Genomic DNA, 144,179 nt, shown 5'->3' on the forward strand with positions numbered 1-144,179 from the left:
TTCAAGTCCATAGATAAATAACGAATTTAAGTACTTCCTAATGGTAGCTACTCTAGCTTACAATGGCATTATATCCATTTGAATAGTAACATGTTTCCAGTCTAAATACACTAAAAAAATCAATAGCACTAATTGTAAAAATTTTAATTAATACAATTTAATTAAAATAGCTAGACATGACTGTTTCAATTTTAACTGACATTTACCTAGTAACGGGGTTTAAGGAAAATATCATTTCCAATTCTTTTTATTCTTTAAAATTATTTATAGTTATCAACATTTACGAGTATATTACAGCTATCTACGTGAATATAGTTCAAGAATTTACTGTTAAATTAGATAGGAGCAAGGAACGTATTGATTTTACAATCATATATGCATATTTTTTATGTCTAAAGACACTGCATGTTTGGAGAGAGAAAAAAAATTGAATTAATCTTTTACATAGAGGTTGATTTATGGCTGCAAATTTCTATTTGGATCTAAATAAAAATCTATTTGGTACTTAAGACATGATTACCAGTAGGTACTTTCTCTATAGTTAGGAAAAACTAACATAAAAAAGTGAAATATTAGGAATATTTACTCAACAACATTTTTGTTTTCATTGTAATTCAGGAAGGTATATATAAACGCATATATCTGAATTTTTCACCAAATATGTATATTACGATTTAGAAAAGATATAGTTTTTAAACTATTTTGGAACTTGAGCTAGGTAGGTATTTAAACTTTAAAGACATGGTGTGCATGTTATAATGGAAATAACATTATCTTAAAAACGCTAAAAACACTTAATAATATGATATTAACAGCAGTAAATGGACTGATAAAGCACTAAATTTCCTCCTTGGTGATCTTAATTGATTTCTTAGTATTTACTTAACCAAAACAATGAACATTGACTCTCAATTTTTTGTTTGTTTTTACATTTTTGAAACCTATTTCGCAGTCTTGTAAAGAATACTTTTATTTTGTATTCGGAATACTTATTCGAATAGGTAAACGGTTAAAAGGTATTCAGAATACGTATTCGAATAATTCTCACAAAATATATTTAGAATACATTCTGGAATACTCAAAAAGTTATTCGAATACTTTGAGAATACTATTTATTAATAGAACTGATAAATGGAATATTATCGACACTACCAATAACAAATTACTATAACCATTTATCGGTGCTTTCGTGCTAATACAGTAATAGTGTAATACCAGACCTTATGTCCTATAATAGTAGACGGAGTATGTATGTAGTTCCGGCGTATAAAGTATAAACGTGACAATGCTGGTAGGTAGTACACCGTACACCGCACATCTAGTCAACTATGTTTTTAATGACCACTACGGCACTACCCAGGATTATCATTTATAAATACAAACATTTTTTTTTTCAAATTTAGTATTTAAATATAAAATAAAAATACTAAAAAATTATATTCAGAATATTTACAAGACTGCCTATTGAGAATTTTTTACTTTTGACACTCCTAAGTACCAATTAGATTCAATTTCCTTCCAGAAAAGATGCTGTTAAAGAAAATTGAAGAATTTTTACTGTTCAAAAAGGTGAAGACAGACACAACAAAAAACACACATCATTGTTAGATCAATACTACATAATTCATCGCTCCACTCAGAATCTAAAATCAAAGGAAAAATAAGTAAACCCCACACTGTGGATCATAACATGGAACGCTAACCAGTGGCGTATTTAGGTTTTTGTCATGGGGGGGTATATGACTTTTTATCGTAATTACTAACTTGAGGGGGGCTACTAGGGCGGGCAAGTTTCCAGGATTTCATGGTTTTAATATTTTATATCTAATACTTTTTTAAAAATTGTTATAGTCATCAAAATTCAGATTAAAATCTCAAAACTGCAAATCATTAAATAAAATAATGATAATGATAAGACAATTGTGATAACATGCATCGAAACGACGGAGCGCTATTATAAGAATAGGTATAACGACGATAATACGATAATACGGACCCCATAGACCATGATACCATATGATACTGTCTAGAGTATGACCCGGTATAATCACTGACCACAGACCAGTGACCAGCGATACCAATGAGAATACTGTACAATATATCATAATATTTCAATTCTTGCAAAATATGTGGTCAATTATTGATAAAAAAAAAAAAAAATCATAATATTTTAAATAATAACTGTCAAATTATAACGAGTAACGACTATAATTAATTGTGTGTATACAGTCTATGGGGGGGATTGATCCCCTTGATCCCCCCCGTAAATACGCCACTGACGCTAACTGGCAAGTAAGCTAGTATCCACTGTGATCTAAAGATATAATCAAAAAGTTTGCCAACAAACATGCAAGTAAACAAGGGCTCTGCACACCAACACAATTTCTAAACAACTCGCAAGACATTATTAGGCTACTCAAACGCTATTGAAGCCCTACTTAGTTTAAGTGTCTTAAGGGGAGTAATAAGGGTGGGGCCGAGTGGTATCTCCATATTTTTAAAACTAGTAAATATTCCCAAAGGTACATTATTCCCGTCAACATTATGTTTGCTTGAAGGAAATATATTATAAACACTCCAGAGTTGTTTTTAATTGTATTGTTACACTGTGAATTTGCAACACTGAGACTGTGATTACCATTATATAAGTATTTATTATCAAGCGGTTTTAATACCGTTGACCTATATTATGTAATTTAAATATTTAAAAATTATAAAGATATTGATGACTTTAATGGCTTAATTAAATTTTTAGTAAGTAATGCACTAGTCAATGAAACAAAGACGTGTTGGATAAGAACTCATTTATTTTTCAATGATTTTCAAACCAAAGTGTTCATAAAAATTCAAAGTTGCGATACACAAAATAAAATAAGTAAAATACTCACAACCAAAAGTAAAGAAAAATTCATATCTCAAAAAACTATATATTATACAGACCAAAAATGGGGTTTTTTTAAATTTATTTGTTGATATTATTATAAAAATAAAATTGAAATGTAGGTATGTACCTATTCAATTTAACGAAGGATTTTAAATTCTTTGTGGAACGAGGAAGCTAGTGGTTTTACAATGGTGTTTATTATTTTTTTTTTTTATCCTGTACACAAAAGGAGTTTTTTGATTTCAATATATAGTATCTTATCTTTTAGCAAATTTGATCAACATGGTACTTTAAAAAGGTCAATTTTCGATTTTCTCAATAGTTATTTAATGTCCCGGGAAAAATCACAGACAAATTACAAAAAACCGCTAAAATCGAAATTTTAATTTCTAACGCTTTGTTTCATCACCATAGAAACGAATAAAAATAGTAATATTATAATATTAATTCAACTTACAGGCAATAATAATAATAATAATAATAATAATATAAAATATCCAGACTGACAAATTGTCTCCGTTCAGAATCATGTTTCTTATACAATGATATTATTTCATTGAATTCAAGTTTAATACAATCCATTATACCTTTACCCATATGTAACCTATTGTACAGCAGAGTGACATCAAGTACCGGGTTTTTTATTTTATTATTATCTCAACTATAATTATAGCTCTCAGCTAAAAAATGTATTTTATTATTTTTTTATAATTTAATATGATTTATTTATTGGTAGGTACTTGTAACCTTCGTGAAACGTCACCACATCATTACGATGACGATGATGATCGAGCCGGGGCAAACGCGGATTCAAAAAATGTTAAAAGGGGGTGCTCAAAAAAATAAAATTGGTTACACCTTTCTATTTAAGTTTACGTAATTTAAAATACAAATTAATTTTATCTTGGTGGTTTAGTCATCAAAAGCCCCCCTCCCCTGAATCCATGCATGAGTACAGCAGCAGTTTAATAATAATAAAATATAAAATCCTACCATATAATTTGACCAGACGGTACGGTGTATAAGATACTAATCGTCGATATAATAATATTACTGAAATATACGGCCGACACATATTATATAAGTGTATAATAATATGGATTACTGCGATATAGGTATGCGATCAGGCACGGCGCCAAGGGGTGGCAAGGTGGGGCTCTATCCCCCCCAAAAAACAGATCAGCCACTCGCCAGCCCCCCCCCCCCCTATCACCAACTGAAAAATATGTACGATATTATAAAGTCATAATACATTATTTTTAAATAAGAGTCACATCAAAGAATTTATGAAATATTCCTTTTTAGTTTTTAAACATTTTTAATTAATGAAATACTTTTGTATTTTCGAAAACTTGTGTATTAAGTTTTTGCCGTTATAAAAACTGATATAAATATGTAATAATATTAATATTTTATACGGGCGTGCGACTCGGCATATCAATGCGTCAACATGCAACGCCTGACTTACAGTCTATTTTTAAATAGATAGAAAATAAATAATAATATTAAAATTACATTAGATAATCCTATGATTGTATATTTGTTATATGCAATCGATTATAATTGTGTTTTATTTTTAAAGCATTTGGGACATTTTCTTAGATTATTACATGACGTAATTTTAGAATTATTTATTATGTTTATATTCGATACGTATACGCTTACACACTACATAGTGTATACTGAATAAGACATCAGTGTATTTGAGTGTCGTGTACTCGTGTGCGTCAACGTTAATTCGTCGTGTGCTTTTAAAAAAAATTGTTTTTGTTTGATTTATATTACTTATATCTAATTCTAATATGAGTAAAGACAGTAGTAAAGTGAGAAAAATTGATTCGATTTTTGGACCAAGTTCATATGCAATAAAGGCAGAGACAGAAACCACAACAAATAAAAAACTTAAAGTCGATAATGCAACAGAAAATGAAGAATGGGAAGTACAAAATAACTATGACAGTGGTGTTGGTGCTGATAATCATTCATCAGATTCAGATGATTGTCAACAATTAAACGATCTACAAGAAATAAAAAACCTTGATCCAGAACACTTATATCAAAAACAGGTAACTGAGATTCAAATAGAAAACGTATAAAATAGGATTTATCTAAAATAAATTAAATTTATTATTTGTTTTAAGTTCATTACTAAACACATGCTTTAATTTATATTTATGAAATGTAAGTAAGTAAAAGAAACATAATTATTCATTCACAAAGGTACCTATGTAATATTAAAGTCATAAAGAAATTATCATGTTATAATTATGAATATAGTTGTTGAAGGTCTGGAATTAAACATTTTCTTACATATTTGACATTATTCTTAAAACATTTTTAACTATTCAAAAGTTTGTATATATTATCTGTTTAGACGTTTAGAGCATACAATATAAAACGTATGTACTATATAGCTAATAGCTATATTATGTTATATGATACGAAAATATTTATATTTCATTTAAATAACCTCAGCATTTGTTAAAACAATTTTAGCCCATGTAAAAAAAATATTTGCTCCACTCTGCCCCCTCCCTAGAAAAAAATTCTAATGCCGTGCCTGTATGCGAGCAGAGATGTTCATGGATTCCATTATTGCAGATGGCGGACGCACTGACGGAGCAAATGATTATGTAACGTTACATACTTGACTTTTTATTATTATATATAATGGTACAATTATAATATACAAACGAAGCTATTATAGATCCGGGAGAGTTTACATCCGTTCGTTCACAAATAATTGTGTTTTGGCTGGCTTACCAAAATGCGATTGTAAATATTTAGTCGTACCTGTCAACACTACACCATGACTACTACGAAGTTGAATATTTTAAGCTTTTGGCCTTTAATTTTTTCAACTTAATGTGGTTAAACGGTTCATTGATAAAATAATGATGGTAACTCTATTGCTCTAATATTAGACATTAGTAGGTACCTATACATTTTATTAGATTGAAAATTAAAATATTATTTTGGATTACACGTGACATGGTAAGGCTCATTGGAGGTTCATGTATTCATATTTCATGCATATATATATTATATATTATTAGGTACGCATTTTATATTACTATTGCATTATATATTATATTACTGTTTTTATGCGTACGCCTTTTATGTACCTATTTAATATTTATTAAACATTCTCGTCGCTTAAATAAAAATGCTTTAAAGATCTTATAACTTATAAGTATTACGCAGACAGTAAAAGTATATACCTATTTTTATATAATACAAATTAAAAAATTACAGTTGTATCTTTGAATCTTGTTACTTTTAACTTCATTGTATTAGTTTTTCGTTTTTATGTTGAAGAGAGGTAGATACGATATTATAGATTGTCTGAATGTCTGATATTTACTACTTTTGTTTTATTTTGGGATTAAGATCTAAAACAAGATGTTTAACTAATGTAATTGACATACAAAACTAAGCTAATAAAAAATAACATTGTGTTTACTGTTTTATATTATAAAATCAATACATTATTATACCGTTGGTTTTATGGATGTTATATGTTACTATCATCAGTGAAAATGTTATCAGGCCCGGAAATAAATCACTATTATACCTTGCAACAAGAGAATAGGTATACTAATCTTATTTCATCATATGAATTTTCTGTCTTAACTATAATATTTGTGTGTTTCACAAGTTAACATAGTTATTATTTTGATACGAGTAGTGTCGACATGAAGTTTTAAACTTATTATGTACATCTAATATACTCTATAAAATTCCTACTGGCAATCATACAACATCAAAACATAGATCTGCGCGGTATTTATGTTTTTTGTTTAGCAATCAAAATAATCCGTATCTATTCAATTATTATTATCTGCATGGCTTGCATTTGAAAAAAAATCCGTTTTTATGTTATTTACAATTAAAACGTTGCACAATTTTTGCGTTTACCGTTATTTAGAATTAAAACATAATTCAACTTTTGCATTTATCGTTATTCAGAATTAAAATGTTATCCATGTTTTGCGTTTATCGTTATACAGAATTAAAACGTTATCCAAGTTTTGCGTTTATCGTTATTTAAAATAGTGTTAATTCAAATTAAATTTAAAAATAATAACTAATGCTGGTAGGTAATGGCCCGGATACGGACTATAATGTAATAAATTCTTAGATTGTTTGCATGAAATAAATGTTTCTACGAAACCAATATAGCCCTTTTAAATAAATATATTTTAAAATATTTCGTTTTGCGTTATTTTTCGTTCAATGATATTCTATAAATTACGTTTTGCGTTATGTTTTGTTTAATTATATATAATATATTTTGTCAATCGTTATGTTTTGGTTTGTGGTATTTAAATATTTTTGAGTATTGCTTTCCGTTATAATAACGTTTAAAAATTTCGATCGTTTTTTCGTCAAATATAACGTTATAATCATAACATATTTTAAATAACTTAAGTTAGTATCGTTTTCTTTAAGAAAATAGATTTTGTTTCATTAGGTATATGACTAAAGTGTTTTGTTTGTAACTTGAGTCATGTGGTATTACTTCTACAAATAAATTCGTTCTTTTCTATTATAGTTATACAATACTGGGGCTATAATACTACTTGTACCTACTATGGTTATTGTTTGACAAGAGTGTTTGCGTTGTTTATAAAATATGGTATTTAATAAATATGATGATGGGAGGTATATTATTAGATTTGACGCACCAAGCACTTAGGGTAAACTGTATATGTGCTATATGTTTCCGGAAGTTTGTGAAACGTGAAACGGTTTTGTGTCTTTCATCGATTTGAAATGATATATTAAGCTGCTTTTGAAAGGTGACAGGAAATGAGCAGTTTCTTTTGTTCGTTAAGACGTTATACTTACTGTTTTCTAGTCAATATCTTAATCATAATCTAAATAGTTTTGTGTTTCTGTAATTTTCCTAGTTCCTTAATGACTTATTACGATTTATTATCATTATCGGCATTATATCGGGATGTAAATGTAATGTTTATACATATCCGTGTATTCTTTGCTATTATTTGTGTGTGATTCTGAGACTGCCAAGTTTTTATCGATTATGTGATTTGTGCTTTATGCATTATGCCAACTAAATATTCGTTTTCTTATTCTGATATTTTTATTTTATTTTATTTATATGTATATATTATATATAACTATATATTATATAAACAGGACGAAGGGAGGAGAGGCCATGAGTTTCATTCAAATATATCTATAATATGTATGTCTATAGTGTAACAAATGTGTTCCAGAATATATTTTCATTCATTGATTAATTCTAAATTAAATTTTTTATTTCCTCAAATTATTGTTTTAACTAAATTGTTTATTCAAAGTAGAAACATCCAGCGCTTTTGATTAACCATTGACTACCGTTAACTCCAAAACTAGGAATGTAAGCTAAGTAAATTTATCCAGTAAAATGTAAATTAATTTTTTACCAGTCAATTTTTCAACCAAAATTAACCGATGCTATGAGTCTATAATATTTATAAATTTATAACCTAACAATATGGTTGATTTAAAACGTGATGTTGTAACTAAGAATAATACAAATGCCAATTATGTATTTAGCCTACCTTAAAAAACGGGTCACTGTAAATTGCGTCCAATTTTCAATTTTTATGTGAATAGCAGCCCAATATATTTTGTATTTATGTAAATTTTGGACTAAATATTTTTTACTCATACGTTAATTATGTCCATAGAGATTTTTCAAACTTAGGACTGCAGACAATACCTAATGCAATATAATTGTTTTAATAGTGCCATATTGATATGGTTAAAATACTGGTTTTGCTGTTTATGTATACCTATTATTATAAAAAATTTAAAATACCTACCTATCACTCTACGAGTTTTTTTTTAAATGACCCAGGACGCATTTTATGTACGTTTATGACTGTGATATTTTGTGGATGCAATTTATACCTACTCCGTTCACGACACAAATATATTGTATTTTATTTATTTTTCATATCAAATTTATTTATAATAATATAAACTATCAAAAAGTAAAATCAATATCAATAAAAAACAACAAACCAAAATGTACAGTTGCTAAAATTGTAACTTTTGAGTTATAAATATCTAGGTACATAAAATCATATCAAAAAAAGTATTAAAGTATAAAAAAAAGTATTTATTGATGCCGTTAATTTTTTTGAAAATGAACTATTAAATATTGATAGCAAAAAATTACGTTAAAATATGATCAGTTTTTCCGAAAAATTATTTTGTTTTTGATGTAACTTAAGTTGTACCATCGATTTTGCACATTTATGTGTTACTATAATCTTTAAAATTATTATTAACTATCTGATCCTGCAGGCGTTGTCCGTGACAAATTAAATAAAGCCAGTGGATTTACACTGTCTTAAACTCCGTTGAATGGAAACTACACAATATATTTTTACCTACATATTTATTTTGATGATTTTTTCTAAATCTGAAATAAGGATTTAAAATTATATCCAATATTACCTATTATACCTTATATCTAACTAAGCGTATAAGACATGGTAAATCCATTATTTAATTTAGTTAAGCCGACATGCCGTGCAGGATCAGATATAATTAATGAATATAAAATGTTTTAAGAATAATGTCAAATATGTAAGAAAATGTTTAATTCCAGACCTTCAACAACTATATTCATAATTATAACATGATAATTTCTTTATGACTTTAATATTACATAGGTACCTTTGTGAATGAATAATTATGTTTCTTTTACTTACTTACATTTCATAAATATAAATTAAAGCATGTGTTTAGTAATGAACTTAAAACAAATAATAAATTTAATTTATTTTAGATAAATCCTATTTTATACGTTTTCTATTTGAATCTCAGTTACCTGTTTTTGATATAAGTGTTCTGGATCAAGGTTTTTTATTTCTTGTAGATCGTTTAATTGTTGACAATCATCTGAATCTGATGAATGATTATCAGCACCAACACCACTGTCATAGTTATTTTGTACTTCCCATTCTTCATTTTCTGTTGCATTATCGACTTTAAGTTTTTTATTTGTTGTGGTTTCTGTCTCTGCCTTTATTGCATATGAACTTGGTCCAAAAATCGAATCAATTTTTCTCACTTTACTACTGTCTTTACTCATATTAGAATTAGATATAAGTAATATAAATCAAACAAAAACAATTTTTTTTAAAAGCACACGACGAATTAACGTTGACGCACACGAGTACACGACACTCAAATACACTGATGTCTTGTTCAGTATACACTATGTAGTGTGTAAGCGTATACGTATCGAATATAAACATAATAAATAATTCTAAAATTACGTCATGTAATAATCTAAGAAAATGTCCCAAATGCTTTAAAAATAAAACACAATTATAATCGATTGCATATAACAAATATACAATCATAGGATTATCTAATGTAATTTTAATATTATTATTTATTTTCTATCTATTTAAAAATAGACTGTAAGTCAGGCGTTGCATGTTGACGCATTGATATGCCGAGTCGCACGCCCGTATAAAATATTAATATTATAACATATTTATATCAGTTTTTATAACGGCAAAAACTTAATACACAAGTTAATAGAGTAAACTTATACGATGTTTCTTTGTTATTTTCTTTGTAAATTACAGATTTGTTTTAAAAATATTGAATAGACACATTTATTTTTAAACCATTATTTAGATTTATATTGTCAAATAATAAGGTATTAATTGCTTTCAAGTTTTAGTATTAGATATTAAACATTATTCACAAATTAGGTAGGTATCATTATTTTTTCCAACATTTATAAATGTTGAGCAGTAATATGGTTGGTATATTATTTTGTAAGTTATAATATAGGTTTGAGTTAGGTAGGTACTCCCAAAGATCAAACTATTTTAACTATTTTATATATTGCAACATTTTTACTAAGTGACCCCTAACCAAAATATTAAATCTATTATAGGTACGGTATAGTATATTTTAGCAGCATTTTTCGTTTTTTTTTATGGGTTTTAAATTTTAATCTCAACATTTACTGAAATATCAATAGATATTTTTAAACTTTTACGAATGCTCTTTGAACTGAACTGTTCTGTATTCTTTAAAATAATTCAAAAATATTGATTTAGAGGTAATATATTTTGTATGTATCTTAAATAGAATATCATAACAACCACTCTACAGTCTACATGAAAAATTATAAAAAAATATATTATTATGGAAAAAAAAAACATTAGAAAAAAAATCGTCATTATAAATCTAACAATACATTCTTGCTAGGTATTTACTTAGTTTCAAAACCAAATCACGATTGTTGCCCTAACATGTTTATCTCACACAATGCTACACCTATTATGATCAAGCTCTAGTTAAGTACATTCTTAAAATATATCTCCTATAATTTATTAAAAATGGTTAACGCTAATAGACTACGTCATTTTCAAGCGAAAATTGTTCATTTATTCAAAATAAAAAAATTAAGAACTCAACATTTGTATTTTCACGTTTTAAATTTTTGTCAAGGCGAAAAAAGGTGTCCTAGAACATGTGTAATATGTTACTATGTTAGGGTGGATTAGACAAACGTAAATTAAATCGTACCTACTTTATGAAAATATGTGATTTTTATTTTTTACTATTTTGTGTAATCTATACCAGCACTGGGGCACACGTGTACGTAGGCGCCTACTCTGATTGTTTTTTAGACTAGTTTCTCTTAAAGTGTCTAATATAAGTTATAACATAATATTATATTAAACTGTTTTGTGTTCAATTTTCCTATATACTGAATGTTAAACTTTTTATTTTAAGTACCGCTAGTTATCTAGTGGCGTGTATAAAATAGACTTTTGAGTATAAAATATTTATATCCACATACTGAGGCGCAAAGGCTTGTATTGTTTTTTTTACATATCAAACTCTAAATGAGGTAAGCAGTTTTTTACGTTATATAAAAAGAAAGAGAATATGATTACCGGCCTTACTGGAATAGCGCATATCGCAGAGAAAGAATGAAAACCCATTTGGGTCATGAATAAAAACAAGCAGAAGACGATTGTTTGATTGAATTGGTTTGCTCGAGCGAATATTACTCACTTTGAATCATTGCTATATAGGTACTGCGCAATATAACATCGTTACCTATTTATTATTTCTTTCACATTTCCGTCTTCTATATATTAGTTTCTATATACAACCCGAATTACTTTAAAATAGTTTGCATACTGAACATATATAATATTATATAGTAACACAGCGAACGTTTACGATTGCAATACCTATCTATATTATACTATTACTAGTATACAGTAGCGAGGGAGTTTATAAGAGGCCTCGAGTATTTTAAAGGAATGTACCTACCAACATTCCTATAGGTATGTATTAAGATAGAATTTTTCTCTGAGCAGGAGACCATTCCCGCAAGACCCTTTAAGCAGATTATTCGGTTTCATTGCCCTAACGCCAGTGTCACAGGAATCAAATACACTCAAATTCACGGTTAGGAGGTACCTATGTATTTTGTAATTATTAGTTATATATCTATGTTAGAAAAAATACACTCATTTATTCAAGAAACAACAAACAAAGTACATTAAATAATACAATAATTTACCACCAATGGTTAGTGTATTGAAGTGTGGTGTACCGTTGTGCAGGGTTCGACCAATTTGGTATTGACATGTGAATCAACGGAACACTAAGTCGGATTATACATACCGTTTTTTTTTTTTTAAATATTAATTTGAACACTTATGAATTAGACGTGCACAAAATACAAAATTGTTAATGAGTCTTAATAAAGTAATGGAGGTTCTGTTCAGTTACACACTTCTCACTTAGCTCGACTGTACGCAACTGAGTACTGACTGCCTTACCAGTTACCACCCGACGTGGCCGTGAAAATTTATAAAACGTGTTGCGCTATATAGAGCATTTTCTGTCCCTAGACCTGGTCTAAATCCAAATTGATTTTTAGATAAAAGTTTAAATTTTTCTAAATATTGTATAAGCCTATTTTTGACAATTTTCTCAAATATTTTAGAAAAATTACTTAGCATAGAAATTGGTCTGTAGTTATTTAAACACGATTTAACTCCTTTTTTAAATATAGGTTTAATTACTGTTAACTTGAATTCTTCTGGAAATATACTATTTTTGATACTTAGATTATATATATATATGAGCTAAAGGACCTATTATATCATTAGCTAAATGTTTTAGTATTTTAATCGATACTCCATCACATCCAGCTGCAGTTTCTTCTTTAAGGTTTATAAGAATATTATGAACATCTGACTTTTAAATAATTGCAGTGAAACAATTGTTGAAAGAGACTCCAGAAGCAGTCTCGTTGTATATCAAAGTAGACTTAGTAATATAATTTGATAGTGTTTTTCCTAAGTTAGTAAAATAACTGTTAAATATGTTTGAAACCATGTACTGGTCGTCACAAGTATTTATGACTTTATTATTCACTGTAACATGTCTAATATCGTCCTTATTAGAAATATGTTTTCCTGTAATCTCTTTTTTTACTTTCCAAGTAAGTTTAGGACTGAAAGATACTTAATTAAAGTTATTTTAAAATAAGTATTTTTTGCTGCTCTTAATATTGTTGTAAATTTATTTTTTATATTTGTGATAATAAGAAACAAGTTTAGGATAACTTTTGAGGATAATTCTTGTTTATAGCGTACAGAGCATAGTAGACCTGGTGTCATCCATTCTTTTATCTATTTATTTTTTGAGTTTTCCTATTTTATTGTTGTTGAAGAATCTACTATATTTATGAAAATGTTTACACTGTTGTTTACATTATTTGAATTAAACACCTCAGTCCACATTTCGTTTTTAAACTTTTCATTAATTTTTTTTTATTTTATTATTTACACATTTTTATTTATAACTTCCTTTTTTTAATTTTTTATTTCCATAGACAGAATTGTGGAAAAATTATCAGTTGTATTGGTCTGTATTACTCCAGCTTTTATTTTGAGATTAAGATTTTTTAAAGTTTATCTAATATCAAATAATTACAAATTTCATAACAAACTACAAGACGAAAAAAACAATCTTTAGGGTTAAGTACAAATTATAAAGATAAAGATAGTAATATAGGCAAGTTTTTAACATACATATTATTTGGATTACTGTTTTTAGAACCTGAAGTGGTAGATGAATGTTTTACCATTGATTTAGCTTCTATAGAACCTTCAATGGCTAAAATCCAAACATTTTGTCATTATTTGGTAGACACTTATATTGATGATGATTCTGGTTGATGATTTGGTTTACTATTTATTGACATATTAATTGTATAATGTATTTCCTATCTTTTTTTATTGTAAACAATTATTTAACTATTTGACTATTTGTATATACTTATCAGTTATCTTGATCTTTCTACAGTCTTGTAAAAAATATTTTCCGACTCTCAGAAGTCCGGTATATTATTTATAATAATCATATTCGAGACATTGTATTTGAATTTCATATACAAATAAATCCAATACTTCATTGAATACTTTATTTTATTAATTACAAGCTATTTTGTGAACCAATGTGTGTTTGGACGCAATCGAGATACTTATAGGTTGTAAAAGGTTGTATAAGTACACAACAAATACAGTTAGTTAAATATTTTAAAATGTTCTCGAAACAGTATAGTACCTATTTTGCCTATACATTACGCCTCGCGGAGTGCCGTCGCTCGCTGTAATACACATTAGGTTAGGGAAAACTCCTGTGTAAACTAGAGGAGTTGAAAACTCGGATAAGCTTGCCCAAGAATGTTTTCAAATAACTGTTTTATATATATAAAATATTAACATTTCGATTTAAAAAATTGTTAAATGCCTTAAATATTGTATACAGTGTAGTAATATACAGTCAAACATGTAAGATGTTTAAGTACAAATTAAGCTTGTAAATTATTTAATTTAATTCAAATTCAAATTTGTGATGAACTACCTACGATACTAAAATTAAAAAAGAATAAAGAGTATAACACATACCTATACCTAAGGAAACCCTGATATTTCAAGAGTTAGGATTTTTATTCAACTATTTTATATTAATTTTTTATCAACAATAGTGATTGTGATTTTCTCACAGACATTTCGGTGTTAATGTTTATTAAAAAATAAAATAAAACGTTCCTCATAAGTCGATGTTAATGGAAGTCAAAAAAAATTTTGAGCGTAAATCCACAATAATTATTTATAAGCTTCTGAAGTTTAAATGTTGATAAAATTCATCAAAAACATGAAAATCGGCAAATTATTTCGTGTTAGAAATTTATAAAAACTAATCTATGTATATCTATGTATATCTAAGCTTTGAAAATTTAACTCATGATTGCCCTTGGGTTTTTCTACTTTAAAAAAAATGCTTGCTTTAAAAATGTTGTTATAATAGCAGTTGATATAAATTATCGATCCATAAGCACGGTTTTGATAAGTATTTAAACTCAAATTTTGACTAAATTTAACAAAATATAAAAAACTTTAAAATTAATTGCAGTTAAAAATTATAAAACTTTCAATTTTTAAAGCTAAGGTTAGAAAATTTAGAACAACATATCTCATATTGTAACCAAATAATTTAAAAAATATATAAACATAGTTATTTTTACAGATATTTTAAGTTCAAATTTGGAAAAAATAACATATTAAAACCAAGAATTACGATTTTAGTTATTTTGTTGTAAATTGAAATTACAAAAAAAAATCAACATTTTCCAGTAAGTTGAAAGATGATCTTTCCAGTTCATCTTCAATACATAAGCGCTGTCATATATTAGAAAACTTCTGTTTGTGGTCAACAACAAAAATAGTATGATTTGTAAAAGCCAATTTATTGTTCAGTATATAAATTTTGAAGTTCTGGAGGAGAACACATATTATAGTGGTGTGTAGTGATCGCCATGAACACTAATACAATAATTATTTAAACGACGTCGCACGTTCGTTGTTGTCTTGAGTCGTTGTTGTTGAGAAAGATAGGTGAAGAAGGTTAACACTTTTTAGATTTTTAAATATGACAATTATATAACACTTTATTATTACAAGTTTAAATTACAAAAAACTATAAGCAGTGTCATAAGCTTGATAGATCTACGACGAGGGCTGACTATCTTCTAAGTAATGGTAGGTGCTCTATCCGTATTTATGTCGGTTCTAACAATGACGTATTGGTGGCGTGATATCTATATTCTAATATTACTTCCATAATAATGTAGGATTGCATTATTATGTGACTAGGTAAAACAACTTGTTGTTTTCACCCATGATCTACGCTTCCTGTTATTTAGGCTTATATTAATGGGATAACACCAGTGCTACGATTATATACTACTACGACATTGTATGACTCCGAAAAAAAATTTTATTGTCAACCATAACACTGCTCCGATATCAATTACTTCGAACATAAACTATAACGATATTATATTATACTAGCTCTAAGTGAAACTCTGGGAAAGTTGGATTCGCTGAGAGTGGGTACCAATTTTGGAATATAAAAGTCGCAAAGGCTGTAAGACGAAAGTTTAGGATTTGTGATAAGGATTAGTGATATGGATTGGAGATAAGGCTTGGCGCTTTGGCGGGAATGTTTAAAAGTTTGAGCGTCTCGAACGTTGTAAATGGATAGGCTGGATACGATCTCCAGGATCATCTCCCGTTTCTCCGCTGCTTTTGGTTGTTAAAATTGTTAAAAAGTGTAGAACCGATAGGTTTATTTGATTGTCTAGCTATCAGTCATAAAATCACATAGGTAGGCGATCCGACTGCGTCGGATCGCGGACTATATCGAAGCGTATATCACCAGGTATGCAATCCACCTGCGGTGGATTGTGGACCCCGTTAGTTGCGTAGATAGGTGAATAATCGAAAAAATAGTTGGACCCCTTGACCGTGTTAGTTGTAAGTGAGTACCGATTTTGGAGACACATTAGAATTATAAATGTTGAACTCAAACATGTAGAAGGTGATAAAAATTTCTGTATGGCCGGCTTTTCGGCGGTCTCGTTTCGAAGGTGGGAACGTTTGAAAGTCAAGATTCAGTGTCTAGAAATCTCCCATGGCCCATGAAAACCGGCAATTCAATGATAATACTATCCCCCAGCGTATGTCTGGTGCTTTTTTTGTACGTGTAAGAAAATGTTAATTCGAAAATCTGCATGTTAGAGTGTCCAGCAAATCAGTCATTACCCATCTAAGACAAAACAAAAATAAGCAATCCACCTGCGGCGGATAGAGTGGTATGTGCCGTCGCATGTCCGGTGCTCTTTCTTATGTAAAAAGTGTAAAGTCAAAACCCGAGTTGGATTGTCTAGCAAGTCAGTCATCTCAAGTCAAAATCGATTAACATCCAATTAGCCACCTAGGTAGGCAATCCGAATTCGTCGGATCGCGGACAATGTGCTACAGCATATCAAGTAGGCAATCCACCTGCGGTGGATTGCAGACCCGACGTTGGGCGCCTATAAGTGAAAACCCTATTACACAACTTATGAAATAATTTACGAAAAATACAAACTATAACTATACAATATAAATACAAACAATTATAATATATTGTACCTATTTATTATAATTCATAAAAAAAATAACATATAGATACATAATATTATATTAACCAATACAATACATATAAACATGTACCTGTAATGTATATATAATTATATCAAAAAAAAAAAAAAATGTAAAAACCTGCATGTTTAAGTGTTAAGCAAGTCAGTCAGCACCGTCTAAGACGAAATCAAAATGAGCAATCCGTCGACTGCGGATAGAATGGTAGGTATGTGCCGTCACATGTCCGGTGCTTTTTCTTATGTAAAAAGTGTAAAGTCGAAACCGTGTTGGAGTGTCTAGAAAGTCAGTCATATCAAGTCAAAATCTATTAACTTTAAAGTTCGTCAGCTAGGTTGGCTATCCGACTTAGTCGACTTAGTCGGATAGCGAACAATGTGCTGCAGAAAATAAGTCTAGTATGTCTAGTTGCTATAAGTGAAGAGAAAAAAATAGTATTTTCCATAAACCCAATCACAGAATATTCGAAATAACTTACGAAAAATAAATATGATTATTAGTATAATTAGTTTGATATAATAACAATGACAATTTAAAGAAAATAATATGTGTTGAATTCCTAATAATTTAAATAATATATAGGTACATAATATATAATATACAGTCATATAATGTAAAATTAACATGTATATTATTATATTATTTATGAAATATAAAGTGAAAAAAAATGCAAAAAAGTCAATTTACGGGCGGCCGTGCCTTAGAATACACAGTACAGTCGTTGCCGCCCGAAGAGCTACGACGGTTTCGAACCCGGACCTACCTATCATCCTATGTTTGGGGAACCTACGCCTAACCTATCGAGCCACAGTTTGTGATGCAAATCGAGGTCAAAACTTCAACAATTAAGCTGTGTGTCTACGGAGCTGCGTGTCTACGTATTCTATGTATCTACACGGTTTAAACTTTAATTGTATTTTATTCACTTATCTGACCGTTATTATGTATGCTTGAATAATACATTTAATTGTGTTTACGTTAAGCAATATACCAGCTACGTTATTAAGGACCAAACAATACGTCTACAATCACATAATGCACTATTTATTGAATCAAAAACAAAACAAAAAAAACAGTATATATTAATTGTGCACTTGTGCGTTGGAACGAGGACCGACTGACATTTCGTGAACGCGAATTTTTAAGTGTACAAACCGCATATTCACGGGGTTCAAAAGAAATAAACTTAACAAATAGAGCACAAACGGCAATTGAAAAGACGAAACGAAAAGCGATAATAACGACCTACGCTGGCGTCGATTGCGATGGCTATGGACCGATATCGCGTACAAACCACCCGGCTTTTAAAAGAAACGAACTATATGTGAAAATGTCTAAAAGTCGAAAAACAGCGTAAAAAGCGTAACGTTTTTCGAAAACGTTTAAAAACCGACCGCCGCCGCCGCTGCGAAGGTACGCGATTGGTCGCGCTATAGGGAATCGACGGGATCGGTCCGGCGGACTGGGGAAACGGAGCGGTGTTTAATTTTATCCACCATGAGATCCTCCATGAATTCCCTATAGATCAGCTGTTTTTCTTGCGATTTTATAGAATAAGAAGATTACTCCGACATATTTGCATTTTACTGATAGAGATAACCGCATGTATACATGATAATTGATAAGTAAAAACCATGATAAATAATAAATAATAAATTTACAAGTTATATTATATTTAATATAAGTGTATAGACATTATTATAACATTGTATAGATTTTATTAAAGTATAATCCACGCTCCACGGTGTAAAGTAGATCTTCTCAGAGTTCAGAACTTCAGAATTTGTAAATGAAAAACAGAAGCACACTACACGGTGTCACAGCTAGTATGATATTAAAATTTATATTTGATATCTTTTTTCATAAAAATGTAGAAGACTTGTGATTTACTTTTAATATTATCTTAATTTAGACCACAGATAAATTAGAAATTTGATATTTTAATATATTAAATATTTGTTTTGACTATTAGGCAATCTCAGTGTCATTTTTTTTCTTCAATGTGACAAGGTAATAATTATAATATTTTCTTAGGTACACTCTTTGTAATCATTTAAAGCTCTTCCATCTTGTATCACTAAAAATAATTTGAAACAAACAATTGCCGCTCGACCCGCAAATTTTTAATATCTAGCAGATATTCTTTGATCCCAATCACATCTTATAATTTGAAATTCATTAAGCTATTTGTTATTAATATAATTTGTTGACTCCATATAAAAAAGTTTTAGTAAATTTATTTTGTGTAATTTAATTATTCTATTCACATTAATCTAAGATCACTCCGTCTGTAGTTGACGAGTTATAGACAATTTTATATCCATTCATTCTATTCAGAGGATGATGGAATCCATAACACATATTAATTGTGATTCAAATAAAATCTGGCTACATCTAAATTGGTAAACTGGCATTTTATTTTTTGAAGATATTTTAGATATTACCTCAAAAACAGGATGTACTATGTTTTGAATTCAATTATATCAATGATACATTATAGATGACATTTTCAAGAGATATTGGTTTTGAAATATTTACTTGTTTTTTTATTTTTGTATATAAATTACTATTTTTGCCATATTTTGACAAATAAAGAGCTTATAAATATAATAGATGATTTATATCTAAATTTAAATTGGTACCCCAAACTTAACATTTTAGTAAATAACTAAACAAAGCAAGAAATTATTTAAGTAAATAAACAAAACAAATAAAAATATAATATAAATATAAATATATAAAAAAAAGTATTGTAATATATAAATATATATATATATATATATATTTATAAGTAAAAAAAAATTATGAAATATTTTTTCAATTTAAAAATATTTTTAAGCTACCTTCGACCATATCACCACAGACGTCACATGTGGCAGGAGGTGTTGAGATGCTGCTCGCACAATACCATCCATGGCCACAGTCCAACAGTATGTATTGGGCCTGGTCTGGTACATATTGTACATGGTGCATACATCCAAGGCACTGACTTCCAATTGGATCGAGTAATGAAGTATTTGGCATCCATTTACCTTTTAATAAAAATTAATTATAAAAGAAAAAATCTTCAATTTACTGTGTCATTATTAATATTTACCATCTCCTAGGTTAACATGCATTATATGGATGGGCTGTGTTGTGGGAAATTATACTTTGCAAACTCCGCATTTATCTAATCGAATCGCACACTCATCACAGCACCATCTGTGACCGCAAGGCACCAATATGTTGGCCGAATTTACTTGGCTCCAACATTCAAGGCAAATAAAACATCTGTCTACAGTGTCACCTTTAGAATAAAAAGTATAAGTGAGTTTTTATTTTTCAATTCTGTTCAAGAGGATGTTTCAAGGACATTTGTTGTTTCCGCCTTACAAGTGTGTATCATACCAAATTGTAAGCTCGGTAAAACACGTTTAGCTCCGTTAGTTTAAAAATTAGATTAAACATGATTTTCTGAGGGTAAAATTAGGTATGTTACGCACTTCTAAAACGGAGATAACAAAATGTCTGTGTAACGTCCTCTTAAAGGAAAATTATTATAATAATAATAATAACTTGCCTTCGAATGTAGGGATATCTAAATCAACTGCCTGGTGAGCTGGTTGAGTATTTTGTTCTGAAACCTCTTCCTCCGCTAATGTATCATCGATATCTGGCTGTTCAACTTTAATACAAATTAAATTGTAGAATAAGTGAATATTTATTCATAAATTATTTATTTTATTTATTATTTTTAAATTTATTAGAATAATATACAATCTGTAATACAGTTGCAATAAGCGTATGAGTGTAGAAGAATAAATTACAAAACATTAGTACTTGGGTGGAGAACTACCCAAGGGTGACACTCCAAAATTTTATTTATAGAAATACCCTAAGGCATACTTTCGTTTTCTGGAAGATCAAAGGGCTCATTTCGGTCTTCATTATTTGCTAATCATACAAACAAAAAAGTCATATTTCGTTAAGACAATATATTTTTTATCATGTTTTATTTCTATATGCTTACCTTGAATCTGGATTGGCGCCTCAATATTGTCTGTATTCCCTATAATATTTATATTTAAAGTATAGTAACTAGAGTATGTAATGTATTTTAACTTAAATGTATAATTGTATATTACCGAGAAGATGGTGATCTTCAATTAATCCAAGGTTACCACCACCTGATTGTTGGTGCACATTTGGATGCCGGACCATTCCGTGATTTTCTGGAACAGCTACTACCCGTTGACAACCACGACCTCTCCTAGGTCTACCAGCTCCACGAATGTGGAATGGCGGCAATACAGGTGGCAGAGGCTGAAATCCAACCATTGGTAGCTGTCCAGGAATGAAATCTTCTAGAAAGATTTCTATAATTCCATTTTATTGTCATTTAGTTTATACACCCAATTGAATTTATATGGAACCATTAGCTAAAGGGCCTATTTGCATATCTATAGACCCTCTCACCGAATAATATACTCTTCTTAAATATGCCATTGTGTCATAGCGGCCATAGCGTATGTTATTTGCAGTTTAAAATTCAGTTATTTGTGTCTCTGCTAGACACAATAGATCTTCATACCTTTAAAGTTTGATTTACTAAAATTAAAATAAATTTCAAAAATGTAAGCCATACATAGTTAATTGTCTCACTTGCTGGCCATTGATTGTTTGTAACGTTTCCCTCCGTACTCTTTCCATAATTACCGTAAAAATACCAGACTGGGGGATGTATGCCTATGGTGGACTTAAGCATGCTGTGAAAACTTTCCACAAAATTATTAGTACGGATGTTTACACCGTAAACTGAAAACGCGTGTGGACGTACTGTTGTCAACCAGTATTGTCTGACATAGTCCACTAACTAAACAATACGATTCAGTACGCCCATACGTGTTGCCAATCTTGTGATTGCCAGAAAACCCCCAAGAATGTGGAAGTCTTCTGGCAATTCTGGCATCTGTTGTGGTGGCAAGTGTGGTAAAGACATAATCTATATAAAAAAAAAAAAAAATGTTAATATTAATATAAGGATTTCTCATATCACTAGGTCCTAATCCATCAGTCATTAATTGTTATTTCTTATTACTATTTTCAGTATTGTGGCAGCATGATGGTTTTTACGGAATAATGTCACCATGCCATGGGTCTGGACAAAACAAAAAATGCTCTTCAAACAAATAGTGCATTTGAGAATATAATTTCTTTATTGGCTAGGGTAAATCACAAATGCTGAAATACATTAAGAATATCAGTGAACTCGTAAACTTTTTTTTAGTTAATAGTTTTTTTAATGTACCTAATTTCTTTTAAATACTATTGTATTTTACATTGATATAATATAACATGACGTATACATAAGATGTACTAAGTATACTGTGTTCAAGTTGAGAAATATAGTTCAATATAATTTATTATGATTAGAGACCGGAATTCTATGCATTTGCATGTTCATACTGAGTGTATGCACTTATACGAGGGTTAAAAAGCCAGGATTATGAAAGCGAGGGGATTACTTACATACTTTTTAAAAATGTACTTTTTCTAGTAGATTCATGAAATAACCTGCGTAGACGTATAATACTCAAAATTACAATCTTAAAAAGTTCATAACCTTGGAACTAAGTCTTGCAGACAAATTCTGATTGCATCATTGTGCTTAACTCATTGAAATATAAATATAGGTTCCCGAAAAAAATTCCCAAAAATCGAGCTAAACTGCATTATTTCAATATATTTGTGCAATATTGCAATAGTGATTAGTGTTTAATACTAAGTTATATTATCTGGATTTGGGTTTTTATTTGTTGTTTCTTAATAAATTTGAAAAAAAAATAATAAGTTACCTATGAACCATAAATTACTTCAGCGTTGCCTCTGTTAATAATTATTCGTGGGACGTGGCATTATCAACTCTTATTATCTCGACTTAATATTTTGATTACATATTAAACTTAAAAATAAGAAACTAGTGTTGTGATGCATGTCCTTTAAGTACCTAATACATTTATGAACAGTGATATAAAACTATTAAACTGTAGGTACGTAACTTCGGTATACATTTGGGAGGGCTAATTTAAAACTTTGTGGCTTAGCCCCACAAGCCCCCACCTAGCTCCGCCTATGGCTTGGGGGAACGAATTAGACAAATTTAGTCAATTTGCGCCTATGTCTCAATTCATGCTTTGTCATTTCAGATATTTTCACAATGGTGATGATTAGATGATTTGAAAATTTAAACGACCACAAAACCAAAAAAAAAAACAATTTCGGTATATTTTTCGCTCAATGAGCAATTCCAGTGTTTGGGTCTTACATAATATTATATCGGTACAATTTTAATTGATACAAGCTGCTTATAATAACTTAATATTAATAGGTAAATAGTACCTAACTACAAAGTTGAGATTAAAATTAAAAATGCTTTAGCCTCTCTAGCTCAACAATAGACGCATTAGCGTAGCGGCATGGTGAACATGGATTAACCATGATGCCCAGGATATACTTCAGTATTATTATAAGAAACAAAATAATCGAAATTAGAAATTTTTAAATCATGACCAAAATATGTTTATAAATGCTATAATTGTCTAAATTAATATTATAAATGGATTTAATAATCATTAAAGTTTTTTTTAAATTGTTACCTATGTAATATCCAGTATCCTAACATTTACTTACCTACCTAATAACTAGGTAGATACTAGATACTATAATAGGTTAATTCTACAGAAAAAGTAGATAATATTATTCATTGATCGTTTTTACGTACAATATTTCTATATTAGACATTTCTAAGTAAAATGTAGTTTAAAGATAATTCGCAAATGATCCTTGTCTCCCGGAACATGTCGAGTACTCTTTTTCACCATAATATGTTTAAATCACCATTTTTTATAAATTATAAAAATTTCGTGCTATAAATAGGTATAAATATATCAATAAAAAAAAGAGATAATCTCATTTTTCATCTTTAGAATAGGGTGTTATAAATTGCAATTTTCTAGTACTTGTTTTTCAACTATTTATTGTAATTATGTTTAAGGATTCTCAATACAATACAGTTACACCATCACATTTATTTAATGTTCATAATAAGTTAACAATTTTATACAATTATATTATTTAATTTACATTCAATATAATTCAGAATCCAGGATTCACATGATAAAATAACACTAAAATAATTATTTACTGAGCCTAAAAAATATCATTGAAATGTGCATTAATACTACCTTAATATCTTAATACCTTAATACTACCTTAATACTACCTTCTATTAATTTGAAAAACAGAAAAACTATTATTAGACAGAGGAAACATAAAAGGAATATATATCAATTTATAAAATATTGTTAAAACTAAGCATATTATTATTCATTTAAGAACTTAAAATTTACTTTAAAATAAATTTTACATTATAAAATATATACTAATTAATTACAGCTTATTGAATTGTTTGAATTGTATTAATTGTTATTCTACCAATAAATTTATTGAAATAACTTCGTTCTATGTTATAAATTGTATATAATATAATATAAATATATATATATTTTTTTTGATAAGCTTCTATAAACTCTGCAAAATCAGAACAGCACAATGGAAATCTAATTGAAACACAAAAAATATCTAAAGGGTAGCTTACGCATAAACCAAAAGATCTAAATGTTATGCTGCTTAATGCAAATTCATAATACAATTGCAAAAATATGCAGAATGTATCCACTGTTTAGAAAAAGCAGAACATTTTAATCTCAATTGTTCCGAAGTATTAAGTAACTTTGCATTAGTACTCATGAAAAAATCAGAAAATAATTTATCAAAACAATACTTATTTAATGTATGTGCAATAAAACCTTATCCTGTGGATGCATGGACCAATTATGCAGATTTTTTATTTAAGACTTATGACTTAATAACAGCTGAAGTGGCTTATATACGTATTTTAAGTCTAAAACCTGAATAATATAAAGTACGTAATGATGACAGAAAAATACCATTAAAATTAAACATAATTAAAGAAGCCAAAAATTAATTTATAATTCCCCACAACAGTGCAAAAAATTGTCCAGAAACTTTAAACAATTAAGCAGACGTTTATTTTAAGAGCGGGAAAATTGAAAAATCTATTTTCTAATATAAAAAACTTTTACAAATAAATCACAATCAGGCGAATGCTTGTTCTACGTTGGGAATGGCCTACATATAAATTACAGTGTACAAAAACGCATCTAATGCATTCAAAAAAGCAATCAAACTAGAATCCAAAAATGTATCTTTTTTAAGAAAGTTTTAAGTTAGCAGTTAATACTGTCTTCAAGAAAATATAGGATTGTCTGCTGAAACATTCAAAAAGTGTTTGAACCTGAAGCCTGAGGACTTTAGCTTAAATTTGGTTAGGTATCTTTAGTGTATATGAATAACATCCAAAATTATAATGAAGCGGTAATATATCTTAATAAATGTATGCAGTTCAATCCGGATAGAATTGACCTGTATGAGAAGATTTTTACTGCATATGGGAAATCTAATAATCATTGAAATGAGTCCGAGGTTTTGGATTGGCTTGTTCGAGGAGGCCGTGTTCATCAAATATTATCCACATATCGCAATAGGCATCAGGAAAGTCCGGCCTTATTGTTATTGCATGTTTGTATCTGTTGAAAAATGAATTATATGATTACTAGTTCTACTGTAAGATGCTTATTTTTAAAAGTATAAATTAAGTAGCAAGTACTATATGTATATCATGGAAAACAAATGAATAACATAGAAGGTAAGTTTAAAAAAGAACAGTTGTAAGATACTAATAATCAACATTTAAAAAATAGCATAAATTAAATGCATGTATGCAAATGTATATAAAATTTTCACTAATAGTATTAAGCATGCAAAAAAATGAACCATTTTTTAATGAGAATTATTTATATTATTTTATGAACTTAAATATTGAGATTGATTTAGTTTCTTTACTATTGATAGTAAGCAAAAATGTAACATTTTAAAATATAGCTAGACACAAATAATCTAATCACTACATGCAATGGAATTATGATAAATAATAAATATCTAAAATCTATGTTATGTTATTATGTAGTTACTGACTTTAAATGCAATTCAATGGCAGTGGAAAATGTGGATAAACAAAATTGTCGACAACCAATCCATAAAACTTGAATTGGACATGGTCTCAAAGCAAATATTTCAGTTTGGGCACCCTTTGTATAACCAATCATGTAAACCAATACATGGATGTCACTATTAATAACTTTAACAGCATCGGAATCAGTTTGGTTTAAGACAAATCACTAGGGTGTTGAAAATTTAACCTGAAAAAAAAATATAATAATAAATAATATTAAAATCAATAATAAAGGATCATGGCTGTTTAAAATGTTTGAGTAAAATACATGATAAAAATACTAGTTAATAAAGTGCTTTTGAGGAATTTAGTTAATCTTTATGTTAAATTACTTATTATTCATTTCTAAGAAATCGGTAAACACGAAATACTTGTTGTTTTCAACAATTTTTTTTATTATTAAACAATATTAACCGTAGTAATTTAATAAAAAATGTTAGAATTAGTATCAAACATGCAAAATAATGAACCAATTATTAATGAGAATTATTAATATTATATTCTGTACTTATATGTATATTAAAATTGATTTTATTTGTTTATTATTGATATTATATTAATAATTTTAAAGAATTAATTTTAGTTGTAAATTACTAAGTATTTAGTTGCAAGCAAAAAAAATTATAGAAGTTGGTCAATAACTTGTTTGTTGTTAAATTGGAAATATTGTTTTAAATTTGACTGATTTTAAATAATTTACCAAAGAAAATATTTAAATAACATATTTTTAAGTTTCAGCATTTTATTAAATGGTATATGTAAATATATTAAGTTTTAAGTAAATGTCTTATACCTATTTTACATATGTTTCTTATTTTAACTTGTATATACATTTTTAAGAAGTAAAAGAAAAGCGTATTTTCTGCAAATGTTACCAATTTAAGGATAAATAGGAGAATGTTTGGAAGGTCTTTTTAGAGCATAATATACAATTTTTATTATGTTGATTAATTATTACTTTTTAAGAGCCAAATCCAAATGTCCCAGTTTTTCATGCAAGCTTCGGACGCGTTTAAATGATCATTAGATTTCTCGTATGCAGCAAAAATCTTTTCGTATTTAATAAGATATATTGCCGCTTCATAATAATTTTGGTTGTTATTCAAATACACTAAAGACAGTTCCAAATTTAAGCTTAAGTCCTCAGGCTTCAGGTTCAAACACTTTTTGGATGTTTCAGCAGACAATCCCATATTTTCTTGAAGACAGTATTAACTGCTAACTTAAAACTTTCTTAAAAAAGATACATTTTTGGATTCTAGTTTAATCGCTTTCTTGAATGCATTAGATGCGTTATTGTACACTGTAATTTTTATGTAGGCCATTCCCAACGTAGAACAAGCATTCACCTGATTGTGATTTATTTGTAAAAGTTTTTTATATTAGAAAATAGATTTTTCTACTTTCCCGCTCTTAAAATAAACGTCTGCTAAATTTTTTCAAGTTCCTGGACAATTTTTTGCGCTGTTGTGGGGAATTATAAATTCATTTTTGGCTTCTTTAATTATGTTTAATTTTAATGGTATTTTTCCGTCATCATTACGTACTTTATATTATTCAGGTTTTAGACTTAAAACACGTATATAAGCCACTTCAGCTGTGATTAAGTCATTAGTCTTAAATAAAAAATCTGCATAATTGATCCATGCATCCACAGGATAAGGTTTTATTGCACATACATTAAATAAGTATTGTTTTGATAAATTATTTTCTGATTTTTTCATCAATACTAATGCAAAGTTACTTAATACTTCGGAACAATTGGGATTAAAATTTTTTGCTTTTTCTATATAGTGAATATATTCTTCAAGTTTTTCACAGTCGTATAATGAATTCGCATTAAGCAGTATAACATTTAATTCTTTGAGCTTATGTAAGCCACTCTTTACATATTTTTTGTGTCTCAATCAAATTTCCATTTTGAAGTTCTGATTTTGCTTCCTTCATAGAAGCTTATCTAAAAAAATACATATATATATATTATATTATATTCAATTTAAAACATAGGGCGATAATTATTATTAAGTTATTTCAGTAAATATATTGGTAGAATAACATTTAATACAATTCAAACAATTCAATAAGCTGTAATTAATTAGTATATATTTTATAATGTAAAATCTATTTTAAAGTAAATTTTAAGTTCTTAGATGAATATTAATATGCTACCCCTTTAGTTTTAATTTAAAATTTAAGAACTTCTACATATTATATAGGAATATGTTAAACTTATTGATAAGAAAATCAAAAGAAATATAGTACCAAAAAATATTAAAACAAACTAAATATGACAGTAAACAAATCTGTTATAATATTAATCAGATCATAGGTAAACCGAGCAAACATAATAATAAAATTAATAAGATTACAAATAAAGATGGTATTGTCATTGAATCTAAAACTGAATTTTGTAATGAACTTAATGTCTTTTTTGTAAATGTAAATCAGCTAATAAATAATCATGTGGAAATTATATACCTATCTCAATATCATTAACTTTATCAAACATTTTCGAAAAGTGTATCAAAAATTCTGTATTAAATATATTATATTTAAAAGAAACGTCATATTATTTAAATTCACAGTTTTGTTTTTTAGATGGTTTGTCAACAACAGTCAACAGATGCGCTTTTTATACTAGATAACTTCGTCCGTAGATATATTAATGTAAACTATAAAGTAGTGCGTATTTTTCTAGACTTGCAAAATGTCTTTGATTGTGTAAATTATTACTAAAAAAAATTTCAGTTAATCTTGGAGTTGCTAATTTTCTATTAAAATCTTTCTTTAGTGAAAGAGCTCAAATGGTTAATGTAAATAATTATTATGGTAAGGCCAGATGCAATATTGAATATAAATATAAATAGTGATATGGAATTATTAATTTTTACTGATGATAAGACTATATTAATTCCTGAACCAACAATTGATAGCTTGTAGCATGAAACAAATGAGATTTTAAATAATATGTTTCCTTGGTTTTGTAAAAATAAATTACTAAAATCTAAATTAATTTGTTTTAATTCACCTGTTAATAATGTTTTACATGGACATAATTTGACTGTCCATTCTTTAAAATGTAATCCTAGTTTAATTACCAAATGTGTAAGATTTAAAAAGTTAATGAATTAAAATATCTTGGGTTAATAATAGATTATAGACTTAGATGGGATAGTGATGTAAATTATAAAAAGGTTTTTATTATTATTATTATTAAGGTATTTTTTGAAAATGTTTCTATGTATTTCATGAAGCCAGGTATAATATATCAGGTGTAAATTATAAAAGAATTATTTATTTTGGTATAGTGCAATTTATTTTCTCTAATGGTATATCTATTTGGGGAGGAAATTTTATTAACATTATCTCTTAGTTCAACGTTACAACAATAAATGGTATTATTAAATATTTACTAAATCTTCCTAAGCAAACTAATACTATTCTAATTTGTAAAATGTAAATACATTTCTAAAATGTAAATAATTTTAAGATTATTTATAATCAAGCTGTATTAGAGCCTTGTATGAACATTTAATACCAGGATCACATAATGAAAGTAATACTAGAATAGATTAACATAGAAAAAATAGATATATTTTACGTATTATAGAATATTAATTTGATAACATTTCTGCAATCTTCTTAAATAAATGTGCTTTTGTCTTAACACCAATTTAAATTTAATATTTAATAAATCTCTTTCTACTAGCGTATTTCCAAATAAATGGAAGACCTCGTTCATATCTCCTGCCCATAAAAAAAGTAGAACCTCTGTCTTAAATTATCGTACAATCTTAAAAATCTCAATCATACCTAAGTTATTTTCTAAAAAAATTAATAAAAAACTAACCCCTTTAGGTATGTAAAAAAATTATAATAAATAAACAGCTCGGTTTTCTTACAGGTCAATCTATAGATATAGATTCTTTTAAAAACGGATTGCAAACTGATGTGATTTATACAGATCTTGAAAAGGCTTTTGACGGATTAAATCATAAATTATTAATATTAAAACTAAAAGCCTATGGATTTTGTGATCCACTTCTTTGTCGGTTCGAATACTTTTTTACAAATCTCACTCAATTTGTAAAATATGAAAACTTTATTTCGGATAATATCAATGTTATATCTGGTGTCCCACAAGGAGATCACTTATCGCCCCTACTTTTTTTACTTTTTATTAATGATATAACTTATTAATTAAAACATTCTAATTTTCTATCACTAGCATACAATCTCAAATTATTTAATACTATTCGATGTCTAAATGATATTATACTACTCCAAAATGATTTGATATAAACGATATGTCTCTAAATATAGAAAAATGTGCAACTATTTCCTTTTCTTTTAAAAAAGAACACATCACTTATGATTATATATTAAAAAATATTAAAATATCGCAATTAAATGAAATTAATGATCTTGGCGTTACGTTTGACTCGAAACTTAATTTCAAAGTAAATATTAATAATATTTTGAAAAAATCATCAGCCAAATTAGGATTTATCAAGCGCACTTGTAAAGACTTCTACGATGCTCATGATCTTAAATTGCAATATTTCTCATTAGTATGCTCTCAACTGGAATATGCAAATTTGATTTTGCACACTAACTCTATAATCCAAAATAAAGACCTTTCTCAAATTCAGAATAATATTTTTAAGATTTTTATGCTTTCAATGTCACGTTTATAGAGCTCCTCATTCTGATTATAATATTATAAATTGTGTTTTCTCTATATTACCACTTGAAAAAAGATTAAAACAACTAAATTTGAAATTCCTTTATAAACTATTACTTATAAATATAAATTGCCCAGAACTAGTTGAACATTTATACTTCAAAATAAATCCTCTAAACTCTAGACATAAACAACTTTTCTATCGACCAAACATTTCATCCAAATATATGTTATTCTCTCCTTCTAATACTCTAAAGGCTATAGGGAATTCCATAAATAATGTAGATTTATTTTACTGTTCACTTAATGATCTCTCTTCATATATTCATTAATTTTTTTTATTTTAGTTTTCTTTCTCCTTAAATTAAAATTATATTATATTTTATTATGCACAGTATTCACACAACTTGATTTATATACATGTATTTTTTTCTCTTTCTCTCCTTTTCCCCTTAATACTCATGCAAATTTCTTGTATATTTAAAATTTAATTGGAATTATACCAATATAAACAATATTATTATTATATATGCAAAATGTTAATATATGTTTATTGAAGTGTCAAAAAGTTTTTAGACAAAAAAGCATCTTGTATACTAGTCTTGATTTATGTTGTTTATAAAATATTATTATTAATCAGTTTGATAGATTAAAGTCATTCAAAACTTATCTTAAGTTATTAGATTTCTCAAAGATAATAGAATTATAATACGACTTTTATGTAAAATTGAACTTAATTGACAATTGTTTTTAAATATTTTTGTATTTTTAAGGTGATGAGAACTCAAAATGTGCAATATGCACCCTACAGTATTTTATTCCTTTTTGTATTATTTAAGTTGTTGTTGCAATAATGTTAATTATTATTAATTGGATTCAAATGGAGTATTATTCTATGACAAAATGCGATAGAACAGAAGAATCTGTGAATGGCTTTGAATGGCTATACCAAAACTAACACCATGTAGAATAAGGTCCGCTGACCAAATAAGTTGTAATTCAAACTTTAAATGCCAATCTAATGTCTATCATTAATTGTTTTCAATTATCTAATATAACGTCTTACAAGGAACATTGTATTACATTATCATACCTTTCACTAATAATTTATTTATTGATATTAAAAAAATAGAAGATTTGTCTATAAAGAGCTCAATAACAATAAAAATAATCTGACAATACAAAGAATGTAAAATTGTTTATGCAATAAACAACAAGCTATATATACTAATTATTTATTTTATTAAGAGATGTCTCATCTTGAATTTTTGTTCACATGTCTCATTAGTGTATCGTTAGTATTGATATTCATCAAACTTATAGACGAGAACATAATCTATGCTAAGACATAAGATTTTGTACCATATTTTAATTTTTAAGGGAGATATTATGAACATTTTTAATTTGTGATATATCTCACATATCTTTCTAGAAAATAAAATTATCGGAAAAATCTTCAACGATTAAACACGAATGAAGTTTATACCTTAAGGTTTGATAACGGTTCAGTTTTCTCTAATATCAAACACTATTGAGACTAGTTAACAAAAATATGCCAATTCTTATGTGTGTAAGATGTATACGACATATGCATGGGTATGCAAGCGTACTCTTAAGAAATATATATAAAAAAAAAAGTTAGTCTAATATGAGTGGATGCCTATATTTCATAACACCAGGGAGCTCTTAAGTTTGTTAAAAAAATATTGTTATAAAAAGCAGAGAGTATTGAATCACTTTATACAGAAAATTAACTTAAAATGTTTGTCATCAATTTTAAGTTGTACATTTCATACATAAATATTGTAACAACATAAGGGTGAAGTTTACATTATATTTTATTAAACCCAGATACTAATCCTGAAGCATTATATTAAAACAGTTGTTTGGTCGTAGCTTATGTATGCTCAAAATAACATATAACACCTAACCCTAATTTGCAAAATTCATCGAATATATTTTTAAACATTTAAAAAAAAAAAAATAAACCACTAATTTTAAAATAAATAAATTATAACTAAACAGACATATAACAATTGAGATAGCCTATATATGGTAATATTAATAATAATAAATTGTAAATTATTTACTTTAAAGAGTCAACTTCTGAAAAGATCTCCGTAATAACTGATCGGTGCTTCAGAGTCTGAATGTTTTGGACAAAATACAACCTGTAAGTATTATAATTATTATTTGATTAAAAAATTTAATGCATATATATTTATAATTAACCGAATGATTTTAATACAAATTGTTTGTCTTAAAAGCATAGTACATGGCAAAATAATGTTCAGAAGCTCATATTTAACTTTATTAATCTGCTGTTTTGTGAATAAAAAATAAATAGAAGGTGAATCTATTTGTCATTAAGATACTAATCAATCCAATAACTAGAACCCTTTTAAATATCAAATTGAAAAATAGGATTTTCCTGATTAAAATTAAGGTATAGTTCGTACAAATGTCCCATAAACATCTCATATACATAGTTAAATTATTAATATATTACTTACCAATGATGACGAATTCATAGTTTAAAATATTATTAACAGTTGGTTTTTCAAATAAAGACAGCAGATAATGATCCACATAAACTTTCGACCGGACTGTAGTTATCAATCAACTGCAAAATAAAATATATATTGTGATAATTAGGTACAATAGAATGAATATAATATAAATATATTTACATAACTAGTTAATAACAGCATTTGTGTATTTTATTATTGTTTTTTAATTATTCAAATTTCTATCCCGGGGGGAGTGTTTAGATAAACGTTCATAATATAAATGATGATGATCATTATATAGCATAGCAAACAGTGAACAGTGCAATCACAACAGTGTTAGGCGCTTTATAGGCTGGTTTAAACAGGAATTAAATAAAATAAAAAGACTTACGGTGGAAACATAAGCGTTCATGGTTATTAACTTATGTTTATTTGAAATCATGGTAATAGTTGTCTCCAGCCGCGGAAAAAACATTATTACAAAAAAAGTACAGCCACACACCACACTCTGGAGAGCCTATATTATATGAGATTCTCTAACACAGATAAACACACTGGTATGTCATCAACTTGGTTCTGTGCATCTGTAATGCTATGTCGTCTAGTTGTTGATATTGTCCATCACAAAACGCAGACAAGGGTACGTCATAATTAAACATAAATATGGTACTAACTAGGACTAGGTATACCTACCTAATAATAATAACATGCATGCATGCAATAGATTGTACGATATTTCGTCCAAGTTGAGATTATACCAGTGTATTTAGGCATTTAGCCATGTCTTCTAGTACACACTACTTATACTCACTATACGACAACGACGTGGTGGTGATCCAAAGATGGCGTCAAAACTTAAAAGCACTCCACACAGAATGTTTTAAAGGTATTCCAGTCGCAGTTGCTGACACATAGAAATGGATTATGGTTCCTGATTCCAGTACTCCAGTCCGCTATAGAGTATTAAAGCCCAGTGAATCGAACAAGCAAGGATAAAGAAAATTAAATTATATGACGATAGGTACATAAATCACACATGAGAATTTAGAAATTCATTAAAATAAAATATAATAATATAGGTTATAGAGGCGTTCACAACATTGACGAAAAAATGTATACAACTTTAAGCAACGCCATTGGTCCTTGATCCGTGTGACGTGGCGACGTGTGGAACTGCAGCAGCTGACGTGGCCGGTGTGTTGACGATGCAATTTTCAAATGCGGTATAAACCATTATATTATTATCTCCATATGTACGGACCATGGTATTGTGTAAACATCGCAGCGGCGTCGCACCGTGCAGTTTGAGAACCCATGGCTAACACAGTTATATGGCGGGTGAGTGACGGGAGTAACGTTTTGTTGCGCCCGACTTTTTACTATAAACAATTAAATATATTATAAATTATAAACATAATTAAGTACAAAATTTTATTACAAATGGCTTTCTTTCTAATTTATTTATAAATTATTTAATATACACAATTTTCTATTTTTTTTTTGTTTTTCTGATATTAAATTCCTATTTAAAAATATAATAGCAGCATGAATCCTAAATCTTATAAAATAATTAATTAAATAGTGGACACGGATGTCGGAATACAACATTAGTCATGCTTAACTTTAACTTAATACCTACTTCATTTTCAATAGATAATTGTGGAAACCTATTTATAAAAATGTTTTCTAACTCATCTATAAAATACAAACATTGATTTTCTGAATTTTCATATGCTTTGAAATAACAAAGTTAAAGAGTCATCCAATATTTTTTGTGATTTTGCATAATGAATACAAACTTCGCAACTATGTTTTTCAAAACATTTTTTCATCAAAAACCCACAAACATATATAAAAGCATTTTTCTCAGGAATCGATAAATTCCTATAATCTGGGGTATCTATTCTAAGTGTATTTTTAAATTTAAATGGATTTTTATCTTGATATATTATTTTTATGGTTTCGTCATTAAAAGAATCAGTATTTATTTTAGATAAAATTTCATCCAAGTCTGCTATGCAATTGGCATTGTCTGAGTGAGTAAAATAATTAAGACAACAATTTTGTTTAAATGACCAGATGAATTGTATGGGAGTTGGATTAACATTATTTCCATTATGTACCAAATAAATTTTTGTCGTATACTCTGTTATCACTATCAGGTGAGCCTTTTGATGAAGATTATCAATTATAATTTCTTATCACGGGACCCAACTGTCACCATCCCAGCCACCAGTATATGACAAGTTTCAAATATTTTTAGTTCGTTGAAATGGTCACATTGATTCTGGCGGTGATCATATCAGGCCGTTTTTTGTTTACATTTAAGTGCACAATCTGTTTTCATATAATCTGTGATAATACGTTCATAGTTCAAAAGACGTGTACACGGCTTTCAAGGACATAGTAATATGCGTCAGACCAGCCCAGGGGACCGTTTTTTTGTAGAGTTGTGGTACAGGTGGGCGTGCTGTTTATAATTTTTCCGACCGTGTTCCGGAAGGTGGCGACGCATTAAACCTATATATTCGGAAAGCCAGGAAAATTCTCTATAAGACGTTCATAGTTCAAAAGTGTACACGGCTTTCGGGTTCCGGAAGGGGACCTGTTTTTCGTATTTTTGGAAAATTTCCTATAAGACGTTCATTTACTTATCTTTATTATTATGAGCCACCATAAATTGGTGGCTTTTAAAAATTGATTATAGGCGAATCAAAATAGGAGTAAGTTCAATTAAGAAATTGATACTTACTCTCATACTATCGTGGGTTGTATAAGACGTGGTCTGTTATATCTTTGAATGATTCACTTCTCGTTCGAGAGAAGTTTTTTTTTTGTTATTTACATGACTTTTTAATGTTAATAGTATTGTTTTAATGATTTTAAAATATTTTATATGTATTTTGCTATTATATTATTTTTATTTTTCACACTACATTGAATAAGTTCGTTTTAAAATTATAGTATAATAACTCAGAATGTTCATCTAATGAGAGTTTCATAATGTGAGCCATCTTGTGTTTTTAATTAGCAGTACATTTTTGGTTTTTAATATGTTGGTCTATAATAATAATTGAATTATCGGCAGATGGCGTCCCATGGTTTCTTAATAGATTACACCATAATACTATAATATTTTCTTCAATTTATTCCTTAAAATGGTTGGTAAGTGGATATCATTGTGCTGTACATTAGGTTACAAGTGTGTCACTGTAATGAATGGTGTTAAATTTTGAATGCAATGATATAATTAACAATAGGCAAATATACAATAGTGAATATGCAACGATAGGCTAGGCAACGTTACCAAAAGAAAATAAGTTGTTATTCGAAAAAAAAAAATGGAAAATATACCTTCTATAATAGATGGATAAAATGAAATTGCCGTAGCTTCGTCGTCTATCCTAGTATCCTAGGTTTAAACCCGTGCCGTACCTATTACTTAAAGCGTTTTCCGCCATTTCGCAGCCGCAAATTGTTTTTTCAATCGTGATTTCGTAAACAGCTTACGGACAGGGACGAACACGTGCATTTAACATACTAAAAATTTTCCCTCCCCTTTTTTTTGAATTAAGTATTTCTAGGCCATGTTTCAACTTAGAGCAACTTCACCAAACGGGAGTTATAATTTTTTTTGTTTTTTGTACTTAAAAAATTACATAGTTATGTGGTTTTTGAATTTTTAGTTTTCATTTGATCTCTACAAAACTCGAGATCCTGATATTTTGGCGTACGCCGATTCGAAAAGGATTTATGGTCAAAGTGCGTACGAACATTATTTCGCCCATAACCGGGGTAGCAAAAAGTTAAAAACGCATTATGTGATTATTCGTGCATCAATATATTTCCTTATGGTATAATAAGTCCGTTTAACATTTTGAGTAATAATTATTTTGAATTTTTTTCGTCATACCTATTTACATATTTAACGTTTTACCCTTAGATCCGTGCTGTTTGTGTATTTGATAGCCAGCGTGGTAGTTTCTAATTTTAAATAAAATTAATTAATCATTGTTGGTATACAACATTTTCTAATAAAAAGTTGACCTAACCCAACCTAAAGCGTAATCGTTTGATTTGATTTATTATGTCTTTTTAGTTAAGTTGAAGTTTTTTGATTTTAATCATTTCTGTCAATGAAATCTTCTTAAACGCATTTTATGAATTATTTTAATTTTATTTGTTTTCATAATTTTGGCCAGTTTTTATTAACGACGGAGTGCGTAAACGATTATAATAATATAATTTATGCATGTACATTTTTGACAAACAACAGACATTTAAGATATATTTCAAATTTCAAATGACGAATAAAAACGTCAAATGGCTTATTAAACAATATTTAACGGCTCAGGTCCAACATCATTAATCGTTGTAAATATTTCTAAATGTATTTTTGTACAATAATTCGTATATAATACGTATATGAACACTGCATTTGTGTTGGTTGATGTTGTCCCGTTGTAAATTATAATTATCTAAAAATAAAAACATAAAGAAGTTATTGAAAATATTTCAAATCGTTGTCCTTGTTTATTAAATTATTGTTATTAAAAACCACAATATCTAAAACCTATAAGTAGTTAGTTTGATGGAAATATTATTTTAGTAATTTGGACGATGGTCGTCAATTTAGTGAAACTACCGACCGACAGTTTCAATCGCAACATCGTGTATAGGCTGTATAGCTAATATAATGTATTAGCATATATGCAGAGACGAACCTAAGGTGGGTCATCGGAGGTGTTACACCCCCCCCCCTCCCCCACTCAGCAATATTTGATTTTTAGTCGGCAAAATGGAATTTATTTTCACCTGAATTAAACCAATTTTTTTAAGAAGAGGAAAGGAAAATTAAATAAATTGTTTAAATGTTAATATTGTTTTAACTCAATATTTTCGTAAGGGGATATGGAGCGGATTCGCAAAAGTACATCGAGGACTGAGACACGATTGAGCATAAAACACCTTTTTGTATTGCATTTTCAAGCTTAATAATATCAGTATCACATTTATGTCACCCCTCTTCACCACCCACTCCATAATCAAAAACTCTGGGTCTACGCCACTGCAGTCTGCAAGTATTCATTGTAATAACTAACAAGTAATACATTTAGTACTGTATAGGTAACATAATATATTTATTTAGAACGGATTATTTTTGAATAATAATAACAGTAATAATAACAGATCGCCGGGACACGGGGCCTTGCCTTGCTAGAAAGAATAATTCAATTTAAAAATATAATAATATTATATATATGATATTAAAATATACAATAAGCGATGATCGACGGCCGGAAATAATTAAAAAATAGCTAGATAAACCACAAAACCAGTCAATACATGTATGGGGAATTTGTCAAAATTAAGTGCGATCGTTGGCCACTAGGAGACACTCAACTGCGGCAAGGCGGTATTAATAAACATTATATTATGCCGCCGCCGCGTAGCCGTTGAGGTTGAGCCTTGACTGAACATTATTCATTCTGCAATTTGGTTACGACGCTGCAGCCCTCCAACATACAACACACAAATCGTAAGTACAATGTTGAATATAATAAAAACTATTAAAACTATTTTATGAATACTTTAGTATAATAATATGATATATTTAATATTTTACGTACCTTTATACACCGATTAAATTTTAAATAAATATAACGATTTTTAAAAGAATACAATTTTACGAAATACATTTTCTAAAAATTAAAATATTTCTTTAGCATTCAATAATTTTATTTTGTTGCTTCGAGATTTCTTCAATTTATGGCAAGTGTTGTATTTTAAATCTGTATATTACATCAAATTACTTTACAGTTTAAGATAAGTAGTAGTATTATTACGAACAACAATTTGATTTATCATGATTGATTTAATTCTGTAAAATTTAAAAATAACTGTTAATTTTCCAAATTTATTACATTCATTGTAAATAGGATAACTAAGTATATATATAAAAAAAACCAATAGTATAATAAAGAATAATATAAACAATTTTTAATTTTAATGGGAACATTTTTTTTTATTTAAGTTAACTCAATTATTGTTTTATAAGTATAAAAAGTATATAAATATTGAAATATTTTGTCTCATTTTTTATTTAAACTTTATGCCTATAATTTAACTTATGTTTAGATGACAATATATATTTATAATTATGGCGGTTATGGTGGTGGTGGTGGCGGCCGTGGTGGTGGTGGCAGAGGCGGTCGTGGTGGCGCGGGCGGCGGTAAAACTCCCAACAGGAATAGTAAGTATATATTATCATATAATACCAACTAATAGTTTTAGATTCTGAGCGAAGCGATAAATGTATTGATTTTACAATGATGTGTGTTTTATTTTTAATTTTTTTATTTTTGTGTCTGTCATCACCTTTTAGGACAGGAGTCTCCGGGTTTTGTGGCTCTCGCCTACCGCCGTCCGTCCGTGCCTTAGCGCTGGGCGCTACTTACGGGCGGAGGTGGAGCTAGGACGTCGACGGCTAGCCGCCTACGACCTAGGGTCGTCTGTGGACCACCAGCACCGGGCCCCGGGGGGCCCGTACCTTTTCTGAGGGCCGGGATGACTCAGTTAAGTGCCACCTTGGGTACCGGACCTCCCACTAGGTGTTGTGGTTTATGTACTACTATCTGGCGCCTGTCCCACAGCCACCGCGTTTCAGCCGAGGTAGGCTCCTCAACCTTGAGGGGCACCACGCACAGCTCCGGCTAGCCGTATCTGAGCGCAGTGGGGCTCCCCTCTCCCGTGGTACTGACTAAGTTTTTAGTTGATGTCAGTGGATCAACCCGGGGCGTAGCCCCTACCACTATTTTGGCTCCCCAGCCGGCTAGTGGTGGGCCTTCACCTTTTAGGACAGTAAAAGTGCTTGGATTTTCTTCAACAGTAATTTATGAAAGTGAATCTAATTGGTAGTTTGGGGAGTCAAAAGTAAAAATTACCCAATAATTTTCAAAAGCGACGCGAAAAACAAAAGAAAAATTAAGGAAAAACGGAAATTTTTACGCAAAATTTGTTTTTGAGAAAATCGATTTTGGTTTTTGGTGTACCTCTAAAAAAATGACCGTAGAGACATGACATTTTGACTGAATGTTTATATTAGTATTTTCTATACACCATAAAATTTTGAAAATATTTTGAATCTTTTTGAGCTGTTTACGGATATTGTCAGTTTTCAATTTTTTTAGTTTTTTTTTCTATAAATATCAATAAAATTTTATTTTTTGAGTAAAAAAGCTTGAAAATTTAATAGAAGGCTCCTAGGTTATTTCAAAGGCAGATGAAAAAAATTAAAAATCCTTAGTCACAGTTTTTATTTATAAGCATTTAAAGTTCAAATTTTGACAAAATACTGAAAAATCACGAAAATTAACAAATTATTTTGAGTTGAGAATTCATAAAAATTTTTCTTTTTAAATCTAAGATTTGAAAATGTAATATAAGATTACTCATAAGTTTATCTACCTTTATCAAAAAAAAAATATCTACAAGAAACTTAAATTAAATTTTTATGAGCGTCTGAAATTTATATTTTTACAACATTAGATATTCACTCGATTTCTCATGTAAAAATTTTCTTATTTTATTGTAATTAAAAAACGAATGACTGTAGATACTTGAAAATTTCACTGAATGTTTATATTAGCATTTTCTATACACCATAAAATGTTGAAAATATTTTGACTCTTTTTGAGCTGTTTACGGATATTGTCAGTTTTCAATTTTTTTAGTTTTTTTTTCTATAAATATCAATAAATTTTTATTTGTTTGGTAAAAAAGCGTGAAAATTTAATATAAGGCTCCTGATATATCGTTCTAATAGCAGTTGAAAAATATTAAAAATACAAAGGCACAATTTTTTTTATAAGCATTTAAAGTTCAAATTTTGACAACATTTATCAAATTTATAATTTATTAATTATTTTGTAGTTAAAAATGTATAAAATGTTTAACTTTTATGGCTAAGGATTTAAAATTTAAAACAAGGCTTCGCGTAAATAGGTTATATATAAATTACTTTATTCACAATAATATCATCAAATATACTTGGTAATATCATAGGCTGACGTTTTTTTTATACAATGATATTATATCATTGAATTCAAATTTAACTCCATCCATTACAGTGACCCACTTGTAACCTACTGTACAGCAGAGCAACATCCACTTATCCACCTTTTTATAGTCTAGTTCTAATTACGGAAAATTTATATTGAGATGCATCAATGCGTCAATTACACATGTAATACACCACCTTCACAATGCCTAAAACATGTGTAAATAATTTTTTCTTTAATAATTAGGTATTCAATATTTACTAAGTAGCTAATTAATTGATTTGAATTTTGAACTAATAACCATAACCTTTTATATAATTTATACGTTCACTGTATTCAGGGAAAGGAGGTTTTATCTATCTGTTAACTATTCATTTTTTTAGTAGACCTATAGAAAATAACTTATTCAAAATGTTCTTGTATGTACTTTGGTTGCATTAACTTTGTTTTGGTTTCACACAAAGATAAAATATTGATTTTTTATTTCATGCTTATTATTATAAATTAAACAGTGATGTTATTTAATTATCTAGTTACATTGATCTTAGTGCATTATAACATTTTGTTTAAAATATGTTTTATGTCTCCCAATCTAAAGGAATGAAATGATGTCTTCCCTTTTCTGAAATTGTTTAAATTAAAAAATGAATTAACATTTTATCATGGATAATATGTTTTAATTTCGATTTCTTTGATTTTCTAGAATGCCACGTTTGTTTCAAGCGGGGTCATACCGCCGCTCAGTGTGTTTTTGGTAAGAGAGCCGCGGTTGCCGCCGCCAGAGACCCGGTTGCTGAGGCTGCCAATAGAGCAGCCAGGGCAGCTTCTGCTGCCGAAGCAGCCATCGCTTTGGCTATTCAATTAAAAGAAGAAGCTGCTCTGGTTGCTCTGCAGCGGCAGAGAAATCAGCCACCACCACCACAACAACAGCAGCAGCTGCAAGAACAACTGCAGCAAGAACAACAGCAGCAGCATAACATGTAATAATATTTATTTATTTATTCATTAATACGGACAAAAGTCCAATTCACAATATATTTGTATAGATAACAATAATATAATATAATTTAAAATAATAAAATATAACATAATAATGATGAAACGATTAATATATAGAATAATAGGAATAATAATAATAATAATAATAATAATGATTATAATAATAATAATAATAATGATTATAATAATAAAAATAATAATAATAATAATAATAATAAAATACATTCAATGTTTATTAAAATAATTTACTATTTTCCGAAGACATTAAAATATTTAAGGGGTCGTATGACGTATACTTTTTAGATGAATGAGGAATATAAAATAAATGATTGTTGCGAGTGTAGTGGTTTTTGACTTTGAAATTTAACTGACTTAATAAAAATGAATCATCAATCTTGTTATTTAGCAATTTGGTGAGAAAGGTGTTGTATGATAAGAGTCTACGTACATTTAAAGGTTCTAAGTTTAATAATTTTAAAATAATTTCGTAACCAGAGTGAGGAGTTCTTTGAATATTACATTTATGACCTATAAATCTGAGAGCTTTATTTTGAACTTTTTCAAGTTGATCATTATGTCCTACATTGTTGTGGTCCCAAATTAATGGAGCGTATTCTAATAAAGAGCGGACTAGTGAGATATATAGACATTTTAAAGTAACTGGATCACGAAAATCGGAACAGTTTCTTTTTATCATACCAAATACAGCTAAAGCTTTATTTTTAATCGCTGATACATGAGCATTGAATAATAGCTTGGAATCAAATAAAATCCCTAAATCTTTAAACAATGACGAACGATGTAAGATAATGTCACATATATGATATTATATGGTAATTAAAATTCAAGGGATTGTGCTTTTTAGAGTAAGTAACAATTTGGCATTTATCAATATTTAATGAAAGACTATTTGAAATGCACCATTCGTTAAATGAAGCTAAATCACTTTGAAGAAGATTAATATCATCGGGGGAAGAAATAGCTTTCTAAATTTTTGCATCGTCGGCAAATAATAAAATGTTGGAGTGTGTAATGGAGGATACAGCATCATTTATAAATAAATTAAATAGGAGAGGGGAAAGGTGATCGCCTTGAGGTACTCCAGAAATTACGTTTATAGGTGTTGATATAAAATTTTTATATTTGACAAATTGGATTCTTTGATTTAGGAAAGAGTTAAACCATGATAATAGTGGATTTGCAAAGCCGATTTCCAGTAGTTTATTAATTAATAAATCGTGGTTTACTCTATCAAAGGCTTTTTCAAAATCAGTATAAACAACATCTGTTTGTTGATTATTAGAGAATAATTGTATTATATGATGTTTAATAGTTATTAAATTAGTAAGACATGATTTATTATTGCGAAATCCATGTTGTTGTGGTGCTAAAATATTTTTAAATATGGGTGTAAGCTTATCATTTGTTATCTTAGAAAATATTTTTGGGAGAATAGAAATTATTGATATAGGACGGTAGTTTGAGATAAATGATTTGTTACCTTTTTTGAAAATTGGATTAATATAGGTGGATTTCCAAGACGATGGAAATGAGCCACTATTTAAACAAGAATTAAAGAGATATGTGATAGGTGGTGAAAGTATAAATCTGCAATTAAATAAAAATATAGGAGAGAGACTATCAGGACCAATTATTGCATTTTTGTAAGAGAGAGTATCTAATTCAATGAAAACTTCTAGGAGTTCAATATGAAGTGAGTTTAACGAATCAATAGATTGAACTATATTATTAGACTGGGAAATAATATTTGGTGGAGCTGTATCTTTATATACTGAGGAGAAGTATTGACTGAATAAGTCAACAATTTCTTGACCATTATCAGTTGCCTTATGGTTAAATGACAGTTAGGTAAACCAGATGATTTTTTAATATTATTATGATGTACTATCATCTAAAATATACATAAAAAATTGTATTCAGTGTGTTTTCAATTCCTGGTCATCATTATATTGTATTAATTGGATTTACTAATTTGTAGGTGTCTTGCAGTCTTGAAAAGAATACTTTTATTTTGTATTCGGAATACATATTCAAATAAATGTATTCAGAATACGTATTCGAATACTTTAAAAAGTATTTGAATACTATTAGAATACTTTCACAACTAGTTTTTGTTAGTTTTTGAATGGTTGATAATTAACATTTATTAATTAATAATTAAAAATACATAGTAATATGATACGATCGATATGTGCCATATAGGATACAACACATTGGTGTTTATAAAATTAATCATATCATGGGCCAATATTATATTTTGTTCAAAGAATAAAATTAATGTTCATGATTTATAATATGTCTTCACAAATTTAAAACTATTTTTCTGGATCAGTAAAAAGTATTTAAATAAAAGTATTCAAATATTAAATAATATTTAATGATAACGATGTTTAAAATTGAAAATAGTACATAAGTTCATCGATATTAGATGGTAGCTTTAATATTTTTAATCTAATATTTGACATTATTAGGTAAATAATCAAACGATCAAATAATAATAATTAGCTATGTAAAATAAAATTAAATACATCAATACTTTATAAGATAAAAATTAATTAGAATTAATATTTTTTAATTCACGAAACTTGGCATTAGTCATATAAGATTTCATATATCTTGATCAATAGAATTTTTATGATTTCTTACAGTTACTGAAACAAATGTATAATGTAAATACTTATTAATTATGTATTATATTAAATTAATACAGCAAAGGTACTCCCCTACTGAGTTTGGGAACAATTGTAACATTTTCGATAATATTATTTATTTCTAATAAAATACACAAGTCAACAGGCTCAATGCACTACCACATCAACATCAGACCACTTCTACAACGCCGCATCCAACGAGGACGCCCGCATGACCTAATTTATCAAGAAACATAAGCCTCTAACCATTTTTATCACATAACTTAAAATTGTAATAATTTAATTATTGCGTTAAACATGCCAAAATGTATTATTACCTTTCCTACATCTCTAGGTATAGATGGCAAAAGCTAGGAGTACCTTATTGTAAATAAAAAATAAAAAAAAAAAAGATATTGCACTCATTTTAAATAACTTATAATCTTTATAAATATGTATATATTAGACATTGATTTTCACAGTAATTCCATAAAATTTCATAAAAAAAAAAAAAAATGTTACAAACGTTACCCATCTTTATTTTGTCAATATTTGAACTTCAAATGTTAATACTAAGAAAAAATTGTACCTATATATTTCCGTTGATCATTTTTGAATTGCTATTAGACCAACTTATAAGAAAATTTGTATTCAGTTCCCAAGTATTTTAAATCAGCAAACAATTGTTTATCAACAGTGATATTTCAAATGCCTATGAATAGCTTAAAAATAAGATTTCTTAAAGGGAATTTGTAAATACTTTTATTAATAAGATAAAAGCTATTTTTTGTAAATTAATTGTTTTGGTTTTTTTTGCTGGGCGCTCAACCAAGGCACCTTGGAAGAGATTAATATCTCAATTATGAATATGCCGGGAGACTATGCTCTAGAACATTGTGTGGCCAAAGATATGCATATGAGTGCTGGTATCGCCATATATTTCAAGTTAGTGAATAACATAGTTTTATTGATAAAATATTGTTAATGTTTTTAATTTATGTATTCAATATAATTTAGGAGCATTTATAAGAGAGTTGGGGAACTGATGGACCAAAGACAAGATGTTGGCAGCGTAGCATATTTGCAAGAAAATAATCAATTTATTTACTATTTAATTACCAAGGAGCTTAGCAACCAAAAACCAACGTACAATAGTATAACTGCGGCTATTGCGAAATTACGTGATTTTATTGTAGGATATGGTGTTAAAAAACTAGCCATCCCACGTATTGGTTGTGGTCTAGACAAATTAGAGTGGTCCATAGTAAGAGGCATTATTGAAAATGTATTTCAAAATGTAGGATGCACAATCAAAATTTGTCATTTTACACATGTAATTTTACTTAATTCAGCCTTCATAACAAGCAATTATATGAAATGAGTTTACTTATGTTTTTGTTTTTTACAGAATTTGTCAAAAGAGTCAGAATTACTTTGAGTTCAACATCCAAGTACTATGAAAGTTTTTAGAAGTATCAATGATATAAAAAGGCGAGCATTTGAAAAACTGAATATTATATTATTTTCTCAGAAAACTACTTTACCAGTGTATTGGGATCAACATTTTCAATCAGTCAATGAAAAATACTGCTTTAAGTCACAAGACCATAAAGACTATCAAGCAGATCTTGAAGTCGGTCAGTGTTTATATTACAGCACAATAGAAGCTCATATATTTGTTATCATCACAAACAAAAATACAACAGACCATTTTTCGTATCAAAACTTGGAAAAAGGACTTTTTTTACAAATAAAAATGTTGATCAAGAATGATCAGTGGCAGCCAACATTTATTATACACAGAATAAATAATCATATATTTGAAGATCTCATAAATGAAAAAATTGTATCCCTAATATGTTCAGCTTTTTTAGAATTGACTCCATGTTTAATTCTTCAATTAGTTAGCAGTCAATCTTAAACAAACTGAAGTTAACAAAATATACTTTTGTTGAGTTCTAAATGGTTGTATTAATTATTACATTTATTTGTCGTTTTATAATTTGAATTTGAAAATTTTAGTAAAATATAGAATTCAAAGACATTAAACAGTTTCTTTTCTTTTCTTTACGCTTAGTTTGGCTAGATGTAGCTCGCAAAACTGCACCTGGACTAGGGTATGGTCGCATTTGAAATAGTGGTCCTGAAGCTGTTGTGTCCACCCCTGACTTCAACTGTTAAGCCGTCGCTCAAAGAACCCCTAAAAGTATAATACATGGTTAGTAAAACTTATGTTAACTATAATTATTTAGTTAATACAATGTATGTATTAATCATATAAATGTAGTAACAAAAATATAATGAGAATACTGTAGTGATCCCACGTACAGTTGAATAGATGTCAAGTATTAACACTTGAGTTTCCACCCGGATGTGATTAATATAACAAAATTCTAATCGTTGAATTTTGCTAGTACTAACTATTTATTGTAATACTGCTAAGCCTTTCTGCCGATAATCATAGTATTGGGTTTTAAATATATATTATTATAATGCTTGCCTCCAGTACCATGACAATACACTGATTAATCCAACGAATATTTCAATATGGTTTGTTGGTCTGGGGGAAGGTATAAATGAGTACGCTGTCAAATACTACAATGAAAAATCATTAGAATTTGTGTATATAATATGTAGAAATGCTTAAGTAAGTTTACTATTTTATTCAGAATTAAAATAAACTTTAAAAATTTGAATATTGAAATTTATTGATTTATTTGTTTTGTAGATAGTAAGATTGTATTATCTTAAATCATGATTTTGATAATAATATCTATAAACATAACATCAATTGTATGTCCAATATTTAAATTGATAACCGTCCCTAACCCTAACCACAATTATTTTTAATAATTTGTTATCAACGTTTAATAAACCACGATTATTGATAAAGCAAGTTTTTTTATGTTATTTTTTTAAATTTGTATAATTTTTTGAAAGTACATGGAGTCCTGGATAACTACTTGAATATTCATAAAACTGAATATTTTAATGAAATCTACGTACAATTCCCAATAACACACCAGACATTTCAGCTCTTCCATTAACTTGTTTACCTAGTAAGTCATTATGATTTTGAATATTTTTCATAGAGATCCATTTATAATAATAATTTAATATAATATTTTTCAATTTTGTATAGGAATACATAATAGTATTGACTACACTTTTTCTCCTAGAACATCAACATAACTTCTTAGTGAAAAATCTAGATATTTAGATCCTCCTTTGGGTTTCATAAGTCCTTGTAAGATTTAATCAAACATTTTATTATATGATTACTAAAATTATATAAATATGATTTAGATTCTTCTGTTTGGTATGAAGAAATACCCAGAAACGTTTTGTACGCCAACAATCGAAGAATGAGAAAGAAACTCAATTTTATCTCGCTGTGTGAAAAACATTTACTGTCACCCAGTAGTACAATCTCAAACAATGTGCAACGCGAGAAACTCTTATGGACAGGTACACAAATTATATGAAACAATTAGCGTTAACAATCTACTTCTCATAAATCAAGGATAAAATGTGAGTATATTTTGCAGTCAAAACTTATGATTACAATATATTTTTAATTATTAATTAATAAATGTTACCAACCATTCAAAAACTGACAAAAACAAGTAGTGAAAAAAAGTATTCGAATATGTATTCTGAATATATTTTTTAAGAACTATTTGAATACGTATTCTGAATACCTTAATTCTCATTTATTCGAATATGTATTCAGAATACAAAATTAAAGTATTCTTTACAAGACTGACTTTAGGTCTTAATAGACAGATACCTAAGGTAACTAAATTTATCTTTTTAATTACTGATTAGGATTATCTATTTAACAAATTTCCACAAATTATTCTAATCACATTTTTATTTCAGAATTGTAACTTCATCAAAAATGTATTTTGGAGATGTCAACAATTATGATTACTATATTGATTGTACCTTTTATATTGGATTGATCGTTGTTGTAACGTCTAGTGAGTATATTTTTAAACATTCAATATAAATCAAACAAATCAAAACACTTATTGCCGTCTCACTTGAAATATCAGACTGCGGACTGTCAGTTATGCATGAATAAATTAAATAAAAACATGACTGGTGTGGTTACAAATTGTGTTTTAAAATTATGTCTAGTGATTTGCATACCTATGTAAATGAGTGTTGGAATTAACTTATTTTACAAGTTACTGTAAGAAGACTAGTTTGAAACAGCTAATAAAATTAATTAAATCTGGTACCTTTTTGTGGTTATTTCTTAATTTACTCTGTATATATATATTTTTTCATTAATTCCTAGAAACAATCTCAATAGCATTTTGACAAAACCGTGTAAATTTTTTTTTACATATTATAATACTATACTTGGTACCTATGTGTTGTGTAGAACATTTTCTTAGAATGCAAGAAATATCTTATAAAGTTATCTAAAATCTGTGATAATAATCTTATTAGATAGGTGCATTACCTGTTGTTTTAAATATATTATTGCATACAAATAACTTCTTTTTATAGATATTGTTTGAATATTTCATCATTTCTTAAGTGTTTTTATTTTACATTCACACACATCAGACATTTGTTATGATAGATTACTAAGTAAAACACTAAATGCCGTCTCACTTTGAACCAGACTGCGGACTGTCAGTTATGCATGAATAAATTGAATTAAAAGTCAGATAATATATTAAATGCATTACTGGTGTGGTTACAAATTGTGTTTTTAAACTATGTCAGATAATTGTGATGAAATTACTGTTACCACTAGGTTTAACTTATCTTTTGTTACCTAACCTTTCTGTGTCAAGTAATTTACACATACCTACTTATATAACGTATTGAGACATACTGTACCAGACATTTGTCATTATCTATTATTTATCTTATTGTGACTTGGGTAATGTTTTTAACTTCTCAATAATTAAGATGTAATGAAAATGTTCATAAAAAAGTAACTCAAATAATTTAATTATAATTTTGATATGCAATTTGTAGTGTGCTTTACTCTATAGTCTAATAATTTCTATATATTTTCATTTCTTCATTTCTGACAAAAAAACAGTAGAAATCATTGATTTCATAATTTCAAAATAATCTTTAGGGATGCAATTTATCGCTATCCAGCGGCCACACACAGAACATGACACTCATTCTACACAGTCATCTTCGGGGAGACTTCGGTGCTTATTTGAATGTCGGCTACAGTATAAGCATACGTTTGTCATGTCTTCAGAATTTTTTAAGAGATAATTTTTTAAATATTCTCTGTACGTTTGAGGATTAAAGTCTAAACTGAACTTAGAAGTGTCCATGATTTTAAATGCGTAGTATATTAAATAAATTCCACAATTAAATGAATCTTTTTGTTGTTGAACGTTTTATAAAGGGCATAGAATATGTGATAACGGTGGACATTGTTGCTTGTCGTAACCGTACATTACATCTGATTTCAACATTTTACATACCTGTTTGAAACGAGCTATTGCTAATCGACTTTCTTTGTCATATGGATTAAATGGATTCATGATGTAACACTCTTTGGTTTTGAAATTTATAACAACTACTATAAAGTGACGAGTATTAAGTAACCATGGTAGAATAACCGTACTGTCCTGAGTAAAAGTAATTTTGTTATGCACTTCACCAATTTCTCTTTTTTCCAACAGCGATCTTGCACGGTTGACTGATAAAATGTGTGTGTTTTTTAAATCCAGCTTTTTAGCATATGACATCAAACAGATGTCTACAACAAAGTTACACAACCATTCTTCCCCAGACAATGTATCAAAATCTTGGAAGTAAAGGTCGGTCAAGATGTCACAATTTCGTTCTTTATCAAATATGTAACTATAAGTTCCAACTATATAATTATTATTCTCTGCCATTTGTTAATAGTATGTCAAATCTTTAGGTAGCATATTTTTGTGTAAATCTATAGATTGCACTGATCGTTGAATCGGAGATTTATAACTGCCATGTGTCGAAACTGATTTCATTAAAAAAATATCGTCCAATGGCTTCCTCAAATCATGTACAACCATGTCGTTGTTAATTGGCTCATCAACAGTGAACCTAGTTTCATTGTCACATTCTATAACCACAACGCTTTTGATACCATCGACCACTTTGGGCAAAATGTTATTTTTATCTGCCGTAATGGTCGAAGACTTTGGGATTTTTAACGACAGTGCTTTGAAAGGACGGTAGATGTTTGTGTTGTTTTTCTTTTTTTCACCAACTTTCTGTTCGTCTAAATGGTTAAGGTTAGACAATTCTGAAATTTTTCTTTTTCCATTTTCTTTAGTTTTACTCTGTTTAGACTTACTGTCAAAATCAAGCGCACGAGTGCAATTTCTTCTTCTAGTATTGTACTTCATTTGTTTGTGTACATTCATCACACGTTGTCTCATGAGTTTTAAAAACCGGCCGCATTTAAACCTACGGTCGCCTTCTAGTATGTCTTGTTTGACTGTTTTAAACCAAGATTCAACGGTAGCATTACTCTGGCGGATTTCAATGCTATTGTTGACTTTATTATTCATAATAGGTGTCCACAGTGCTAAGAAAGGTACACATTTTGCTATAAACTCGTGTAAATATGATTCATCATAATATTCATTAATGATTATATTTTCAATATTTACAGACCAATTTAAGACTTCAGATTTAACCTGTTCTTTGATTAACTGAAATCTACAGAACATCATGGAATTACTCGTGTTGGATTCGCATAGAAATTTATTTATTTCCTCCAAGTGATCCTCACCTTCGTTGTTCGATTCATTTGGGAATTGGTATTTATCATTACACTTTTCTCTCATTGTACTAATGGCATTTTTTGTGTCTGCTGTACCATAAGGTGACAACAGTATAACTGAAAATATTTTGAACCATTGTTCAACATCTGTCAAACTGGTTGTGTTAAAAAGTATACATATCCAATCAATAAAATGATTTCTTTTGGTTTTTTCTACAGTCTTACGATGGTTTTTCTCAGATTGAAAATATGTGTAGACATGGTTTACTATAATTTTTGTGTAATGATTTATACATATATTTATGATGGTGACATTAGATTTGTCGTGGTTATCAACCAATACTCTGTAACACCAGTTAAGGTAGTCGAATATGGAAGTAAAACCATTCCATCCTATACACAAGGCATTCATTTGGGCATAACTGAAATCTATCACTATATTTGTGAATACTGACTTAGTCAGTTTGTGTTTCAAAACGAATGCTTTAAAAGCGTTCAGCCATTGTGAAATCGCAACAATGTCGTGGGCTGAACTAATCATTTCAACAACGGGACACGTGACACTTGAGTTTCTAGGTAATGGGACATTAACAACTAGAATATAGTACAGAACCCTTTTGCTGTTCTTGTCAATTTTCCTGACCACTGTACCAGTTGCATCAAAATACCCAGTTACTGGTTTTTGTTTTTTAATCAGATTTTTTAGTATGTCCAACTGCTCGTTACTATAACAGTGAACAGACGGTATGCCGACATGTTTTACAAAGTTGTTTTCTTTGTCATTACACATCAATGCAATGTCTATGCTAAAATTGTTACTAATATATTGTATTTTCTTTATTTTTCGTATCATATTTATTCATAATAATATAAGCTATCAAAAAGTAAAATCAATATCAATAAAAAACAACAAACCGAAATGTACAGTTGCAATAATTGTGACTTTTGAGTTATAAATATCTAGGTACATAAAATCATATCAAAAAAAGTATTAAAGTATAAAAAAAAAGTATTTATTGATGCCGTTAATTTTTTTGAAAATGAACTATTAAATATTGATGCCAAAAAATTACGTTAAAATATGATCAGTTTTTCCGAAAAATTATTTTGTTTTTGATGTAACTTAAGTTGTACCATCGATTTTGCACATTTATGTGTTACTATAATCTTTAAAATTATTATTAACTATCTGATCCTGCAGGCGTTGTCCGTGACAAATTAAATAAAGGCAGTGGATTTACACTGTGTTAAACTCCGTTGAATGGAAACTACACAATATATTTTTACCTACATATTTATTTTGATGATTTTTTCTAAATCTGAAATAAGGATTTAAAATTATATCCAATATTACCTATTATACCTTATATCTAATTAAGCGTTTAAGACATGGTAAATCCATTATTTAATTTAGTTAAGCCGACATGCCGTGCAGGATCAGTTATAATTAATGAATATAACATCTACTATACAAAATCAATAGCCTAAATCGGATGACACTTATGCAAATCCACAGTTATTAACCAATTTTCATCAGTAGATTCAGCACGGCACGGCAATAGAATTGTTTTCCAGGGGGGCAGAGTGGGGCAAATATTTTTTTTACATGGGCTAAAATTGTTTCAACAAATGCTGAGGTTATTTAAATGAAATATAAATATTTTCGTATCATATAACATAATATAGCTATTAGCTATATAGTACATACATTTTATATTGTATGCTCTAAACGTATAAACAGATAATATATACAAACTTTTGAATAGTTAAAAATGTTTTAAGAATAATGTCAAATATGTAAGAAAATGTTTAATCACAGACCTTCAACAACTATATTCATAATGATAACATGATAATTTCTTTATGACTTTAATATTACATACCTTTGTGAATGAATAATTATGTTTTTTTTACTTAACTATATTTCATAAATATAAATTAAAGCATGTGTTTAGTAATGAACAGATGAATTTGGTTCAATCATCTATAATGTAATGATTTGGGATACGTTTATTTGTTTATTTTCATCTAGTGATTAGTACTCAATAAAGGTAATAATAAATAAATAATACATTTTTTCTTATTTTACAAATTTCAAAACACATTTTATTGAAATTGTAGTAAATTTTTTCCTCATTACACAAATAATAAATTTAATTTATTTTAGATAAATCCTATTTTATATACGTAATATATTTAATATAAGTTTTTTATTTGTTGTGGTTTCTGTCTCTGCCTTTATTGCATATGAACTTGGTCCAAAAAACGAATCAATTTTTCTCACTTTACTACTGTCTTTACTCATATTAGAATTAGATATAAGTAATATAAATCAAACAAAAACAATTTTTTTAAAAAGCCCACGAGTACACGACACTCAAATACACTGATGTCATATTCAGTATACACTGTGTAGTGTGTAAGCGTATACGTATCAAATATTATTATTTATGTTCTATCTATTTAAAAATAGACTGTAAGTCAGGCGTTGCATGTTGACCCATTGATACGCCGAGTCCCACGCCCGTATAAAATATTTATATTATTACAAATTTATATCAGTTTTTATAACGGCAAAAACTTAATACACAAGTTTTCGAAAATACAAAAGTATTTCATAAATTTATTAAGTATAAAGTATAGTAATTTACTAATTTATAAAGTATTTCATACAATTTTTAAAATCTAAAAAGGAATATTTCATAAATTTTTAGATGTGGCTCTTATTTAAAAATAATGTATTATGACTTTATAATATCGTACATATTTTTCAGTTGGGTAGGGGGGGCTGGCGAGGGGGCTGATCTGTTTTTTTTTGGGGGGGGGGGGCTTGAGCCCCACCGTGCCACCTCTTGGCGCTGTGTCTGATAGTAGTATAATATATTATATTATGTTTATGCATTTCAATTTACAAGTTTTTAATTTAAACAAAAATACATTGCTAGTAGGAAATATCTACGAGTTAATACGCTATAAATAATCAAAATAAACAATAGGTAGTTTAGTTTAAATGACATGAATTACGGTCGTTACGGAGAGTTAGTTATTTATGGCTAATACCATTGAGTAAAAACATTAGAAAAAAAAATCGTCATTATAAATCTAACACTACATTTTTGCTAGGTATTTACTTAGTTTCAAAACCAAATCACGATTGTTGCCCTAACATGTTTATCTCACACAATGCTACACCTATTATGATCAAGCTATAGTTAAGTACATTCTTAAAATATATCTCATATAATTTATTAAAAATGGTTAACGCTAGTAGACTACGTCAACTATTAAAGTATTTCAATTTTCAAGCGAAAATTGTTCATTTATTCAAAATAAAAAAATTAAGAACTCAACATTTGTATTTTCACGTTTTAAATTTTTGTCAAGACGAAAAAAGGTGTCCTTGAACATGTGTAATATGTTACTATGTTAGGGTGGATTAGACAAACGTAAATTAAATCGTACCTACTTTATGAAAATATGTCATTTTTATTTTTTACTATTTTGTGTAATCTATACCAGCACTGGGGCACACGTGTACGTAGGCGCCTACTCTGATTATTACTCACTTTGAATCATTGCTATATAGGTACTGCGCAATATAACATCGTTACCTATTTATTATTTCTTTCACATTTCCGTCTTCTATATATTAGTTTCTATATAAAACCCGAATTACTTTAAAATAGTTTGCATACTGAACATATATAATATTATATAGTAACACAGCGAACGTTTACGATTGCAATACCTATCTATATTATACTATTACTAGTATACAGTAGCAAGGGAGTTTATAAGAGGCCTCGAGTATTTTAAAGGAATGTACCTACCCACATTCCTATAGGTATGTATTAAGATAGAATTTTTCTCTGAGCAGGAGACCATTCCCGCAAGACCCTTTAAGCAGATTATTCGGTTTCATTGCCCTAACGCCAGTGTCACAGGAATCAAATACACTCAAATTCACGGTTAGGAGGTACCTATGTATTTTGTAATTATTAGTTATATATCTATGTTAGAAAAATACACTCATTTATTCAAGAAACAAAGTACATTTAATAATACAATAATTTACCACCAATGGTTAGTGTATTGAAGTGTGGTGTACCGTTGTGCAGGGTTCGACCAATTTGGTATTGACATGTGAATCAACGGAACACTAAGTCGGATTATACATACCGTTTTTTTTTTTAAATATTAATTTGAACACTTATGAATTAGACGTGCACAAAATACAAAATTGTTAATGAGTCTTAATAAAGTAATGGAGGTTCTGTTCAGTTACACACTTCTCACTTAGCTCGACTGTACGCAACTGAGTACTGACTGCCTTACCAGTTACCATCCGACATGGCCGTGAAAATGGTCCGTTCGGGGCCTTTTTAATGTGCTGACCCAGCCACCTCGGTCACGTAGACCATCGTGAGAACTGATTTGAACACACACATTCGGTATACCTTGAGTCGACACATTCGTATGCTATACTTATGCCTAATTCCGATGGGCTATATACATATATGGCTTACCATATATATTATTTACACATCCGCATGCACTTACAACAGTACCTATACTGTATAGCTTATTAACTAATCCTAACCATTTGTATAAGGCCATAAGGGTGTCTCTGTATTTATTTATTTACTTTTATTTATAAAGATTTTTACAATTACATACATAACATTTAAATACATACAATTGAATAAAAATTATCTACCTTCCGTAAGCATAGCTTTTGTTGAAGGTAGAGAGTTACCTATTTTTATAATATATGTAAATTTACAATTTAATTATAGGTGATTATAATATACTAATTATGAACAATAAAATACAGTAAATTATAGATTAGATATAAAAAAGAGAAGAGAATTTTCATTTTTAGATACAAATAACTATTGATCTAGAGACATAAACAACCATTTTATAACTAATGTATTGGCATTAGAATATTTACAGACAATGTTATTTTTTGTAATAATAGGCATAGAATTAAAATAGGTTGAACCAAGGAAGTCCACAAATTTTTGACCAAATGATTTTTTTAAATAATTAACTTTAGCATCATAAGCTACTGTTTCTCTTTTATTTAGATTTAACCAGTAATTTGAATTATTTACCATCCATAAGATAGCAATTTTTTGAACAGTTGGTCCACTGGTAATACATTAAATAATTTGAAATTAGTAAAAGTTGAACCTCCGAGAGCGGATTTATGTAAACATATACGAACTGTTTGTCTTTGATATATTAATAATGGTTTCAGTGCATTAGCTGAGAGACCTCCCCAAACTAATAGTCAGCATTGTATTATTGCTTGGTATAGGGTTAAATATACTGTACGAATTACATGCATTGGTACACTCTCGCGTAATTTATAAAAGCTATTACTCAAAATACGAAGACGCATTAATAAATTATTTACATGTAGATTCCACCTCATGTGTTTATCAATTGTTAAACCCAAATAACGTATACTTGAGACTCTATATATGGTTTTACATAGTTTATCATTGCACAAATTATAACTGTCACAAAAGTGTATCGTTAAATTATCGAAATGTTCTTCTTCGTTATTTACCATGAAATTCACAAACATTGTTTTATTATAATTTATTGATAGCTTTCTATAATTTATGAACTCTACTACTTTTTAAATTCTTTTGCTGCTTTTGTACGCACCTCATTCCAGGAGTCTCCTGAGTAGAGAAGACACGTGTCATCGGCATATGTGACGCTAATTCCCTCAATATCTAGACTACAAATACTGTTAATATAATATATGATAAATAGAATTGGGCCCAAAACACTACCTTGAGAAACACCGCAATTTATATACATTTTATCCCCGGTAATACTACTTATTCGAACCATTTGCCTTTTATTTTCCAAGTAACTCCGATACCAGCCTAAGCTTAAAGATACGATACCAAAATTTGGCAAAATTTATAAAAGGTCTAAATGGTCTATTAATGGTTAAACACGCAATTCGTTAATCAATTATTATTTTACTAATTATTCACGACTTTATTATAAAGACCTTACTCTGGCCCATAACCTGTTGAAGTACACAGATATACAGAAGTTAAAAGGTAAATAATAATATAATCGGATATATATAATATAATAATAAGTATAATGATACGATGTACAAAAGTGTTACGAGGCGTAATATAAATCAACGACTAACTATGTATACCCGGCTACACTACGCAGGACATATAATATGCTGTAGTATATAATAATGTATAGTCAGCGTCTGATCAACTACAGTGTGAATATATTACTTATACACTACGTTATATAGGGTGTTTTGTTTATAATTCCAACAAAATTGGTAGCCCAAACTGTAGCCCCTCCCCCCCCCCCAAAAAAAAAAAACCTAGGACATACAGTTTTAATATGCTATTTTGCAATGGTCTGCATGCCTTTAATATATTCAGCCCCCCCCCCCCCCCCACCAAGTAAAAATTTGAAATTGCGCCTATGATTATATGAGTAAGCTTGTTAACAATTTTCAACATCAAAACAAGAAATTTAAATACTTTGTCTTACAGTCGTTTGAGCCAATCTCTATGATAGGTGGATAAATTAATATTATGTGGTGTTCTTATCTTTTGGAATACGTTTTTTGTAACAATTTATTTTAACAATTAAAACATATTATCTGCTATTGATGGAAGTTTGGTAGAATTTCTCCTGAATAATAATTAATAAGAAAATATAAAAATTATATATTTATTTTAGCTAATAACTAAACAAAGCAAGAAATTATTTAAGTAAATAAACAAAACAAATAAAAATATAATATACATATATAAAAAAAAGTATTGTAATATATAAATATATATATATATATATTAATAAGTAAAAAAAATTATGAAATATTTTTTCAATTTAAAAATATTTTTAAGCTACCTTCGACCATATCACCACAGACGTCACATGTGGCAGAAGGTGTTGAGATGCTGCTCGCACAATACCATCCATGGCCACAGTCCAACAGTATGTATTGGGCCTGGTCTGGTACATATTGTACATGGTGCATACATCCAAGGCACTGACTTCCAGTTGGATCGAGTAATGAAGTATTTGGCATCCATTTACCTTTTAATAAAAATTAATTATAAAAGAAAAAGTCTTCAATTTACTGTGTCATTATTAATATTTACCATCTCCTAGGTTAACATGCATTATATGGATGGGCTGTGTTGTGAGAAATTATACTTTGCAAACTCCGCATTTATCTAATCGAATCGCACACTCATCACAGCACCATCTGTGACCGCAAGGCACCAATATGTTGGCCGAATTTACTTGGCTCCAACATTCAAGGCAAATAAAACATCTGTCTACAGTGTCACCTTTAGAATAAAAAGTATAAGTGAGTTTTTATTTTTCAATTCTGTTCAAGAGGACGTTTCAAGGACATTTGTTGTTTCCGCTTTACAAGTGTGTATCATACCAAATTGTAAGCTCGGTAAAACACGTTTAGCTCCGTTAGTTTAAAAATTAGATTAAACATGATTTTCTGAGGGTAAAATTAGGTATGTTACGCACTTCTAAAACGGAGATAACAAAATGTCTGTGTAACGTCCTCTTAAAGGAAAATTATTATAATAATAATAATAACTTGCCTTCGAATGTAGGGATATCTAAATCAACTGCCTGGTGAGCTGGTTGAGTATTTTGTTCTGAAACAAAATGGAAAGTTATTAAGCTAATGTTTCAGTATTGTAACATTTAAAATCAATCTACCGTCAACAAAAGCATCATCCATGCCAAGCTCAACTATTTCATAGACATCTTCCTCCGCTAATGTATCATCGATATCTGGCTGTTCAACTTTAATACAAATTAAATTGTAGAATAAGTGAATATTTATTCATAAATTATTTATTTTATTTATTATTTTTAAATTTATTAGAATAATATACAATCTGTAATACAGTTGCAATAAGCGTATGAGTGTAGAAGAATAAATTACAAAACATTAGTACTTGGGTGGAGAACTACCCAAGGGTGACACTCCAACATTTTATTTATAGAAATAACCTAAGGCATACTTTAGTTTTCTGGAAGATCAAAGGGCTCATTTCGGTCTTCATTATTTGCTAATCATACAAACAAAAAAGTCATATTTCGTTAAGACAATATATTTTTTATCATGTTTTACTTCTATATGCTTACCTTGAATCTAGATTGGCGCCTCAATATTGTCTGTATTCCCTATAATATTTATATTTAAAGTATAGTAACTAGAGTATATAATGTATTTTTAACTTAAATGTACAGTTGTATATTACCGAGAAGATGGTGATCTTCAATTAATCCATGGTTACCACCACCTGGTTGTTGGCGCACATTTGGATGCCGGACCATTCAGTGGTTTTCTGGAACTGCTGTTACCCGATGACAACTACGACCTCTCTTAGGTCTACCAGCTCCACGAATGTGGAATGGCGGCAATACAGGTGGCAGAGGCTGAAGTCCAACCATTGGTAGCTTTCCAGGAATGAAATCTTCGAGAAAGATTTCTATAATTCCATTTTATTGTCATTTAGTTTATACACCCAATTGAATTTATATGGAACCATTAGCTAAAGGGCCTATTTTCATATCTATATACCCTCTCACCGAATAAGATATTTTTCTTAAATATGATCTCTTACGACATTGTCCAAGACAGCGTGGATTGTGATCAACTGCTCGGCATCAGCAGGAACTCGCGGAATGACACCAAATGTGCCATCAATTGCCAAGACTCTTGCTTCACGTGGGTATGGAGCAATGCGTCGTAAAAATGCCAAATTTAAAAAAATCAATCCTCCAAAAATCAATTCTTCATTGACTATGAACTTCAAGTTTCCATGGAAAAATGGTGCATTATCGTCTACAGAATAAAGTAGACGACTTTGCCATGTTGGTGACACAATAATCTCTCCCATGGCCCTGAGATTATCTGGTGTTGGTGGATTCACACTTTATCTCACATAGCGCATTGCCCGTTGTGCTTGCTCACGAGACACCTCTTTAGCTGCATTTGGAAATCTAAAAAATTTTTATTCAGGTATTAGTACATTTTGACATAACTCTAAATGAAGTATTAAAATAATTTTGTGAATTTGTTTACCTCCTCGCTTCTTCTTCTAGAATTGTCCTCTGTTAAAGCACGCCGTCTCTTTGCATCGTAGAATGCCCCAATCTCTATATCATGCCCCACATGATGATTGTGTGGTTGATACATTACAATCGGACTATTTTCTGGGAATATCGACATTGATGCAGTAGCAGTACATCCCCGTTCGTAACGCGAACATCGAAGCTGTCTATAAGGTTTTTTTAAGGTATATTAATCATATTAAGGTCTATCAACCAGTGTACTCAATATTAATGCATTATATTTTTATAAGTATTCAATACCAACTGTCGTTTAGTGGATTGATGATTTTGCACATATGTGTATCCAACATCATCGGCATATACCAAGTGACCTCTGAGCCCTGGTACTCTCCATCATTGCCAAGAAGAATATCGACCATTCTATGGGGTGACCGAGATCTCGACCTGAATCTTTCGCCATGTTCATCTGATGAATTGTGTACTTACATTTTTATATTAAAAATTATTAAGCAAATACTAGTTTAACATTTGTTTTAAATTTACAAATAATTTTATTTTTTGTCTCTAAAACGTTGAATTGTAACTGAAAAAGTTAACATATTTATTTTTATTTTATATAAATTTAAATATAGAAATATAATCATCAATGATAAATTATTTTTATTAGCTCTTAATAATTAAACTAAACATTAAAAATATTTGAAACTTAATTTTAATACTATGTTACCACTGATCAAGTTCAAAAATGTTTAAATAATTATTTCTGCCATACTGGTAAATCTTGAAAAAATCAATCAAAATCAAAAAGTAAAATTCAAACCAAAAGACACTTTACTGTTTACTTCAACTGAGTTGACGCTAATTAAGACTGTATAACATACGACTGGTGGCTTTTATAGAAAAGTTTTAAGCCCCCCCCCTCATCCACCCCTATTAAATTATCACGTAATAATGTGGAATGACAATGATAACTTCTTAAAAGTAGAAGGGGCTAATGGTTCTATAGGTACCTCAAAATATTTATACAAGCCAAGTTAATTTCTTCGAAAGGCCGAGTAGACAGAGAAAGTATACATTTGCTTAGTTTCAAGAATATTCCAAAATGTTTGGAAACTCGAAAATCGGAAAACTATGAAATATATTTTATGGATTCTGCACTCCCAAATTGCCTAGTCTATGTAGACTGTAGAGAAATAATATAAATAATAATTCTTGAAATTGCTGCCTGGTACAAAGAAAGACGTTTCAATGTGTAGTAGATATCAACCTAAATTAATCTAAATCCTCAGCATTTACGTAAAACAAATTTATTACTTATGAACCACGAACTGGGTACCTATATAATTGTATAATAATTGCCGCTGTGCAACACTTGGATAGAGTTGAGTAATTCTTAGGATTCCATATTATCGTAATACTTACTACGTAATTGACGAAGTTACGGTCATATTAATCATATTATTCTGTGCAGAACATTTTACTTGTCAACTGTAAATCGCGTACACGTATTCAATGTATTTAATGGCTAATTTACCAACTGTACATAGGTACCTACCTAGAAACACTATTCTGAGAGAAGACGGTCTGCCAGCCTAAATATATTTTATTAAATCCCTATTATAATCAGTGGCGTAGCCAGGATTATGAAAGCGAGGGGATTACTTACATACTTTTTAAAAATGTACTTTTTCTAGTAGATTCATGAAATAACCTGCGTAGACGTATAATACTCGAAATTACAATCTTAAAAAGTTCATAACCTTGAAACTAAGTCTAGAAGAGAAATTCTGATTGCATCATTGTGCTTAACTCATTGAAATATAATATATATAGGTTCCCGAAAAAAATTCCCAAAAATCGAGCTAAACTGCATTATTTCAATATATTTGTGCAATATTGCAATAGTGATTAGTGTTTAATACCAAGTTATATTATCTGGATTTGGGTTTTTATTTGTTGTTTCTAGGGCTCAATCCCCAGATTATTTTAATTATATATTTTAACCTATGTAGTTTGAAATAATCTCAATTCTTCATACAAATATGAACAAATTTAAAATAGACTAAAATATATGAATGTATTGCATGCTATATTACTATTACAATATTAATACAAATACAGAAAAAAAATGTTTTTTTAAATAACATTAGAAATTGTATTTTAAATGTCTGTAGACTGAAAAAACTAAAAACAACAAGTTCACATAAATGTTTTCTTAAACTATACTTTAAGTGTCTTACTTCTTGTACTTAAATAATAAAATAATAAATTTGAAAAAAAAATAATAAGTTACCTATGAACCATAAATTACTTCAGCGTTGCCTCTGTTAATAATTATTCGTGGGACGTGGCATTATCAACTCTTATTATCTCGACTTAATATTTTGATTACATATTAAACTTAAAAATAAGAAACTAGTGTTGTGATGCATGTCCTTTAAGTACCTAATATATTTATGAACAGTGATATAAAACTATTAAACTGTAGGTACGTAACTTCGGTATACATTTGGGAGGGCTAATTTAAAACTTTGTGGCTTAGCCCCACAAGCCCCCACCTAGCTCCGCCTATGGCTTGGGGGAACGAATTAGACAAATTTAGTCAATTTGCGCCTATGTCTCAATTCATGCTTTGTCATTTCAGATATTTTCACAATGGTGATGATTAGATGATTTGAAAATTTAAACGACCACAAAACCAAAAAAAAAAACAATTTCGGTATATTTTTCGCTCAATGAGCAATTCCAGTGTTTGGGTCTTACATAATATTATATCGGTACAATTTTAATTGATACAAGCTGCTTATAATAACTTAATATTAATAGGTAAATAGTACCTAACTACAAAGTTGAGATTAAAATTAAAAATGCTTTAGCCTCTCTAGCTCAACAATAGACGCATTAGCGTAGCGGCATGGTGAACATGGATTAACCATGATGCCCAGGATATACTTCAGTATTATTATAAGAAACAAAATAATCGAAATTAGAAATTTTTAAATCATGACCAAAATATGTTTATAAATGCTATAATTGTCTAAATTAATATTATAAATGGATTTAATAATCATTAAAGTTTTTTTTAAATTGTTACCTATGTAATATCCAGTATCCTAACATTTACTTACCTACCTAATAACTAGGTAGATACTAGATACTATAATAGGTTAATTCTACAGAAAAAGTAGATAATATTATTCATTGATCGTTTTTACGTACAATATTTCTATATTAGACATTTCTAAGTAAAATGTAGTTTAAAGATAATTCGCAAATGATCCTTGTCTCCCGGAACATGTCGAGTACTCTTTTTCACCATAATATGTTTAAATCACCATTTTTTATAAATTATAAAAATTTCGTGCTATAAATAGGTATAAATATATCAATAAAAAAAAGAGATAATCTCATTTTTCATCTTTAGAATAGGGTGTTATAAATTGCAATTTTCTAGTACTTGTTTTTCAACTATTTATTGTAATTATGTTTAAGGATTCTCAATACAATACAGTTACACCATCACATTTATTTAATGTTCATAATAAGTTAACAATTTTATACAATTATATTATTTAATTTACATTCAATATAATTCAGAATCCAGGATTCACATGATAAAATAACACTAAAATAATTATTTACTGAGCCTAAAAAATATCATTGAAATGTGCATTAATACTACCTTAATATCTTAATACCTTAATACTACCTTAATACTACCTTCTATTAATTTGAAAAACAGAAAAACTATTATTAGACAGAGGAAACATAAAAGGAATATATATCAATTTATAAAATATTGTTAAAACTAAGCATATTATTATTCTTTTAAGAACTTAAAATTTACTTTAAAATAAATTTTACATTATAAAATATATACTAATTAATTACAGCTTATTGAATTGTTTGAATTGTATTAATTGTTATTCTACCAATAAATTTATTGAAATAACTTCGTTCTATGTTATAAATTGTATATAATATAATATAAATATATATATATTTTTTTTGATAAGCTTCTATAAACTCTGCAAAATCAGAACAGCACAATGGAAATCTAATTGAAACACAAAAAATATCTAAAGGGTGGCTTACGCATAAACCAAAAGATCTAAATGTTATGCTGCTTAATGCAAATTCATAATACAATTGCAAAAATATGCAGAATGTATCCACTGTTTAGAAAAAGCAGAACATTTTAATCTCAATTGTTCCGAAGTATTAAGTAACTTTGCATTAGTACTCATGAAAAAATCAGAAAATAATTTATCAAAACAATACTTATTTAATGTATGTGCAATAAAACCTTATCCTGTGGATGCATGGACCAATTATGCAGATTTTTTATTTAAGACTTATGACTTAATAACAGCTGAAGTGGCTTATATACGTATTTTAAGTCTAAAACCTGAATAATATAAAGTACGTAATGATGACAGAAAAATACCATTAAAATTAAACATAATTAAAGAAGCCAAAAATTAATTTATAATTCCCCACAACAGTGCAAAAAATTGTCCAGAAACTTTAAACAATTAAGCAGACGTTTATTTTAAGAGCGGGAAAATTGAAAAATCTATTTTCTAATATAAAAAACTTTTACAAATAAATCACAATCAGGCGAATGCTTGTTCTACGTTGGGAATGGCCTACATATAAATTACAGTGTACAAAAACGCATCTAATGCATTCAAAAAAGCAATCAAACTAGAATCCAAAAATGTATCTTTTTTAAGAAAGTTTTAAGTTAGCAGTTAATACTGTCTTCAAGAAAATATAGGATTGTCTGCTGAAACATTCAAAAAGTGTTTGAACCTGAAGCCTGAGGACTTTAGCTTAAATTTGGTTAGGTATCTTTAGTGTATATGAATAACATCCAAAATTATAATGAAGCGGTAATATATCTTAATAAATGTATGCAGTTCAATCCGGATAGAATTGACCTGTATGAGAAGATTTTTACTGCATATGGGAAATCTAATAATCATTGAAATGAGTCCGAGGTTTTGGATTGGCTTGTTCGAGGAGGCCGTGTTCATCAAATATTATCCACATATCGCAATAGGCATCAGGAAAGTCCGGCCTTATTGTTATTGCATGTTTGTATCTGTTGAAAAATGAATTATATGATTACTAGTTCTACTGTAAGATGCTTATTTTTAAAAGTATAAATTAAGTAGCAAGTACTATATGTATATCATGGAAAACAAATGAATAACATAGAAGGTAAGTTTAAAAAAGAACAGTTGTAAGATACTAATAATCAACATTTAAAAAATAGCATAAATTAAATGCATGTATGCAAATGTATATAAAATTTTCACTAATAGTATTAAGCATGCAAAAAAATGAACCATTTTTTAATGAGAATTATTTATATTATTTTATGAACTTAAATATTGAGATTGATTTAGTTTCTTTACTATTGATAGTAAGCAAAAATGTAACATTTTAAAATATAGCTAGACACAAATAATCTAATCACTACATGCAATGGAATTATGATAAATAATAAATATCTAAAATCTATGTTATGTTATTATGTAGTTACTGACTTTAAATGCAATTCAATGGCAGTGGAAAATGTGGATAAACAAAATTGTCGACAACCAATCCATAAAACTTGAATTGGACATGGTCTCAAAGCAAATATTTCAGTTTGGGCACCCTTTGTATAACCAATCATGTAAACCAATACATGGATGTCACTATTAATAACTTTAACAGCATCGGAATCAGTTTGGTTTAAGACAAATCACTAGGGTGTTGAAAATTTAACCTGAAAAAAAAATATAATAATAAATAATATTAAAATCAATAATAAAGGATCATGGCTGTTTAAAATGTTTGAGTAAAATACATGATAAAAATACTAGTTAATAAAGTGCTTTTGAGGAATTTAGTTAATCTTTATGTTAAATTACTTATTATTCATTTCTAAGAAATCGGTAAACACGAAATACTTGTTGTTTTCAACAATTTTTTTTATTATTAAACAATATTAACCGTAGTAATTTAATAAAAAATGTTAGAATTAGTATCAAACATGCAAAATAATGAACCAATTATTAATGAGAATTATTAATATTATATTCTGTACTTATATGTATATTAAAATTGATTTTATTTGTTTATTATTGATATTATATTAATAATTTTAAAGAATTAATTTTAGTTGTAAATTACTAAGTATTTAGTTGCAAGCAAAAAAAATTATAGAAGTTGGTCAATAACTTGTTTGTTGTTAAATTGGAAATATTGTTTTAAATTTGACTGATTTTAAATAATTTACCAAAGAAAATATTTAAATAACATATTTTTAAGTTTCAGCATTTTATTAAATGGTATATGTAAATATATTAAGTTTTAAGTAAATGTCTTATACCTATTTTACATATGTTTCTTATTTTAACTTGTATATACATTTTTAAGAAGTAAAAGAAAAGCGTATTTTCTGCAAATGTTACCAATTTAAGGATAAATAGGAGAATGTTTGGAAGGTCTTTTTAGAGCATAATATACAATTTTTATTATGTTGATTAATTATTACTTTTTAAGAGCCAAATCCAAATGTCCCAGTTTTTCATGCAAGCTTCGGACGCGTTTAAATGATCATTAGATTTCTCGTATGCAGCAAAAATCTTTTCGTATTTAATAAGATATATTGCCGCTTCATAATAATTTTGGTTGTTATTCAAATACACTAAAGACAGTTCCAAATTTAAGCTTAAGTCCTCAGGCTTCAGGTTCAAACACTTTTTGGATGTTTCAGCAGACAATCCCATATTTTCTTGAAGACAGTATTAACTGCTAACTTAAAACTTTCTTAAAAAAGATACATTTTTGGATTCTAGTTTAATCGCTTTCTTGAATGCATTAGATGCGTTATTGTACACTGTAATTTTTATGTAGGCCATTCCCAACGTAGAACAAGCATTCACCTGATTGTGATTTATTTGTAAAAGTTTTTTATATTAGAAAATAGATTTTTCTACTTTCCCGCTCTTAAAATAAACGTCTGCTAAATTTTTTCAAGTTCCTGGACAATTTTTTGCGCTGTTGTGGGGAATTATAAATTCATTTTTGGCTTCTTTAATTATGTTTAATTTTAATGGTATTTTTCCGTCATCATTACGTACTTTATATTATTCAGGTTTTAGACTTAAAACACGTATATAAGCCACTTCAGCTGTGATTAAGTCATTAGTCTTAAATAAAAAATCTGCATAATTGATCCATGCATCCACAGGATAAGGTTTTATTGCACATACATTAAATAAGTATTGTTTTGATAAATTATTTTCTGATTTTTTCATCAATACTAATGCAAAGTTACTTAATACTTCGGAACAATTGGGATTAAAATTTTTTGCTTTTTCTATATAGTGAATATATTCTTCAAGTTTTTCACAGTCGTATAATGAATTCGCATTAAGCAGTATAACATTTAATTCTTTGAGCTTATGTAAGCCACTCTTTACATATTTTTTGTGTCTCAATCAAATTTCCATTTTGAAGTTCTGATTTTGCTTCCTTCATAGAAGCTTATCTAAAAAAATACATAAATATATATTATATTATATTCAATTTAAAACATAGGGCGATAATTATTATTAAGTTATTTCAGTAAATATATTGGTAGAATAACATTTAATACAATTCAAACAATTCAATAAGCTGTAATTAATTAGTATATATTTTATAATGTAAAATCTATTTTAAAGTAAATTTTAAGTTCTTAGATCAATATTAATATGCTACCTCTTTAGTTTTAATTTAAAATTTAAGAACTTCTACATATTATATAGGAATATGTTAAACTTATAGATAAGAAAATCAAAAAAAATATAGTACCAAAAAATATTAAAACAAACTAAATATGACAGTAAACAAATCTGTTATATTATTAATCAGATCATAGGTAAACCGAGCAAACATAATAATAAAATTAATAAGATTACAAATAAAGATGGTATTGTCATTGAATCTAAAACTGAATTTTGTAATGAACTTAATGTCTTTTTTGTAAATGTAAATCAGCTAATAAATAATCATGTGGAAATTATATACCTATCTCAATATCATTAACTTTATCAAACATTTTCGAAAAGTGTATCAAAAATTCTGTATTAAATATATTATATTTAAAAGAAACGTCATATTATTTAAATTCACAGTTTTGTTTTTTAGATGGTTTGTCAACAACAGTCAACAGATGCGCTTTTTATACTAGATAACTTCGTCCGTAGATATATTAATGTAAACTATAAAGTAGTGCGTATTTTTCTAGACTTGCAAAATGTCTTTGATTGTGTAAATTATTACTAAAAAAAATTTCAGTTAATCTTGGAGTTGCTAATTTTCTATTAAAATCTTTCTTTAGTGAAAGAGCTCAAATGGTTAATGTAAATAATTATTATGGTAAGGCCAGATGCAATATTGAATATAAATATAAATAGTGATATGGAATTATTAATTTTTACTGATGATAAGACTATATTAATTCCTGAACCAACAATTGATAGCTTGTAGCATGAAACAAATGAGATTTTAAATAATATGTTTCCTTGGTTTTGTAAAAATAAATTACTAAAATCTAAATTAATTTGTTTTAATTCACCTGTTAATAATGTTTTACATGGACATAATTTGACTGTCCATTCTTTAAAATGTAATCCTAGTTTAATTACCAAATGTGTAAGATTTAAAAAGTTAATGAATTAAAATATCTTGGGTTAATATTAGATTATAGACTTAGATGGGATAGTGATGTAAATTATAAAAAGGTTTTTATTATTATTATTATTAAGGTATTTTTTGAAAATGTTTCTATGTATTTCATGAAGCCAGGTATACCTTGTTCATATCTCCTGTCCATAAAAAAAAGTAGAACCTCTGTCTTAAATTATCGGACTAAACGGATTGCTAACTGATGTGATTTATACAGATCTTGAAAAGGCTTTTGACGGATTAAATCATAAATTATTAATATTAAAACTAAAAGCCTATGGATTTTGTGATCCACTTCTTTGTCGGTTCGAATACTTTTTTACAAATCTCACTCAATTTGTAAAATATGAAAACTTTATTTCGGATAATATCAATGTTATATCTGGTGTCCCACAAGGAGATCACTTATCGCCCCTACTTTTTTTACTTTTTATTAATGATATAACTTATTAATTAAAACATTCTAATTTTCTATCACTAGCATACAATCTCAAATTATTTAATACTATTCGATGTCTAAATGATATTATACTACTCCAAAATGATTTGATATAAACGATATGTCTCTAAATATAGAAAAATGTGCAACTATTTCCTTTTCTTTTAAAAAAGAACACATCACTTATGATTATATATTAAAAAATATTAAAATATCGCAATTAAATGAAATTAATGATCTTGGCGTTACGTTTGACTCGAAACTTAATTTCAAAGTAAATATTAATAATATTTTGAAAAAATCATCAGCCAAATTAGGATTTATCAAGCGCACTTGTAAAGACTTCTACGATGCTCATGATCTTAAATTGCTATATTTCTTATTAGTATGCTCTCAACTGGAATATGCAAATTTGATTTTGCACACTAACTCTATAATCCAAAATAAAGACCTTTCTCAAATTCAGAATAATATTTTTAAGATTTTTATGCTTTCAATGTCACGTTTATAGAGCTCCTCATTCTGATTATAATATTATAAATTGTGTTTTCTCTATATTACCACTTGAAAAAATATTAAAACAACTAAATTTGAAATTCCTTTATAAACTATTACTTATAAATATAAATTGCCCAGAACTAGTTGAACATTTATACTTCAAAATAAATCCTCTAAACTCTAGACATAAACAACTTTTCTATCGACCAAACATTTCATCCAAATATATGTTATTCTCTCCTTCTAATACTCTAAAGGCTATAGGGAATTCCATAAATAATGTAGATTTATTTTACTGTTCACTTAATGATCTCTCTTCATATATTCATTAATTTTTTTTATTTTAGTTTTCTTTCTCCTTAAATTAAAATTATATTATATTTTATTATGCACAGTATTCACACAACTTGATTTATATACATGTATTTTTTTCTCTTTCTCTCCTTTTCCCCTTAATACTCATGCAAATTTCTTGTATATTTAAAATTTAATTGGAATTATACCAATATAAACAATATTATTATTATATATGCAAAATGTTAATATATGTTTATTGAAGTGTCAAAAAGTTTTTAGACAAAAAAGCATCTTGTATACTAGTCTTGATTTATGTTGTTTATAAAATATTATTATTAATCAGTTTGATAGATTAAAGTCATTCAAAACTTATCTTAAGTTATTAGATTTCTCAAAGATAATAGAATTATAATACGACTATTATGTAAAATTGAACTTAATTGACAATTGTTTTTAAATATTTTTGTATTTTTAAGGTGATGAGAACTCAAAATGTGCAATATGCACCCTACAGTATTTTATTCCTTTTTGTATTATTTAAGTTGTTGTTGCAATAAAGTTAATTATTATTAATTGGATTCAAATAGAGTATTATTCTATGACAAAATGCGATAGAACAGAAAAATCTGTGAATGGCTTTGAATGGCTATACCAAAACTAACACCATGTAGAATAAGGTCCGCTGACCAAATAAGTTGTAATTCAAACTTTAAATGCCAATCTAATGTCTATCATTAATTGTTTTCAATTATCTAATATAACATCTTACAAGGAACATTGTATTACATTATCATACCTTTCACTAATAATTTATTTATTGATATTAAAAAAATAGAAGATTTGTCTATAAAGAGCTCAATAACAATAAAAATAATCTGACAATACAAAGAATGTAAAATTGTTTATGCAATAAACAACAAGCTATATATACTAATTATTTATTTTATTAAGAGATGTCTCATCTTGAATTTTTGTTCACATGTCTCATTAGTGTATCGTTAGTATTGATATTCATCAAACTTATAGATGAGAACATAATCTATGCTAAGACATAAAATTTTGTACCATATTTTAATTTTTAAGGGAGATATTATGAACATTTTTTATTTGTGATATATCTCACCTATCTTTCTAGAAAATAAAATTATCGGAAAAATCTTCAATGCTTAAACACGAATGAAGTTTATACCTTAAGGTTTGATAACGGTTCAGTTTTCTCTAATATCAAACACTATTGAGACTAGTTAACAAAAATATGCCAATTCTTATGTGTGTAAGATGTATACGACATATGCATGGGTATGCAAGCGTACTCTTAAGAAATATATATAATAAAAAAAGTTAGTCTAATATGAGTGGATGCCTATATTTCATAACACCAGGGAGCTCTTAAGTTTGTTAAAAAAATATTGTTATAAAAAGCAGAGAGTATTGAATCACTTTATACAGAAAATTAACTTAAAATGTTTGTCATCAATTTTAAGTTGTACATTTCATACATAAATATTGTAACAACATAAGGGTGAAGTTTACATTTTATTTAATTAAACCCAGATACTAATCCTGAAGCATTATATTAAAACGGTTGTTTGGTCGTAGCTTACGTATGCTCAAAATAACATATAACACCTAACCCTAATTTGCAAAATTCATCGAATATATTTTTAAACATTTAAAAAAAAAAAATAAACCACTAATTTTAAAATAAATAAATTATAACTAAATAGACATATAACAATTGAGATAGCCTATACATGGTAATATTAATAATAATAAATTGTAAATTATTTACTTTAAAGAGTCAACTTCTGAAAAGATCTCCGTAATAACTGATCGGTGCTTCAGAGTCTGAATGTTTTGGACAAAATACAACCTGTAAGTATTATAATTATTATTTGATTAAAAAATTTAATGCATATATATTTATAATTAACCGAATGATTTTAATACAAATTGTTTGTCTTAAAAGCATAGTACATGGCAAAATAATGTTCAGAAGCTCATATTTAACTTTATTAATCTGCTGTTTTGTGAATAAAAAATAAATAGAAGGTGAATCTATTTGTCATTAAGATACTAATCAATCCAATAACTAGAACCCTTTTAAATATCAAATTGAAAAATAGGATTTTCCTGATTAAAATTAAGGTATAGTTCGTACAAATGTCCCATAAACATCCCATATATATAGTTAAATTATTAATATATTACTTACCAATGATGACGAATTCATAGTTTAAAATATTATTAACAGTTGATTTTTCAAATAAAGACAGCAGATAATGATCCACATAAACTTTCGACCGGACTGTAGTTATCAATCAACTGCAAAATAAAATATATATAGTGATAATTAGGTACAATAGAATGAATATAATATAAATATATTTACATAACTAGTTAATAACAGCATTTGTGTATTTTATTATTGTTTTTTAATTATTCAAATTTCTATCCCGGGGGGAGTGTTTAGATAAACGTTCATAATATAAATGATGATGATCATTATATAGCATAGCAAACAGTGAACAGTGCAATCACAACAGTGTTAGGCGCTTTATAGGCTGGTTTAAACAGGAATTAAATAAAATAAAAAGACTTACGGTGGAAACATAAGCGTTCATGGTTATTAAATTATGTTTATTTGAAATCATGGTAATAGTTGTCTCCAGCCGCGGAAAAAACATTATTACAAAAAAAGTACAGCCACACACCACACTCTGGAGAGCCTATATTATATGAGATTCTCTAACACAGATAAACACACTGGTATGTCATCAACTTGGTTCTGTGCATCTGTAATGCTATGTCGTCTAGTTGTTGATATTGTCCATCACAAAACGCAGACAAGGGTACGTCATAATTAAACATAAATATGGTACTAACTAGGACTAGGTATACCTACCTAATAATAATAACATGCATGCATGCAATAGATTGTACGATATTTCGTCCAAGTTGAGATTATACCAGTGTATTTAGGCATTTAGCCATGTCTTCTAGTACACACTACTTATACTCACTATACGACAACGACGTGGTGGTGATCCAAAGATGGCGTCAAAACTTAAAAGCACTCCACACAGAATGTTTTAAAGGCATTCCAGTCGCAGTTGCTGACACATAGAAATTTAGAACGGATTATGGTTCCTGATTCCAGTACTCCAGTCCGCTATAGAGTATTAAAGCCCAGTGAATCGAACAAGCAAGGATAAAGAAAATTAAATTGTATGACGATACATAAATCACATATCGAGAATTTAGAAATTCATTATAATAAAATATAATAATATAGGTTATAGAGGCGTTCACAACATTGACGAAAAAATGTATACAACTTTAAGCAACGCCATTGGTCCTTGATCCGTGTGACGTGGCGACGTGTGGAACTGCAGCAGCTGACGTGGCCGGTGTGTTGACGATGCATTTTCCAAATGCGGTATAAACCATAATATTATTATCTCCATATGTACGGACCATGGTATTGTGTAAACATCGCAGCGGCGTCGCACCGTGCAGTTTGAGAACCCATGGCTAACACAGTTATATGGCGGGTGACATGATGTGCATGTTATGGAAATAACATTATCTTAAAAACGCTAAAAACACTTAATAATATGATATTAACAGCAGTAAATGGACTGATAAAGCACTAAATTTCCTCCTTGGTGATCTTAATTGATTTCTTAGTATTTACTTAACCAAAACAATGAACATAGACTCTCAATTTTTTGTTTGTTTTTACATTTTTGAAACCTATTCGCAGTCTTGTAAAGAATACTTTTATTTTGTATTCGGAATACTTATTCGAATAGGTAAACGGTTAAAAGGTATTCAGAATACGTATTCGAATAATTCTCACAAAATATATTTAGAATACATTCTGGAATACTCAAAAAGTTATTCGAATACTTTGAGAATACTATTTATTAATAGAACTGATAAATGGAATATTATCGACACTACCAATAACAAATTACTATAATCATTTATCGGGGCTTTCGTGCTAATACAGTAATAGTGTAATACCAGACCTTATGTCCTATATTAGTAGACGGAGTATGTATGTAGTTCCGGCGTATAAAGTATAAACGTGACAACGCTGGTAGGTAGTACACCGTACACCGCACATCTAGTCTTTTTTTACTTTTGACACCCCTAAGTACCAATTAGATTCAATTTCCTTCCAGAAAAGATGCCGTTAAAGAAAATTGAAGAATTTTTACTGTTCATAAAGGTGAAGACAGACACAAAAAAAACACACATCATTGTTAGATCAATACTACATAATTCATCGCTCCACTCAGAATCTAAAATCAAAGGAAAAATAAGTAAACCCCACACTGTGGATCATAACATGGAACGCTAACTGGCAAGTAGGCTAGTATCCACTGTGATCTAAAGATATAATCAAAAAGTTTGCCAACAAACATGCAAGTAAACAAGGGCTCTGCACACCAACACAATTTCTAAACAACTCGCAAGACATTAGGCTACTCAAACGCTATTGAAGCCCTACTTAGTTTAAGTGTCTTAAGGGGAGTAATAAGGATGGTTCCGAGTGGTCTCTCCATATTTTTAAAACTAGTAAATATTCCCAAAGGTACATTATTCCTGTCAACATTATGTTTGCTTGAAGGAAATATATTATAAACACTCCAGAGTTGTTTTTAATTGTATTGTTACACTGTGAATTTGCAACACTGAGACTGTGATTACCATTATATAAGTATTGATTATCAAGCGGTTTTAATACCGTTGACCTATATTATGTAATTTAAATATTTAAAAATTATAAAGATATTGATGACTTTAATGGCTTAACCAAATTTTTAGTAATGCACTAGTCAATGAAACAAAGACGTGTTGGATAAGAACTCATTTATTTTTCAATGATTTTCAAACCAAAGTGTTCATAAAAATTCAAAGTTGCGATACACAAAATAAAATAAGTAAAATACTCACACTCAAAAGTAAAGAAAAATTCATATCTCAAAAAACTATATATTATACAGACCAAAAATGGGGTTTTTTTAAATTTATTTGTTGATATTATTATAAAAATTAAATTGAAATGTAACTATGTACCTATTCAATTTAACTAAGGATTTTAAATTCTTTGTGGAGCGAGGAAGCTAGTGGTTTTACAATGGTGTTTATTATTTTTTTTTTTTATCCTGTACACAAAAGGAGTTCTTTGATTTTAATATATAGTATCTTATCTTTTAGCAAATTTGATCAACATGGTACTTTAAAAAGGTCAATTTTCGATTTTCTCAATAGTTATTTAATGCCCCGGGAAAAATCACAGACAAATTACAAAAAACCGCTAAATTCGAAATTTTAATTTCTAACGATTTGTTCATCACCATAGAAACGAATAAAAAATAGTAATATTATAATATTAATTTAACTTACAGGCAATAATAATAATAATAATAATATAAAATATCCAGACTGACAAATTGTCTCCGTTCAGAATCATGTTTCTTATACAATGATATTATTTCATTGAATTCAAGTTTAATACAATCCATTAAACCTTTACCCATATGTAACCTATTGTACAGCAGAGTGACATCAAGTACCGGCTTTTTTATTTTATTATTATCTCAACTATAATAATAGCTCTCAGCTAAAAAATGTATTTTATTATTTTTTATAATTTAATATGATTTATTAATTGGTAGGTACTTGTAACCTTCGTGAAACGTCACCACATCATTACGATGACGATGATGATCGAGCCGGGGCAAACGCGGATTCAAAAAATGTTAAAAGGGGGTGCTCAAAAAAATAAAATTGGTTACACCTTTCTATTTTAGTTTACGTAATTTAAAATACAAATTAATTTTATCTTGGTGGTTTAGTCATCAAAAGCCCCCCTCCCTTGAATCCATGTATAAGTACAGCAGCAGTTTAATAATAATAAAATATAAAATCCTACCATATAATTTGACCAGACGGTACGGTGCATAAGATACTAATCGTCGATATAATAATATTACTGAAATATACGGCCGACACATATTATATAAGTGTATAATAATATGGATTACTGCGATATAGGTATGCGAGCAGGCACGGCGCTAAGGGGTGGCAAGGTGGGGCCCAAAAAAAAGATCAGCCCCCCTCGCCAGCCCCCCCCCCCCCAACCACCCACTGAAAAATATGTACGATATTTTAAAGTCATATTACATTATTTTTAAATAAGAGCCACATCAAAGAATTTATGAAATATTCCTTTTTAGTTTTTAAAATTTTTAATTTATGAAATACTTTTGTATTTTCGAAAACTTCTGTATTAAGTTTTTGCCGTTATAAAAACTGATATAAATATGAAATAATATTAATATTTTATACGGGCATGGGACTCGGCGTATTAATGCGTCAACATGCAACGCCTGACTTACAGTCTATTTTTAAATAGGTAAAAAATAAATATTAATATTAAAATTAGATTATTACATTAGATAATCATATGATTGTATATTTGTTATATGCAATCGATTATAATTGTGTTTTATTTTTAAAGCTTTTGGGACATTTTCTTAGATTATTACATGACGTAATTTTAAAATTATTTATCATGTTTATATTCGATACGTCTACGCTTACACACTACACAGTGTATACATAAGACATCAGTGTATTTGAGTGTCGTGTACTCGTGTGCGTCAACGTTAATTCGTCGTGTGCTTTTAAAAAAAATTGTTTTTGTTTGATTTATATAACTTATATCTAAGTAAAGACAGTAGTAAAGTGAGAAAAATTGATTCGATTTTTGGACCAAGTTCATATGCAATAAAGGCAGAGACAGAAACCACAACAAATAAAAATCTTAAAGTCGATAATGCAACAGAAAATGAAGAATGGGAAGTACAAAATAATTATGACAGTAGTGTTGGTACTGATAATCATTCATCAGATTCAGATGATTGTCAACAGTTAAACAATCTACAAGAAATAAAAAACCTTGATCCAGAACACTTATATCAAAAACAGGTAACTGAGATTCAAATAGAAAACGTATAAAATAGGATTTATCTAAAATAAATTAAATTTATTATTTGTCTAATGAGGAAAAAATTTACTACAATTTCAATTAAATGTGTTTTGAAATTTGTAAAATAAGAAAAAATCTTTTATTTATTTATTATTACCTTTATTGAGTACTAATTACTTGATGAAAATAAACAAATAAACGTACCCCAAATCATTGCATTAAAGATGAATGAAACAAATTCATCTGTTCATTACTAAACACATGCTTTAATTTATATATTTATGAAATGTAAGTAAGTAAAAGAAACATAATTATTCATTCACAAAGGTACCTATGTAATATTAAAGTCATAATAAAATTATCATGTTATCATTATGATTTATGAATATAGTTGTTGAAGGTCTGTGATTAAACATTTTCTTACATATTTGACATTATTATAAAACATTTTTAACTATTCAAAAGTTTGTGTATATTATTTGTTTAGACGTTTAGAGCATACAATATAAAACGTATGTACTATATAGCTAATAGCTATATTAATATATTATGTTATATGATACGAAAATATTTATATTTCATTTAAATAACCTCAGCATTTGTTGAAACAATTTTAGCCCATGTAAAAAAATATTTGCCCCACTCTGCTTCCTCCCTGGAAAAAAATTCTTATGCCGTGCCTGTATGCGAGCAGAGATGTTCATGGATTCCATTATTGCAGATGGCGGACGCACTGACGAAGCAAAGGATTATGTAACGTTACATACTTGACTTTTTTTACACATTTTATAATATGTTCATATTATATTATTATATATTATAATGGTACAATTATAATATACAAACGAAGCTTCTATAGATCCGGCAGAGTTTACAACCGTCCGTTCACAAATAATTGTGTTTTGGCTGGCTTACCAAAATGCGATTGTAAATATTTAGTCGTACCTGTCAACACTACACCATGACTACTACGAAGTTGAATATTTTCAGCTTTTGGCCTTTAATTTTTTCAACTTATTGTGGTTAAACGGTTCATTGATAAAATAATGATGGTAGCTCTATTGCTCTGATATTAGACATTAGTATCTATACATTTTATTAGATTGAAAATTAAAATATTATTTTGGATTACACGTTATGGAATGACATGGTTAGACCCACTTTAGACTAAGGAAGGCTCATTGGAGGTTCATGTATTCATATTCCATGCATATATATATATTATATATTATTAGGTACGCATTTTATATTACTATTGCATTATATTATATTACTGTTTTTATGCGTACGCCTTTTATGTACCTATTTAATATTTATTCAACATTCTCGTCACTTAAGTAAAAATGCTGTAAAGATCTTATAATTTATAAGTATTACTCAGACAGTAAAAGTATATATTTTTATATAATAAATATTAAAAAATTACAGTAGTATCTTTGAATCTTGTTACTTTTAACTTCATTGTATTAGTTTTTTGTTTTTATGTCGAAGAGAGGTAGATACGATATTAGGTAGTCTGAATGTCTGATATTTACTACTTTTGTTTTATTTTGGGATTAAGATCTAAAACAAGATGTTTAACTAATGTAATTGACATACAAAACTAAGCTAAAATAAATCACTATTAAACCTTGCAACAAGAGAGTAGGTATACTGATCTTATTTCATCATATGAATTTTCTGTCTTAACTATAATATTTGTGTGTTTCACAAGTTAACATAGTTATTATTTTGATACGAGTAGTGTCGATATGAAGTTTTAAACTTATTATACACGCACTTTACATCATGTAATAATATACTCTATCAAATTCCTACTGGCAATCATACAACATCAAAACATAGATCTGCGCGGTATTTATGTTTTTTGTTTAGCAATCAAAATAATCCGTATCTATTCAATTATTATTATCTGCATGGCTTACATTTGAAAAAAAATCCGTTTTTATGTTATTTACAATTAAAACATTGCACAATTTTTGCGTTTATCGTTATTTAGAATTAAAACGTAATTCAACTTTTGCATTTATCGTTATTCAGAATTAAAATGTTATCCATGTTTTGCGTTTATCGTTATACAGAACTAAAACGTTATCCAAGTTTTCCGTTTATCGTTATTTAAAATAGTGTTAATTCCTATTAAATTTAAAAATAATAACTAATGCTGGTAGGTAATGGCCCGGATACGGACTATAATGTAATAAATTCTTAGATTGTTTGCATGAAATAAATGTTTCTACGAAACCAATATAGCCCTTTTAAATAAATATATTTTAAAATATTTCGTTTTGCGTTATTTTTCGTTCAATGATATTCTATAAATTACGTTTTGCGTTACGTTTTGTTTAATTATATATAATATATTTTGTCAATCGTTATGTTTTGGTTTGCTGTATTTAAATATTTTTGAGTATGGCTTTCCGTTATAATAATGTTTAAAAATTTCAATCGTTTTTCGTCAAATATAACGTTATAATCATAACATATTTTAAATAACTTAAGTTAGTATCGTTTTCTTTAAGAAAATAGATTTTGTTTCATTATATGGCTAAAGTGTTTTGTTTGTAACTTGAGTCATGTGGTATTACTTCTACAAATAAATTCGTTCTTTTCTAATATAGTTATACAATACTGGGGCTATAATACTACTTGTACCTACTATGGTTATTGTTTGACGAGAGTGTTTGCGTTGTTTATAAAATATGGTATTTAATAAATATGATAATGGGAGGTATATTATTAGATTTGACGAACCAAGCACTTAGGGTAAACTGTATATGTGCTATATGTTTCCGGAAGTTTGTGAAACGTGAAAAGGTTTTGTGTCTTTCATCGATTTGAAATGATAATTATATTAAGCTGCTTTTGAAAGGTGACAGGAAATGAGCAGTTTCTTTTGTTCGTTAAGACGTTATACTTACTGTTTTCTAGTCAATATCTTAATCATAATCTAAATAGTTTTGTGTTTCTGTAATTTTCCTAGTTCCTTAATGACTTATTACGATTTATTATCATTATCGGCATTATATCGGGATGTAAATGTAATGTTTATACATATCCGTGTATTCTTTGCTATTATTTGTGTGTGATTCTGAGACTGCCAAGTTTTTATCGATTATGTGATTTGTGCTTTATGCATTATGCCAACTAAATATTCGTTTTCTTATTCTGATATTTTTATTTTATTTTATTTATATGTATATATTATATGTAACTATATATTATATAAACAGGACGAAGGGAGGAGAGGCCACGAGTTTCATTCAAATATATCTATAATATGTATGTCTATAGTGTAACAAATGTGTTACAGAATATATTTTCATTCATTGATTAATTCTAAATTAAATTTTTTATTTCCTCAAATTATTGTTTTAACTAAATTGTTTATTCAAAGTAGAAACATCCAGCGCTTTTGATTAACCATTGACTACCGTTAACTCCAAAACTAGGAATGTAAGCCTAGTAAATTTATCAAGTAAAATGTAAATTAATTTTTTACCAGTCAATTTTTCAACCAAAATTAACCGTTACTATGAGTCTATAATATTTATAAATTTATAAAATAACAATATGGTTAATTTAAAACGTGATGTTGTAACTAAGAATAATACAAATGCCAATTATGTATTTAGCCTACCTTAAAAAACGGGTCACTGTAAATTGCGTCCTATTTTCAATTTTTATGTGAATTTTGTATTTATGTAAATTTTGGACTAAATATTTTTTACTCATACGTAAATTATGTCCATAGAGATTTTTCAAACTTAGGACTGCAGACAATACCTAATGCAATATAATTGTTTTAATAGTGCCATATTGGTATGGTTAAAATACTGGTTTTGCTGTTTATGTATACCTATTATTATAAAAAATTTTAAATACCTACCTATCACTCTACGAGTTTTTTTTTAAATGACCCAGGACGCATTTTATGTACGTTTATTGGTAACGCAAATATGTGGAATATTGTATTTAATATTAAAATTAATTCACCACATTATTTCTTAGTTATTATTTATGTAAATAATTTTAATGTGTAGTGGTAATTTAGTTTTATTTGTTAGCGTTAAAATATTTATCATTGTACCTCATGAATGTCAACTACATTAGTCTACAAATATTCAACCAACCCGAATAAATTAATACTACCATTGTGGATAAAAAAAATATAGGTGTACTCTATAGTATGTCAAATTGTAAGACAGTTTCCATATTTCGATACACTCATTATATTCTTAAATATTGCATAACGGAATATTAAATACCCCCTCCCCACCGGTTTTAACTTCGGTATTCAAAATCACCATCAACCAATTTACAATTAAAATAGTAAGAGTATACTATTTGAGTCTGTGCAGTGAATGAGCGGTATTTATGAGTCACGATGACACTGATTTCAACAGGTGTTACAATAAACCGATTACATTTTTTTTGAACGGGGTCATGTATAGGCAAAACAGGTACACGTCATATCTGCAGTATTGAACTGAGGAGGATAATAATATAGTAGTACGTAGTCAGTACGTCACTCTACGGGTACCAAGATTTTTATAAAACTATGATAATAAACGCAATGTAACGAATCAGTAATAAAAATATAAAGTGGTCTTATTGCCAATAAACTTATAGATGAATAAATCTCAAATAATTCAATTTAATAAATTTATTAAAGCTTCTAAATAAACATAAAAACAACAATTCAGTATTATATAAAAAACTTCACGCTTATAATTATAAATATAAATATTATATACCTATAGAGTATAAGCTATAATAAATATATATTTGTTAAAAGTTAAATCTGGAAAAGGTTAATCTTTATGAAGATTTTATTCGAAACCATACAAAGATAAGTATGATCAGTATTATAAGTTGATTTAAAACAATCGTGGTTAGCGTTTTAACACCATCAACTATAAAACAACACTTACAAGTTTTTATTTTCAAGATATTATATGAAACGTTATTTTTCAATTTAAAATATATTTTTGTTACCAAAGATCTTTTTCCATCAACCTATAGTAAAGTTTATATTTGCCTTCCTTATCTCATTTTTCTATTTTGACCATACGGACAAAGTATACACAACACAACAAGTGAAATTCATATAGTTCAAATATGAAATATTACGAACTTATATCCACATATTTTTTTATATTTATACTAGCTCTCGAGCGTCGCTGGGGTAATTAATTTATTATGTATTAAATAGTTTATTTCATAATATAATACTCATAATAATTAAACCTACCTATATAAGTTGTTTCAAATAGTATATAGTCATATAATCATACAATTTAATTTCCAGGCCTTAATTAAATACATACATTTTTACTATGTTTATTTATATTGTATTATTTAAAATCTGTAGCATCGTTTGTATTTTACACCAAATTTGACTCACCTAAAAACTGTAGAACCCACTACATAGTATATTATATTTTTAATATTTAATATTTTACCACATATTCGAGCCCATATCAAACGATTTAGGAGAGTTGCTTTATAAACGTAGATAATAAAAGCAATAGCTGTATATATTTGTTTTTTATTAATTTGATTTTATGCTAATGATTGAACCTATCAACCGATGCTTAATACATGTAGCTAATTATTTATCAAATAGTTTAATTAATCACTTAATACTCATAACTAAACCTACCTACATAAGTAATATCAAATAGTATAGCTATATCATTATACAATTTAACTGCCAGAATTGAATTAAATACATGTAGATCTATTAGTTTATAATAATTATTGTATTATATAGTATCTGCAGCAGCTTTGTATCATACATACAATTTATAATAAGCAAATTATATTACCTCAAACAATCAACTGCCCTAAAAACTGTAATATATTTAGTACTACCTACATAGTTTACATGTAGGTAAATTATATTACTATTGTATAATTCAAGTATAAAGGAACCGTCCCATATACTCCATAAGTTCAAAAACGAGTGTGAAGTTGGGGGACCAAAGCTAGGGGACTAATTCTCGGACAGTTATTGATAACAATCATTGTATGCGCGGTTGCGTTTTATTATATTCAAGGCACCCAGCATCTGTATTACCGTCAACCACAAGAAGGCGCCATAAAATTCATAATTCTCTATAAGACGTTCATAGTTCAAAAGTGTACACGGCTTTCGGGGACATAGTAATATGCGTCAGACCAGTCCAGAGGATCGTTTTTTTTGTAGAGCCGCGGTACAGGCGGGCGTGCCGTTTATAATTTTTCCGACCGTGTTCCGGAAGGTGGCGACTCATTAAACCTATATATTCGGGAAGCCAGGAAAATTCTCTATAAGACGTTCATAGTTCAAAAGTGTACACGGCTTTCGGGGACATAGTAATATGCGTCAGACCAGCCCAGGGGACCGTTTTTTTGTAGAGCTGCGGTACAGGCGGGCGTGCCGTTTATAATTTTTCCGACCGTGTTCCGGAAGGTGGCGACGCATTAAACCTATATATTTGGAAAGCCAGGAAAATTCTCTATAAGACGTTCATAGTTCAAAAGTGTACACGGCTTTTGGGTTCCGGAAGGGGACCGTTTTTCGTATTTTTGGAAAATTTCCTATAAGACGTTCATTTACTTATCTTTATTATTATGAGCCACCATAAATTGGTGGCTTTTAAAAATTGATTATAGGCGAATCAAAATAGGAGTAAGTTCAATTAAGAAATTGATACGTACTCTCATACCACCGTGATTTGTATAAACCGTGGTCTGTTATATCTTTGAATGATTCACTTCTCGTTCGAGAGTAGTTTTTTTTTTATTATTTACATGACTTTTTAATGTTAATAGTATTGTTTTAATGTTTTTTAAAATATTTTATATGTATTTTGCTATTATATCATTTTTATTTTTCACACTACATTGAAGAAGTTCGTTTTAATATTATAGTATAATAACTCAGAATGTTCATCTAATGAGAGTTTCCTAATGTGAGCCATCTTGTGTTTTTAATTAGCAGTACATTTTTGGTTTTTAATAGGTTAGTCTATAACAGCCATACTCAACCTTTTTTTTATTTGGGCCACATAAAATATTTTAAAATATTACGCGGGCCGCAAGTTAAAATGAATAGAACGGAAATTAAAAAAAAACTAAAAATAATTTTATATATTGTGTATATTGTATAACATTTGAAAATTTATTATAAAAAAAATGTAATTAAATATTTATTCTTAATAAACTTAATAAAATTCACACTAATTAAATATTTATATTTAATTAGTGTGAATTTTGAAATTGAGATAGTTTTTTCACTATTTTGGACATATCTGGTTTGTAGTTGCTGCATGCTACTCTTTTCAAGTCGTCAAGATGTGAATCAGTAAGCCGATTTCTGTACACATTCATTGCATATTTCATTTTTGAATATGAAGTTTCACATAGATATGTTGATGTGAACATTGTCATCAAAAAGTGGGCACATTTTTGTAAGGTTTTGTATTTTCCTGGCACTAAATTCCAAAATTTAGTTTAGCGATAAGATAAAATACATCAAAATCGTTATAAATCGAAAAAATACCAAAAACATAATCATCCTTATCTATTGTTATATTTTATATTTATAATAATATTAGTTTTGAAACTTATACTTTTTTATCAATTCAACGAGTTCTGTTCGGGCCACATATAAATCGTTGGAGGGCCGCAGGTTGAGTATCGTTGGTCTATAATAATAATTGAATAATCGGCAGATGGCGTCCCAAGGTTTCTTAATAGATTACACCATAATACTAAAATATTTTCTTCAATAAATTGTATTCTTTAAATATATTATATTATGTTTGTTTTTTAAATATTTTATTAGTTTTACGTAATTTTAGATTCTGAGCGAAGCGATGAATATATTGATTTTACAATGATGTGTGTTTTTTTTTTTAATTTTTTTTTTAAATTTTTATTTTTTTTTTTATTTTTATGTCTGTCATCAACTTTTAGGACAGTAAAAGTGCTTGGATTTTCTTCAATAATAACTTTTCTGATAGGAAAGTGAATCTAGTTGGTACTTTTGGGGGGTCAAAAATAAAAATTTCCTAGTAGTTTTCACAAGCGACGTGAAAAACAAAAGAAAAATTAAGGAAAAACGGAAATTTTCACGCAAAATCTGTTTTCGAGAAAATAGATTTTGGTTTTTGGTGTAACTCTAAAACAAATGACCGTAGGGACATGCAATTTTGACTGAATGTTTATATTAGCATTTTCTATACACCATAAAATTTAGACTCTTTTTGAGCTGTTTACGGACATTGTCAGTTTTCAATTTTTTTAGTTTTTTTTTCTATAAATATCAATAAAATTTTATCTGTTGAGTAAAAAAGCTTGGAAATTTAATAGAAGGCTCCTAGGTTATTGTTTCAAAGGCAGATGAAAAAAATTAAAAATCCTTAGTCACAGTTTTTATTTATAAGCATTTAAAGTTCAAATTTTGACAAAATACAGAAAAATTACGAAAATTAGCAAACTATTTTGAGTTGAGAATTCATAAAAATTTTTCTTTTTAAATCTAAGATTTGAAAATGTAATATAAGATTACTCATAAGTTTGTCTACCTTTATCAAAAAAAAAATGTCTACAAGAAACTTAAATTAAATTTTTATGAGCGTCTGAAATTTATATTTTTACAACATTTGATATTCACTCGATTTCTCATGTAACAATTTTCTTATTTTATTGTAATTAAAAAACGAATGACTGTAGATACTTGAAAATTTCACTGAATGTTTATATTAGCATTTTATATACACAATAAAATTTTGAAAATATTTTGACTCTTTTGAGCTGTTTATGGACGTTGTCTGTTTTCAATTTTTTTAGTTTTTTTTTCTATAAATATCAATAAAATTTTATTTGCTGGGTAAAAAAGCGTGAACATTTAATATAAGGCTCCAGATATATCATTCTAACAGTAGTTAAATAATATTAAAAATACATAGGCACAATTTTTTTTTTTTAAGCATTTAAAGTTCAAATTATTTTATTAATTATTTTGTGGTTAAAAATGTATAAAATATTTAACTTTTAAAGCTAAGGATTGAAAATTTAAAACAAGGCTCCACGTAAATAGGTTATATATAAATTACTTTATTCACAATAATATCATCAAATATACTTAGTAATATCATAGGCTGACTGACCGTTTTCGCTCAGAATCGTTTTTCTTATACAATGATATTATATCATTGAATTCAAATTTAACACCATCCATTACAGTGACCCACTTGTAACCTACTGTACAGCAGAGCGACATCCACTTATCCACCTTTTTTTTTATGTAGATACCTACTGTTTAAATTTATTAAAAACGTGTTCACTTATTATTTGTCAATGTATAATTATTATGAAAGAAAAAATGTTAATTTTAAAAAGCGTGATCATTTATATGTTTATTGATATTTTAATTATTAAAATTTTTGTATACGAAGAATGAAATGTGTATCTGTTAATTTGTATGATTACAAAGTTATAAACATCACATACGTCACGTGTTTACAGAAAAATAATATTACCAAAACGAAACAATAATTTTTTTAGTCCTTTTCTCCTACTATAAAAAAAAAGTATTGTAGCTAGTATTATACTTAATACTCGTATTTATTTTTATATAAAATATGACAAAATAAAATAAAATAATTATCTCGGTTAACTTTTTGTTTTGACCATTAGTTATCGTGTTTTAGATAATCATATTTATTTTTAGACCTATTTTTAGATCAACACTCAGAGAGTTCGATGAAAAAAAAAGAACTAAATCGGATTATTCAATAGCGAGTAAAAAAATATAGAAAACATGAGAAAACAGCCCGTACACAACAAATAATTAGCGGGAAATGTTCGTCCGTATATATTTAACACACGTCCCGCGTTAAACGCGGCATTCGTCTCCAACGTATTACCATTGTAAAAATTCTAGCGTCTCATGTATCTTAAAATCGTCGCCGTGTCTAACACGGTACTCGTCTCCAATGTGTTAAAAACCACAATATCTAAAACCTATAAGTAGTTAGTTTGATGGAAATATTATTTTAGTAATTTGGACGACGGTCGTCAATTTAGTGAAACTACCGACCGACAGTTTCAATCGCAACATCGTGTATAGGCTGTATAGCTAATATAATGTATTAGCATATATACAGACACGAACCTAAGGTGGGTCATCGGAGGTGTTACACCCCCCCCCCTCCCCCACTCAGCAATATTTGATTTTTAGTCGGCAAAATGGAATTTATTTTCACCTGAATTAAACCAATTTTTTTAAGAAGAGGAAAGGAAAATTAAATAAATTGTTTAAATGTTAATATTGTTTTAACTCAATATTTTCGTAAGGGGTTATGGAGCGGATTCGCAAAAGTACATCGAGGGCTGAGACACGATTGAGCATAAAACACCTTTTTGTATTGCATTTTCAAGCTTAATAATATCAGTATCACATTTATGTCACCCCTCTTCACCACCCACTCAATAATCAAAAACTCTGGGTCTACGCCACTGCAGTCTACAAGTATTCATTGTAATAACTAACAAGTAATACATTTAGTACTGTATAGGTAACATAATTTATTTATTTAGAACGGATTATTTTTGAATAATAATAACAGTAATAATAACAGATCGCCGGGACACGGGGCCTTGCCTTGCTAGAAAGAATAATATTCAATTTAAAAATATAATAATATTATATATATGATATTAAAATATACAATAAGCGATGATCGACGGCCGGAAATAATTAAAAAATAGCTAGATAAACCACAAAACCAGTCAATACATGTATGGGGAATTTGTCAAAATTAAGTGCGATCGTTGGCCACTAGGAGACACTCAACTGCGGCAAGGCGGTATTAATAAACATTATATTATGCCGCCGCCGCGTAGCCGTTGAGGTTGAGCCTTGACTGAACATTATTCATTCTGCAATTTGGTTACGACGCTGCAGCCCTCCAACATACAACACACAAATCGTAAGTACAATGTTGAATATAATAAAAACTATTAAAACTATTTTATGAATACTTTAGTATAATAATATGATATATTTAATATTTTACGTACCTTTATACACCGATTAAATTTTAAATAAATATAACGATTTTTAAAAGAATACAATTTTACGAAATACATTTTCTAAAAATTAAAATATTTCTTTAGCATTCAATAATTTTATTTTGTTGCTTCGAGATTTCTTCAATTTATGGCAAGTGTTGTATTTTAAATCTGTATATTACATCAAATTACTTTACAGTTTAAAATGTTATTCAATTATTATTAATTTTGGTTTTTGAAATTGTTTAACATTGGTTGGCTTGATTCACAAGTATTGTTGTGATATTGCTAATAATTAAACTTTTACCTCAGTAGTATTATTACGAACAACAATTGATGGACCAAAGACAAGATGTTGGCAGCGTAGCATATTTGCAAGAAAATGATCGATTTATTTACTATTTAATTACCAAGGAGCTTAGCAACCAAAAACCAACGTACAATAGTATAACTGCGGCTATTGCGAAATTACGTGATTTTATTGTAGGATATGGTGTTAAAAAACTAGCCATCCCACGTATTGGTTGTGGTCTAGACAAATTAGAGTGGTCCATAGTAAGAGGCATTATTGAAAATGTATTTCAAAATGTAGGATGCACAATCAAAATTTGTCATTTTACACATGTAATTTTACTTAATTCAGCCTTCATAACAAGCAATTATATGAAATGAGTTTACTTATGTTTTTGTTTTTTACAGAATTTGTCAAAAGAGTCAGAATTACTTTGAGTTCAACATCCAAGTACTATGAAAGTTTTTAGAAGTATCAATGATATAAAAAGGCGAGCATTTGAAAAACTGAATATTATATTATTTTCTCAGAAAACTACTTTACCAGTGTATTGGGATCAACATTTTCAATCAGTCAATGAAAAATACTGCTTTAAGTCACAATACCATAAAGACTATCAAGCAGATCTTGAAGTCGGTCAGTGTTTATATTACAGCACAATAGAAGCTCATATATTTGTTATCATCACAAACAAAAATACAACAGACCATTTTTCGTATCAAAACTTGGAAAAAGGACTTTTTTTACAAATAAAAATGTTGATCAAGAATGATCAGTGGCAGCCAACATTTATTATACACAGAATAAATAATCATATATTTGAAGATCTCATAAATGAAAAAATTGTATCCCTAATATGTTCAGCTTTTTTAGAATTGACTCCATGTTTAATTCTTCAATTAGTTAGCAGTCAATCTTAAACAAACTGAAGTTAACAAAATATACTTTTGTTGAGTTCTAAATGGTTGTATTAATTATTACATTTATTTGTCGTTTTATAATTTGAATTTGAAAATTTTAGTAAAATATAGAATTCAAAGACATTAAACAGTTTCTTTTCTTTTCTTTACGCTTAGTTTGGCTAGATGTAGCTCGCAAAACTGCACCTGGACTAGGGTATGGTCGCATTTGAAATAGTGGTCCTGAAGCTGTTGTGTCCACCCCTGACTTCAACTGTTAAGCCGTCGCTCAAAGAACCCCTAAAAGTATAATACATGGTTAGTAAAACTTATGTTAACTATAATTATTTAGTTAATACAATGTATGTATTAATCATATAAATGTAGTAACAAAAATATAATGAGAATACTGTAGTGATCCCACGTACAGTTGAATAGATGTCAAGTATTAACACTTGAGTTTCCACCCGGATGTGATTAATATAACAAAATTCTAATCGTTGAATTTTGCTAGTACTAACTATTTATTGTAATACTGCTAAGCCTTTCTGCCGATAATCATAGTATTGGGTTTTAAATATATATTATTATAATGCTTGCCTCCAGTACCATGACAATACACTGATTAATCCAACGAATATTTCAATATGGTTTGTTGGTCTGGGGGAAGGTATAAATGAGTACGCTGTCAAATACTACAATGAAAAATCATTAGAATTTGTGTATATAATATGTAGAAATGCTTAAGTAAGTTTACTATTTTATTCAGAATTAAAATAAACTTTAAAAATTTGAATATTGAAATTTATTGATTTATTTGTTTTGTAGATAGTAAGATTGTATTATCTTAAATCATGATTTTGATAATAATATCTATAAACATAACATCAATTGTATGTCCAATATTTAAATTGATAACCGTCCCTAACCCTAACCACAATTATTTTTAATAATTTGTTATCAACGTTTAATAAACCACGATTATTGATAAAGCAAGTTTTTTTATGTTATTTTTTTAAATTTGTATAATTTTTTGAAAGTACATGGAGTCCTGGATAACTACTTGAATATTCATAAAACTGAATATTTTAATGAAATCTACGTACAATTCCCAATAACACACCAGACATTTCAGCTCTTCCATTAACTTGTTTACCTAGTAAGTCATTATGATTTTGAATATTTTTCATAGAGATCCATTTATAATAATAATTTAATATAATATTTTTCAATTTTGTATAGGAATACATAATAGTATTGACTACACTTTTTCTCCTAGAACATCAACATAACTTCTTAGTGAAAAATCTAGATATTTAGATCCTCCTTTGGGTTTCATAAGTCCTTGTAAGATTTAATCAAACATTTTATTATATGATTACTAAAATTATATAAATATGATTTAGATTCTTCTGTTTGGTATGAAGAAATACCCAGAAACGTTTTGTACGCCAACAATCGAAGAATGAGAAAGAAACTCAATTTTATCTCGCTGTGTGAAAAACATTTACTGTCACCCAGTAGTACAATCTCAAACAATGTGCAACGCGAGAAACTCTTATGGACAGGTACACAAATTATATGAAACAATTAGCGTTAACAATCTACTTCTCATAAATCAAGGATAAAATGTGAGTATATTTTGCAGTCAAAACTTATGATTACAATATATTTTTAATTATTAATTAATAAATGTTACCAACCATTCAAAAACTGACAAAAACAAGTAGTGAAAAAAAGTATTCGAATATGTATTCTGAATATATTTTTTAAGAACTATTTGAATACGTATTCTGAATACCTTAATTCTCATTTATTCGAATATGTATTCAGAATACAAAATTAAAGTATTCTTTACAAGACTGACTTTAGGTCTTAATAGACAGATACCTAAGGTAACTAAATTTATCTTTTTAATTACTGATTAGGATTATCTATTTAACAAATTTCCACAAATTATTCTAATCACATTTTTATTTCAGAATTGTAACTTCATCAAAAATGTATTTTGGAGATGTCAACAATTATGATTACTATATTGATTGTACCTTTTATATTGGATTGATCGTTGTTGAAACGTCTAGTGAGTATATTTTTAAACATTCAATATAAATCAAACAAATCAAAACACTTATTGCCGTCTCACTTGAAATATCAGACTGCGGACTGTCAGTTATGCATGAATAAATTAAATAAAAACATGACTGGTGTGGTTACAAATTGTGTTTTAAAATTATGTCTAGTGATTTGCATACCTATGTAAATGAGTGTTGGAATTAACTTATTTTACAAGTTACTGTAAGAAGACTAGTTTGAAACAGCTAATAAAATTAATTAAATCTGGTACCTTTTTATCTATTATTTATCTTATTGTGACTTGGGTAATGTTTTTAACTTCTCAATAATTAAGATGTAATGAAAATGTTCATAAAAAAGTAACTCAAATAATTTAATTATAATTTTGATATGCAATTTGTAGTGTGCTTTACTCTATAGTCTAATAATTTCTATATATTTTCATTTCTTCATTTCTGACAAAAAAACAGTAGAAATCATTGATTTCATAATTTCAAAATAATCTTTAGGGATGCAATTTATCGCTATCCAGCGGCCACACACAGAACATGACACTCATTCTACACAGTCATCTTCGGGGAGACTTCGGTGCTTATTTGAATGTCGGCTACAGTATAAGCATACGTTTGTCATGTCTTCAGAATTTTTTAAGAGATAATTTTTTAAATATTCTCTGTACGTTTGAGGATTAAAGTCTAAACTGAACTTAGAAGTGTCCATGATTTTAAATGCGTAGTATATTAAATAAATTCCACAATTAAATGAATCTTTTTGTTGTTGAACGTTTTTTAAAGGGCATAGAATATGTGATAACGGTGGACATTGTTGCTTGTCGTAACCGTACATTACATCTGATTTCAACATTTTACATACCTGTTTGAAACGAGCTATTGCTAATCGACTTTCTTTGTCATATGGATTAAATGGATTCATGATGTAACACTCTTTGGTTTTGAAATTTATAACAACTACTATAAAGTGACGAGTATTAAGTAACCATGGTAGAATAACCGTACTGTCCTGAGTAAAAGTAATTTTGTTATGCACTTCACCAATTTCTCTTTTTTCCAACAGCGATCTTGCACGGTTGACTGATAAAATGTGTGTGTTTTTTAAATCCAGCTTTTTAGCATATGACATCAAACAGATGTCTACAACAAAGTTACACAACCATTCTTCCCCAGACAATGTATCAAAATCTTGGAAGTAAAGGTCGGTCAAGATGTCACAATTTCGTTCTTTATCAAATATGTAACTATAAGTTCCAACTATATAATTATTATTCTCTGCCATTTGTTAATAGTATGTCAAATCTTTAGGTAGCATATTTTTGTGTAAATCTATAGATTGCACTGATCGTTGAATCGGAGATTTATAACTGCCATGTGTCGAAACTGATTTCATTAAAAAAATATCGTCCAATGGCTTCCTCAAATCATGTACAACCATGTCGTTGTTAATTGGCTCATCAACAGTGAACCTAGTTTCATTGTCACATTCTATAACCACAACGCTTTTGATACCATCGACCACTTTGGGCAAAATGTTATTTTTATCTGCCGTAATGGTCTAAGACTTTGGGATTTTTAACGACAGTGCTTTGAAAGGACGGTAGATGTTTGTGTTGTTTTTCTTTTTTTCACCAACTTTCTGTTTCGTCTAAATGGTTAAGGTTAGGCAATTCTGAAATTTTTCTTTTTCCATTTTCTTTAGTTTTACTCTGTTTAGACTTACTGTCAAAATCAAGCGCACGAGTGCAATTTCCTTTTCTAGTATTGTACTTCATTTGTTTGTGTACATTCGTCACACGTTGTCTCATGAGTTTTAAAAACCGGCCGCATTTAAACCTACGGTCGCCTTCTAGTATGTCTTGTTTGACTGTTTTAAACCAAGATTCAACGGTAGCATTACTCTGGCGGATTTCAATGCTATTGTTGACTTTATTATTCATAATAGGTGTCCACAGTGCTCTGTGTGATCAGAATATGAAATGCAATTTTCAATACTAGAATTTTCATTAAAATAAACACTATTTGAATTTATATTGTTTGTGTTATCTGATGGATTACACAAAGACATATCAAAGTGTTTTTTAAATTTCCTATACACTTTAGTACGGTTGACATGATTTGCAGCTACTTTAATGTGTTTACATATGGCATTTAGAATTATGCTATTGTAATTTAAGAAATCACTAGACGTATAGTTACAATTTTCAATACATTTTATTATTGTACTATTCATTTCTGACACATTACATAAATCAACATTGTTCATACTTTCAATACGTTTATGAAGAGATGAAGTTTTTCTATTGATAGCATTTGCAATTGATTTTTTTAAACTATTATTATTTTCTTTATTAAAGATGATATTGCAAATATTAGTTACACAACTGTCAGAAACTGAGACATTTCCAAAATTTAAATTTGGATATTGAGTCTTAATATAATAAGCTACCTCATCCAATTTTTTTTCTAAACTCATTTTAAAGCTTATAAATAATTTTTTTCTGTGTCTGAATTACAAATTTATTCCCACTTTTATCTGCCTGAGTAAGACCTCTACGACTTTTTGCTGTCTGAGTTTACCCTCTTCGACTATTTTATGTCGGAATTATCAACAATTCGTCGGCACTTTTTGCTGTCTGAGTTTACCCTCTTCAACTATTTCGTGTCGGAATTAACAACAATTCGTCGGCACTTTAAGATGTCTGAGTTTACCTTCTTCGACAACTAATATTATAACTAAAACTACAACTATACTTAAAATACTTTTTTTTGGATTTTTTTTTTCTACTTTTTTTTGGGTTTTTTTTTAAACTACAGCTAAAACTAAAACAACTATTTTCTTTAAAACTACAGCTGCAACTATTTTTTTAGGGGGGGGGTGGGAGAACCCCGTTTTTTTTTTTTTAATTACAACTACAGATAAGACTAAAACTACCACTAATACTAACTACAACTATTATGAGAGTTGTTGTGATGCTGCTGGAAATAAGGTAAGGCTGCTGTGCGGAAATCGTTTGGAAAAAGCAGGATCACAACACCTAAAAAGTTTAAAATAGATAGGTTTTAATTTTTAAAATTACAAAAATATATTATATTTAAAAATTATACGCTCCTATTTTAATTCGCCATCGAGCTTGTGAATACTGTGACAATAGCAGACATAGTTATTACAATTAAAATAATTTAAGCATACAAATATTAAATAAAGTTGATTATTAATTATTACAAACAGATACAATAATGTCAGATATATTAAGTGTAGATCAGTATGCTACTATGATAATTAGTTCATATTTTCAAACAAACATAATCTAAGTTAATTTCATAATTTATTAGGGCCTAACCTAACCTAACCAGGCCCCGGGAATGGTACCGGAGAAAGTACGACCGCGCGCGGCCTATACATTAGCGCGGACCGCGAATACGTCTTCGTCCAGGAGGTCGGATCTCTCAAAGGGGGGTTTCAGGCGATCCGCGTCGAACGGGGGCGGCCTATAAATTTAGCGGGGAACGAGAATAAGGGGCGAACGGGGCCCGGAAACGTGTCGAAAAGGGCTAAAACTCGAATTTTTGAAAAAAAAGGCAAAAAACGCGCGCGACGGCGCCTTACGTAAAGCGCGTCGTCTCGGCCGCGGAGGGCCCGCCGGGTAAAAGTACGGCCGCGCGCGGCCTCAAAATCTGATGGGGAACGCGAATAAGGTCCGAACGGGGGAGGGTCTGAAAAAAATTTGAAAAAAATCGAGAAGAGTGATAAGGAGCGTTGATAACGTAGCGACGGCTCCGCCGCCGCCGGGAGACCGCTCGTCCGGGAAATACGATTTTTTCATTGGCGGTTCACTAAGTCAGTACGAAAAATCGACATAGGAGGCGCCCTCGGTTACATGCTTTATATATAGGGAGGAGGAGGATGACTGTGATATTTTGTGGATGCAATTTATACCTACTCCGTTCACAACACTAATATATTGTATTTTCTTTATTTTTCGTATCATATTTATTCATAATAATATAAGCTATCAAAAAGTAAAATCAATATCAATAAAAAACAACAAACCGAAATGTACAGTTGCAATAATTGTGACTTTTGAGTTATAAATATCTAGGTACATAAAATCATATCAAAAAAAGTATTAAAGTATAAAAAAAAAGTATTTATTGATGCCGTTAATTTTTTTGAAAATGAACTATTAAATATTGATGCCAAAAAATTACGTTAAAATATGATCAGTTTTTCCGAAAAATTATTTTGTTTTTGATGTAACTTAAGTTGTACCATCGATTTTGCACATTTATGTGTTACTATAATCTTTAAAATTATTATTAACTATCTGATCCTGCAGGCGTTGTCCGTGACAAATTAAATAAAGGCAGTGGATTTACACTGTGTTAAACTCCGTTGAATGGAAACTACACAATATATTTTTACCTACATATTTATTTTGATGATTTTTTCTAAATCTGAAATAAGGATTTAAAATTATATCCAATATTACCTATTATACCTTATATCTAATTAAGCGTTTAAGACATGGTAAATCCATTATTTAATTTAGTTAAGCCGACATGCCGTGCAGGATCAGTTATAATTAATGAATATAACATCTACTATACAAAATCAATAGCCTAAATCGGATGACACTTATGCAAATCCACAGTTATTAACCAATTTTCATCAGTAGATTCAGCACGGCACGGCAATAGAATTGTTTTCCAGGGGGGCAGAGTGGGGCAAATATTTTTTTTACATGGGCTAAAATTGTTTCAACAAATGCTGAGGTTATTTAAATGAAATATAAATATTTTCGTATCATATAACATAATATAGCTATTAGCTATATAGTACATACATTTTATATTGTATGCTCTAAACGTATAAACAGATAATATATACAAACTTTTGAATAGTTAAAAATGTTTTAAGAATAATGTCAAATATGTAAGAAAATGTTTAATCACAGACCTTCAACAACTATATTCATAATGATAACATGATAATTTCTTTATGACTTTAATATTACATACCTTTGTGAATGAATAATTATGTTTTTTTTACTTAACTATATTTCATAAATATAAATTAAAGCATGTGTTTAGTAATGAACAGATGAATTTGGTTCAATCATCTATAATGTAATGATTTGGGATACGTTTATTTGTTTATTTTCATCTAGTGATTAGTACTCAATAAAGGTAATAATAAATAAATAATACATTTTTTCTTATTTTACAAATTTCAAAACACATTTTATTGAAATTGTAGTAAATTTTTTCCTCATTACACAAATAATAAATTTAATTTATTTTAGATAAATCCTATTTTATATACGTAATATATTTAATATAAGTTTTTTATTTGTTGTGGTTTCTGTCTCTGCCTTTATTGCATATGAACTTGGTCCAAAAAACGAATCAATTTTTCTCACTTTACTACTGTCTTTACTCATATTAGAATTAGATATAAGTAATATAAATCAAACAAAAACAATTTTTTTAAAAAGCCCACGAGTACACGACACTCAAATACACTGATGTCATATTCAGTATACACTGTGTAGTGTGTAAGCGTATACGTATCAAATATTATTATTTATGTTCTATCTATTTAAAAATAGACTGTAAGTCAGGCGTTGCATGTTGACCCATTGATACGCCGAGTCCCACGCCCGTATAAAATATTTATATTATTACAAATTTATATCAGTTTTTATAACGGCAAAAACTTAATACACAAGTTTTCGAAAATACAAAAGTATTTCATAAATTTATTAAGTATAAAGTATAGTAATTTACTAATTTATAAAGTATTTCATACAATTTTTAAAATCTAAAAAGGAATATTTCATAAATTTTTAGATGTGGCTCTTATTTAAAAATAATGTATTATGACTTTATAATATCGTACATATTTTTCAGTTGGGTAGGGGGGGCTGGCGAGGGGGCTGATCTGTTTTTTTTTTGGGGGGGGGGGGGCTTGAGCCCCACCGTGCCACCTCTTGGCGCTGTGTCTGATAGTAGTATAATATATTATATTATGTTTATGCATTTCAATTTACAAGTTTTTAATTTAAACAAAAATACATTGCTAGTAGGAAATATCTACGAGTTAATACGCTATAAATAATCAAAATAAACAATAGGTAGTTTAGTTTAAATGACATGAATTACGGTCGTTACGGAGAGTTAGTTATTTATGGCTAATACCATTGAGTAAAAACATTAGGAAAAAAAATCGTCATTATAAATCTAACACTACATTTTTGCTAGGTATTTACTTAGTTTCAAAACCAAATCACGATTGTTGCCCTAACATGTTTATCTCACACAATGCTACACCTATTATGATCAAGCTATAGTTAAGTACATTCTTAAAATATATCTCATATAATTTATTAAAAATGGTTAACGCTAGTAGACTACGTCAACTATTAAAGTAGTTATAAGTAATTAACAAAATGTCTGTGTAACGTCCTCTTAAAGGAAAATTATTATAATAATAATAATAACTTGCCTTCGAATGTAGGGATATCTAAATCAACTGCCTGGTGAGCTGGTTGAGTATTTTGTTCTGAAACAAAATGGAAAGTTATTAAGCTAATGTTTCAGTATTATAACATTTAAAATCAATCTACCGTCAACAAAAGCATCATCCATGCCAAGCTCAACTATTTCATAGACATCTTCCTCCGCTAATGTATCATCGATATCTGGCTGTTCAACTTTAATACAAATTAAATTGTAGAATAAGTGAATATTTATTCATAAATTATTTATTTTATTTATTATTTTTAAATTTATTAGAATAATATACAATCTGTAATACAGTTGCAATAAGCGTATGAGTGTAGAAGAATAAATTACAAAACATTAGTACTTGGGTGGAGAACTACCCAAGGGTGACACTCCAACATTTTATTTATAGAAATACCCTAAGGCATACTTTCGTTTTCTGGAAGATCAAAGGGCTCATTTCGGTCTTCATTATTTGCTAATCATACAAACAAAAAAGTCATATTTCGTTAAGACAATATAAGCCCTTACCTAGCTCCGCCTATAAATACATAATAAAAAAAAATACATAACTCTAAATGAAGTATTAAAATAATTTTGTGAATTTGTTTACCTCCTCGCTTCTTCTTCTAGAATTGTCCTCTGTTAAAGCACGCCGTCTCTTTGCATCGTAGAATGCCCCAATCTCTATATCATGCCCCACATGATGATTGTGTGGTTGATACATTACAATCTGACTATTTTCTGGGAATATCGACATTGATGCAGTAGCAGTACATCCCCGTTCGTAACGCGAACATCGAAGCTGTCTATAAGGTTTTTTTTTAAGGTATATTAATCATATTAAGGTCTATCAACCAGTGTACTCAATATTAATGCATTATATTTTTATAAGTATTCAATACCAACCGTCGTTTAGTGGATTGATGATTTTGCACATATGTGTATCCAACATCATCGGCATATACCAAGTGACCTCTGAGCCCTGGTACTCTCCATCATTGCCAAGAAGAATATCGACCATTCTATGGGGTGACCGAGATCTCGACCTGAATCTTTCGCCATGTTCATCTGATGAATTGTGTACTTACATTTTTATATTAAAAATTATTAAGCAAATACTAGTTTAACATTTGTTTTAAATTTACAAATAATTTTATTTTTTGTCTCTAAAACGTTGAATTGTAACTGAAAAAGTTAACATATTTATTTTTATTTTATATAAATTTAAATATAGAAATATAATCATCAATGATAAATTATTTTTATTAGCTCTTAATAATTAAACTAAACATTAAAAATATTTGAAACTTAATTTTAAATACTATGTTACCACTGATTAAGTTCAAAAATGTTTAAATAATTATTTCTGCCATACTGGTAAATCTTGAAAAAATCAATCAAAATCAAAAAGTAAAATTCAAACCAAAAGACACTTTACTGTTTACTTCAACTGAGTTGACGCTAATTAAGACTGTATAACATACGACTGGTGGCTTTTATAGAAAAGTGTTAAGCCCCCCCCCCCTCATCCACCCCTTTTAAATTATCACGTAATAATGTGGAATGACAATGATAACTTCTTAAAAGTAGAAGGGGCTAATGGTTCTATAGGTACCTCAAAATATTTATACAAGCCAAGTTAATTTCTTCGAAAGGCCGAGTAGACAGAGAAAGTATACATTTGCTTAGTTTCAAGAATATTCCAAAATGTTTGGAAACTCGAAAATCGGAAAACTATGAAATATATTTTATGGATTCTGCACTCCCAAATTGCCTAGTCTATGTAGACTGTAGAGAAATAATATAAATAATAATTCTTGAAATTGCTGCCTGGTACAAAGAAAGACGTTTCAATGTGTAGTAGATATCAACCTAAATTAATCTAAATCCTCAGCATTTACGTAAAACAAATTTATTACTTATGAACCACGAACTGGGTACCTATATAATTGTATTAAAAAGGGGATTACTTACATACTTTTTAAAAATGTACTTTTTCTAGTAGATTCATGAAATAACCTGCGTAGACGTATAATACTCAAAATTACAATCTTAAAAAGTTCATAACCTTGGAACTAAGTCTTGCAGACAAATTCTGATTGCATCATTGTGCTTAACTCATTGAAATATAAATATAGGTTCCCGAAAAAAAATTCCCAAAAATCGAGCTAAACTGCATTATTTCAATATATTTGTGCAATATTGCAATAGTGATTAGTGTTTAATACTAAGTTATATTATCTGGATTTGGGTTTTTATTTGTTGTTTCTTAATAAATTTGAAAAAAAAATAATAAGTTACCTATGAACCATAAATTACTTCAGCGTTGCCTCTGTTAATAATTATTCGTGGGACGTGGCATTATCAACTCTTATTATCTCGACTTAATATTTTGATTACATATTAAACTTAAAAATAAGAAACTAGTGTTGTGATGCATGTCCTTTAAGTACCTAATACATTTATGAACAGTGATATAAAACTATTAAACTGTAGGTACGTAACTTCGGTATACATTTGGGAGGGCTAATTTAAAACTTTGTGGCTTAGCCCCACAAGCCCCCACCTAGCTCCGCCTATGGCTTGGGGGAACGAATTAGACAAATTTAGTCAATTTGCGCCTATGTCTCAATTCATGCTTTGTCATTTCAGATATTTTCACAATGGTGATGATTAGATGATTTGAAAATTTAAACGACCACAAAACCAAAAAAAAAAACAATTTCGGTATATTTTTCGCTCAATGAGCAATTCCAGTGTTTGGGTCTTACATAATATTATATCGGTACAATTTTAATTGATACAAGCTGCTTATAATAACTTAATATTAATAGGTAAATAGTACCTAACTACAAAGTTGAGATTAAAATTAAAAATGCTTTAGCCTCTCTAGCTCAACAATAGACGCATTAGCGTAGCGGCATGGTGAACATGGATTAACCATGATGCCCAGGATATACTTCAGTATTATTATAAGAAACAAAATAATCGAAATTAGAAATTTTTAAATCATGACCAAAATATGTTTATAAATGCTATAATTGTCTAAATTAATATTATAAATGGATTTAATAATCATTAAAGTTTTTTTTAAATTGTTACCTATGTAATATCCAGTATCCTAACATTTACTTACCTACCTAATAACTAGGTAGATACTAGATACTATAATAGGTTAATTCTACAGAAAAAGTAGATAATATTATTCATTGATCGTTTTTACGTACAATATTTCTATATTAGACATTTCTAAGTAAAATGTAGTTTAAAGATAATTCGCAAATGATCCTTGTCTCCCGGAACATGTCGAGTACTCTTTTTCACCATAATATGTTTAAATCACCATTTTTTATAAATTATAAAAATTTCGTGCTATAAATAGGTATAAATATATCAATAAAAAAAAGAGATAATCTCATTTTTCATCTTTAGAATAGGGTGTTATAAATTGCAATTTTCTAGTACTTGTTTTTCAACTATTTATTGTAATTATGTTTAAGGATTCTCAATACAATACAGTTACACCATCACATTTATTTAATGTTCATAATAAGTTAACAATTTTATACAATTATATTATTTAATTTACATTCAATATAATTCAGAATCCAGGATTCACATGATAAAATAACACTAAAATAATTATTTACTGAGCCTAAAAAATACCATTGAAATGTGCATTAATACTACCTTAATATCTTAATACCTTAATACTACCTTAATACTACCTTCTATTAATTTGAAAAACAGAAAAACTATTATTAGACAGAGGAAACATAAAAGGAATATATATCAATTTATAAAATATTGTTAAAACTAAGCATATTATTATTCATTTAAGAACTTAAAATTTACTTTAAAATAAATTTTACATTATAAAATATATACTAATTAATTACAGCTTATTGAATTGTTTGAATTGTATTAATTGTTATTCTACCAATAAATTTATTGAAATAACTTCGTTCTATGTTATAAATTGTATATAATATAATATAAATATATATATATTTTTTTTGATAAGCTTCTATAAACTCTGCAAAATCAGAACAGCACAATGGAAATCTAATTGAAACACAAAAAATATCTAAAGGGTGGCTTACGCATAAACCAAAAGATCTAAATGTTATGCTGCTTAATGCAAATTCATAATACAATTGCAAAAATATGCAGAATGTATCCACTGTTTAGAAAAAGCAGAACATTTTAATCTCAATTGTTCCGAAGTATTAAGTAACTTTGCATTAGTATTCATGAAAAAATCAGAAAATAATTTATCAAAACAATACTTATTTAATGTATGTGCAATAAAACCTTATCCTGTGGATGCATGGACCAATTATGCAGATTTTTTATTTAAGACTTATGACTTAATAACAGCTGAAGTGGCTTATATACGTATTTTAAGTCTAAAACCTGAATAATATAAAGTACGTAATGATGACAGAAAAATACCATTAAAATTAAACATAATTAAAGAAGCCAAAAATTAATTTATAATTCCCCACAACAGTGCAAAAAATTGTCCAGAAACTTTAAACAATTAAGCAGACGTTTATTTTAAGAGCGGGAAAATTGAAAAATCTATTTTCTAATATAAAAAACTTTTACAAATAAATCACAATCAGGCGAATGCTTGTTCTACGTTGGGAATGGCCTACATATAAATTACAGTGTACAAAAACGCATCTAATGCATTCAAAAAAGCAATCAAACTAGAATCCAAAAATGTATCTTTTTTAAGAAAGTTTTAAGTTAGCAGTTAATACTGTCTTCAAGAAAATATAGGATTGTCTGCTGAAACATTCAAAAAGTGTTTGAACCTGAAGCCTGAGGACTTTAGCTTAAATTTGGTTAGGTATCTTTAGTGTATATGAATAACATCCAAAATTATAATGAAGCGGTAATATATCTTAATAAATGTATGCAGTTCAATCCGGATAGAATTGACCTGTATGAGAAGATTTTTACTGCATATGGGAAATCTAATAATCATTGAAATGAGTCCGAGGTTTTGGATTGGCTTGTTCGAGGAGGCCGTGTTCATCAAATATTATCCACATATCGCAATAGGCATCAGGAAAGTCCGGCCTTATTGTTATTGCATGTTTGTATCTGTTGAAAAATGAATTATATGATTACTAGTTCTACTGTAAGATGCTTATTTTTAAAAGTATAAATTAAGTAGCAAGTACTATATGTATATCATGGAAAACAAATGAATAACATAGAAGGTAAGTTTAAAAAAGAACAGTTGTAAGATACTAATAATCAACATTTAAAAAATAGCATAAATTAAATGCATGTATGCAAATGTATATAAAATTTTCACTAATAGTATTAAGCATGCAAAAAAATGAACCATTTTTTAATGAGAATTATTTATATTATTTTATGAACTTAAATATTGAGATTGATTTAGTTTCTTTACTATTGATAGTAAGCAAAAATGTAACATTTTAAAATATAGCTAGACACAAATAATCTAATCACTACATGCAATGGAATTATGATAAATAATAAATATCTAAAATCTATGTTATGTTATTATGTAGTTACTGACTTTAAATGCAATTCAATGGCAGTGGAAAATGTGGATAAACAAAATTGTCGACAACCAATCCATAAAACTTGAATTGGACATGGTCTCAAAGCAAATATTTCAGTTTGGGCACCCTTTGTATAACCAATCATGTAAACCAATACATGGATGTCACTATTAATAACTTTAACAGCATCGGAATCAGTTTGGTTTAAGACAAATCACTAGGGTATTGAAAATTTAACCTGAAAAAAAAATATAATAATAAATAATATTAAAATCAATAATAAAGGATCATGGCTGTTTAAAATGTTTGAGTAAAATACATGATAAAAATACTAGTTAATAAAGTGCTTTTGAGGAATTTAGTTAATCTTTATGTTAAATTACTTATTATTCATTTCTAAGAAATCGGTAAACACGAAATACTTGTTGTTTTCAACAATTTTTTTTATTATTAAACAATATTAACCGTAGTAATTTAATAAAAAATGTTAGAATTAGTATCAAACATGCAAAATAATGAACCAATTATTAATGAGAATTATTAATATTATATTCTGTACTTATATGTATATTAAAATTGATTTTATTTGTTTATTATTGATATTATATTAATAATTTTAAAGAATTAATTTTAGTTGTAAATTACTAAGTATTTAGTTGCAAGCAAAAAAAATTATAGAAGTTGGTCAATAACTTGTTTGTTGTTAAATTGGAAATATTGTTTTAAATTTGACTGATTTTAAATAATTTACCAAAGAAAATATTTAAATAACATATTTTTAAGTTTCAGCATTTTATTAAATGGTATATGTAAATATATTAAGTTTTAAGTAAATGTCTTATACCTATTTTACATATGTTTCTTATTTTAACTTGTATATACATTTTTAAGAAGTAAAAGAAAAGCGTATTTTCTGCAAATGTTACCAATTTAAGGATAAATAGGAGAATGTTTGGAAGGTCTTTTTAGAGCATAATATACAATTTTTATTATGTTGATTAATTATTACTTTTTAAGAGCCAAATCCAAATGTCCCAGTTTTTCATGCAAGCTTCGGACGCGTTTAAATGATCATTAGATTTCTCGTATGCAGCAAAAATCTTTTCGTATTTAATAAGATATATTGCCGCTTCATAATAATTTTGGTTGTTATTCAAATACACTAAAGACAGTTCCAAATTTAAGCTTAAGTCCTCAGGCTTCAGGTTCAAACACTTTTTGGATGTTTCAGCAGACAATCCCATATTTTCTTGAAGACAGTATTAACTGCTAACTTAAAACTTTCTTAAAAAAGATACATTTTTGGATTCTAGTTTAATCGCTTTCTTGAATGCATTAGATGCGTTATTGTACACTGTAATTTTTATGTAGGCCATTCCCAACGTAGAACAAGCATTCACCTGATTGTGATTTATTTGTAAAAGTTTTTTATATTAGAAAATAGATTTTTCTATTTTCCCGCTCTTAAAATAAACGTCTGCTAAATTGTTTCAAGTTCCTGGACAATTTTTTGCGCTGTTGTGGGGAATTATAAATTCATTTTTGGCTTCTTTAATTATGTTTAATTTTAATGGTATTTTTCCGTCATCATTACGTACTTTATATTATTCAGGTTTTAGACTTAAAACACGTATATAAGCCACTTCAGCTGTGATTAAGTCATTAGTCTTAAATAAAAAATCTGCATAATTGATCCATGCATCCACAGGATAAGGTTTTATTGCACATACATTAAATAAGTATTGTTTTGATAAATTATTTTCTGATTTTTTCATCAATACTAATGCAAAGTTACTTAATACTTCGGAACAATTGGGATTAAAATTTTTTGCTTTTTCTAAATAGTGAATATATTCTTCATGTTTTTCACAGTCGTATAATGAATTCGCATTAAGCAGTATAACATTTAATTCTTTTAGCTTATGTAAACCACTCTTTACATATTTTTTGTGTCTCAATCAAATTTCCATTTTGAAGTTCTGATTTTGCTTCCTTCATAGAAGCTTATCTAAAAAAATACATATATATATATTATATTATATTCAATTTAAAACATAGGGCGATAATTATTATTAAGTTATTTCAGTAAATATATTGGTAGAATAACATTTAATACAATTCAAACAATTCAATAAGCTGTAATTAATTAGTATATATTTTATAATGTAAAATCTATTTTAAAGTAAATTTTAAGTTCTTAGATGAATATTAATATGCTACCTCTTTAGTTTTAATTTAAAATTTAAGAACTTCTACATATTATATAGGAATATGTTAAACTTATAGATAAGAAAATCAAAAAAAATATAGTACCAAAAAATATTAAAACAAACTAAATATGACAGTAAACAAATCTGTTATATTATTAATCAGATCATAGGTAAACCGAGCAAACATAATAATAAAATTAATAAGATTACAAATAAAGATGGTATTGTCATTGAATCTAAAACTGAATTTTGTAATGAACTTAATGTCTTTTTTGTAAATGTAAATCAGCTAATAAATAATCATGTGGAAATTATATACCTATCTCAATATCATTAACTTTATCAAACATTTTCGAAAAGTGTATCAAAAATTCTGTATTAAATATATTATATTTAAAAGAAACGTCATATTATTTAAATTCACAGTTTTGTTTTTTAGATGGTTTGTCAACAACAGTCAACAGATGCGCTTTTTTATACTAGATAACTTCGTCCGTAGATATATTGATGTAAACTATAAAGTAGTGCGTATTTTTCTAGACCTGCAAAATGTCTTTGATTGTGTAAATTATTACTAAAAAAAATTTCAGTTAATCTTGGAGTTGCTAATTTTCTATTAAAATCTTTCTTTAGTGAAAGAGCTCAAATGGTTAATGTAAATAATTATTATGGTAAGGCCAGATGCAATATCGAATATAAATATAAATAGTGATATGGAATTATTAATTTTTACTGATGATAAGACTATATTAATTCCTGAACCAACAATTGATAGCTTGTAGCATGAAACAAATGAGATTTTAAATAATATGTTTCCTTGGTTTTGTAAAAATAAATTACTAAAATCTAAATTAATTTGTTTTAATTCACCTGTTAATAATGTTTTACATGGACATAATTTGACTGTCCATTCTTTAAAATGTAATCCTAGTTTAATTACCAAATGTGTAAGATTTAAAAAGTTAATGAATTAAAATATCTTGGGTTAATATTAGATTATAGACTTAGATGGGATAGTGATGTAAATTATAAAAAGGTTTTTATTATTATTATTATTAAGGTATTTTTTGAAAATGTTTCTATGTATTTCATGAAGCCAGGTATAATATATCAGGTGTAAATTATAAAAGAATTATTTATTTTGGTATAGTGCAATTTATTTTCTCTAATGGTATATCTATTTGGGGAGGAAATTTTATTAACATTATCTCTTAGTTCAACGTTACAACAATAAATGGTATTATTAAATATTTACTAAATCTTCCTATGCAAACTAATACTATTCTAATTTGTAAAATGTAAATACATTTCTAAAATGTAAATAATTTTAAGATTATTTATAATCAAGCTGTATTAGAGCCTTGTATAAACATTTAATACCAGGATCACATTATGAAAGTAATACTAGAATAGATTAACATAGAAAAAATAGATATATTTTACGTATTATAGAATATTAATTTGATAACATTTCTGCAATCTTCTTAAATAAATGTGCTTTTGTCTTAACACCAATTTTAAATTTAATATTTAATAAATCTCTTTCTACTAGCGTATTTCCAAATAAATGGAAGACCTTGTTCATATCTCCTGTCCATAAAAAAAAGTAGAACCTCTGTCTTAAATTAACGTACAATCTCAAAAATCTCAATCATACCTAAGTTATTTTCTAGAAAAATTAATAAAAAAATAACCCCTTTAGGTATGTAAAAAAATTATAATAAATAAACACCTCGGTTTTCGTACAGGTCAATCTATAGATATAGATTCTTTTAAAAACGGATTGCTAACTGATGTGATTTATACAGATCTTGAAAAGGCTTTTGACGGATTAAATCATAAATTATTAATATTAAAACTAAAAGCCTATGGATTTTGTGATGAAAATATGAAAACTTTATTTCAGATAATATCAATGATATATCTGGTGTCCCACAAGGAGATCACTTATCGCCCCTACTTTTTTTACTTTTTATTAATGATATAACTTATTAATTTAAACATTCTAATTTTCTATCACTAGCATACAATCTCAAATTATTTAATACTATTCGATGTCTAAATGATATTATACTACTCCAAAATGATTTGATATAAACGATATGTCTCTAAATATAGAAAAATGTGCAACTATTTCCTTTTCTTTTAAAAAAGAACACATCACTTATGATTATATATTAAAAAATATTAAAATATCGCAATTAAATGAAATTAATGATCTTGGCGTTACGTTTGACTCGAAACTTAATTTCAAAGTAAATATTAATAATATTTTGAAAAAATCATCAGCCAAATTAGGATTTATCAAGCGCACTTGTAAAGACTTCTATGATGCTCATGATCTTAAATTGCTATATTTCTTATTAGTATGCTCTCAACTGGAATATGCAAATTTGATTTTGCACACTAACTCTATAATCCAAAATAAAGACCCTTCTCAAATTCAGAATAATATTTTTAAGATTTTTATGCTTTCAATGTCACGTTTATAGAGCTCCTCATTCTGATTATAATATTATAAATTGTGTTTTCTCTATATTACCACTTGAAAAAATATTAAAACAACTAAATTTGAAATTCCTTTATAAACTATTACTCATAAATATAAATTGCCCAGAACTAGTTGAACATTTATACTTCAAAATAAATCCTCTAAACTCTAGACATAAACAACTTTTCTATCGACCAAACATTTCATCCAAATATATGTTATTCTCTCCTTCTAATACTCTAAAGGCTATAGGGAATTCCATAAATAATGTAGATTTATTTTACTGTTCACTTAATGATCTCTCTTCATATATTCATTAATTTTTTTTATTTTAGTTTTCTTTCTCCTTAAATTAAAATTATATTATATTTTATTATGCACAGTATTCACACAACTTGATTTATATACATGTATTTTTTTCTCTTTCTCTCCTTTTCCCCTTAATACTCATGCAAATTTCTTGTATATTTAAAACTTAATTGGAATTATACCAATATAAACAATATTATTATTATATATGCAAAATGTTAATATATGTTTATTGAAGTGTCAAAAAGTTTTTAGACAAAAAAGCATCTTGTATACTAGTCTTGATTTATGTTGTTTATAAAATATTATTATTAATCAGTTTGATAGATTAAAGTCATTCAAAACTTATCTTAAGTTATTAGATTTCTCAAAGATAATAGAATTATAATACGACTATTATGTAAAATTGAACTTAATTGACAATTGTTTTTAAATATTTTTGTATTTTTAAGGTGATGAGAACTCAAAATGTGCAATATGCACCCTACAGTATTTTATTCCTTTTTGTATTATTTAAGTTGTTGTTGCAATAAAGTTAATTATTATTAATTGGATTCAAATGGAGTATTATTCTATGACAAAATGCGATAGAACAGAAAAATCTGTGAATGGCTTTGAATGGCTATACCAAAACTAACACCATGTAGAATAAGGTCCGCTGACCAAATAAGTTGTAATTCAAACTTTAAATGCCAATCTAATGTCTATCATTAATTGTTTTCAATTATCTAATATAACATCTTACAAGGAACATTGTATTACATTATCATACCTTTCACTAATAATTTATTTATTGATATTAAAAAAATAGAAGATTTGTCTATAAAGAGCTCAATAACAATAAAAATAATCTGACAATACAAAGAATGTAAAATTGTTTATGCAATAAACAACAAGCTATATATACTAATTATTTATTTTATTAAGAGATGTCTCATCTTGAATTTTTGTTCACATGTCTCATTAGTGTATCGTTAGTATTGATATTCATCAAACTTATAGATGAGAACATAATCTATGCTAAGACATAAAATTTTGTACCATATTTTAATTTTTAAGGGAGATATTATGAACATTTTTTATTTGTGATATATCTCACCTATCTTTCTAGAAAATAAAATTATCGGAAAAATCTTCAATGCTTAAACACGAATGAAGTTTATACCTTAAGGTTTGATAACGGTTCAGTTTTCTCTAATATCAAACACTATTGAGACTAGTTAACAAAAATATGCCAATTCTTATGTGTGTAAGATGTATACGACATATGCATGGGTATGCAAGCGTACTCTTAAGAAATATATATAATAAAAAAAGTTAGTCTAATATGAGTGGATGCCTATATTTCATAACACCAGGGAGCTCTTAAGTTTGTTAAAAAAATATTGTTATAAAAAGCAGAGAGTATTGAATCACTTTATACAGAAAATTAACTTAAAATGTTTGTCATCAATTTTAAGTTGTACATTTCATACATAAATATTGTAACAACATAAGGGTGAAGTTTACATTTTATTTAATTAAACCCAGATACTAATCCTGAAGCATTATATTAAAACGGTTGTTTGGTCGTAGCTTACGTATGCTCAAAATAACATATAACACCTAACCCTAATTTGCAAAATTCATCGAATATATTTTTAAACATTTAAAAAAAAAAAATAAACCACTAATTTTAAAATAAATAAATTATAACTAAATAGACATATAACAATTGAGATAGCCTATACATGGTAATATTAATAATAATAAATTGTAAATTATTTACTTTAAAGAGTCAACTTCTGAAAAGATCTCCGTAATAACTGATCGGTGCTTCAGAGTCTGAATGTTTTGGACAAAATACAACCTGTAAGTATTATAATTATTATTTGATTAAAAAATTTAATGCATATATATTTATAATTAACCGAATGATTTTAATACAAATTGTTTGTCTTAAAAGCATAGTACATGGCAAAATAATGTTCAGAAGCTCATATTTAACTTTATTAATCTGCTGTTTTGTGAATAAAAAATAAATAGAAGGTGAATCTATTTGTCATTAAGATACTAATCAATCCAATAACTAGAACCCTTTTAAATATCAAATTGAAAAATAGGATTTTCCTGATTAAAATTAAGGTATAGTTCGTACAAATGTCCCATAAACATCCCATATATATAGTTAAATTATTAATATATTACTTACCAATGATGACGAATTCATAGTTTAAAATATTATTAACAGTTGATTTTTCAAATAAAGACAGCAGATAATGATCCACATAAACTTTCGACCGGACTGTAGTTATCAATCAACTGCAAAATAAAATATATATAGTGATAATTAGGTACAATAGAATGAATATAATATAAATATATTTACATAACTAGTTAATAACAGCATTTGTGTATTTTATTATTGTTTTTTAATTATTCAAATTTCTATCCCGGGGGGAGTGTTTAGATAAACGTTCATAATATAAATGATGATGATCATTATATAGCATAGCAAACAGTGAACAGTGCAATCACAACAGTGTTAGGCGCTTTATAGGCTGGTTTAAACAGGAATTAAATAAAATAAAAAGACTTACGGTGGAAACATAAGCGTTCATGGTTATTAAATTATGTTTATTTGAAATCATGGTAATAGTTGTCTCCAGCCGCGGAAAAAACATTATTACAAAAAAAGTACAGCCACACACCACACTCTGGAGAGCCTATATTATATGAGATTCTCTAACACAGATAAACACACTGGTATGTCATCAACTTGGTTCTGTGCATCTGTAATGCTATGTCGTCTAGTTGTTGATATTGTCCATCACAAAACGCAGACAAGGGTACGTCATAATTAAACATAAATATGGTACTAACTAGGACTAGGTATACCTACCTAATAATAATAACATGCATGCATGCAATAGATTGTACGATATTTCGTCCAAGTTGAGATTATACCAGTGTATTTAGGCATTTAGCCATGTCTTCTAGCACACACTACTTATACTCACTATACGACAACGACGTGGTGGTGATCCAAAGATGGCGTCAAAACTTAAAAGCACTCCACACAGAATGTTTTAAAGGTATTCCAGTCGCAGTTGCTGACACATAGAGATTTAGAACGGATTATGGTTCCTGATTCCAGTACTCCAGTCCGCTATAGAGTATTAAAGCCCAGTGAATCGAACAAGCAAGGATAAAGAAAATTAAATTGTATGACGATACATAAATCACATATCGAGAATTTAGAAATTCATTATAATAAAATATAATAATATAGGTTATAGAGGCGTTCACAACATTGGCGAAAAAATGTATACAACTTTAAGCAACGCCATTGGTCCTTGATCCGTGTGACGTGGCGACGTGTGGAACTGCAGCAGCTGACGTGGCCGGTGTGTTGACGATGCAATTTCCAAATGCGGTATAAACCATAATATTATTATCTCCATATGTACGGACCATGGTATTGTGTAAACATCGCAGCGGCGTCGCACCGTGCAGTTTGAGAACCCATGGCTAACACAGTTATATGGCGGGTAAGTGATGGGAGTAACGTTTTTGTTGCGCCGACTATAAAAGTAGTGGTCACAGTATATAAAAATACATAATATTATATATTACATTTATATTTTTATGGATCTGTGGTAGTTTTGTCGTCTACAGATTTGATAATAATATTTCTCTAAATAAGCCGTATGATACTAAAAAAATGTATAATCAATATCTCGCACTCCTAGAACAATACTGCCACAACTCAAAATTCATTAATTTTGACTTATGACAACTGCCGAATAGAGAAAAATAAGCCTTATAAAATGCAATATCATTTTTCATTTAGCCACTATATATTCACTATTGAAAATTAGCTAAAAATTTAATAATTCTCGGTATTGAATTATTTAATTTTTAGCTAATTTTCAATACAAGAGAGCCGTATTTTCTTATTATGGCAGTATAATCATTTTAATTTTTCCGAATAATCTCTAAAGTCAAAATTCAAGACTGCCTTATTACGATTTGTGACATTCGTGCACTAAGTAAAAACAAATTATCGTTTGATAATATGTTAAGTGCAAAACAGCAATATTTTGAGTTGTAGCGGACGGCGGTATTGCATATTATAATTTGTTACATGCATCCACAGTATAAAATGCAATACTGCTATATTTTAGTACATGGCTGTCTTAAAATCAATATTTCTGTATACAATTCAGCCACATCTCAAAATATGGCTGCATAAATCTAACTGCATTTATGCCACAAACTAATTACCTTACGTCTTTAGAAATAACTTTTTTATGGGGGGGGGGGCGGGGCGGCTAAATATGTGGTGCCGGGGTGCAAAATGTTCAAATACGGGCATGTGTCTAATATATACAGCAGAATATTAAGTATACAAATTATTAGTTATTTCTTATTCTTACTATCTAGGTACTTATTAATTATTATTAAAAAAAAATGTAACGCAGGCTAATAACCTTGTAGTTTATGCCTTTAAAAATTGATTAAAAAAAAAAAAATCACAATAATTATTTTTTAATAACTTATAAAAATAAACAGCTTTGTATAAAGAGGCATTTATAATAACTTATAAGTTATAACGCTGCAATGTAAATATTTTGATTTATCATTTATCAGTATGTGTTATATACCTAACAGAAAAAAAATACTATATTCTAATGTAAATTGTAAATATTATAGTAATAAGTATTATAAAATTGAATAGCATTTGTACAACTCTGAATTCTTTAGAGTATTAAAAATAAATAACATTAATAAAGAAAAATAAATTGTAAATACTACATTAACAATGTAGAGAAGATCTTCTTTACATCTTGGCAGCATTTATATGGCCACTAAGTGTTTACACACAGTTTACAGAAATAATTAATAGTTAATAAGAACGTATAAAAATTGAAAAATTGAAAACTTAATAACAACACTCTACACTAGATATTAATGAGAAACATTCTTTGTACCTATAGTAGTTTTAGAGAAATAAAATAAAATAATAAATTTAATTAACTTAACTCGTAGATTACATGCAAGTAAACATATCAAACTCTTCGAAAACTGAATTGTGGCAAGAAAAAATTAAATATATACAATATACATAAATACATATTTACATTATAGACATATTTTTTACCTAATGTTACCTACTAGTTTGCTACCTACTAAGCACATCAAAACTGTAACTCGTTATACTACAGAAATAACTTATCAAAAGTAATTTCCATTACATTTTTGTTACTTGAAAATAGTTCTAATGAAATTACGTAATGCGTTACTTTTGTAACAAATTCTAATGGATAAACAAGTTTTTTTTAACAAGAGTTGAGATGTTATGAAAAGTAATACAAATGTAAAAGTTATTTTCTTATAAAGTTAGGTATAACATCAATAATATAATATAGTTAATAATTTAATACAAAATTCAATAAAAAAAAAAACGAGAATTCATACAAGATGTAAAAACTATTTTTTTTTTTCAACAATCCATAATAAACAGTTTACATTTTACATGTTTGACAGTTTTTCAAAATAGTTAATTGAAGTTTGAAAAAAATAATATTATCTTCATGAATAATAATAATATTTTAAGTAATTAATTAACAAAATAAGATTATTAATTACCTATTCGTACCTATATAAATATTATTTTCTGTAACAGAAAATATAGATTTAAAATTAATACACAATTAAATAAATTTTATGAAGATTTAAATAGAGTTATCATCAGTATGAACCATCATATGATATGGAATTAAATTTATTATTTTTTATAATCAATATGAGAGTTCATACCAATAAAAAAACTATTTTCAAGTGAACTTTTCATATGTTTAGAGTTTAATCTTTTGCTCTTCTTGGTCAAAGCGCTTCCATCTTCCGGAGTACTACGATGATCATGATGTTGCGAACAAAATATAGTTAATTTTGTCACTTGATTTATTCATATCACCTGTAAATATTATTAGTTATTAGATGTAGATAATGTAGTACCTACTTAAATAAAACAAATATAGAACCATAAGTACCTACACTAAATATTGGTCGTTATCTTTAATTAACGTTTTTTTTTATTTCTTATTTTACAAACATCTATAAATCAGTAAAATAACAATTTCAATATAGGTAGGTAACCTTATATATTTTATAATATTAAGGACTCTAATCTAATATAAAATAAATAAGATTTTCTGAAGTTATATCAACTCTGGAGGCTAGAATGAATTATATTTTATAAATATATAAAACTCTTTTCATGACAAAATTATCTTTGACTTGAGATGGTTATTGTTGGCAAAAAATATTTGCTTCATCATAGTTGAGTTCACATAAATGCATGCCAAGCAATCCAGAGAAAAACGGTTTAAAAAAGCAACTAGTGATAGACATATTTGTAACACAATTGTACATAAAGATAGGTACCTAGGTACTTGATTAAAATATTTACAGATAAGTTAGGAAATCATTCAATTGGTATTTGTTGAATTCTTAAGGTTAGGTCCCCCCTTTTTTTTAAAATTTGAATGGCTTACTAGGAAATTTTTTATTATATAAAATATTAAAATGGATAGTTTATTATTGCTAAATTGTTTGCATTCATTTTTGTTAGGACTAAAGCACTCTTAAATGTCGACCTTAGTGACCAAAACTATAAAATAAATGAAATGTGAACAATATTAATATACTCACTTTTGTGGAGTTATAAACACACGAATTATTATTTAGGTGACAATGGACGGCAATCGGCGCGAATACTGCAATTATTCAAAAAATGACAATAATATTACCGAAAAACCGGTCCTAAGTTTTTTTTTAACGGGCATTATTAATTAATCGAGTAGGTAACATTATATGTACTGTATATTATACCGATCTATCTTGTATAAGACATTAACCACTTAATAATCTACCTAATACCTAGTACTCGCGTTCCCTGGCATCCGGGTGAAAACCGATGGAAAACAACGATCTCTGAACTCGTAAAAAATTTAAAACGTGTAACAAATTATTACGATGGTCTGTGTTTGACAAGAAAACGCTGGTGCCTATATTATACGGATGGAAAAACGTCTTGGTCGGCATCGCGAATTTTGCGGAGTGCTTACCGTTCCTTATGCCGGAAAAGAAGGCAGATTAATGTGCTACTTCGGGACGAATATAATACGAATATTACTGACGCGACTGAGGCGAGTGGACTATGGACGAGCTTCACACGGACCTACATACTACCATAGAACATACTACAGCACAACTACGACGAATGCATAGAAGGGGCCAATGATCGGTGGCAAGCGGGCAGTGGTCAGCGGGCAGCGGCCGGCGGACGCAAGTGTCGGTTCACCTCGAAAAAGTTTGTTTACAACCCGTCGTGTATCGTCATGATACGTGGTGGTACATAATCGACGCCGGTACGATTGTCAGGGAGGTTGTATATTGTCTTTGTGTAACAAACCCAAACCACGGGAGCGGACAAAGACTACAGCAGCTGCAAAAACACGTCGTGGGCCGTGGGAATATTGCGTTCGGACGGTTGGTATCTATTATAGAGAGCGGAGTTTGTAACGTTCGTTGCGACATTCGATTTCGCTGGGAACCGTGAAGGGGGACTGGGTAACAGCAGCTGCCGGGCCAGTGGCCACTCTTCAGGCGGATTTCGGGTGCAGCTGCTGGCGCGGTGTACCAACGGTCTGGTGGAAGAGAAGGAGGGGGAGGGGCTGGTTGCCGCCTTGCCGTGTTCGATATTTTTTTTCACCATTCACTTACTGCACCGTTTGTACCTCTATTTAGTGGGCACTTGGTTTTAAAAAATATAGGTACCTACTACCTATTTATTCCGGTACTCAACAAAATTAGTTTTTTATTTCAAATACTTTTTTCCGTATTGAATACTTTTATTTTGAAGTATTTGAATGGTATTTTAAATACTTTTTAGATTCTGAGCGGAGCAAATTAGATCAAAATGATACATAATTTAGAGAGGTCATTTTTCTATTTTCTCAACATAAATCATCATAGGAACGAATAAAAAATAATAATATTATAATATTGGTTCAAATCAAAGACTATAATAATAATAATAACAATATAAATATCCAGACTGACAAACCGTCTCCGCTCAAAATCTTTTTTCTTATACAATGATATTATATGATATATCATTGAAATCAAGTTGAATACAATCCATTATACATTGACCCACTTGTAACCTACTGTACAGCAGATCGACATCCACTTACCTGCTTTTTAGATTCTGAGCGAAGCGATGAATGTATTGATTTTATAATGATGTGTGTTTTTTTTATTTTTGTGTCTGTCATCACCAATTTTGAGTATTTCTTTTTTTTTCAATATACAATTTTACTTTAGTATTACTAAAAAAAAAATTCGCTTCCTACAAAACACAGACAAAAAGCGGAGAAATTCATATATATCTTCAAAATCAAATTTGGACTTCTGGAAGTATATTTTTTTCCGCTTATTGGTTTAATGCATAAAAAACGACCAGTTTCCAACAACTCCAATATAGTCTTGTATTTTTGTTAGTAAATTTTAATAATATTCCAACAAAACATGGAGTATTTTGTTTACAACACATTTTGATATAATGATAATAAATTATTAATAAGCTTATATTCATGAAAACATTACCTACGGTTTACAATAATATTGATACATTGTTATATTAAATGTAGATACCATAGTTGTTAACATAAATATAAAGTCATAAAAAGAGTAGGTACACTTTATGAACAAAGGGGTCATAATTAGATATTCTAGCATTTAAAACTTTCAAAGGCTAAAGAAAAAAATTAAGTGCCCCCCCCCCTCAAAAAAAAAAAATTCTGGCTACGACACTGCAAACACATATAGTTTAAAACTAATATATAACTCTCTGTAGAGAAAAGTTCATTGTTGTGGTGCATAACTATCACTAAAAAAGAATTAACATGACTGATCAGCATTTTGATCATTGAACGAATCATGTTTTTAAAATGCAATAAACAAATTTTTGATTATAACAAATTATATCAGTACTAAATAAAATTTTGTAGAATTGTCGAAGATTATTTAAAATACTTAACTATTTATAGTATTAGGGTGATATTTTAAATTACTTATACTTTTTAAAAGTATTTTTACAACACTGGCAATATTTAATAATAGGCAAGGCTGGGCATTAACGAGTTAAAAAGTTAAAGTTAGGTTAAAAAGTTAAGTTAATTTTAACCAAGTTAAATAACGAATTACTTTTTTTTTAGAAGTAACTATTAACTTAACGAGTTACATTTTTGTCTAAGTTAATTAGTAACTTATGAGGTATTTTATTTTATTGTCACGTTAAGTTCAATACATTTATTGAATTACTATGTTATTTGTTGGCTTTAAAAAAATGTAGGTACTTATAATTATTAATTTTTTTAAAAAAGTAACTGATTTTTAACTTAGTTAAGTTACTATTATTTTCTAATTAACCTGTAACTTTAACAAATGAAAAAAAAATAAAGGTAACTTTAACTTTAAACTTACATTTTAGATTCTGAGCGAAGCGATAAATGTATTGATTTTATAATGATGTGTGTTTTTTTTTATTTTTGTGTCAGTCATCAACTTTTAGGACAGTAAAAGTGCTTGTATTTTTTTCAACAGTGACTTTTCTGATAGGAAAGTGAATTTAGTTGGTACTTTGGGGGGGGGGGGGGGGGGGGTCAAAAGAAAAAATTTCCCAGTAGTTTTCAAAAGCGACTTGAAAAACAAAAGAAAAATTAAGGAAAAACGGGAATTTTTACGCAAAATCTGTTTTTGAGAAAATCGATTTTGGTTCTCGGTGCAACTCTAAAACAAATAACCGTAGATGAAATTTTGACTGAATGTTTATATTAGCATTTTCTATACACCATAACATTTTCCAAATATTTTGACTTATTTTGAGCTGTTTACGGACTTTTTCAGTTTCCATTTTTTTTAGTTTTTTTTTCTATAAATATCAATAAAATGTTATTTGTTGGGTAAAAAAGCTTGAAAATTTAATACAAGGCTCCTACTATACTGTTACAATGACATTTGAAAAAAATTAAAAATCCTTAGTCACAGTTTTTATTTATAAGCATTTAAAGTTCAAATATTGACAAAATACGAAAAAATCACGAAAATTAGCAATTTATTTTGAGTTGAGAATTTGTAAAAATTTTTCTTTTTCAATCTAAGATTTGAAAATGTAATACAAGATTATCCATAAGTTTGTTTACCTTTATCAAAAAAAAAATGTCTACAAGAAAGTCAAATTACATTTTTAAGCGTTTGAAATTCATATATTTACAACATTTGATATTTACTCGATTTCTCGTTTAACGATTTTCTTATTTTGTTGTAATTAAAAGTCGTATGACTGTAGGTACTTGAAAATTTCACTGAATGTAAAACTATATTAGCATTTTCTATACACGAGGTTATATACACCTAGGTTATATATAAATTACTTTATTCACAATAATATCATCAAATATACTTGGTAAAATCATAGGCTAACTGACCGTTTTCGCTCAGAATCGTTTTTCTTATACATTGATATTATATCATTGAATTCAAATTTAACACCATCCATTACAGTGACCCACTTGTAACCTACATTACAGCAGAGCGACATCCACTTACCCACCTTTTTCTATATTATCTTAACTTGACAAGTAAAAAAAAATAGTTAACTTGCCTTGTTAACTTAGAGATCAGAACTAAAAAAAATAAAAACGACGTTGCACAGTAAATATTCTCTTCTTTATAGTGTGAAAATATGGTTGTTTAGCTTGAACTACAACCTGAGTGGTTCTTACACGCGCAAAACAGTTATTGCAATGTTTTATAATTGTTAGACGGAGACAACACATGCGGATGTAGCGTCTTAATATATTATTATATATTTGTTTATATCTTGGAGATAGGTCCTTTTGGGATTTTGATAAATTATGTCAAAAATTGAATTATAAATGCATTAAAAAAAAAAAATTCGTACATGTAATTTTTTTCCTTGTTAAAGGTAAAAACACTTATGGAGTTAAATTTTCAAATATTAGATATAAAAAGCAAACATTTTATGAATATCTAATTCATAGGCGAGATGCTATCTTAGTAAGATCGTAGTAAGATGTTTATAATTAGTTATTAGCATCGAATTAGCATAGAAATGAAGTCAAAACGTACTCAATGGTACCAGGGTCGCAGAACTAGCGTTACTCGTTCTTCGGTTTTGAAGTCGGCGACTCGTCGACGGTCGACTATTCATTCAACAGCCACCTTGGCTTGTGTTCCTGTTTTATGCTGATATTTAGCGGAATAATAACGTTTAAAACGCGTTCACAAAGGAGCCAAATAGTTGTGTTGTTTTTTTTTGGTTCTTTTTGAAACTAATGCCGTGTTGCAAAAAAATTGATTAGATTTAATGGTTCTGTAAATATAGTAAACATTTTACTTATAAAAACCCCCGGACCTCGATTGGAATTTATTTAGGATTTGTCCATTACTTTTTTCGTTATAGGCTATAACACTGCATAAATCACCTAAAAAAAATCGATGATTATTTAGCGAGGATAAAAGCTTATAAATTATAATTTATAAATAAAGTGTTACATTATTCATTATTTATTGCTATGTACCTAATACCTATATATATTTACTATACCAGGTACATAATATATACATTATTTTTTTTTCGTACAGGGGCCTCTGGGTCTCAAAATGTCTTAACCCAGGATTGGTGGTACGGCCGGGAAAATAGTGTTAATATTGGGTACTTAATAGAAGTATAATAACAGCAATCGTATATTAGGTATCATATTGTCCACACGATTTAAGATAGCCGTGATTGTACATATACACGCGTCACCACGGCGCATGTACGCTATGCTTCGTAAGACGTGGTCTATTGTAAATTTGTAACTACTACAGTGGCGGATACAACGTGGGGGGGGGGGGGGTGAAGGGGCATTTGCCCTTTTCTTGGGTGACGTCTGGATTCGCTACTGAACTACTACCATGTTCCGTCTATAATTCTATTGATTATTAGTATAACTAGTATAAAGACAATGGTTGAAACGCTAATGACTAATAAACGAAATTTTATTTGAACTTAGGACCTTAAAACGTCCTTAGCAATAAATCTACCTACTTAAATACCAGCATAATATTGCACAATAGCAAACGGTTAGTTGCGTGATCTGGTTACGGTATATTATTAACAGGGGCGCCATTTGGGGTATCGCAGGGTATACATTGGCGGCCCTATTTTTCACCGTATCATATTGGTCCCCCTTAATTTCATGCTGGCGCCGATGCCTGATGTATCAGATAAATTGAATTAATTGAAATAATTAATATAAGATAAAAATATTGTATAAATAAAGGGATACACGTAGATATACTTAGATATTAAAGATATAGAATGAAAAATGAATGTATATTAATGAATAATGATATTATATTTTTATCAGTGTTATCACTTAAAATATTAATTATTTTTCATCTCTAATAGTAAGGTTAGAAATAACTCCAACGTGGCTACATTTAAATTTTCATTGTTATAATTGTGGCCTGGTAAAAAAATTGGTGGCCCTATTTTAAAACTGAAATGATTATTAAGCTTGAAAATAGGTAAATTTTATCAGTTATACGAAGCAAATACAATTATTAACATAACAATAATAATAGTTTATTCTACACTGCCTAATAATTATTTAGTCCGTTTTACACGTCTAAATGTTTTATTAAACTGTATTTAGGTATCAATATTTTTTTTTTTCATGTAATATATTATATGTCAAAAAATATGCAACCCGTAAGTTGAAGACCAGTGTTGACATAATTTATTATAACATCACTATACCATGTTCATGTTACTCGACACATGGAATATTGTTACCTGTAATATAATATTAAAAGATAGTTATTAATTTATTATTATAGTATCATCGATGTTATATATGTCAAATTGTCAACTATCCAAATTAAACTAGTAAGTTATTTATGCTGAGTTGCATAAACATTTAATGATTTAAAAGTCAGTTAATTGTCCCTTAAGCGTGATTGGTCAGTTACATTTTACTATTTTAGTGAACCTTAACTTGCGTTTGTATGATTGTAGTGTTAGTACATATTAACATTTAAAATTCCATCAATATATCTTTTTCAAGGCGTTTGTATAGGCAAAACCGTGAGTACGCAAGCTTGTTTATAGCAGATGTTCATCAATTTAGGGCTAAGTATAGTATTTTTGTGTATTTTAATTACGTAAATAAGCAAGTAAATTTGAGTTTACCTACGTGATATGAATATAAATTAATAAAATGTAATAATATGTTTGTTTTACTTATATTTTTTATTTTTATTATTATTGAAAACTTACATTTATTTTTGTCTATGAATAATTTAATAATACTAATAACTAATATTATTCTGAATAACACATTATGACCAAAAAAAAAAAAATATTACGCAAAAAACAAACAAGATGAAGGACGCCATGATTTATAAAATATTCAATGCTTTAGTTATCGATAAACTCCTTCTAGAAATCTAGACCGAATAACCTAATAAATTATATAAATTGTAATCTATGAGAAATCTTGAAATGCAGTGAATTTGGAGCCTATATAGGGTATGTATCGCTTAAAATTTCTTTGGAATTACAGTTTTTTGTGTTGAATTAAAATACGTTTGGAAACCAGGATTAGCATTAGCATCCTCACAGAATGAGCTTTCCTAACTTATTTTTTTATTTATTGTGATTTGGAGCAAATCAAATACAAATATTCTCCGGTCATCATGTTGACATATTTTCATGGCATCCACAACTGAGAAATTATTATCAGAGTGTAATATATAAATTAATCTGACTGAATCAGAATGTCTAGCATACTTTACAATTTTGTTCAGATAACTGATAGTGTTGACTGTTGAGTACTGCACTATTATGTAGGTAATAGATGCGATAGTTAGAAGGAATAAAAGTGCTAAAGACGACGCTCCATGCCCCACGTCCATACAACCGTGATTAGGTATTGACTATTGTCTATTATTTGTTCAAAACTATAATCAATATTCACAATAGAAGAATTTTTTCTGTGCAATATGGTGTATTTTTTAAATTCCAATCAAACAAAAAAAGTTATTGTCTTAAAATATATTATTTTTTGTTTTTGATACTTGAATAACTTTGATATAATATGTATGATTGATATCGACAAAATATAAACAATACTGCACAGTCCATGATCTCCTCTTTTTTATGTTCTAAACTTCTAACTAAGGTTATATCCCGAGTGATTTTGCCAGAGCAAAAAAAAAATGTTTAAAAAGTAATAAGAACCATCGTATATCTCTAGATGAGAAGAATGTAGCGTGACACTGTGAGTAGTAGTAGTCTGTAGTTCAGTACCTAATAATATTTAGGCGAATAACGGCATGAAAATGTTTTGGTAGGCTGTAAAATCCCGGAAAATAATATTACGGACCGTATAAATACAGAAAAAAATTCACGTCCCAGACCATAGAAACCGAACGCGATCGCCGATCAGTACCTAAGTTATGAAAATACGACATATCGCAGCTAACACTCTTGGCATTATAGGCTCCTGGTAGTTAACAAGCGCGGGCGGTCATACATCGGATGCGCATAGGTTATTTATCTGACCGGCATTCCTCAATTAGTGTTTCGACGCTTGAGTATGACGTACCTACACGAGATTAAGTCAATTGCCACGCTCAACAACTGTTGTACACTTGTACACTGGATCACACGTACTCTTCAATTATACGACTTAATTACTAATATAATAATATTGTCTTATTAATAGTAATATTATGTATCGTTGTTTATATACGGCAACATATCAATATTTGCAACCTAAAAATAAAATTTTTTCTATGAATTTCTAACTCAAAATAATTTGCACATTTTCGTGGTTTTTACAAATTATTGTGGGTATACACTCATTTTTAGGATTCCGTACGGTATAACGGGACCCTATTACAAATGCTCCGCTGCCCGTTCGTCCGCCCGTCTGTTACCAGGCTGTATCTCATGAACCATGAAAGTTAGAAAGTTGAAATTTTTATAGATTATGTAGTTCTGTTACTGCTATAACAACAAATACTAAAAATCCTAGAATATATAATATAAGTAGTGTTGCCAACATGTTTATTGATTATTCCACTAACAACAACTTACAAGGGACCTTGTATTCCATTTTCAAGTGTTTCGATCAAGCTAAAATAGTATATGCCTATAAATACATCAACATGATAGAAGAATATTTTGAAAATGTTGTGGTGTATAGAAAATGCTTATATAGGTTATAGGTAGTTATATAAACATAAAATGCAAAATATTTAACCACGGGAGTATGGTGTATGCTAACCGTAGTTGGCCAAAACATTGTGTAATAAAATTCTGTGTAACGCCGATTGCTGATTTATATACGTTGTTATGTTTTTCTTCGTTTACACGTAATTATAGCACATAATATACTGTTGATTATACTTATAATATTTATAATCAATTATAATACATTTATAGTAATATTATACGATAATCACATGCCATACCAATACGGCAATTATAATAATAATGAAATAAAACAATTTAAAAAAAACGTAGAAATTATTATGTTTGGCAACTTGGGAATAAAATCCTTAAATTTCCGACTAGGACATTTAATTACCGAGTTTGGGGGTATAATCAAAAGTCGAATTTAATTTTTTAAACATTCGAAAAAATATGATTTAGCATAAATCAAATTGGCAATTTGGTATTTTTCAAAAGAAATTTATATCATATTTAATTTTTTAATTTTCAGTTTTAATAAATAAAAAAAAGGTTATATTATGTGTGTAGCGCAAAAGTCAATAAATTATATATAAAACATTTGTATTTATAAGAACAAAAGTTATTTAATTTGTTAATTAGGTCTCCCTGCTAACTCCTGTATATACCTATTTTATAATAGTTAAAAAAACATGATTTCATTGACTTGTCTGTTTATTAAATTGAGCATAACAGAAACACAGCAACATATGTTTAAAAAAATGTTATTAGTTATACCTCATTTTTTTAAATGAATTAATTTAGAAATTGATATAATATATTAATTTTCTTATACAATATATTATACTTTTTAGTCTTTTAACCTTAAGATAAGTGTTTTAGCTTTAAAATTTCACTATATGTGGTTACTATCAAACGGCATAAATTTTTTTTTAAAATACCATTTCTATACAATTTTGTAATACGCAAACGCAACAACTAAAAATGGCATGTAAGTAATTTAATAAATACTATAATCAGGGTGTACCTATTAAATATTTAAGGCCCCTAAAAAAATGACACTCAAACATAAAAACCAAAAAAAATATACTGTTAAAGTCATAACATACAAATAACAAATCAAAGTTTCTTATAAAAAAACAACCAAGAACAACAACGACGAAACAACAAATAAAAATGTTAGCCTGTACTAATAACAAAGGCAGTGAGTAAATAAGTAAGTAAGTAAGTAATTAAGTAAGTAAGTAAGTAAGTAAGTAAGACAAAACCATTTGCGGCAGATTTCTAGTTAGTAATATAATAATATAACATCTACATAATAGTATACATATAATATATTATTTACATTATAAATAATATAGTACCTATGGGTATGGTCGAATCGCACTTATTTTAGTCAAACTGCGCTTGGGTTTAAAAAAGGTAATGGTCTAACTGCACTCGGGTACAAACCAGGTAATTGACGAACTGCACTTGGGCTCAAAAAAGGTATTCTAACAAAAATATAAAATTTTAAACAAAAACGTTTATAAAACACTTATATCCCTTCCCACTTACATGCTTAAGACTGTCAATGATTTTAGTGATATTAATCATTGTCATATTTAATAATGATTCTTTTATACATACCATTGTCCATTATGTTAACATAATATAATATATACATATATTAAATCATCAAATATTATGATTGTCATTATTATAACTTTTTTTTTTAAATTAATTTTGATCATTTTTGTAGTAATAACTAATAATATAATATTATAATATGTAATTATTTAATTCTTTTTTTAAATCGTCAAATATTATTCATTCTTTTCATTTTAATCATTTTTGTAGTAATTCTTTTTTTAAATCATCAAATATTATTATAATAATAAACGCGAACGTCCATAGTGACCTTAAATTATAACTACTTTTTTTAACGAGCAGTTCGACCACTACCTGATTTTTACACGAGTGCAGTTCGACGATTACCTTTTTTGAACCCAAGTGCAATTCGACAATTTCTTTTTAGGTAATAAGTGTAATTCGACTATCCCGGTACCTACTATACCTACGTCCTACGCGCGCGCGTAAGCAAAATTATTATAGCAGCTGTTGTGTAGGTAGGTACTCTATTGCCATCCAATGATTGTAGAAAATGGCGGCCGTTGGCGGCGGGTTGATAATTTATTATTCTCGTTTTTTTCAGCTGTCTCTCACTCAATCTCTCTCACTTACGTTTATGACGGGCGGTGGGACATTGCTACCGATAGGCTTATACATACCATACGTGTAATATTATGTCCTATACAGTGTGTATAGTATACGTGCTATACAGCGTTGAGGTCAATACATACTCGATTTCAAAATATTATTATAATAGTAGGTATGATAAGAAATATTTACCATGAAATTATTTATTCCTATAATTATAACTATTAACTTATAAGTTATAGTTCTTAGGCCGATAAACATGATAAACAGAAAAATAATATTCATTGAAAGTAAACAGTAAAAAGTTTAAAGTTTTTAATTTATTAATTTTTTTAATCACTATTATCCTTAGACCTTAGTAGTTAGTATAAACGTTTTAATAACTGAGTAACTACTAGTTCAAATTTTGAAATTGGTACATCAACATATTTTTCAAAAAAATGATCCACTAAATAGTTTGTAAGTAGTACAAAAGATGGGTTCTCATTTGAAATCCAGAAGTTTGTATCGACACAGGACACAACGTTAAGTATAGTACAAAAAAATTCAAGAATTTAAAAAATGACTGAGTGTATTTAAGAATTCCAAAAAAACAGATTTTGAATAAATTCATTATTAAAGGAAAAAGTGGTAATAGCATGCTTGGCCAAATCACTCTGTATATTAAACAAAAAAAAATAAGTTTATTATATCACTCCAATATTAAAACAACATTTTAAATATAATTATTACATTGTTGCAATATGATGTACATATTTCACCATTAGTATAGAAAAAATAGACTAACTATAGCTGTTGTATTTATTATTGTGGATTTTATAATAACAATAAATTAAACAAGACAGCAAATGAGGAATGAAAAAATGCATGAATGTATTAGGCCTATTCAGACCATAGGTTAATCCAATCCCGTTTATCATAATACGCATGTTTTGCATTGGAAAAAATAAAAATAAGTTTCTAAGCTAATACGATTCCGTATAAATATTTTTCAGTATATTACTGTCCAACAACATATATTTCCAAAAGAAGGTTTTCAATAAAATTACGTTTCTGTGCGCATTTGTTTCCTACTAAATCTGACATAAAATATTTCCAACGGATTATGATTCTAATGCAATATAATACGATTCAATACAAATACAATTCCAACAATATGTTGCCAACGGGATATTTTTCAACAAAAATACGGTTCCAAACGAATAATTTTCCAACTTTATGTTCGTCTACATTCCATAATAGGTATTATATAGACGATTATATTTTTGGTGGGTCACATTAAATTTTGGAATATTTATATAATTGTATAAAGTAAATTATTTAACATAAGATTACTTTAGAATATATAAATATAAAAGAAATAAGATATTATATTATAATATGTGTTAATTCAAAAAAAATATGATACAGTATTTTCTATTTAAGTAACTAAATCTTATTGAATGTGTCCATTGATGTTCAAATTTAGTTTTATCATTCATCATTATCCATGACGATTACATATTGTGTACCAGTATCGTCTCACCATTACGCTGTTGGACTAAAAGTTATTATAAAAATAATAAATGGTAAATTGATAATCATTAATCATCAATGAAAATAAATGTCGTTAGGAGGTTGTGGATCGCCTAAATTTAAACATTTTGGGAACCTCTGCAATATAGACATTATATTAATTTTTCACACTGAGTAATGTGTATCGTTTGTGTATAGCTTTGTAGCGATAAATACACAAACCGTTTAACCGTGTACCAATACGACTGATTCAATATTCTACAAGACAATTGTACACCTAAACGATTGTTAAAAATTAACAATCGTTTTGTTCATTTAATCATTGTATTTTTGAAATTATATATTCCGGAAAACATTGCTTTAAAAATATAATTTTTGGAATAGTACTATTTCGTGATTTAACATGAATTGCAATTGTGAATTATAATGATTCATTAAAAAACGAATTATTAATTATCAAAAATTAATTATTTTGGTGTAAAACTACGTTTTTTTTTATGAAATAATAGGTGGATCTATGTTTTTTAATGCTGGTTAGGCAAGCGTTTGACTGTTCTAAAATCAATAATATTTAAATAAACCTCGTGTATAAAATATGAAAGTATAAAATTCAAATCGTATAGTCAATATTTTGGATATATTTCGTTCCCTGGGATAAGAATTCGTTTGTATGGTCGACGAGGTATGTAACCGCTGTCGGCAGGAGAGTAAAAGTAGGAGGTGGCAATACTGTGAAAGAGAAGAGTGACTGTGAGGAAGAAATTGAAGGCGGGGTGGCAATCAAGAGAGAATGAAAGAGAGCGAGTGAGTGAGTGGTTGAGTGAGAGAGTAAGCAAGAGAGGAAAATAAGTTACTTATAGTTTTGTATATTAAACAATAAACACGTAGGGTCTTGGCCCAGCAGCCACGCGCGTTATAATACATTTCCCCCATTTCTAAAACGCAACGTTGCCGCGACCTCGAGGCCAGTGACTCTGGCGGAACTGTGTGCGGACGCGGTGTAGAAGACTAGGAGAGGCACTGCTATTGCGGTTTACTGGTCGATTCGTGGTGGGGCATGTATCGTGACGGTACCAACGGCGCGGTAATCTATTATACAGGTATCTGACGTCATACAGTCGAGACTCGAGGTCATCGTAGTACGTTACTAGTCCTATTACCCGTTATTATAATATGATAAAATATAAATTCGGTAGTAATATTATCAAGCCGTTACGGCTTACGACCGTGGCGTCTAAATTATTTTAATAATCGGTATGTAGGTATATCAATTGGAAATCAAAAAAAGAATTTCACTATTGCTATAAAAAAATATTATTCCTCGGCACCTGACATTTTACGTACCTTCGCAAGTGTATTATTGAATAGTGAATATAATAATTTATTAAAAAATATTCGGACTAATTTTAAACTATTTATACCATGAACTTGTTCACACAGTTCTACGATAATTCAGTATAATATTGACTTTTAAGTTAGTAACAACAATAGTAATACCTAAGTAACAACTAATATTATATGAAATATGAAATAATATTACAATACCTAATCATTTTATAGCAGCAAGCAGCAAGCATACTTATCCCCTTTTTAGATTCTAAGTTGAGCGATGATTGTAATGATTTACAATAATGTGTTCTTTTATTTTTTTGTTTCCGTATACATGAAAAGTAGTAAAAAAATGCTCTGATTTTCAAACATGTGGATAATTTTTTGTAGAAACTTGAATCTAATACGTTTGAAACATCAACATAGAAAATTGCTAGTAGCTTTCAACAGATTCTGGAATAACAAGAGAAAAATTAAGAAAAAATGAGAATTTTTACGCAAAACCAGTTTTTAACAAAATTGATTTAGTTATTTTGTAGTAACTCAAAAAAATTATTGAGATACTTGAAATATTCACCAAATGTTTATATTATGACCATTTTCCATAATTAATAAAATTTTCAAAAAGTATTACTTTTTAAGCTTTTAATGACACTTGAAATTTTCAATTTTTTTTTCCGTAAATGTCAATAAAAATATAATACAAACTTCCTCATAAATTATTCATATGCCTTAGTGTTTAAAATTAATATTTGACAACATTTGTCAAATTCACAAAGTATTGGAAGATACGTGAGTTAGAAAATCATAATATATTAATTTTATATCTAAGATTTTAAAATTTAATTTAAATTTAGTACAATTTAATTTTCATAAGGTTTTGTATCTTTGACAAAAAAAAAGTTGAAGAAAAGTGAAAAGTCACATACATATTTTTATGATCGCTGAGGTTTAAATTTAAAAAAAAAATGAGCTGCAAGTGGGTATCGCTCTGTTGTACAGTAGTGAGAAGTGGGTCACTGTAATGAATTTTGTTAAATTTCAATGATATAATATCATTGTATAAGAAAAACGATACTGAGCAAAGACCGGTCGGTAAACCTGTGATATTTCTAAGTATATTTAATGATATAATTGTGAATAAAGTTATTTTATATATTTATAGCCTATTTACTTGAAAACATTTTATACAATTTTAACTACAAGATAATTATTCAATTTTAAATTTGATAAATGTTGTCAGTAATTAAATCAGGTACAACAAAATAAGAAAATCGCTACATGAGAAATCGAGTAAATACTCGATATAAAGATATGAACTTCAAAAGCTCATAAAAATGTAATTTGACTTGCCCATGAATTTTAGTAAATTTGATGTAAATTTAATTCAATAAGTCAGATCTTGGAAGATGATATTTTATTTACACGCAAATAGTCATGTTCACCTATTAATATACTAATAAAATTATCAATTTTTTATTATTAATATATAAAAATTTGAATTTATCTATTTTATTATTTAGATAATAACGTTTTCTATTTTTCTTTATCTAGGTAAAAAAAATATTTTAATCTTTATCTGTATCTAGATTCTAGATAATTTTTTTATGAAAATATGTGTATCTATCTAGTTAATTTTTTTGTTATCTGAGTTCAACACTGGCTATATATACCTATGGAAGTATCAAATATGACTATGTAGTATCATTATGACACTACTTGCTATCTGCTATACAGTAACAACAGGCGATAGACCCCCTTCACCATCACAAAAAAAAATTAGCGCCTTTGACATATCAGTAACTAATAACTATATATGTCTATATCTATATTTATTACGGCAGTCAGCATGTGCTTCCAAAATTATTGATTATAAGCTGTGGCGAACGGAATTGAAACAAAACGAATGTAGCAATAATGGTAGCCAATGGCAACGGGTCACACGCCCGTTTGTCACCCGGCAACCATGTCGTCGTCCGAAATCAATAAAATCACTTATTCAATTTACTGATGAGCTGGTATAAGACAGTTTTCACGATTAAATATAATGTCGTACACACGAGTAACTAGTAGTGGTGATTTTGTAGGCGAAGACGACACCTCACATATACCATTATGAATACCTAAAGCAGGTTTTACATTGATATAATATTTTAGTAAAGCTGGTTGGTTCAGTATAAGAGCTTTATTATCATTTATTACTAAATAGTAAATACAACATAATGCAAAAACTTATGGATAATTTAGGCAGAGAAGTAGAGAAGTAGAGTACTAATGATACTAAACAATAAACATAGATATATTAGAGTACATAACCACTGTGGTAAAGTACACACTACGTCTAGCACTATTATTTTCACTCTAATTTACTGCTATTTTCCGGTAAACATTTTTCCTTGATAAAGGAAGAATAACTCATGAGGAATCTTGTATTAAATTTTCAAATCTTAGATTTAAAAAAAATAATTTTAATGAACTTCTAACTCAAAATAGCTTGCACATTTTCGTGATTTTTACGAATTTTATTTAATTTTTAAAATTTTTAAAATTTTTAAATAAAAATTGTGATAATGCTAATAAAAACATTCAAAGTAAATTACATGTATCTATGGTCATTTGTTTTAGAGTTACACCAAAAACAAAAATTACCAAATTATAAAAAGAGATTGTGTGTTAAAATTCCCGTTTTTCCTTAATTTTTTTTTTTGGTTTTCCCGGCGATTTTTAAAACTATTGGGAATTTTAAATTTTGACTCCCCGAATGCATCAACTAGATTCACCTTCCATTCAAACGAGAAAATCGAAGCATTTTTACAACTGTAAAAGGTGATGACAGACAAAAAATAAAAAAAAAACCCATATCATTGTAAAGTCAAGTCATCGCTCTGCTCAGATTATTAGAAAAGCATTTAAAATATTCAACTGTATTATAATTATAGTATTTTGAAGTCTAAAGAGTAAAACATCGAATTAATTATGTAGTTTGAACGTTTAACCAATGCTAATACAAAATACAAAATTGGACGAATGACATCCGGCGGTTTGGACGGCTATCGATCGATTTATTATTATTATAAAACTCGTCTTTCAGACTACAGTTAAATCTACCGCGGCGGCCGACGGAGCGACGCGGCAACGCTGCGTTGCGTGAACGTTGTCGACAGATGAGCGCTCATGCGCACGCACGTCCGGACGGCGGGCACTATCGACACCTATCAAGTGGCGTCAAAATATTATGTCGTCGTCCGCGTTCCACGGGCGCTCTGGTGCTGCGGAACAGTAGTAGTAAGACAATAGTATATTTTAGTAGTGAGTAGCACTGAGTTGTAGTCACCGCCCAGTGATTACGACAATAAACATTGTAATTTAAATTAATATTGTATTGTATTACAGTGATGTTGCGAACAAAAACGATGTACAAACTGTTGCGTCCGGTTTCTGAACACTCGCAACGTCATAATCGATAAGACAACACCGCATTTCCGTCACTGCCATCTCCACTCGCCACATTCACAGCAATATTTATTTTCATGTGAACCGACGCCGCGAGTCGACTTGGCGTGCAAGAGATTAATGTAGTGCTTACGGTTTTTTGTTATTATTCGTGCTGGGACGGCGGATCTGTTTTGGCAGCAGGTATGCCGTTTTGCGAATAATTACTTTTGCTTGTGGTGGGGGACTTAGTTGTTCTGGGTAGGAGGAAGGCTGTGCAAAATTCGTTGCTGTCCATAGACGCCGTGATCCGGCGCCGAAAGTCAGTTTTTTATTATACATTATATTTGTAGAGAATAAAGATGTCTTACTGTCAGCATTTCAATCTACGCTCTAAAACTCTTATGGATAATGCATTAATGCCATTGCAGTAGCAGCTGACGATTTGCGGGGCCTAGAGCAGAGTAAAATGGCGGGGCCTAAAATGTCATTGTCGTCAGTTGGCAGTTGCATATATTTAATACTAGGTATGTTATAAACCTATTACATAGGTATAAAGGGCCAACGCGCATATAGACTTAAAAATATAGTACCTTGTACTTACAACAATATGAATAAGTAAATAAATTAATAACAAAACACGTCATATGTTTAAACTTAATATAATATTATTGATTAATTAATAAGTCTATAAATATAGTAGGTACCTAATACAATATAAAAAAAGGTGGACAAGACGTGTGTACCGCTCTGCTGTACAGTAGGTTTGAAGCATGGCGTTGTATTATATGTAATATCATTGTATACGAAAAAAAGGTGGATAAGTGGATGTCGCTCTGCTGTACAGTAGGTTACAACTGTAATTGATGGTGTTAAATTTGAATTCAATGATATAATATCATAAGAAAAACGATTCTGAGCGAAAACGGTCAGTCAGCCTATGATTTTACCAAGTATATTTGATGATATTATTGTGAATAAAGTAATTTATATATAACCTATTTACGTGGAGCCTTGTTTTAAATTTTCAATCCTTAGCCATAAAAGTTAAAAATTTAACCACAAAATAATTAATAAATTATAAATTTGATAAATGTAGTAAAAATTTGAACTTTAAATGCTTATAAAAAAAAAATTGTGCCTATGTATTTTTAATATTTTTCAACTGCTATTAGAACGATATATCAGGAGCCTTATATTACATTTTCACGCTTTTTTACCCAACAAATAAAATATTATTAATATTTATAGAAAAAAAAACTAAAAATATTGAAAACTGACAATGGCCGTAAACAGCTCAAAAAGAGTCAAAATAGTTTGTAAATTTTATGGTGTATAGAAAATGCTAATATAAACATTCAGTCAAAATGTCATGTCCCTACGGTCATTTGTTTTAGAGTTACACCAAAAACCAAAATCGATTTTAATAATCGAAAATATCTCTCCTCTGTAATTAGCGTGACTTTCCGGTGAACTTTTTTAGTTTGATAGAGGTACAAAAACTTGTTGGAAACCTACTATTGAAATGTCTTTTGTTAGCTATAAACAGAAAAACTTTTATAATTTTTAACTGAAAAATAATTTACAAATTTTAAAAATGTCTTATAGCTATAAATAGCTCAAAATGAGTCAATATTGTTTGAAAATATTACCATGTTTGGATGGTAATATGGAAATAATGGTCATTTTAACATTTTGTGAAAATTTAAAGGTTATAAGTTTTTGAATTACAACAAATTATCAAAAATTGATGGATAAAATATATTCGTTAATTTATCAAAAAAAATCCAATAACGTAAAAATGTTAAATTCAAACGCTCATAAAAAATTGAAGTTACTTTCCGGTAAATATATTATTTTAGTTTGAGGTAGGAACATTTGTGGGGAATCTTCAAAATGTCTAGTGCTAGCTATGAAAGAAAAAGTTGTATGAATTCCGGAAATAGTTTGAAAATGTTGGAAATGTCGATAAATTTTGTAAAATATTGAACTTTATAAGCATATAAAAAATAATTGAGCTTATGTATTTTTACATTTTCAAGATTTTTGAAAAGGTTCTAAATATTTTAATATTGTAGAATCTTTCCATGCTAAATATTTTATAATTTGTATATCAATCCATACAGAAAATTATTATTTTAATGTTGGGAATTAAACTATACAAGTTTCTACATGCCTTAGAACATTAATTTTCAAAAAAATGTTGTCCAATGACTAAAATATTTGAACTCAGACCTTAAAATTACTCTCCTGGACAATTTCATAAAAACGATTTAGAACCTTTTCATTATAGACCCACGTTAATACATTTAAAGAACTTTCATTGATAATGCAACAACTTAATAGCAAAATTAAAGCTTAAAACAATTAATTTTCGTGTAGACTTCAATGGGTGTAACCATAGACGCAAATAGAGCGGGCTTTAGAGGCTATATTATTATATTATTATCTATATTATTATAATATATTATACATATTGATTATTTGAATACTATAGAATTCATAATCAATGATATTAGTTACATAATTATTACTTAAGAAAAACAAACAACATTTTAAACTAAGATAAAATATTAAATGCAAATTAGACACCAATGTAATATAATATAATAATTTAATTTAAAAAATGTAATATTTTTATAAATGTATGCAAAATAAATGATTATTTGTGGTGAAATTGTATCACTTAATTGCTATCACTGAATTTGTATTATCACACACGCAAATAATGCCACCATGCTTTATACATATACATTTTATTTCTGAGAGTTAATTTTCTTATTACTCTATTTAAAATAGCATATTGTGGCAAGGGCGGGAAGTGAGCTATTTCAGTTGCGGCCTAAACTATTTGGTTTTATTTATTTTAATCGTCATGCATAGAGGTTATAATATGAATATAAAGGCGCATTCACAGCTACGTCGTGTGTCGTGTCGTGCGAGGGCTTGGTTATTATATGGTTACGACTGGTAACCAATATGGTTTACAAGTTGAACAGTAGTCAATTCTTGGTATACTCGGTTGCAACTTGGTTATACACGACACACGATGCAGCTGTGAATCCGGCTTTAGTTGTAACCAAAAGTTTATGTTTTGTAAGGACCGTGGTATATATTTCATTATAGATAATAATTATTATATTAAAATAAAATTTTAAAAAAAACGTATTCACGACAAAGGTAATTCACTATGCAGGGATCTATGCAACAATCAGATTATTCTACGAAAACAATTTAATAAAATAAAAATGTTTACGCGTCATGCAAGGAGGGTTTAATAATATTAATATTAGATGTAACTAAAAGTTTATGTCTTGTAGTAAGGATCATAGTATACATTTCAGTGGCTGGTTGTGCAAGGAATATGCGTGTCCTGCACTTTTGGGAATTTCCACTTTTCCGTTCAGCTGGTGGTAAAGTGGGAATCCAAAAAACTGCCGTGTGATGAAGTGGGAATCCCTAAAAGAACTGAAATCTATACCACGGTCCTTACGAAACATAAAGTGGTTGCATCTTATATTCATATTATAATCTCCTTGCATATCTTAGTTCACGATCATAGCCTTGGATAATATACTACGGATGGAGCCATATAGTCCCGATATTTAAAGCACATATTATAGCGACGAGTCGCTGGTTGAGATGTGCTATCTGCGTACGCGTATAAATAAATTATACTAATAAATAAAATCTCCCTGGGAATTTACGAGTGGTAAATAGTGATACAAGTGATAAGAAGATATAAATATGCAACGAGTATACTCGCGCATGAGCAGATAACGTATTTGAACCAGCGACTCTAATATGTGCTTTAAATTGTTTACATAGGCGAGATAGGCTATGGCTCCATCCATAGTACATTACAAGATGTAGATACGGTATAGTCACTACTCGCTTCCTATCTTTGATTAAGAAATTGTTGAGTCTTTATTTTATGGCATTTAATTTGGGCAATGTCTGCCAGGAGCGTTAAGAAGGCCGGTTCTAGTGGTATACGCATTAATACTTTAGTTTAGGAACAAATCTCGTTTACTTCCCAAACAACGATTTTTTTGGAATTTTTTTTTAGAAATGTTGGTAGCTATTTTTATGCTTAACGTGTTGGTGAAATCAGAATTTACCTATCTTATTAATAATAACAAAAAGTAAGTAAGATAGGTAAATTCTGATTTCAATAATACGTTAAGCATGAAAATTCCAGCAAAAAAAGGAAAAATTCTAAAAAATGTTAGTTTTAAGTATTTTTTCCCAAAAATCGAGCATTATTTTATGAATTGTTTACCTTAATACCATTATACCTATATTATAATGTATCAATAATATTCTATCCTTTGGTAATATTGATATTTACATTATTGTAGACATGTAAGTTGTAACACATTAATAACATAATTTAACACATTGTTTACATAATTTTATATTGAATAGTATATAATGTACAATTTGATGGGTCTTCAATATTACAGCATGAAAGGAAAATTAATATCTAAAATAAAACACTACATTTTTCTTCACTCAAACTTAATTTGAAAGTTATGTTTAACATTGTATTTGTATATTAATTAATAATTAACTTGTATGAGTTCATATGGGAATTAAAGTTCTGTTTAAATACTCTTATGGACATAATAATGACTAATGACACATTGATTAAAAATTATTGTAGTTAATATCATACTAAGCGATTTTTTTGTCAATATGTAATTTTGCACACCTAATTTGATGGTAATTTTAAAAAAAATCACTCAAATTTAATTCGTAAGTTATGATTGATTTTTGGAAAAATAGTGTTTTTGAGTTAAAAACAGGAACTGGAACCGTACCGAAATAGACCGGATTTGGACCGAAACCTTTTGAAAATCTTGGGACCGAAACCGGATTGGAACTGTTAAATATATTTTTTTATGAACCTAAACCGAAACCTAGCTATATTTTGATGTAGAGGTTGTTAAAGGTTTTTTTCGGTTCCAAAATCCAATAATTATTTTATCTTTAAGAGTAGGTATAATATAATAATAAAGTTAGTTATTAGTAATAATATATGATTATAAAATCATAGATCTATGAAAGTTTATTAATACTAAGAAATAAGAATATGATTATGTGTACAGCAGAATTATCATAAAACAAATTCTAATTTCCATGTACCTAATCTATAACAAGCCCGGTACCTACCTGCGTTAAATAATGATTGAATCACAAATAAAATTCGCAATAATTAATATAGAATTTCTAAAAATTATAAAAATGTTTACGTTTATAAGTGTTTTAGAGTAATTTGTCTTATAATTGTTATAACTAATATGCCTGCAGAGCTGCAGTAATAAATAATAATATTAAATACCTAATGTGGATAACGTTGACTCTTTACACTATGGAGTCCAGTGGCGTGACGAAGGACTTTATTTGAGGCACGTGCCTCAGCTTTAAGGGTGGTGGGTGTCCTGGAGACTAGGGGAATTTCCCATAGGTATAGTAAATAATGTTTTATTAAGTACACACTAAGACTAAGCCAATCATTCTCAGTTATCATTACGTAAATACGTAATTATTTATATATAAGTATTTATAACTATTAATATAAATTATGTGCCTCATAAGTTAATGAAATTCGCCACGCCACAGTTCTCCCGTCTATAATATCCGTTAATATTGTTAAAATTATGCAAAATAAAAATTATACACCTGGAAAACCAATTATTAGTTGGAATAAATAGATTATTTGGAAAAAATTATAAAAAAAAAATCCTCAAGAGTAAGTTAGTTTACTAAACTATCTAACTATATAAATGTGAAATGAAAATATCTCTACAAGCTAAACTCTGGAACTTATCAGATCTTCTTGATTTTTTTTAAACGAAAGAGTATTTCACGGAGAAGGTTTTTACGAAAGAAAATTTTAGGAAAATCCACCGGAAAAGTAGGAGATCTGGATGTAAAAAATACGATAGTGGCGCCATCTGTCCGCAAAAAAATAACTAATTAATAAAATAAAAATTTAGTTTATTATTGCAGATTAAAATAATAATAGTGTATTATATATTGGTTGCTGTTGGTTAATCGGGCAAGTTTGTTGATTTGTATTATTATTTTTTGTCAATATACATATATATAATATAATATACAAGAAGATCTGATAAGTAGTTCCAGAGTTTAGTCTGTATAGTTATAATCTCTGTATATATATAGTTAGATATATATATAAATTAATGTTTGTGGGTAGATTAGACCTCTGGGAAGAAGGTAGGTTAATTTACAAAGGGTTAACTTTGTTTTTTTTTATTCTTCAGTACGGTTAGGTTAGGATAGGATTTTGTATAAATTGATTATATTAATCCATCGTAGGTGGAATTAAGTAAAAACAAAAAACTTGGTATAACTTTGATACTTTAGAGTTAAATCATACACTTACGTACAAACAGCACGGTGGGGTCCGCGATCTACAACAGGTAGATTGCCTACTTGATAATGTACTGCTGCGAATCAGAATTTTTATTCCAGGCAACGGAAAAGTTAAGATATATTTTGAACAACATACACCGAATATTAAATAACGAATTGAACAAAGTTTGAGTCATTTAGAGTTGATACATTTAACGGGCAACGAAGTGCACGGGATCAGCTAGTATATTATATATAAATTAATGTTTGTGTGTAGATTAGACCTCTGGGAAGAAGATAGGTTAATTTACAATGGGTTAAATTTGTTTTTTTTTATTTGTCGGATTTTAGTACGGTTAAGTTAGGATTTTGTGTGATTGATTATATTAATCTACCGTAGGTGGAATTAAGTAAAAACGACAAACTTGGTATAACTTTGATACTTTAAAGTTAAATCATATACTTACGTACAAACAGCACGGGGTCCGCCTAATAATATAGGTACTGCTGCAAATCAGAATTTTTATTCCAGGCAACGGAAAAGTTAAGATAAATTTTGAACAACATACACCGAATATTAAATAACGAATTGAACAAAGTTTGAGTCATATAGAGTTGATACATTTAACGGGCAACGAAGTGCACGGGATCAGCTAGTATATTATATATAAATTAATGTTTGTGTGTAGATTAGACCTCTGGGAAGAAGATAGGTTAATTTACAATGGGTTAAATTTGTTTTTTTTTATTTGTCGGATTTTAGTACGGTTAAGTTAGGATTTTGTGTGATTGATTATATTAATCTACCGTAGGTGGAATTAAGTAAAAACGACAAACTTGGTATAACTTTGATACTTTAAAGTTAAATCATATACTTACGTACAAATAGCACGGGGTCCGCCTAATAATATAGGTACTGCTGCAAATCAGAATTTTTATTCCGGGCAACGGAAAAGTTAAGATAAATTTTTAAAACCATACACCGAATATTAAATAACCAACTGAACAAAGTTTGAGTCACATAGACTTGGTACATTTAACGGGCAACGAAATGCACGGGATCAGCTAGTATAATATATTTTAGATATTATATTAATAGTATAATATAATAACTATCTTAGTACATAATATTATTATTTATGTATTTTGTACTTATTTCTCTCCTATTTATAATATAGGTACTATAATAAATAAATGTATTTATAATAAGGTGGATTATCTGAACACTATATTATAATATTTATGTTTTGTATGTTGTCTATTAGTTTAAAATTTAAATATTAGGTATTAACTAATAAAATAGGTTGGTAGTACTATACCCAGTTATGTTTTAAATATATAATCATTTAGGTTTGTCTAGTCATATACTATATCACATTTATATACTTGATATGTCAGAAATGTTTTTTGAAATCTTAAAATGTTTAGAATTCAATGGTATAGTGAAATTTTCGTAACAGTCAGTAAATTATATAAATTATATAAACTTTTCTTTTAATTGTTAAAGACCCATAATTAAGTTTTACGTGGTCTATTAACAATAACGTACAAAGTAAGTAAGATAGGTAAATTCTGATTTCACGAACACGTTGAGCATAAAAATACTAACATTTCTAAAAACTGCCACTGTGAGGGAGTGCCCAAGAGGGAGAATATCGAGCATAATGTTAATATGATAATATAGCGATAAAATGGCTTATTGTTACGCGTCCGACAGTTCGGCGCGTGAGTCGCGTAGTTTAAGTCACATACGCCTGCGTCCCGTATATTTTTTTCATTTAATTCTCGTTATCTCCTAATGATCGCGTCATGTTACTGTAGTAATAACTACCAACTATAAATAACTGTTTAAATTACGATTAAATTGTAAGATCATACTATTATATCCTATAGTAATTTAGTGGGTTTTCACACAATGGTTGGATAATAATAATAATACAAACATAGGAACCTAGTAATTATTTTAAACTTCATTAATCAAGCTATTCAAATTCCAAAAATCTGAGTCCAATGCAACCCGAGTAATGTTTTTCTCTTTCAAAGAATAAAAAAAAAATGATCGTTTGGCGATTCTGCGACATGACACCGTGTGAATTTTTCTTATGTAGGTACATTAAGTCACGAGATTACCAGAACAAAGTCCTAAATTGCTTGGAACTTAAACAAGAAATTTTACATGTCCTCAACGAATGGAGTGCTAGTAGCCAGTGCCCAGTAGGGAATCATATGCCCAATATTGTTTACTTAAACTTCTCCTAAAGAGAATGGTGTGTTATTTGTTTTTTTTACAGAAATAAATTTGGTTTATAGTCGTTTAAAATCCAGCATTCTTTATGAGACACTCTATAGTTATGATTTAGTAACATGAATTATATTCTATCCAACCATTAAATTACATGAGTGGTTTTGTTATTTGAATGAAAATATATTCAATAAATAATAATATTAAAAATAAATAAAATGTAATTAAGATTGTTTTAAAGTGTATAATTATTATAATTTTAGGCGAAATTGTGTTTCTGTGATTCATTCATTGAGCCAGCAAAGTAAGAGATAAGACATAAAATTGTTTTTTTTTCTATACATAAATTATATAAAATAATTAATACAATAACTTTTTTTAACTTTTAAATTACTAGATAGCTAACTAATCAGAGAATTAAGTATTTACTTAATACACACTATTACCATGGATTACTCGGCAGATAAGCAAATTGCAATCGCAAGAGTAAGTTCAATTTGTATTTGGTGATACCTATACAATGAATACATATTATACCTATCATGAAAAGTATCAATAATTCCACTTTTATTTATAGACATTGTTCAATATTGCTCACAGTTATTTGACAAAAATAGACACTGATGATGAACAAGAGGACAAATATGAAGACAATGAAAAAGATAAAACAATAAAAAAAGACATTCAACAAACAAAAGAAGAAGAAGTAAACGGATATGGAAAATATGACGACACATTTGACAAAAAACAAGAAAAAAACAGTGGATTGGATAATGAAATAGAATTTTACTTACAAGTGCAAGTCGATTCAAAATTCCAACAACAATTATGTACAAATGTACAAAATAAAGACTTAAAAAACCCAAACCCTGAAATAGAAATAGAATTAAAAATAGAAATTCCTCAAGAATTTGATAATTCATATCTGAAAAATATTGATAAAGAAAAACAACATTTTAAGGAGGAAGTTAAAAAAAAATCAAAAAAAAATAATGAATTTAATCAAAAAAAAGAAAGAGAAAATAAACAAGAACTAATTTATCCAGAAATAAATACAGATTCAGAGTTTCGACATGGCATAAAGAGAGAAATAAAATTAAAACAAAATATAAGTAAAGAGAATGTACTTGTAGATTTTGGAAGAAAAAATATTAATTCTTTAAATACACAAGACCAAACACAAAAAGGGATTGAAATTAAATCACAAGTGAAAGGTAATAGTGAAGTTTTACTTGAACATGAACTACATGATCAGAAAAACATACACGAAGATATGGAGTCTTTTAATGAGTCGGTTAAAACAAGGATTGAACGACTTATTTGTGAAATACCTTCAAACGTACAAAATATCCAAGAAGAATTATATCGAGAAATTGAAGAACTAAATAATGAAATCAGTGAACTAAATTTAGGTAATTTTAAAGAGTTAAACATAGACGTTTCAGAAGAAAATTCTAAGAAGAATTATTTTCCCATTTTTGTAAACATTTTTAAAAATCTCTATTGTTCATTTATCCAAGATTTAACACCTTTTTATAATAGATTAGACCAATTAAGCAACGACAAAACACAAACAACTGTACAACACAAATTGAATGATGAATTCTTAAAAAAATTAGATATTTTATTGCAACAAAAATGTAACGAAGGACATCAACAAGTTGGTAATAAAATGATACGCATAGTTAATCAAGGTGTAAAAATGGTCAAAGAAAACAAAAAATTTGAATTAAAAAGAGCTGTAGGGTTGCAAGTAAATCATGAAATTGAAATTAATGGGGATATTAAAGTAAAAGATTCACAGCAAAATCACTTAAGACAAACACAGGGAGGAGTTAATAAAGATGAAAGAGTTAGAAATCAGTTAAAAGAAATTGACAGAAAAGAAAAATTTCAACATTATGACTTAGTTATACAATATAATCATGAAATATCACAAGAACTAAATGGACATGCCCAACCAGTTTTAGGTAAAAAAATTATTGTTGACTTCTATCAAGATGC

At 28.3% G+C, this 144,179-nt stretch overlaps 1 protein-coding gene, 2 long non-coding RNA genes and 10 pseudogenes across 6 annotated transcripts in view; 10 read left to right on the plus strand and 3 right to left on the minus strand.

The window, feature by feature from the left end:
- Positions 1–19,101: 19,101 nt before the first annotated feature.
- On the plus strand, positions 19,102–25,050 carry LOC132935628 (uncharacterized). The gene is made up of 4 exons (XR_009663308.1): positions 19,102–19,277; positions 20,291–20,464; positions 20,559–20,760; positions 22,541–25,050. It is a non-coding gene; the product is annotated as an uncharacterized LOC132935628 (long non-coding RNA).
- A 60-nt stretch (positions 25,051–25,110) lies between these two features.
- On the plus strand, positions 25,111–25,986 carry LOC132942319 (uncharacterized; annotated as a pseudogene).
- LOC132935623 (uncharacterized) lies at positions 25,964–34,821 on the minus strand (annotated as a pseudogene).
- An 11,514-nt stretch (positions 34,822–46,335) lies between these two features.
- On the plus strand, positions 46,336–47,421 carry LOC132935626 (uncharacterized; annotated as a pseudogene).
- A 986-nt stretch (positions 47,422–48,407) lies between these two features.
- LOC132935627 (uncharacterized) lies at positions 48,408–62,063 on the plus strand. The gene is made up of 9 exons (XR_009663307.1): positions 48,408–48,550; positions 48,798–49,022; positions 49,374–49,474; positions 59,166–59,339; positions 59,434–59,635; positions 59,901–60,124; positions 60,547–61,321; positions 61,405–61,598; positions 61,665–62,063. It is a non-coding gene; the product is annotated as an uncharacterized LOC132935627 (long non-coding RNA).
- LOC132935625 (uncharacterized) lies at positions 51,537–52,187 on the plus strand (annotated as a pseudogene).
- Positions 62,064–65,489: 3,426 nt separating the features above from the next.
- Positions 65,490–66,365, plus strand: LOC132942329 (uncharacterized; annotated as a pseudogene).
- LOC132935624 (uncharacterized) lies at positions 66,343–74,531 on the minus strand (annotated as a pseudogene).
- Positions 74,532–77,901: 3,370 nt separating this feature from the next.
- Positions 77,902–90,898, plus strand: LOC132942336 (uncharacterized; annotated as a pseudogene).
- Positions 90,899–94,125: 3,227 nt separating this feature from the next.
- Positions 94,126–94,687, plus strand: LOC132942346 (uncharacterized; annotated as a pseudogene).
- Positions 94,688–100,122: 5,435 nt separating this feature from the next.
- LOC132942355 (uncharacterized) lies at positions 100,123–104,198 on the plus strand (annotated as a pseudogene).
- Positions 104,176–112,963, minus strand: LOC132936078 (uncharacterized; annotated as a pseudogene).
- The window catches only part of LOC132936077 (MATH and LRR domain-containing protein PFE0570w-like), a 38,203-nt gene continuing 6,848 nt past the window's right edge, over positions 112,825–144,179 (plus strand). For 2 of the 4 annotated variants that reach the window (XM_061002754.1, XM_061002757.1), the window contains exons 1-7: positions 112,825–112,962; positions 113,030–113,288; positions 133,212–133,405; positions 133,514–133,756; positions 142,439–142,479; positions 142,573–142,661; positions 142,753–144,179. The exon at positions 142,753–144,179 is cut by the window's right edge and continues 1,153 nt beyond it. In XM_061002754.1, the coding sequence (XP_060858737.1) occupies positions 142,623–142,661; positions 142,753–144,179 (1,466 nt within the window). In that variant the 5' untranslated portion in view covers positions 112,825–112,962; positions 113,030–113,288; positions 133,212–133,405; ... (1 more) ...; positions 142,439–142,479; positions 142,573–142,622. Of the gene's footprint in view, positions 112,963–113,029; positions 113,289–133,211; positions 133,430–133,513; positions 133,757–133,905; positions 134,080–142,438; positions 142,480–142,572; positions 142,662–142,752 lie in introns of all 4 variants that reach the window. The other 2 variants (XM_061002756.1, XM_061002755.1) reach the window with 2 other exon arrangements.

This window comes from Metopolophium dirhodum, chromosome 1 (genome assembly GCF_019925205.1).
Source record: "Metopolophium dirhodum isolate CAU chromosome 1, ASM1992520v1, whole genome shotgun sequence".
NCBI classification, from domain to species: domain Eukaryota; kingdom Metazoa; phylum Arthropoda; class Insecta; order Hemiptera; family Aphididae; genus Metopolophium; species Metopolophium dirhodum.